A 144179-nucleotide genomic window follows, 5' to 3' on the forward strand; every position below is an offset into this window, starting at 1 on the left:
CTACACCAAGACCTAGATCTCTTCTCTTATGTCTGCTATCATCTTTCAATACAGAGGTGTGTAAAACCCATTGCCATCGAGTCGTTTCCAGCTCATAGTGACCCTATAGGACAGTAGAACTGCCCCGTAGAGTTTCCAAGGAGCACCTTGCGGATTTGAACTGCCAACCTTTAGGTTATCAGCTGCAGCACTTAACCACTACGCCGCCAGGGTTTCCGACAAAGGTGTGTAAGTTAGTAAATAAATTTCTGCTAAGAAAGTAGCTACCACCCTAAGATACAATATGTGAATGTGTTCATAATAAAAAAGAGCTGAAACCAAACCTGTTGCCATGGAGTCGACTCGGACTCATACCAAGCACACTGGAAGAAGTAGACCTGCCCCCTAGGGATTCCAAGGAACAGGTGGTAGATTCGAACTGCCCACCTTTTGGTTAGCAGCCTAAGCCCTTAACCACTGTGCCACCAGGGCTCCAAATGACATCCATGAAATGCCTAAGTCAAAATATTCAGAATGTACCCTCAAACCTGAAATGAAGTGAAAATTAAAAAAAAAAAAATGGAGAAGAAGAAAGATATCTACATGTAACGAATATCTATAAAACACTCCACCTAGCAACAAGAAGTTAGAAATTCCTCTCAAGTGTATTTGGATCATATGCCAAGGTAGGCCACATGCTAGGCCGTAAAAAACAAGGCTGAATATATTTAAGAGGGTTTAAATCATACAAAGTATGTTCTCTGACAAAAATTAAATTAAATTAGGAATCAATAACAAGAAAAAAATTTAAGAAATTCAGATATATGTGGAAATTAAACCACCCACTCCTAAATAATGAACATTGTTGTTGTTAGGTGCCCTTGAGTTGGTTCTGACTCATAGCAACCCTAAGTGCAGAATGAAACGCTGCCCAGTCCTGTGTCATTCTCACAATCGCCACTATGTTTGAACTCATCATGGCAGCCACTATGTCAATACATCTCATCAGGGGTTTTCCTCTTTTGGGTGGACCCTCTGCATTACCAAGCAGGTCTTTTCCAGGGGACTAGTCCCTCCTGATAACATGGCCAAAGTCAATGAGATAAAGTCTTGTCATCCTCACTTCTAAGGAGCATTCTGGTTGTATTTCTTCCAAGAGAGATTTGTTCATTCTTCTGGCAGCCCATGGTATATTCTTTACCAACACCATAATTTAAGTACGTCAATTCTTCTTCAGTCTTCCTTATTGACTGTCTATCTTTTGCATGCATATAAGGTGATTGAAAATACTATTGCTTGCATCAGGCACAGTGTAGTCCTCAAAGTGACAGCTTTGCTTTTTCACACTTTAAAGGGGTTTGTTTGTTTTATTTTGGGGGGCAGAGTATTTGCCCAATGCAATATCTTGTTTGATTTCTTGATTGGTTCCATGGGCCAAAAAATCACAGGGATGTTATAAAATACTTTGAGATGAATGAAAATGCAAACACAACCTACCCGCAACTTATGAGATGCAACTAACATGGTGTTCAGAAGTAAACTTATAGTTGTAAATACCTACATTGAAAAAAAAAAAAAGATGCAAATCAGTAACCTAACTTTCCAAGTTAAGAAACTAGAAAAAGAACAAACTAAACCCAACATGAGCAGAAGGAAGGGAATAACAAAAATTAGCAAGGGAAAATAGAAAAGCAATGGAGAAAATCGACAAAACCAGAAGTAGGTTCTTTGAAAAGATCAAAATAAAATTACAAATCTTATCTAGACTGACCAAGCAAAAAAGAGAAGACTTAGATTATTAAAACAGGAATAAAAGAGGGGATATCATTGCTGCCCTTGGATAGAAAAAAGATTATAAGGGAATACTATGAATAACTATATGCTAAAACTTAGATAACTAAGTTGAAATGTACAAATTCCTATAAAGACATCACTTAACTAAAAGGACTCAAAAAGAAATAGAAAATCTGAATAGATCTATAATATGTAAAGAGACTGAATTTGTGATTAAAAAACTTTCCACAAAAATTTCAGGCGTAGGTTCCTTCACTGGCCAATTCCACCAAACATTCAAAAAAGAATAAACACCAATCCTTCACAAACTGTTTCAAAAACAGAATAGGCTTCTATTACTCTGATCATCAAAAACCAGACAAGACTTCAGAAAATATATTTAAAAAATCTACAAACCAATATCCCTTTAGAATAATGATGTACATGGGGTCATTATGAGTTGGAACTGACCCGAGAGCACCAAAGACAAACAACACCAAAAGTATTAGCAAAAACCAAAAAAAAAACAAAAAAACCCAAACAAATCCATTGCCATTGAGTCAATTCCGACTCATAGCAACCATATAGAACAGAGTAGAACTGCCCCTTAGTTTCCAAGAAGCACCTGATGGACTCAAACTGTCAACTTTTTGGTTAGCAGCTGTAGCTCTTAACCACTACGCCACCAGGGTTTCCAAGTATTAGCAACAAAAGAAAAAACAGTAGATAAATTGGACTATATTAAAATGTTTTAAATGTGCGTTGCACACAACACCATCAAGAAAAAAAAAAAGAGAATGGGAGAAATTTTGGCACAGCATATACTTGATAAGGCACTTATACTTTGAATATTTAAATAACCCTTATAACTCAATAATAAAATGACAAGTAACACAATTTGAAAAACAGCCAAATGATTTAAACAGACCTTTTTTTCTCCAAAGAAGATATACAAATAGGCAATAAGAATATGGAAAAAATGCTCAACACCATTCGTCTTTGGGAAATGCAAACCGAAACCATACTAAAGTTACCACTTCACATCCACTAGAATGGCTATAATCAAAAAGACAGATAATTACAAGTATTGGAGAAGATGCGGAGAAATTAGAATCCTCATATATTGCTGTTGGGACTGTAAAATGGTGCATCTGCTTTGAAAAACAGTTTTTTTCCATTTCTTCAATAGCTTAAGCATAAAGTTTTATAGCCCTGAAATTCCATTCTTAAGTATATTACCCAAAAGAAATGAAAACATATTTATAAACATTATTCATAAGAGCCAAAAAGTAGAAACAATCCATATGTCCATCAACTGAAGAATGGATAAATAAAAGAAAGTGGAATATCCATACGCCATTGAATCAATCCCAACTCAGGGTGACCTTGTAGAATTCCCGAGGCTGTAAATCTCTGTGGAAATAGACTGACACATCTTTCTCCCTAGGAGCCACTGGTGGTTTTGAACTTTAACCACTGTGCCACCAGGGCTCCTTAATATCCATGCAGTGAAATATTATTTGGCAATAAAAAGAAATGCGGTCTTCCCGTAAAGTGGAATATTATTCAGCCATCAGAAGAAATAAAGTTCTGATACGTGCTATGACATGGAGGAACTTGAAAACATTACGCTGAGTGAAACAAATGAGATGCAAAAGGACAAATGATTTATGACCCCACTTATATGAAGCATCTAGAATAGGAAATGGTATAGAGACATTTTATTAGTGGTTACCAGGGAATGAGGACGAGGGAATAGAGGATTATTGCTTAAGAGGTCTGGAATTTCTCTGTTTATGGCAACAAAAACATTTCAAAATAGATAGTGGTGATGGTTGTACGACATGGTGAGTGCAATTAATATCACTGCCTTGTACCCTTAAAACGGTGAAAATGGCAAATATTCTGTTATATATATTTAAACACAATAATATTTTTTAAAAGAATGTGAAGGTAAAAAAAAAAAAGAATGAAGTACTGATACATATTATAACATGCATGAACTTCAAAAACAGGCTGAGTGAAAAAAAAAAGCCAATCGCCAAACACCACATTTTGTATGATTCCACTTAACGAATGAAGTTCCATGTATAAAATGTCCCAAATGGGCAAATCTATATGGAGAGAACATAAATTAGTGGTTTAGTAAATTAGGGTTAAGGTGGCGGAAGTATGGAGGAACGGGGAGTGGCTGCTAGTGAGTAAAGGGTTTCTATTATGTTTGAAATTGTTGTTGTTAGGTGCCTCTAGTCAGTTCTGACTCTTAACGACCCTACTTACCACAGAACAAAAAACTGCCCGGTCCTGCGCCATCCTCACAATCACTGTTATGCTTCAGCCCATTGTTGCAGCCACTGTGCCAATCCATCTAAATGTTCTAAATTTAGATTGTGGTGATGGCTCCACCAACCTGTGAATACACAAAAAAACATGGAATTGGATACTTTAAATAGGTTGGTTATCTGGGATGTGAATTATAGCTCAATAAAGCAGTTCAGAATTGTTTACACTTGATATAACAGGCCATTCTGGAACTTAGATTTCATCAGATAGTGTAAAAGAGTGATGCTACAATGTTACAATACGTTACATGTCAATCTTCTCTGACAATTAAATGCAACATGTTTTACAACTACCTGTACTTACAATGAAAATGTTTATATACCAATTGAGAAATTCATGAGGGGGTATATATTTTTTTTTTTTCCAGATTATTTAGACAATTGCAGTGGGGAAAGGAAGGCAAATATTTATTCATTCATCCATAAATTCTTAAAAGTAAGTCCTCGAGATGGTAGTTTTATTTCAGGGGCAGTGTGTGAGAACCAAACTGACCTAAAAGGGGAGGGATTATATCAGGTCCCTATCTATGATCATCTCTAGGTTAAATAAGCCAGCCTTTAAATAATGGAGACCCTGTAAGAAGGGATTCTTTTTAGAAGGGGGTAGAAGAGAGCCTTGGTATAATCAAAACCTCTCCTGTTAGTCACAGATAAACCAAAGGAATCCCTTACTCTCCAGGGCCTACCCTTCCAGTGGTAAGTCATAGATGAAGTTCTGTTCTTCTAGGCAGCAATTCAGGGGGCCTCTGTTCAGGCGGGAGTCATCACAGGAAACTGGGGTGTGGATATTGCTCTCTTAACTTGCAAGTAGGCCTGCCAAATCTATATTTGACATGCCAAAGATTTTTAGGCAGAATGAGTGGTAAAGACTGGAAAGAATCCCTGTTCCATTCTTCTAATCACTTGCTATGTGTTTCTAAAATCCCATCATTACAGAGTTTTCCCTTTGTGTTAACCTATAAGGCAGCACCTGTCCAAGCTTCAGTGTTAAAAAGCCATTGTTGTTGTGAAGCACTTAACTGTTTCCACCACCCAGCGATTCCTTCCAAAGCCCCTAGAAGCCAAAAACTCATTAAGCATAGTCATTAACACTTTATTTATTTATTTTTTAAGTACGAGGTTCAATCAAAACAAGGGGTTTGCAGTGTAATTGCAGAGAACATACATATAAAGCTATCACCATAGACCATTTTGGAAACCTTGGTGGCATAGTGGTTAAGAGCTATGGCTGCTAACCAAAAGGTCAGCAGTTCAAATGTACCAGGTGCTCCTTGGAAACTCTATGGGGCAGTTCTACCATGTTCCATAAGATCGCTATGAGTCAGAATTGACTTGATGGCAGTGGGTTATATACCCTTTATAAATGAATCAAATACATGGGGAAGCAATATGTGCTAGAAGACTAATCAGAAACGTGCTTTATTAATTATACCCTCTCTCATGCATGGTCAGTTATTATATCTCTCTGGAAGCAGGTAATACTTTTTTTTCACCAGCTAAACAAACACAGTGGTTACAACAATGGGCTCAGCTCAAGCATAACAATGATTGTGAGGATGACAAAGGACCAGGGAGTGTTTCATTCCGCTGTACATAGGGTCGTGATGAGTTGGAACTGACTAGACAGCACCTAACAATGACAAACAAACGAATGTTAAACAAATATTATATTATGCCAATAATAGAAACTGAAGTTTATTTAATATATAATTTTCAACCTGGGGTAACATTCCAACTGTTGTTGCTGTGTGCTTTCAAACTGATTCCAACTCAAAGCTACCCTACAGGATAGAGTAGAACTGCCGCATATAGTTTCTTAGGCTGTAATCTTTATGGGAACAGGTCGTCAGGTCTTTTCTCCTACCACTCAAGAGTCAGAAATGTTCCAAAGTGGAAAGAACTTCCAAAGATTCTCATACCTCATCTTATCAACGTTGCCATGGGAAAAGGGCCAGAGTAGAACTGATAAAAAACAATTTGTGGTCATGAAGGATTTCATACAGCAATGTCTTAAGAACAATTAAAATAATTACTGAATTACCCTAAAACATAGCTCTAGTCTGACCTTTGGAACTTCTGCTGAAACTGCACGTAGATAATTCTTTTAAAAAAGCACAATGCCTGAGCCTAGACTACTGTTTGACTTAGAAGTGACTTACAGGAAACAAGTTTCTCAAGGCTCAAGATTCAAAGATCATCTCCGGGGGCAATACCTTGGGTGGGTCACCTTAACCACCACGGAATCCAGAAATCTGGGTTCTATGAGAATTCGAAACTCCATTTCTCACAAACAAATAACAAAAAGAAACAAAACAACAACAAAAAAAACTTGTCTTTGGACAGTGTAATCTCCTCCAGCACCATTTCTCTGTGCCTGGAGAGCACTGAATTTCTTGAAAATGTAGCCTCCAGTTCCCTTCATTCCAGTCTCTCTTAAATCCATTTAAAAAAAAAAAAAAATTAGTCAGGCTATATCGCCTCCACCATGCCATCAAAACATCCAGGGCTACCAAAGGGCTAAATGTAATTGTCAATTATCTATATTTAGCTTATTTTATCTATCATTAGCATTTGACACAATGAACACTCCCCCACTTCGTGAAATACTTTCTTAACATAGCTTTCCCATGAAATACTTTCTTGACATAGCTTTTCAGAAACCATACTCTCTTGATTTTCCTCTTAACTCAGTAGCTGTTCTTAGTTTCCTTTTTTAGATTCTCCTTATTTTGTGGATCTCGAAACATTGAATGCTTTGTGGTTCATTCATGAATTCCTTGAAGACCCTATCCAGTTTCATGGCTTTAACGGCCATTACTTGCTGACAAGTCCCAAATTTATATGTACAGCTGAAACCTGGTACGTCTAGAATCAAATTCTGAATCTTCTCCCAAAACCTGCCCTGACCCCCTGAATATCCTGCTAATTCAGAGCTGAAGCTACTCCTGAAGCCCACCTTTCAGCCAGATTAGACAGGTCTATAATTTTTTTTTTTTTTTAATAAAACAAACAATAACACACATGAGGAATGCACTTCTTAGTTCAATCAAGTATAGGAGACCAAATGGGCAACACCTGCCCAAAAGCAAAGATAAGAAGGTAGGAAGGAACAGGAAAACTGGATGAATGGACACAGGGAACCTGGGATGTAAAGGGAAAGTGGGAGAGTACTGACACATTGCAGGGATTGCAACCAATGTCACAAAACAATTTGTATATAAATTTTTGAAAGAGAAATGATTTTGTACCCTAGACTTTCACCTAAAGCACAATAAAGCCAAAAAAGGAAAAGAAAAAACCTGCCCCAAAACGTCCCTGTACTTGCTCAGGCTAAATACCTTGAGTCTTAGTCATCTAGTGCTGCTATAACAGAAATACTACAAGTGGATGGCTTTAACAAAGAGAAATTTATTCTTTCACTGTCTAGTAGGCTACATGTCCAAATTCAGGGCGCCAGCTCCAAGGAAAGGCTTTCTCTCTCTCTGTCGGCCCTGGAGGAAGGTCCTTGTCGTTAGTCTTCCGTTGGTCTGAGAGCATCTCAGTGCAGGAACCTCAGGTCCAAAGGAAACACTCTGCTCCCAGCACTGCGTTCTTGGTGGTATGAAGTCCCCATGTCTCTCTGCTGGCTTCTCTCTTTTATATCTCAAAATAGATTGGTTTAAGACACTACCTAATCTTGTAGACCTCATCAGGAAAACTGCCACTAATCCACCTTATGACATCATAGTGGTAGGATTTATAACACATAGGGAAATCACATCAAAAGATAAAATGGTAGACAATTATACAAGGGAATCATGACCTAGCCAAGTTGACAGATATTTTGGGCGGACACAATTCAATCCATGACACCTTGAAATCATCCTCGATTCTTGACCTGCTCTCCCATCCCACATCCAAATTTTAGGAAGTCCAAATTGAGCCAAAGATTCAGTGCAATCTCTATCAAAGTATTTTTAAAAGTGACTTGTAAAATTGACAAGCTGATTCTAAGCTACTTACATAAACGTAAGGAGTTAAGAAGAGCCAAATATTCTTCAAGAACCATGTGAGGAGAATTTTCCTATCACATATAAAGACTTACTATAAAACTATAACATTGAAAACTTTGTGGAATTGGCACAGAGAATTATAAAAAAAGAGAATAGATCATTCAGAAACGGACCCATATATGTATGAGTACTAAATACATGGCAGAGGTGAAATGATAGAACAGTGGGAAAAAGAAGACATTTTTAAATAAATGTGCTGGGACAACTGAAAATCCATGTAGCCAAAAATAACATGGAACCCCTACATAACACCATTAAAAAAAAAAAATCAATTCCAGAAGAACTTACTGCCAAATGTGAAAGGCATTCTCTAAGACTTTTAGAAGAAAATATGGAAGATTATCTTTATCATCTTAGTGTAAGAAATTATTTCTTAAACAATTGCCAAAAAACATTTTAAGGGAAAAAAGTGATAAAGTTCTACATTAACATTAAGGGTTTCTATTCATCAAAACCTCTACAATGAAAGTAAAAAAAAAAGTCACAAATTAAAGGATATTTGCAGCACATACAACTGATAAAGAATCGTATATAGAATATACAAAAACCTACTATAAATTAATAAAAAAATATGAACACTTAAATAGTACTTACCAACAGTGAAATACAAGACGGTCAGTAAACATAAAAACAGACCCACAACATCATTAGTAATCATAAAAATGCATAATAAAATGATTTTGAGGAATTATTTCACACCAGCCATATTGGTTTTTTTAATATTAGCAAAATTAAAGTTTTACAATGTCATCTCTGGTGAGAGTGTTAGTGATAGATCTCGTATTATGCTGGTAGAAGTATAAATTCGGAAGCATTTTTGAAGGCATTTAAATATAACTAGTAAATTTAATACTTGTGTTATGGATTGAATTGTGCCCCCCCCCAAAAAAAAAATATGTATTGAAATCCTGGTGCTTATGCCTGTAAATATGATCCTGTTTGGAAACAGGGTTTTCTTTATTACGTTAATTAGGTATATCCAAGTAGGACGGGTCCTAAATCTAATCATTTTTGAGTTATAAGAAGAGCAGATTGGACACAGAGACACAAACAGGGGAAAGAGAAAGATAGACTATGGAGACAGGTACATCCACACAGCTTGTTGGCAGCTACTAGAGGCTGAAATAGACAAGAAAGTCCCTCCCCCTTGAGCCACACACTGAATTTGAACTTCTAGCCTCCTAAACTGTGAGAAAATAAGTTTTTGTTCTTTAATGCCACCCGCTTCTGGTATTTGTGTTACAGCAGCACTACGTAACTACAGTAATTTGCACATGATACAACCAGCAATTATACCTCCAGATGTATACCTGAAAAACATAACTTTTACAACAGGAGACAAGTTTCATGATATTTATAGCAGCAATGGTAATAATAGCAAAAGTGGAAAAAAAAAATCTAGCAAAAGTGGAAGAGGGGGTAATTCAAATAACAGTCAATAACACAATGAACAAAAAGAAACAGCATATTCATGTAATGGAAAATTTCCACTAGCAAAAAAATAAAAAAGCACAAACTACACCTACGCACATCAACAAAGAACACATATGCAAAAGAAGCACGATTCCATTCGTACAATGTTCAAAAACAGGTAAAACTAAAAAAAAAAATACCATTCTGGGAATATATTCAACATCAGTAAAACTATAAAGAGAGGCAAGAGAGTAATCAGCAGGGAGAAAAGTCAGGGTAATGGTTCCCTCTGGGAGTGAGGAATGGAGATGCAATTAGGAAGGTGGCAATTAGGAATGGAGATGCAATTAGGGAGGGTTCTAAGGTACTGCCAATATTTTGTTTCTTAGCCTGAGTTACATGATATTCATCCCATTGTTATTCTCTAATCTGTATAAACATATTTTAAATACTCTTATATATGTCAGATATATTTCAAAACAAATCCAATATAGCAACAATAACAACAGAAAGGGAGAATTCAGTGAGCAATTAAAACTCAACATGTTTAATTATTATGACATGGCCTCATCCACCCTGAGACCAGAAGAACTGGATGGTGCCTGGCTACCACTACCTACTGTTCTAATCATGGTCACAATACATAGTGCCTGACCCCATTGCTGTCGAGTCAATTCTGACTTAAAGCGACCCTACAGGACAGAGCAGAACTGCCCCACAGGGTTTCCAAGGCGTGCCTGGTAGATTTGAACTGCCAGCCTTTTGGTTAGCAGTCAAGGCACTTAACCACTATGCCACCAGGAACCTGATAGAATGGAAGAAAAATGTTGAACAGGTTTTCTGGAGGGAAAAAAAAACAGACCTGCTGACTAAATAAAACCAGAGGAGTCCCAAGACCATTGCTCTAAGGTATTCTTCAAGCCTTGAACCAAAACTAACCCCTGTGGTCACCTTGCATGTAAATAATAAACTGGCTTAAAATATAATGAACATCACCCATCATTACTGTGCTGCTTTAAAAAATCATATATATGAGACCAAATGGTCAACAATTACTTTAAAACAAAGATGAGAATGTAAGGGAGCAGGGAAACTAGATTAACAGAAATGGAACAACCAGAAAGGAAATAATGAGAATGTTCACACATTGTGAAGAATGTAACCAATGTCACCTTGATGGTTAAGGTTATATGTCAACTTGGCTAGGCCATGATTCCAAGTGGTTTGGCAGATATTATGTAATCATCCTCCATTTTGTGATCCGGTGTGAGTAGCCAATCAGTTGAAAGGTGAATTTCCTTGGGGATGTGACCTGCATTCAATACACCATATTTTTCTGCAAATAGCGTGAATCTTCTACGCCTGTTTGCCAATCATGGCCTCCTTCCCCGCCTCTCTCCACTGCAAGCTATTTTTGTAAGTGCACTATGCTAATTTTTTTTACAGCAATGTGTAAAAAAAAAAAATTGGCATAGCAGCACTTAGGAAAATACCTCATTGAGGGAGGGCACAAATGGCAAACAAACATACAAGATGTGCATTATTTGCATGTAAATATGGCATGTGGATGTTCTGGCAAAGTTCGCTCTCTGTCGGTCCTGTATTTGATCCTACATTTGCCTCATCAACCTCTAATCTCCAGTTCTTGGTACATGAACCAGCAGCTTACCGCCTGACCTGCAGATTTTGGGTTCATCAGCCCCTGCTACCATGAGTCAGGAGAAGCCTCCAGCCTGCTGCTGACCCACGGATTTGGGACTCACCAGCCTCCGCAATTGCTTGAGTTACTTCCTTGAAATAAATCTCTCTCTATATTTATATATACGCTGACTGGTTTTGCTCCTCTAGAGAACACAGCTTAAGACAGTCACTGAACAACTTGTGTGAAAACTGTTGAATAGGGACCTAAACTGCTATGTAAACCTTCACTGAAAACACACACACAGAAATTATTTTTTAAAAATTATTATGACAAAGCAAGCATGGGGATGGATGTGAAGGAAGTACAGAAGCGTGCCTACATATAACAGCCTGGAGAAAGACAGAAGCCAAGTCTAAAAGGGTCTGTGTGCCCAGCTAAAGAGCTTGGATTTTGTCTAGAAGATGATGCCTCCTGAATGGTTTCCCTTTTAATATTTTGTTTCATTTTGGCTCACAGGCTGTGATCAAGTTATCTTCTGTATCAATCATTGTCTTATCAGATCAACAGTTAATACAGGGACTGGTCGCAAAGGTATTGGAACTTTGGAGGCAGGAAAGAGGAAAGGTTACATTACTCCTAGCTTAGCAACTGAGCAATTGCTCCTACCGCTCCTGGCTGCAGAAAAAAGCGTATAATCCGGAGGCAGGGGGCCCTGGGTTTTTGAGAGACTGCAGCTATTGATGCTGAGCTTCCGGAGTAGAGACCCAGGACTTTGCACCTTCTGGCTGCTGCTGCCACTGCTGTTACTGCCACGGTGGTACACCACTGCTGTCACCACCTCTACTTCTGTTGCTCCCACCAACACTTTCATCACTGTTGCTGCTGCTTCTGCAAGAGTTACAACCAGAAACCAGAAGGAAGACTGTTTCTTCACTTTTCCTCCTGATTTCTGTACTCTTGCCAGTGCATCTCAGCACGGGCATCTTGAAAGTATGTCTTATGGGATCCAAACCCTCCTAAAGATAAATAATAGAGCATAGCAAAGAAGGGATAGAGGCTGAGAGCAAATTAATAACTAGCACACCTTCTTAAAGCACAGTTCTCATCATTTTTTCCCCAAACTTCCAAAAACCCAAAACCCAGTGCCATCGAGTTGATTCCAACTCATAGCGACCCTATAGTACAGGGTAGAACTTCCCCACAGAGTTTCCAAGGAGCGCCTGGTGGATTCAAACTGCCAACCCTTTGGTTAGCAGCCGTAGCACTTAACCACTACGCCACCAGGGTTTCCAAAAACTTGCAAAGATGTCCTATTTTTTATTTTACCCACGTGAAACTCTCGGCTGCCTCTAGGCCACTGTTGATGCTGTTCCTCCTTCTGGAACGCCCTTAGCCTCCTGCTCCTGCCCTCCCACAGCCCACTCACCCCATCTTAGTCATCTAGTGCTGCTATAACGGAAAGGCCACAAGTGAATGGCTTTAACACAGAGAAATTTATTCTGTCACAGTCTAGGAGGCTAGATGTCTGAATTTAGGGAACCAGCTCCAGGAGAAGGCATACTCTCTTGTCAGCTCGGGAGGAAGGTCCTTGTCATCAATTTTCCCCTGGTCTAGGAGCTTCTCAGCGTAGGAACCTCAGGTCCAAAGGACATGATCTGCTCCCAGCACTGCTTTCTTAGTGGTATGAGGTCTCCCTGTCTCTCTGCTCACTTCTCTCTTTCATATCTCAAAAGAGATTGGCTTTAGACAAAATCTAATTTTGTAGATTGAGTCCAGCATTAACATAACTGCCGCTAATCCCATCACATTAACATCATAAACATAGGATTTACAACATGTAGGAAAATCACATCAGATGACAAAACGCTGGACAATCACACAATACTGGGAATCATGGACTAGCCAAGCCAGCACACATTTTTGGGGGACAATTCAATCCACGACACCCCCTTAGCCCCCTGCTTATGCACTCTCACAGCCAATCGCCTGCTTTAGTCTCTAGTCAATTAATAAGTTCTTCCCAATCATGACACATCTTTCCTGTCCCAACTCACCCACAACACTTTTGGGGTGGACTCTTGCACGTACTAAGTCAATACATAAATCCTTACAAAGATGGACTAAATGAACAAGTTCTATTCCTTCAAGGAGGTTAAAGTCTCTATATGCAGAGAATCAGAAAACTAAGTAAGCAATTACAACACAGGGTGATAAGCTTTATGACAGGTTTTTTATCAGTTATGATTAGGTTTAGCTATGTTGTTGTTGGGTGCCATTGAGTCAATTTTCCACTCATGGCAACCCCCTGTGACAGAGTAGAAATTTAGAAATAACTTTCTATCTTTTAAAACTATGTTGGCTTTTTTCTTAGGTTTGGCTATGCTACTATGCTATAGTTACTATAAGATAGTAACTTACTTCTGTCTCATGCAAAAAAATGCAAGTCCAATATGGCATCTTCACAAGCTCTCGTGGATCCATGTTCCTTCTATCCTTAGCTATCTTTAGCACATGGGCTCCATCTTCAAGGTCAACTCATGGTCCAAGATAGCTTTTGGATCCCAGCTAACACATTTACATTCTATGCCATTTCAAGGGGTAACATGAAAGGGTAAAAAGAGAACTCTTCCCAGCTACGTCAGTTCCCTTTAAGCTGTATTTCTAAAGTTCCACACAGTATTTACTCTCTCAGTTTATTGGCCAGAGATTAGTTGCATGGCCACATCTAGCTGCAAACAAAGCTGGGAATGTATTATTCTAGCTGTGCGCAGTGTTACTAAAAGGGCAGGCTGGATATTGGTTGGTGATAAGCAGTCTTTGCATAAATACAATGTGTTACTTGTGTTCAGATGAGGGGACAGGAACCCACAATTGCGAAGGCAGACAAGGGTTCCTGGAGGAAATGATCTCTGCACCCCTCCTAGGTTGCCTTGATTTAGAGTGACATGTACACATGTCTGAAGGCCCCTGGGCGCCACAAACATTTTGCGCTTGGCTACTAACCTAAAGGTTGGCCATTCCAACCCACTCAGCAGTACCACAAAAGAAAGCCCTGGCAATCTGCTTCCATAAAGATTATAGCCAAGGAAACCCTACGGAGCAGTTCTACTCTGTAGCAGATGAGGTCACCATGAGTTGGAATTGACTTGACAGCAACGAGTTTGGTTTTCCTTTGGTCCACATGGCTGTCTTCCCCACTAGACTCTCTCTCTCTACGCCTGAGAGAGTAGGCGCTCCGTCTACTTCATGTTTGTAACCCACTCATAGTGAAGCTTTTTACATAGCTGCTGCTGTTGTTGTTAGTTGCCATTAAGTCTATGCCAGTGATCTCATGTTTATAGAGTGTATCTACTCCAAAGAGCTTTCTTGGTTGTAATCTTAACAGAAGCAGATCACCAGGCCTAACTCTGGCAGAACCAACTGGGTGGGTTCAAACTGCCAAACTTCAGATTCACCGTACAGTGTAAACCATTTGTACCAGCTAAGGATCAGATTCTCAAAATTCCCTTGTTAAATTTAGATGAAGGCATGCAATTTTTAAAGACGGAGAGGGGAAGAAGTCATGTCAGCTTGGCTAGAACTTCCACTGTGTTTCATCTTCCCAGAAATTACCTCAGGTTTTAAAGCACAAAGGCAGCTTACATAAATAATACTTTGAAGTATTGGTAATCTTGCTACCCTTTAAAAGTCTCTATACTAATTGCTGATCTACTTTTTAGTCATTTTAATGAGCAGAACTTCCTTTCCTCCATCCAGCCCTGTGGTGCAAGCTTGACCCACAGTCTACAGTCCAGCCAACTTCAAAATCAGACTAGATTACAGGCTTTATGGAGGTACGGGGCAGTGACTCAGGGTTGCAGAGACCATGACTTGCTATCCTTTCACAGAACACAGCTCCTGGAATAGGAATGACTACAAAACCAATGTTTGACACAGGTCATTACCATAGCTGATTCCCAGACAAATCACATTAGCTTTTTCCGGATTCATGGGGTTATCTAAAGTTGAGAACACTAACTGCTACTTTAAGGTCTAAAACCCAAACTAAGACAAATCTCAACAACCTGGGGAAATTTAGGAGCGGCTGCTAACACACCTTCTCTTATTTCATCCTATATGTTTTAGCTGGTTTGAGATTATGCACAGAAAGAATGCCCCTCTGAGAGGGCTACTGATCCACACAGGAGTGAAATCTGAGCCCTAACAGCTTGTTACCCTCCTCTTCAGCTTCATATTCTGTTACTAAGAAATGATTGTCTATGTACATGCTAATTATGGTGAAGCTGACGGAAACTTGGCTGCCACTTCTAGACTCTGGCAAAGCCTGGAACTGCCTGGGGACTTGGTCCAGCTTGAACCTAGATTATATCTTGACCTATTCCCACTTTCCAATTCTGAGAAGGCCTGATATAATCCTGCCGCCAGTTGCTCCAACTCCAGCATGTTTGCATTATCAGTGGGGTGTGGAGGAGAGAAAGCAGACCGCACCCCCTTCAGACTCCGGTAGATACAGGAAGTCAGGTTGGAATGCAGATTTCCGAGGATCCCTGAGATGTGCTCTGAAGTGCCCTTTAACAGATGAGTTCCTTAAAGCTTTTTCTTATCTCTTAGGAATAAGAGATAATTTTCTCTGCTGCGTTTCTAGTTTTCAAATGTGAGAAACAGAGTTTTTAACTCTCATGGAATCCATATTTCTGGATTCCATGGAGGTGAGGGTGACCTACACAGGACATTGCCCTGAGGTGATCTTTCGAACCTTGAGCCTTGAGTGGACTGATCTCCTAAAAGTCTCCTCTAAATCAAACAAGAGTCCTGTTAATTAATAAAGACTGTTTTGCCTTAGGCATCTGGCTTTTTTGAAGAATTATCTATGTGCAGTCAGTTTTAACAAACAGAAACTCCAGAGTCTGACTGGAAGCTGTGTTTTGCGGTAAACGGTTATATGAAGACACTGCTCTGGCCCTGTTTTCATGGCAATATCAATAAAATGGGATATAAGAATCTTTCTCTGAAAGTTCTTTCATCTTTGAAACACTCTGACTCCTAGTCAGAACCGTTGCCTGATTTGCAAATCGTATATTAAATATTGAAGTTGTCAAGGATTTCATTTTACTTGGATCTATAATGAACACCCATGGAAGCAGCAGCCAAGAAATCAAACAATGTATCGCACTGGGCAAATCTGCTGCAAAAGACTCCTTTAAAGTTGAAAAGCAAAGATGTCACTTTGAAGACTATGGTGTGCCTGACCTAAACCTTGGTCTTTTCAATCTCTTCATATGGATGAGAAAGGTGGACAATGAATAAGGAAGGCTGAAGAAGATTTGATGTCTTTGAATTATGATGTTGGCAACGAATGTTGAGTATACACCATGGACTTCCAGAAGAATGAACAAATCTGTCTTGGAAAAAGAAAAGCCAAAATGTTCCTTAGAAGGGAGGATAGCAAGGCTGTATCTCACTTACTTTGGACATGTTACCAGGAGGGATCAGTCTCTGGAGAAGGACCTCAGGCTTGGTAAAGTAGAGGGCCAGCAAAAAAGAAGAAGACTCTCAGCAAGATGGAGTGACACAGTGGCTGCAACAATGGGCTTAAGCATAACAAGGATTGTAAGGATGGCGCGGGACTGGGCAGTGCTTCTTTCTGTTGTCCATAGGGTCTCTATGAGTTGGACCCAACTCAACAGCACCTCACAACAACAGCAACATATTAAATAAACTTCAAATCACTTTATGTTATTGGCCTAAAATGAATTTTGCCAAAACACGTAATGATTTGAGAGGCAGCTACAAAGCCATGAGGCCCAAGGTATGACTTAGGGCAGCAGAACCATCAAACAGAGCAAATTGATAAACTCCTGAAGTTAGATAAGCTAAAGATAACTAGGAGCTCCTCATTCATCTCGGCTGCCTGAGGAACAGTTTCAGCACAGTAGTAGATCCAGGGAGGAAAGAGAAAAGCTGCCCTGGAAAGTAGGGAGATGCTCCTTTCCCTAGACAGGTCTTCAGAAATCACAATGTGCAGCACCTGAAATCCAAAATACCTGGTGTGATGACGTGTTCAGTGCTGTGAGAAAAGAACATGAAAGCTCGGAGTCATAGCATCACAGAGCTGTGATGGTCCTTAGATTTCTAATCCAACACCCTTGTATTACAGATGATGGAGCCAAGACAAGAATACATAAATTCAGAGGTTTAAAATCTAATCCCAATACAGTGATTTGTTCACAAATGGGGTAGCATTGACTTGCTCTTGACTGGAATCGTATCAGCTCAGTGTGGTCACACTAGTTTTTTGCGGTGAAAATGAAATGATAGTGTCTGATTAACGCAAAAGCAGCCCTGGTGACACAAATGGCTAGCGCTTGACTACTGCACATTGCCAGTTCAAACTCACTCAGCGGCTCTATGGAAGAAAAGCCTGGCAATCTGCTTCTATAAAGATTACAACCAAGAAAACCTTATGGAACGCTTCTACACTGTAACATGTGAGATTACCTTTAGTCAGAATTGACTTGATAAAAACTGGTTTGTTTTTTATTTTTGGAAAGAGCTACAGCTGCTAACCAAAAGGTCAGCAGTTCAAATCTACCAGCTGCTCCTTGGAAATCCCATGGGGCAGTTCTTCTCTGTTTTATAGGGTCACTATGAGTTGAAATCGACTCGATGGCAATTGGTTTGGTTTTTGGTTTAATGGAAAGAGTATGAGTTTAATCCCGACTGTACCCATCTTTAATAAACTGGGAAAGTTACTTAAACACTATGAACCACCACAGCTTTATCATCTATAAAACAGAGATTTTTGTCACCTTGCAAGGTTGATGGAAGAATTCCATACAAAGTACAGAAAAAATGCAACCTGGTGTTTGGTACTGTTTGTATTCAATACATAGTAATTATTGTATCGTTATTTAAAATCAGAAAGATGAAACGCCAACTTGAAGTTGAAAGGGCAACTCGTTGAGTCATTTCTCTACAGGTTGTTGAACAACCCACAGCCCACATTTACAGAAAAATCTTTTATGTTTACGAAGAAATTCTAGCTTGTCTACCTGGGAGTTCCTGTTTCAAGCCTTTACGTAAGTTCTTGAATCTTCCAAGGAAGTACCCCTCAAACCTGCTTGTCCTGAATTCAACTGTGCTTGGGTACACCTGTGTTCCACGTACATTTGTTTTGTTCCAAATGGTTCTGAGGTTGCCATGGTTTCTAATACTCATTACTACTCTGCAGTAGAATATTTGAACTGAGAGGTTACCAGCTAAAGGGAGAGAAAGAGCACGTTCGTGTGAGACTTCATATAATGTGGTCCCAAACTACCAGTCAAACCTTATATTTTCTTTATAAAATGAAATCTTTATACTAACTTCACAAGTTTGTTGTGAGAATTACACAGACTACTGTATGTTGAAACATGTAGCTTGCACTATATCAGGTATTTAATGCACATTTGTATTCTTTATCCCCAAGTATAACCATTGTCATCTATTCGATTGCCACTCATACTGACCCTGTAAGACAGAGTAGAACTGCCCCATAGGGTTTTCAAGGCTGTAATCTTTTATGGAAGCAGATTGCCACATCTTTCTCTTGTAAAGCAGCTGGTGGGTTCAAACCACCGACCTTTTGGTTACCAGCCAAGTGCTTAACCACTGTATCACCAAGGCTCCTTTCAAGTATGCCCTATTATAAATACTACTTTGCTACTAGTCTGATGAGCTCACCCATCCCTTGGCACACAGACTTTTATACCTCTTTCCTCCGCTCTCTCCCCAGGCAATCCTTCTTCCTTCCCTTCTCTTTAACCACCAAATTATATGTAGTTGTAGCTATAAGTTATGCACTTTGCTACTAACCAAGATGTAGTAGTAGTTCAAACCTACCCAGGGGTACCTAGGAAAAAAGCCCTGGTGATCTACTTAGGAAAGATCACAGCCACTGAAAACCCTATGGAACGCAGTTCTACTCTGACACAAGTAAGGTTGCCACCAGTAGAAATCAACTCAACAACAACTGGTTTTTGCTTCTTTGTTGTTTGTTTTTGGTGGCAAAGAGTAATGGGTCTTTTATAACCGACTTTTTATTACTGGCTTTATTACTCTCTATTACCCCATCTAAAGTAAAGTTGCTAAAATCTTTTAGCAAGCAAGAAGAGGCCCCCCGAAGGGATGGACTATGTCATCATTACTCATCTACGTGACTCTAGTGCCAAGATAGTGCCTGCCATATAGTGTATAAACTCTCCTTCTCGCTACCTTGTGGCTTCAGGAAAGTGTCTTATCCTTTAGCTCAACATCTCATCTAGGACATGGAGAAAAAAATATAACTTTCCTCAGTGTTGTGTTAAGGATAAAATATAAAATAAGCCAAAAAATCCCACTACCATCTAGTTGATTCCAACTCATAGTGGCCTTATAGGAGAGAATAGAATTGCCCCATATGCTTTTCGAGGCTGTAAATCTTTATGGAAGCAGACTGCTATATCAGCTGCCAGGTTCAAACTGCAGAACTTTCAGTTACCCAAGCACTTACCCCTGTTGTTATTATTGTGAAGTGCTGTCAAGTGGGTTCCTACTCACAGCGACCTTATATACAACTGAACGAAACACTGCCTGGTCTTGCACCATCATCACAATAATTGCCATGTTTGAGCCCATTGTTGAAGCCACGGTGGCAATCCATCTCGTTGAGTGTCTTCCTCTTTTTCACTGACTCTCTACTTTACCAAGCATGAAGTCCTTCCCTAGGGACTGGTCCCTCCTGATAACATGTTCAAGGTACATAAGACGAAATCTTGCCATCCTCCCTTCTAAGGAGCATTCTGGCTGTACTTCTCCCAAGACAGTTTAACCACTGTACCTTCAGAAAAGAAAAAAAACAAAAAAGCAAACCCATTGCCATTGAATCGATTTCAATTCATAGCATCTCTATGGGACAGAGAACTGGCCCATAGGGTTTTCAAGGCTATAATCTTTACAAAAGCAGACTGCCACATCTTTTCTCCTATGGAACGTCAATGGGTTCAAACCACTGAATTTTGAGTTAGCAGTTGAGCGCTTAACCATTGCACCACTACGGCTCCTTATACTACACCTCCAGCGCTCCATAATATAATAAAACCCCTTGCTGTCATGTCGATTCTGACTTATAGCAACTGTATAGGACTGCCCCATATAGTTTCCAAGGACAGGATGGTGGATTCGAACTGCCAACCTTTTGGTTAGAAGCCAAGCTCTTCACCACTGTGCCACCAGGGCTCCTAAATATAAGTGCTCAATAAATATTACATATTTATTCATGGTTATAATTGACTATAAAATATTACATGGAGTTAAAATAATTGACAACAGATATACAGGTAATTTGATAGTATTCTACTCTGCAGATCAAGAGTTAGATGAGCTCAGGGCCTCAGAGTTCTCTGACCCCCTTGCAAAAGGGCCCTCCAACCAAACCACAGTCTCCTTGTCCCCCAAGCATGCCCACATGTTGCTGTTACAATACTTTGGGGTATGTACTTCATTCCATTTTCAACTTCAATGCCTCATCCTTTTGTTCTATCCACCCTTTAGAAATCAGGACTTAGAACCAGTTCCAAAAGGTTCAATCATGGCTGACGTTGCAAAATCAGAATAGACCCAAATTTTTACAATTTGGGATATCCAGAACAATAAATGGAACGGGAAAAATTATGGGTCAAAGCACTGGAATGGGAGCCCTTTCAGGAGACTGACTCTTGAGATTGGATTATTGTCAGGACCGTAGAGAGCAATACACATTCAAAGCAGTGCGGTCGGCTGCCATCTTTGAGCCGGCACTGCTGTGTCCCCCTCTGCTCAAAATCCCACAGGCAAGAGATTTGGTTGTTATGCAACGCATACCGGCCCTTGTTTTCTAACAGTGTAATTAGGCTTCTAGCAGGGCTCTACCCGCAATTTTTCCCATTCTAGTTATCATTCCGATTAACCCAAATTTCAAAAATTCAGGTCTGTTCTGGTTTTGCTTTCTTGAATATGACTGAACTAGGAAGAACTGGTTTGAAGCCCTGTTAGAAATTCTATCCACCTTTCAAGATACAAATTGAATACCAAATCCTTCCTGTTTCTTCCTGCATTCTTCTACCACCTCCTTTTCATGCCTCCCCTTCCATTGCCTCCATCACTTCCGTGCCTCCCCTTCTACCCCCCCACAACCATCACTTCCATACCTCCCCTCACATCCCTCCCAGCCACCCATCACTTCCATGCCTCTCTGTCCTCATCTACTTCATGGCAACCTGTTCACACCTTCCTCACAGCACTACATAGAATTGCCTGACTGCCTCCTATGGTTTATCTCTATTAGATTAGGAATGTCTTACCAGCAATCACCTTCATTATCTCCCACAGTGTAAAAGACACAGTAGGCCTTTGCTTCAGTTGATTGGGTCACACTGGATTGATTTAGTTGGAATTGCCTGCAGCTTGCGAAATCATTTGTCTTTCCTGCTTCTCATGGTCTTTTTAAGTTGACAATTCACTAAGATTACCACTTACTGGAATTGTATTGTCAGGTTAGTTTCCTGACATACTCAACTAAAAAAAAAAAAAAGCAGGATTGAGTGGGGCAGGGCTGCCTTAAGAGTGATTATAAGGGATTTAAAAGCAGTACTGTACAGACATGCAAAGCAGTACCAAGAATCTACCTCATCTTATTCTCAGAGTTTTGTAGAGTTTCCTTTTCTCTTAAGAGTCAGCCTAATGAACTGAATACAAACCCATTGCTGTCGCGTCAATTCCAACTCATAGCGACCCTACAGGACAGAGTAGGACTGCCCCATAGGGTTTCTGAGGAGCAGCTGGTGGATTCAAACTGCCGACCCTTGGCTGGCAGCCGAGCACTTAGCCACTGCGACAAGGGATGGTTTAGTTAATAAAAAGGCTGGAATACATATGAATTCTCCTAACTCTCAGGAAGGTTTTTTTCTTAATTGAGTTTTTGGTGAAAGTTTACACAGCAAATTAGGTTCCCATTTGACAATTTCCACACAAATTGTTAATTGACATTAGTTACATTTATTACAACTTGTCAACATTCTCTTTAATTGTGCCTATACCCATCCATATGTGCTCAAACACTTGTTTTCACTTAGATTGTGCTGTGCTCACTACATCCACATTCGGTGCCACTTTTCCCATCATCACAAATAATAAGTCTCTGGGGTCTAAATAACTGATGCGTTTGAGTTGTGGTGTTGGCAAAGAATCTTGAATATGCCATGGACTGCCAGGAGAAGGAAGAAATCTGTCTTGGAAGAAGTACAGCTAGAGTGCCTCTTAGAAGTGAGGATGGCAAGACTTGTCTCACACACTTTGGACATATTATCAGGAGGAACCAGTCCCTGGAGAAGGACATCATGCTGGGTAAAGTAAAGGGTCAGAGAAAAAGAGGAAGACTCTTAACGAGATGGATTGACACAGTGGCTTCAACAAGGGGCTTAAACATAGCAACGACTGGATTGTGAGGATGACGCAGGACCATGCAGTGTTTCATTCTGTTGTGCATGGGGTCCCTATGAATCAGAACCAACTCCAGGGCACTTAACGACGACTACAACTGTGGTCTAAAGTGCACTTTCCTCTTCCCTCAGCCCTTTCTGCAGTAATCACCAATGAATATTAGTCTCTCTAAAAATTTATCTGTTCTTGTCTTCTTAAAAAAGCAGGATCATGCAATATTTGTCCTTATATGCTCAGTGGAAGCTTTTAATTCTGAAAGTATTTTCTGGGAGAGACCAGCTATATCCTCAGTTTTAGTTTGTAAAAGAAGAAGCAAAAACAGAAGGCTGATCTTGGGTTTACATAAGCTTAAAAGCTTTTTCAAGGGCTTCTTTAAAAGAGTTTCTAGTAATCATTGATAATCATTTTTGTGGAAATAATACTTAAAAAGCAAATGCTTGATGATAAGAAAATTAGGAAATAGACTCCTATTACATTTCTAAAATGTATTTGCACACTAGAAATATTTCAATGCACAGTAGTAACCAAATCAAACCCAGTGCCATCAAATCGATTCTGACTCAAAACGACCCTGTAGGACAGAGTAGAACTGCTCCATAGAGTTTCCAAGGAGCACCTGGTAGATTCGAACTGCCAACCCTTTGATTAGCATCCTTAGCACTTAACCACTTCGCCACCAGGGTTTTCATGCATAGTAGTAACATATTCTAAATTTTTCTCGAAAAATACATGGACTTTTTCCTGACTTTTTAATAGCCTTTAAGGTAAATAAATAATTTTATTCATTCTGTAGAAAGCAGTATTTTAAAATTATATCAGTTCATATAAAATGAATTTTAGATTGAGAAAACTATAAACTACGTTAAAAGCATACGAATAATTGTAAGTGAATTTATCACACTTCGAAAATGCCACAGGCAGGTGGACGGCATGAGTCCAGGCCCCTTCTGTCACTGTGCGTCCTCAGACATTCTTTCAGTCTCTCTGAGCTTCCAATTCTCTAGGCCAATGATACTTGATGGGAGAATTAAAATGGAAAATATGTGCAAAATGCTTAGCATAGTGCCTAATACCTATAAATGTTCAAGAAACTTCTTTTTATTTAAAAAATAACTATAAAGTTTCCAGTCTGTTCCAAGCATATAGTGATGACATTAAAGATAAGAAGAGTCCTGTCCTTAGCCCCACTTCATTTAGAAGGAACCATGTAGGCTGAAAGAAGCGAGAGTATCTTCTAAAGACTGGTACCCAGGAAACTTGGGCCTGGAAGCAAATAGAAATCTATGTCTCTCTCTAACTGCAGCTGACCAAAATGTTCAATTAATTTTGACACTGAAAAGGAGGGTGAGTCTAATATCCAAAAGGAGTTTTAGGCTTACACTGATCAATACTTTTCCACTTGGGAGCTCAGGTGGCCTGAAATTGATCGACAAGGAGGTAGACAAGTTTTTTTGAGTTATCTCATTGGTGACTTTTGAACAAGAAATTTTCTCATCCTTACTTGCCCTACCTCTTTGTCTTCTAGGCAATCTCCTATTCACCCATCACGGTCCAGTACAAATGTTACCGCAATTGACACAGGATTAATTGTCCTCACCATAATGTTTCCATTGCACTTCACTAGATACCTCGATTATAGGAAAATCAGTATAGATTAATTTGTTTATTATTTATTCTCTAAAAATGAAATGTGGGCTATCACGTTGGGCCACATTAATATGGGTGTCCTCATGAAATGATGTTTTGTTGGCATTCAACAAAGATTGTCTGCTGAGGAACCAGGGAACCTAGGTTTGAGGTCTGCCACTAATTGTGTAAACTTGAGTAAGCTCCTTCATTTCTAGACTTTAGTTTCTTTAGCTATAAAATGTAAATTTGGACTATATCACCACTAAGATCCTTCTCAGTTTCAAAATTCTATGAGTTTGTAACACAAGTAAAATAACATGTGAAATTTTGTTCTCCATTTCAAAAATTAGGAAATTAACTCAGAAAGTTTAAGCAATGTTAATGGTATTTAAGAAACAGAACCTGGTGTTTCAGAATGCCTGGGCTTAAATCTTGTCTCCACTCTTTTCTGGCTCTGTGACCTTAGGCAAAAAAAAACCTTAGGCAAGTTGCTTAAATTTCCTGTGCCTCTTTTTATTATCTATAACATTGTCGTTGTTGTTAGCTGTCTTTGAGTCAGCTCTCGGCTCATGATGATCCCATGTACAGGATCAAACTGTTGTGGTCCACAGAGTTTTCATTGGTTAATTTTCAGAAGTAAATGGCCAGGCCTTTCCTTCTAGTCTCTCCTTGTCTAGAAGCTCCGATGAAATTTATTCAACATTACAGCAACACAAAAGCGTCCACTGACAGACAAGTAGTGGGTGCTCATGAAGTGCATTGGCCAGGAATCAAACCTTCAAACCCGGGTCTCCTGCATGGAAGGTAAGACTTTTACCACTGAACTACCACTGCCCTCAGGGATTATAATAATGCCTGTCTACATTATAAGGCGGATATAAAGATTAAATTAATGAACACTTGCGAAGTGCTAAGAACAGTGCCTAAACCATAAGAATTATTAAGTGTCAGCTCCTAACCTTACTCAGTATCTCACACCAGTTCACAAAACAAAGAGTCCTGGAACCAAGTCTCCTGGACACCCAATGCTTGGAATCTATATCACATGCTTTCTAATAAAGGAGTTTAATCTCTCAATCTATGTATCGACATATACATACAAAGACAGAGAAAGAGAGAGATTGAGTTAGCTGTTTTCAGCACGGTCCTAGGCACCTTACTATCTTATTTCTTTAATTCTCACAATGACCCTATAAGGTGGGTGCCTTAGGCTCCTGGTGCTGCTATAAGAGAAAATGCCACAAGTGGGTGGCTTTAAAGAACAGAATGCTATTTTTTCACATTTTAGGAGGGTAGAAGTCCGAATTTAGGGCACCAGCCATAGGGGACGGCTCTCTCTCTGTTGGCTCTGAGGGAAGATCCTTGTGTCAGCTCCTGTATAAAAAAAAGTCCCTGACATTTCTTGGCAATCTTCATGTGGCATCTATCTTCCCTCATTTGTGCTCCTTTGTCTCTGTGTCTAGGCTGCTCTTTATATCACTCAGAGGTGGTTAGATTTAGGCCACATCCTGCGCTGATACGGTCTCATTAACATAACAAAGAAAACTCTTTCCAACTAGGACTACATTCCACTGGTACAGGAGTCAAGGTCCCAACACATATTTTGGGGGAATGCAATTAAATCCATAACAGTGGGTACTACAGGCCTATAATCCCTTATCTGTACCTTCAAAATCAAAGGGGCTCTGATCACTGAAAGTGTTTCATAATTCGTTGGATGATTTGACTTCAGCTCTTTCAGAAGCAAGATGTAAATTGAACTGACATGCGGCTATTTAAAGGTCTTACGTGTTTCATTGAGTGTGAACATTTCTATGATTCACTGCAGAAATATTTACAATTTTTATAAGAGAATACTGCCCAAGTCACCTGAGACTGCTATTAATTTACAGGATTAGGCTCTTAGATAATACACAACGTTTGCATTGCATTGCTTTTCTGTCATTCAGAACTTCTAAATTCTATCTTTTGGGGATTACGGAAATGTTTTATAACCAGGTTGCACAACTGTGTAAATTCACTACAAAAGCATTGAATTTCATGATATTTAAATTATAGCTAATGCAACTACTTTTAAAAAAAGAAAAAGCATAGGTCATTATTAGGCATAATAAGGCCTGTAAAAGTTACAAAACCTACAATCTTTCAAATATAGTATCATTATTCAGGTGGTTAAGAGTTCAGCTGCTAACCAAAAAGTCAGCAGTTTGAATTCACCAGGCGCTTCTTGGAAATCCTATGGGGCGGTGCTACTATGTCCTATATGGCCGCTGTGGGCTGGAATCGGCTCTACGGCAACAGGTTTTGGCTCAGGATGACGGTTGGGGTTTTAGAGGAAAGCAGGGTTTAGCTGATAAACGTACTTGATTCCATACAGGGGTTTGATTTATGATGGCACATCACAGAGTATTGCTCCAGTTTCCACAAAAAAGGAAGTAAACCACACAAAATAGACTAAACACAGTAGGAAAGGAAATTCATGAAAAATAATATAATTGAAAAATCAATCCAAATAAGACCTCGTCCATATTTTTTCCATTACCCTACGCCATCAGAATTAATTTCCTACCTCTGAGCTTCCATAGAATTTTGTTTCTATAATGATACTTAGCACAGCATTCTATAAATATGTATCCATTAAAAAGAAGAGTAAGCCCCTAGAGAGCAAAGACAGTTTTATTCATTTTTGCATTGCTCATGGTGCATAAAAATGCTTAAGTGGAGATTTAATGCAATATTTGAATTACATTGAACGAATTCTTCAGCACAAGTTTGTACATAAAAATCTTTTTTCCTAAATTCTAAAACACGTATGATCCCAAGAGTTTTGATCAAGGGATTGTAGATTGTTATTATCACATCAGTTTTACCAAAGCAGAAACTGAAGGTTGGAAACATGGTTACTTGCTCAGGATGAGGCAGCTTTAAATGGCAGAGCTGCTTTCCAATCCATGTCTGGCAGACCCAGAATCCAAACTTTTACTCACTTTTCTGGCAGATATTTGCAGTTGTGGGCACCGTATTAACAAATAAGTAATCTTTATTTACTTTTTTTTAGAAAATCCCTTGTATTCTATCTATTGATGTTATAGAAATGCAAACATTTTTTAATTTCTTGGCTTAGAATATTAACTAACTAATTTTCTTAACTTCGGACACTCCCTCCTCTATCAGAAAATTCAGTACTACAGAGCTTGTATCTTTTGTCTACTCTCTTCAAATTGTAAGGCATTAGCTGACCTAAACCCAACAGCCAGAAGTAAATAGGCTAGTAAAGAAAAGAATAAAAAATGAAAACGTTTCTCTCCAATTGGATTTTCTCTTTTATCAAGGTCTATAACAAATAATCTCCTAAAGCCCGTCTTCCCGTGATGCAATTAGATCCCTTACCATCACGTGAGACTAGAGGATGAACTATCCGATTTGAAAAGCAATAAGTACAGTACAGCCCACTTTCCTGGGAAAGATCAAATGTTTTGAGTTTAACTTCCTCTCCATCCCTAAAAAACATGTCAGAAAGAAAAGACTGACGAATCCCTCATTGGTCTTCTTCCATTGTATGTTTTGTTAGTTTTTTTTTTTTTTAAGCCAGGTTGTAGAAAGATTTTGTTCATTAGTGAATCGCAGAAAGTAGCCAAGTCCCTTTGAAGTTTAAGGCAGCATCTGTTCCACTGTCCAAAGAGAGTGGAGAAATTAACATCTTCATCACATTGGCTTCAATGTAATTCAAGTTATTACCACCCAGAAGTTGCAGGTGCAAGGATATAGCTAGCTTTGTTTTGAGAAGTATATTCATGTGTGCGTCTGTGTGTGCAAATGTGTGCTCAAGCAAAATAAGGACCAAGTTTCATAAGAAGCGTATATTAAATGCTAACTTACAAGTATGTTGAAATTAAGTTAAAATTACTCTTCGGATGGATTTTTCTGTTACTTGTAAAAAGCCGTATAGACTTCAGTCAATAATGATCTAGGTCCAATTGTTGAAAATCAAAATTTTCTAAAGGTCAACTTCACTTTGACTGATTGAATGGAGCTAATTAAAGGAAGGTGTTCAGGAGTAAGAAATCTAATTGAGTAAAAAAAAAAAAAATTTTTTTTTTAAATAAAAAATTGAGTAGCATATAGCAAAAGCTCTTTTATCTTTCCTAATCAAGATCAAAAAAGTTAGATTGGAGTATTATAAGAATCATGATAAAGACAATATTTTACTTTTAACTTTATATATGTAATGGTGTATTAATTTGCCAATCTTTTGATGTACACCCATGGGATTTGTGGGGTGGGGGAAAAGACCAACTAATCTGCACCATCTGTCTTTTATAAACCATACATGTAATGTGACTTCTTCTATCCTTTCCATTTTTGGTTTCTTTAGAGTGGAATGAGAACATAAAGACCTTGAACAACAATCTCAGTGCAGAAACCTTCAGTATTTTTAATAGATTCTCATTCATACCTAATTTGATAGCAGTCATTTCAAGTAAAGCTAGTTTTCATGGGTCTGTTAATGTTCTGCACCCCAAATACATGTTTTGTTAATTTATATATAATTTACTAAATTAAGTAATAATGATGGTAATTATAAATGTCAAAAATAAAAAAAGAATTAAAAAAATAAGAGAATAAGCTTCTGCTTTTGGGAAGTTGAAGTAGACATACCTTTTCCTATTCTGAAGATGGAATAGGCATACTTTTACCTAATCCTCCTGCTAATTGCAACTAAAAACCCTAAACATTATATATTAAACAACTGTAAGTAGACTCCCAAAGGTAGAAAGAGAAGGCAGAGTACACAGAGACCATGGGACCTAAGGAATGACACAGTTTTGCTACATCAAATCCAGACTTAGAGCTAAAGAAGCTGGCCACCCAGAAATTCCAATGAACTCAGATAAAAAAAAAAAAGACCCCCATAAATACCTTTCTTCTTTATCTAAAGAATAGGAAAGGCACAGGATAGTAAAGCAGAAAACTTTAGATAGTAATTGCTCTACTCCAGCCAAAGAGCACAGAAAAAAAACCTTTGCCTCTACCCATGGCAACAAAGGCCAAGTGGGGAGCCTAGACTTCCGCTTATCGGACTGTAACAAGATGCCTCAACTCACCCAACCTCCTCCTGGGGTGGTATCAGATAAGACTGACCAGTGCTTCCATGTCCAGCTAGAGGTATGAGGCCTCTCTTCCCCTAGGTGGCAGTGAAGAGTACATGGGGAATCTGGACTTGAATCTCCATATCGCGGTAATAAACCATTCCTCCTATTCTATGCTGGTGGGATGTCAAAGAATATCTAGTAGAGATACACGACCTTTGCCATTGCCCAGTGGCAAGAAGTTCAACTTCCCCATGGGTCAGTAGAAGCCGCATAGAGAGCAGTAAAGGACTAGCTACTGCAACCAGCCAGAGAGGTATCAGTGGAGGCTTAAAGGGAGCTGAAACTTCCACTCACACCCAGCAGTAATGAGAAGACCTCCTTCCCACCTCAGATGTCAATGGACTTCTACCTCCACCTGGCAATAATGAGGTGTTATGCCCTATAAACGATATAGATATGAAATAAAGCATATTTCAGGGTAATGAATATCAACACAGACAGAGATACACATTAAAAAAAAAACACATTACATAATGTTAAAAGAGGCAGGCTATCAAAAAGACATAGTAATTATAAATGTAAATTACACACCAAAAAACAGAGCTGAAAAATCTGTGAAGCAAAAACTAATTGAGTTGAAAGAAGAAATAGACAAATCCATAAACATAGTTGAAAACTTTAATGGCCCTCTCTTAACAATTGAGAGAACAACTAAACAAATAACTTTCCTTGTTGTTAGATGCCATCGTGTTGCTTCCAACTCATAGCAACCCTATGTACAACGGAAAGAAACACTGCCTGATCCTGTGCCATCTTCACAATCCTTGTTATGCTTGAGCCCACTGTTGCAGCCAATCCACCTCCTTGAGGGTCTTCCTCTTTTTCACTGGCCCTCTACTTTATCAAGCATTATGTCCATCTCCAGGGACTGATCCCTCTGGATAACATGTCCAAATCATGTGAGACATACTTTGTCCAGCTTTCACATGCATATGAGCCAATTGAAAACACCATGGCTTGAGTCAGGCACACATTAGTTTTCAAGGTGACATCTTTGCTTTTCAACACTTTTAAAGAGGTCTTTTGCAGCACATTTGCCCAACGCAATCAATGCATCTTTGGATTTCTTGACTGCTGCTTCCATGGGTGTTGATTGTGGATTCAAGAAAAATGAAATTCTTGACAACTTCAATCTTTTCTTCATTTATCATGATGCTCCTTATTGGTCCAGTTGTGAAGATTTCCATTTTCTTTATGTTAAGGTGTAATCCATACTGAAGTCTGTGGTCTTTGATCTTCATCAGTAAGTGTTTCAAGTCCTCTTCACTTTCCAGAAGCAAGTTTGTGTCATCTGCATAACACAGGCTGTTAATGAGTCTTCCTCCAATCCTATGGCCCATTCTTCTTCATACTGTTCAGCTTCTTAAATTACTTGCTCAGCATACAGTTTGAATAGGTATGGTGAAAGGGAACAACCTTGACGCACATTTTTCCTTACTCTAAACCATGCAGAATCCCCTTGTTCTGTTCGAACAAATGCCCCTTGATCTATGTAAAGGTTCCTCATGAGCACAATGAAGGGTTCTGGAATTCCCATTCTTCACAATGTTATCCATAATTTGTTATGATCCACACAGTTGAATGCCTTTGCATAGTTAATAAAACACAGGTAAACAACTTTCTGGTATACTCTGCTTTCAGCCAGGATCCATCTGATGTCAGCAATGATATCCCTGGTTTTACATCCTCTTCTGAATCCAGCCTGAACTTCTGGCAGTTCCCTGTCAATATACTGCTGCAGCTGCTTTTGAATGATATTCAGCAAAATTTTCCTTGCATGTGATGTTAATGATATTGTTCGATAATTTCTGCATTTGGTCGGATCACTTCTCTTGAGAATGGGCATAAATATGGATCTCTTCCAGACAGTTGGCCAGGTAGCTGTCTTCCAAACTTCTTAGCAGAGATGAGTGAGCACTTCCAGTGCTGCATTTGTTTGTCGAAATATCTCAATTGCTGTTTTGTCAATTCCCGGAGCCTTGTTTTTTGCCACTGCCTTCAGTGCAACTTGGACTTCTTCCTTCAGTACCATCAGTTCCTGATCATGTTCCCTCACATGTCTGTCAGTTTGTCGTACTGTGGGGCTTGCCTGTTGCCGTGATGCTGGAAGCTATGCCACCAATATTCAAATACCAGCAGTGCCAGCCATGATGGACAGGTTTCAGCTGAGCTTCCAGATTAAGACAGACTAGGAAGAAGGACCCGGCAGTCTACTTCTGAAAAGCACTAGCCGGTGAAAACTTTATGAATACCAGTGGAACATTGTCTGATATAGTGTCAGAAGATGAGCCCCTCAGATTAGAAGGCACTCAAAAGATGACTGGGGAAGAGTTGCCTCCTGAAAGTAGAGTCAACCTTAATGACTTGGGTGGAGTCAAACTTTCGAGACTTTCACTTGCTGATGTGGCACGACTCATAATGAGAAGAAACAGCTGTAAACGTCCATTAGTAATGGGAGCCTGGAATGTAGAAAGTATGAATCTAGGAAAATTGGAAATCATCAGAAATGAAATGGAGCACATAAATATCAATATTGTAGGCATTAGGGAGCTGAAATGGGCTGGTATTGGCCATTTTGAATCAGACAATCATATATATGGTCTACTATGCTGGGAATGACAACTTGAAGAGGAATGCTGCTGCATTGATGGTCAAAAAGAACATTTCAAGATCTATTCTGAAGTACAATGCTATCAGTGATAGGATAATATCCATAGACCTACAAGGAAGACCAGCTAATACAACTATTATTCAAATTTATGCATCAACCACTGAGGCCACAGATGAATAAATTAAAGATTTTTACCAGCTTCTGCAGTATGAAACTGATTGAACATGCAATCAGGATGCATTGATAATTACTGGTGATTGGAATGTGAAAGTTCGAAACAAAGAAAAAGGATAGGTAGTTGGTAAATATGGCCTTGGTGATAGAAAGGATGCTGGAGATGGCATGCATGATAGAATTCTGCAAGACCAATGACTTCTTCGTTGCAAATACCTTTTTTCACCAACATAAATGGGGACTATGCACATGGACCTTGCCAGATGGAACACACAGGAGTCAAATAGACTACATCAGTGGAAAGAGGTGACGGAAAAGCTCAATATCATCAGTCAGAACAAGGCCAGGAGCAGACTGTAGAACAGATCATCAATTGCTTATATACAAGTGTCTTAGTCATCAGGTGCTGCTATAACAGAAATACCACAAGTGGATGGCTTTAACAAAGAGAAATTTTTTCTCTTACTGTCTAGCAGGTTACAAGTCCAAATTCAAGGTGTCAGCTCCTAGGGAAGGCTTTCTCTCTCTTTTGGTTCTGGAGGAAGGTCCTTGTCCTTAATCTTCCCTTGGTCGAGGAGATTCTTGGGTGCAGGGACCCCAGGTCCAAAGGATGTGCTGTACTCCCAGCGCGGCTTTCTTGATGGTATGAGGTTTCCTGTGTCTCTGCGTCATTCTCCCTTTTATATCTCAAAAGATTGCCACAAGACACAATCCGATCTTGCAGGTCCTGCCTTACTAACACAGCTACCACTCATCCTCCCTCATTAACATCATAGAGGCAGGATTTACAACATATAGGAATATCGCACAATACTGGGAGTCATGGCCCAGACAAATTGCTACACACTTTTTTGGGGCGACATAATTCAATCCATGACAGCAAGTTCAAGTTGAAACTCAAGAAAATTAGAACAAGCCTACAAGACCCAGAGTACAACCTTGAGTATATCCCATCTGAATTTAGAGACCATCTCAAGAACAGATTTGACACATTGAACACTGATGACTGAGACCAGATGAGTTGTGGAATGACATCAAGGACATCATACATGAAGAAAGCAAGAGGTCATTAAAAAGACAAGAAAGAAAGAAAAGACCAGAATGGATGTCAGAAGAGACTCTGAAACTTGCTCTTGAACGTTGAGTAGCTAAAGCAAAAGGAAGAAATGATGAAGTAATAGAACTGAACAGAAGATTTCAAAGGGCAGCTCAACAACACAAAGTATTATAATGACGTGTGCAAAGAGCTAGAGATAGAAAACCAAAAAGGAAGAACACACTCGGCATTTTTCAAGCTAAAAGAACTGAAGAAAAAATTCAAGCCTCGAGCTGCAACAGTGAAGGATTCCATGGGGGGAAATATTAAAGCACACAGGAGGCATCAAAAGAAGATGGAAGGAATACAGAGTCATTATACCAAAAAGAATTGGTCAGCGTTCAACCATTTCAGGAGGTAACATACGATCAGGAGCCAATGGTACTGAAGGAAAGACAAATAGTTAGCAAAATAATAAAAGAACTCAACAACACCATCAACACACAGAATTTAATCAACATGTATAGAACACTCTTCTCAACAACCACATAGTACATTCTTTACACAGAATGTATACCTAGATAGACCATATCCTGGACCACAAAGCAAACTCCAACAAATTGTTAGAAATTGAAATCATACAGAGAGTCCTTTCTGACCATAATAGAATCAAGCTAGAAATCGATAGAAAGATAACAAGTAAATCTCCAAACAAAGAGGAGCCCTGGTGGCACAGTGGTTAAGAGCTCCTCTGCTAACCAAAAGGTCAGCAGTTTGACTCCACCAGCTGCAACTTGGAAACCCTGTGGGGCAGCTCAACTCTATGCTATATGGTTGCTGTAGGTTGGAATCAATTCAACGGCAGTGGGTTTGGAATTTTGGTAGTCAAAGAGTAAGTCTCAAATAAAATAAAATAAATTGAACAGAACAAAAATGAAAATACCGCATATCAAAATACATGGGATGTAGCTAAAGCAGCACTGAAAGAAAAATTTATAGCACTACATATTTTCCGTAGAAAAAAGAAAATATCTGAAATCAATAAGCCTTAGTTTGTACCTCAAGAAACTAGAAAAAGAACAAAATAAACCCAGGGCCAATAGTAAAAAGGAAATAATAAAGATAAGACCAGAAATCAATGATATTGAAAACAGGAAAACAACAAAGAAAGTCAATGAAACCAAGAGCTGACTTTAAAAAAAAAAAAAAAAAAAAATCGATAACATTGATTACAACTCTGCTAAAAATGACAAAGAAAACAGAAATTAGTGATATCAGGAATAATACAGGGGATATCAATACAGATCCTATAGCCATTAAAATGATAATAGAGGATGCAAGGTTTGTTCAATATTTGAAAATCAGTTAATGTAATCCACAATATTAACAGGTTAAAGAAGAAAAATCTATCAATTCAGAAAAAGCATTTGACAAAATTCAATATCCAGTCATGATAAAACTCAGAAAAATAAGAATAGAAGGAAAAATCTTCAACTCGATAAAGAGTGTCTGCAAAAAACCTACAGGTAATATCATACTTAATGGTAAAAGAATGAATACTTGACTCCTAAAATTTGGAGTCAAGAAATCAAAACACACGTTGCATTGGGCAAATCTGCGGCAAAGGGCCTCTTTAAAGTGTTGAAAAGCGAAGATGTCACTTGGAAGACTAAGGTGCGCCTGACCCAAGCCATGGTGTTTTCAATCCCATCATATCCATGCAAAGCCTGGACAATACATAAGGAAGACCAAAGAAGAATTGATGCTTTTGAATTATGGAGCTGGTGAAGAATAATGAATATACCATGGACGGCCAAAAGAACGAAAAAATCTGTCTTGGAAGAAGTACAGCTGGAATGCTCCTTAGAAGCAAGGATGCATAGGGTCACTATGAGTCAGAGCCAACTCGATGGCACCTAACAACAACAACAACAACAAAATTTGAAACAGGGCAAAGATGTCCACTCTCAGCACGCTTATTCAACACAGTGCTGGAAGATCTAGTCAGTGCAAAAAGGCAAGAGAAAGACAAGTCATATATACTATAAAGGAAGAAATAAAATTGTCTTTATTTACAGATGACATGATTGTCTATATACAAAGTTCCAAGAAATCTAAAACAAAACAAAATTCCTAAAGCTAATAAGTGAGCTCAGCAATTTTGCTGGCTAAAGGATACCAAAAAAAGAAAAAACAAAACAAAAAAAACCCCAAACTCATTACCGACAAGCCGATTCTGACTCACAGCAATCCCATAGGACAGAGTAGAAATGCCCTATAGGGCTTCCAAGGAATGCCTGGTGGATTCAAACTGCTGACCTTTTGGTTAGCAGCATGCAGAAATTGTTTTATTTCTATATACTAGCGATAAACATGTGAACACAAAAATTAAAAATACAAATTCATTTATAACGCCTTTCCCCCCAAAAATGAAATACTTCGATGGGAATCCAAAAAAACACATACAGGACACATATGCCTAAAACTACAAAACACTGATAAAGAAACAAAGACTATAAAATAAATGAAGAGCTATACCATGTTCATAGTTTCCTAGTACTAAGTCCAGTGTCTGGCATAGAGCTGAAAATCAATAAATGTTTGTAAAATAAAATTTTTAATAAAACACTAAATATCTTCTAGTTTATTTATAGTTTCTTATTCACCAAACCCTTAACCCCAAATTGAATGTAAAAATGAAATGGGAAACATAGAAGTTTGACAAATTAGTTTTCTGTTATCTAAGAGTTAAGGAAACATAGTCTTTTGTTCCCATTATTTTTATCTGTATTATTTAAAGCTTTTGCTTTTCTAAAATTAATTCCATGTTTTGTTTTGTTTTTGTCTTAGCATTTATTGAATTTTATATTTATGTATCCATGTATCTCCACTCCTTTTTTAAATTAGTCATCCCAGGGATTAGTCTAATGTTCCTACTCCAAGTCAAAAGGCTTTGGGCAAGTAATTTGTTCTGATTGCAAGCTTCCTCATCTGCAAAATGGGTGCAAATCAGCTCTATCTTCTCATAGCATTGTTATGAGGATAAACAAACACATGTAATATTCAGAATCCCTGAGCGGTGCAAATGGTTAACATGCTTGGCCGCTAACTGAAAGGTTGTAAGGTGCCTCCGAAGAAAGGCCAGGAGAACTACTTTCAAAAAAATCAGCCATTGAAAACCCTGTGGTGCACAGTTCTATTCTGACACACATGGGGCAACCGTGAGCCGGAATCAACTGGTGGTTTTAATGTTCACTGCAACTTCCTCTTACTCTGTTAACTTCAAGCCCTACAATTTATTTCCTTCTCTTTTTTGCAATAGCTGTTCTGGGTAAAGAAGTCACATAAATCTAAACTGGCTCTTCCCAGAACATCCAACCACAGCACAGCATTAGATCAGTTACATATATGAACAATAACCAATTGCTAATTTAATCCTGAGCATATTGATTTAGCCAGTATTGATTAAATAACTATTTAAGTCATTGTATTAGGGGCTCCAAGAGATACAAAAGTAAATGTCACAATTATCTAACATCAGAGAGACTCTAGTTTTAAGAATTACCCCAAGGGGATAATTGTGCTTGTTGGAAAAAATATAAAATGAAAAAAAAAAAAGAGAAGTAAAATGTTTTATAGTGTTTTTATAATAGATAACAGGAAGAAAAATAAAGAAAATTATGCAGCAGGAGAGATTGGATGAATGAACCTTAAAGAATTATTAGCCTAGAATAATATTCAGTCATCAAAACTGTATATATTTCTATACCCTGACACTGAAAATACATAAAGTGTATAATTAAATGAAGAAAAGTGTTACAGAAAATAAATGTTGCTCTTTGTGCAACTTTTACACATGAATCTAGGTGCCTATATGAAAAACTTGGCAATATTTCTAAGTTTTTCTTTCTTTCTTTGGATTCTTTTGTGGTGTGACTCATTTTTTTTTTTTTTTTCATTTACAATGAATAAGCATGATTTCTTCAGAAACATTAAAGCTATTTCCAAAGAACTGGAAACAGCTGTCATAGACCCAATCTTCAAATATTTTACAACTAAAAAAAAAAACCAAACCTGTTGCCATCATGGCGATTCCAACTCATAGCGACCCTACAGGACAGAGTAGAACCGCCCCATAAGGTTTCCATGGAACACATGGTGGATTCCAACTGCCAACCTTTTGGTGAGCAGCTGTAGCGCTATAGCAAGAGCTATAACATATATAAAACAACTATAAAAATTAGTAACGGCTAATTTTTTTTAAGTAGGAAGTAGGATGTGAAAGGTAAGCATGCAGTATCATCAGAAGAAACGAGAAATGAGCAAGAATATTGGAGCAAGCAGAGATAGAAAAAGTATTTTAAGCAGAAAGAACAAAATGGACTAACAGATTAAAGGTACTGAGATAGAAATGTGTTCTAATTCATTAAGCATACTTTACTACAAACAGAAATTTCACTACCAGGTTTGAAACTTTAAGGCAAGGTCAGAGGAAGGAGTTGGGCCTTTGCTGAGCTGCTGATGGGAAGTGTGATAATTTTGGAATGGGAGAATGGTATACTTAGATTGCACGGTAGAACAATCCGTGGATGCTTTGGTATGGCGCCTGGCAGTATCGCCCTTAGACTCAGGCATGAAGGGTCCTCATCATGGGCCCACTTCTAGGGACAGCATAAGTTGTACCTGTCGTTCCAGGGTTTGAGGTCTCCAACAAAAGATGACACACACGCTCTGACAGTGCATGGGAAACGCTTTACTCACATGGAGAAGGGAGAGAGCAACCATAGCTTCACTAATGGGCACTGGTCTCCCATGGCCAGCAAGATCATCCCGCATTTGGCCAGTGCCGGGCAGATGTTCTACGTTCATCCCTCTAGTGCCATAGTCAGAAACCTGTTCCCTCACCACCGGAAACAGATTCAGAAGAGGAATTGGCCAGATGCAATATGGTGCCCACACACATGTGCGAGAGACAGAGAAAGTTACTGTGTGCCCAGAACAGGGGGAAGTCTTCCCTGATAAGGAGAAGGGGCTGGGAAAGAGTGAGAGACCTAAATCTCAGCCTCCTTATCAGAGATGTTCTGGGCTTGAGGCTTTTTCTTGGGTTACCTGGATGGAAGGTGCAGAGGCCACGTGGCAGACCATCCCCCAACAGTACTGTGAGTTGAAGAATGGTGCAGTGGTGGACTGTTGTGTGACTTGTTATGAGCTTGGCTGTACAAACTGCTGTATTTAATCCATGTGTGCCAGGTCCCTCACAGTATGGGATATAGCCAGGAGTAGGAAGAGGATCCATGGGCTAAGGATCAAGGGCAGGGGACTGGTGGCTGATAATACGCTCTTTCTGCACTGCCATGCTGGCAAGGAAGACTGAGGTGCTTGAGAATTCTAAATCTGAAACTGGTCTTCCAAGTTTTTATGAAGGCATATTTGTCAAGAAAGGAAGAAGGACTAATTTCATTGAATACTTTGCCAGTTTGATTTATAAGTATTATGTATGCAGACATATGTGTGAGCCTGTAATGGTGCTGGGGAGCTGAGTCCTGCAACTGTGAGTGGCAAGGTTTCTGCCTGGTCTATAGTAGACGCTCAGTAAACATTTGGTGAATGACTACACGGCAACAGTGTAGGACAAGACTCAAAATGAGGAGAGACAGCAGAGAGTAGACCAAATTGGCCGGAATCCCCAAGTGTGGAAGTGTTTTGCAACAGTTTCAATTAATGGAGGCAGTGAAACAACATACTTTCAGCTATTTAGAAGAAAGCCAGGAAGCCATGTTTGTTATTGTATTTAAAAATGCTTTGTATTTTTTTTTAAGAAATTTAAATTGAATAAAAAAAAATATAAATGCAGCTCTAAAAGCAGGGGCTTAAGGATTTCTTTTCAGTTCACCATTTATTCCTGGACACTCCTACTGGAGAAACTTGCCATGATCCCTGGCATGGAAATCCCTGATCCAACAACATGCCTGACTCATTGCGTGTGACCCAGGCCAAGTCACTTGACTTCCAAGCACCTCAGATCATTCAGCTGAAAACAGGGGTGTAAAGCAAGAGACTGTTGAAAACCAGATGCTACTTCTAAGGAGGTTTCCCCAGGTAAATAAATTATGAAAGAAGCAGACGAGCTTTCCACTCTTTCGAAGGATGACTTTCAGGCCTTTTAAACATGGGGCTTCCGATAATTGAGGTAGATTTAGTAAATACGTTAAAGGAGCCCTGGTGGTGCAGTGGTTAAGCACTCTGCTGCTAAAGGAAAGGTGCGCAGATCGAACCCATCAATCTCTCCTTGGGAGAAAGAGTGGGAGTCTGCTTCCATAAAGATTACAGCCTTGAAAACCCTATGGGGAAGTTCTATTCTGTCCTACAGGGTTGCTATGAGTCAAAATTGACTCTAAGGCAACTTTTTAAAAATTTTTTTGGTTGGTGGGTTTTAGTAAATACATAGCAGACTCTCTCTGAGGAACATACTTCCTGCTGGGTACTAAATTAGTATTACAAAGTGATTTTCTTCAGGAGTTCATAAAGCAAATCTGTAGCTTTTAAATCTTTAGGAGGACTTGGCCAGCTTTTTTAAATTTTCTCCCAATTCTGAGCATAATCTAGAAAGTACAGTAGCAGGAAGCTTACCAGAAATTGAACATCTCCACTGCAACCATGGAGCAAGTTTTTGGGGGCAATGAGCATGCTTATTTTTTTACTTAATCGTGTTTTCAGCAACACCAATCATTATGACTAACATGTATTAAGTGCTTACCAGAGCTTTCAAAGGATGATTTTATTTAGTCTCCACAGTTAACTTCTAAGGTAAAGCCTTATTACTATTCCCATTTTATATGGGGAGAAACTGAGGCTTAGAGAGATTAAGCAATTTGCTAAGGACCACATAGTAAGTGCAGGGGTGCTGAAATAGGTTGGCTGAGTCCAGAGCCTCATTTTTGTACTTGATGTTGCCTCGCTTAAAGTAGAAATTGCTGGATTAATGTGCTGGCAGATAACCTATTAAATAAATTCTCATAGTGTTGAAGGAAAACATACTGTCATTATACAGAGGAATTCTTTAGAATTCATAATGGTGTTTTGTAAAAGAGGCATTGTTACTCTTTTAGTATCCAAGTAGAGTTAAAAACAAAAATCCAATTTTAAAGGGCTATGAGTTAAAAAGAAACCCTGGTGGCATAGTGGTTAAGAGTTTGGCTGCTAACAAAAATGCCGGGAGTTGGGATCCACCAGGCCCTCCTTGCAAACTCTATAAGGCAGTTCCGGGTATTGTGCTATAGGGTTGCTACAAGTCGGAATCAACTCCATGGCAACGGGTGTTTTTAGTATGTGTTAAAAGCCCGGGAAAACCTATTTCTTTATCTTCAGTATCCTTAAGGCAGGAGTTCCCCAGCTTTAGAGTTCATAAGAATCACCTGGGGGAGATTTCAGACTAGGTGTATTCCTAGCACTCACCACCAAAAATTCTGACGTAAAAGATTTGGGGCACAGCCACAGACTCTGTATTTTGAAAAGCACACAGGTGATTATGATGGCCACCCACGGCCCGCACTTTAAGAACCAGCTTTAAATTTCTTTTTGCCGCTGTTTCTTGGAGCCACCTGGCTTTTCAAAACAAACAATGAGGTGACTTCCTAAATTGCATAATTAGAAGTCTGACAAATTTGGGGTTAACAAACAACAGGTGCTGTCTGTCAGCTATAAGTCAAAATAGGTCCTGGTTCTTTGCTCAAATGTAATGTATGAATGGAACCACGGCACACTAAATTCTCAGACCTACACAAATCTGGGTGAAACTTTGGAACCTTAAAATACTAGAAAGAAAATGCTATGGAAGAGAACACCCCTGTAAGTGAGAAAGATGTAATTTCTTTGGTAACTGTCACGATTGTTTATTTTTATCTTCAAGTTTTCCTGAGATGACTTTCAAGGAAGTCAGGGTGTGACTCAAGCAAGGAGTCACACTTCTTAATGATATTTTTAAGACTGATAGTGGCAGTACCAGCCTTCAGGTGCCATTGGAAGGGCAATCCTGCTAATTGGGTCTTGGAGCTAACACCTCTCTTGGATAAAGGTAGGAAGTCTCACTTTGTTGAATTGGTTCAGGTTTATCTCATTAAGGAATTCAGCCACTGGTACTTGAAGGCAGGCTTAACTTGAAAGCTTGGAATTGTATTTGGATTTCCTGTTTCTCCTAAAAATCAGATTTGAGTGCCTGAGGGAGGAAAAAATAAAATGGATTCCTGGAAAATCTTGTATTATCAGGTCCTTATTCCTCTTTTTTTTTTATTCCTCTTAACTTTCTCTAAAATGGGTAAGAGTCCCTTCGAGAGCCCCTTCCCCATTGATGCAATTTTTAAAAATGAATGCAAAGCACTGGAGAACAGAATTGGAGAGTTTTCTCTCTGTCTCTGTCTTTTTTCTAAAAGTTTTAAGTGTATGCTTGTGTTTTCCAGTTATTTGGAGGAAATTTATAGTTTCATAGACTTTTCAAAGAGTGCACAACACCACTCTTGGCTAAGGGAATTTTTCTCTGTCGTTGGACAGGTTTAGAGGAAAGCAGTCTGTGAACTCACTAAATTTTTATGGAAATTTTTAAGTGTATATTTACTTTTCTGAGAATAGAGCTACTTTTTTTCTCCCAAAATTATATTAAAATAGAAGTTCCCTTTACCTAGAAAGAGGACCACTGGTGGTGCAGAGGTTAAAGTGCTCGGCTGCTAACCCAAAGGTCTGTGGTTCGAACTCGCCAGCTGCTCAGAGGGAGAAAGATGTGGCAATCTGCTTTCATAAAGATTTACAGCCTTGGGAATCCTATGAGGCAGTTCTACTCTGTCCCACAGGGTTGTTATAAGTCAGAAACAACTCAACGGCAGTGGATTTAGTTTTGGTTTTTGGTTACCTAGAAAATTCTAGCAAAGAATAAATCAGTTTGTAGAAACTAAGCATATTTTCTTAAGCTTCTTAAAAAGTTGGAAAACTTCTTAAGCTTTCCAGGAATAAGATACAAGTGCACAAGTCTCCAAGGAAGGTTATTTAGATACAGTCCAGTGTCATTTAATGTCCATGATACGTTCTATGAAATAGGATGTTATGTGATTTGGACATTGTGTGAACACCATACTATATACTTCCCCCCCCAAAAAAAAACCCATTGCCATCTAGTTGATTCCGACTCATAGCGACCCTATAGGATAGAATAGTACTGTCCCATGGAGTTTCCAAGGAGAGCCTGGTGAATTCAAACTGCCGACCTTTTGGTTAGCAGCCTTAGCTCTTAATCACTACACCACCAGGGTTTCCATTATATACTTAAAAAAAAAAAAAAAAAAAATTTGCTGTCAACTCATAGTGACCCTATAGGACAGGGTAGAACTGCCTCTATAGGGTTTCCAAGGAACGCCTGGTAGATTAGAACTGCTGACCTTTTGGTTTGCAGCCATAGCTCTTAACCACTATGCCACCAGGGTTTCCTTTTGTAGTATTTCCATATCCATACTTCTCCTTTGCCTCTTGCTGCTGCTATCACTGGCACTGGTTTTGCTGTGTTTGGGAGCCAAGATGCACTTCACAGTAATATTTTCCAGAGGAAATTAAACAGAGAGCTAACGCTGCAATACTCCAGAGATGTGCAATACATGAGATTGGATGTTGCTGCCTATGAGTTGAAGTACACACTGTTATATGGTAAACTTTTTATTTGTAAATAGGGAAAGTTCACAATAAAATACAATAGAAAGGGCAGTACAGTACATACATAAGCCAATAACATAGGCGTTTATTATGACTATCAAGACATTCGTGTTATAGGTTATATGTGTACTGTACCATTATATGCCTGGCCCCACAATCACTTTGTATACAACAGACACGAGATACATGTGTTGTCTGCGGGAAGCTGTCACTTTCACAGCATCCAGTAGGCCCCCTACATTCTGCTCTCTGATTGGGATTTCTGAACTATATTATAATTTGATGGAACCACAGATGTATGTGCAGTCAGACATTGCCCAAATGGACATTACAACTGAAATGTAATTACTTAATGTATCTCCATAAGGAAAACTATTAGCAATGGCTTATGGACAAACACACACATTTCAAAACCTCCTCCTTAGTCATTACAATTAAGACTACTAAAGAATCAAAGGGAAATTAGATTACAGACATCCATGCTGAGTAGCACTATCTGCTTTTGTTGATTTGTCATGTAAAATATAAACCCCCGCTGATGGAAATGTTGGCACTTAAATGAAAGGTCAATTAAAATTCTGACCTTTCCAGTAATCTGAATAAAATGATTTTATAATCTAGATCTCAAAGAATATTTAAAAAGTCTTCTGATTATTTAATAATAAAAGAGTAAATGTAATAAAACCCAAAAATTGTTTTAAAAGTAAAGGAAAACTAAAAGTGCATAGACTGGAAAGTATTAAACTCGATAATCTATGGGTCACGTATTTGTTTCAGATGATTTTAATTTTGCTCATTGTGCTGTTCTATATTTTCTAAGTGGGCTACTATAACCCAACCAGTTGTCTGTGATCGATTCCAAATCACGGCAACCGCATGTGTGTCAAGAGTTGAACAGCGCTTCGTAGGATTTTCAGTGGCTGATTTTTTGGAAGTAGATCCCCAGGCCTTTCTTCCCAGGTGCCTCTGGGTGGATTGAAGCCTTCAACCTTTTGGTTAGCAGCCGAATGTGTTAACTCTTTTTAGCACACAGGGACTACATAGGCGACTATAAACATGTTACTTTGGTAAGTAGAAAAGTGAATATAAATATTATTTTGAAGAGTTAAGCAAGACTTTTCTCCTACCTTATGCAAACAGGTCAGAATCTGTCCTTTTTTTTGGGGGGGGGGTAGAGAAAAAAGTCTTTGCAGAAAATACTTTTATTCAGAAATAAGAAAGCCTTTCTCATTCTCCTTTTTATTTCTCATTCACTTAATGGTCTTTTCTCACTTTGCCATTTTTCTTCTTTTGTAAGTAATACATATGTCACTTACCAAAAAAAACCCGTTGCTGTTGAGTTGATTCCAACTCTAGGCTATACAAAATACCTGAAATATACATTGGTCTGTCTGGAGATAATTTTTAAAATTTAAATAGGCCAATAATATGAGAGTAAAGCTCCCTTCCAGACTCTAGTTCTTTAAAAAGTGTTGTTGTTGTTAGATGCCGTTGAAAAATGTTGGACTGCATAGTTATTCAATGATTCAAGGTAGTTTCAAAATACAGTTTTGTTTTGTTTTAAATAAATGATCCAGGTTGGGTACTTTTGGGTACCCACCTTTTAGGGTTTAGCCTAAGGCATGTAACATTTAAAGCTGATTTCCTCATCTATGGAAAGGGCCATTCGAAGACAATTATGAACAGGGTGGCTGATTATTTTTGGATTTTTGTCCTTTTCCTTTTGGTAATCCTTAAAAAATATCTCAAACACTATTCAGAGTCTAATTTTTAATGATCAAAGATTGGTAAATTACCACTATATCTGATATAGTGATATCTTCAAAACTAAGATGGGAAATAAAATTTAAAAAACTCTTCTACCTTTATCAATGAGTCAACTAGTATTTTGATTATGATTTTTTTGGTGTCTAATAGATGCTTAAGCATCTAAGATATCCCTCTATCTACATCTTGAATCTAGTGACTATCACAAGCATATTATAGCCATACCCTCTTCAAAAATTTTCTTGAATTAATCCTAGGACCATGGGAGATAGGCCGTGAAATTGGCATTTAAGGTCAAGTAGTCCAATCTCTATGTGATGTTGGAAACCCCTTTGACTGTCTAAACTGGGAGCTAGAAAACTAAATTCTAGGTCAATCTCCTTTCATTTTTACACATTTCAGACTCCTATAAAATTCTACCATTCATGGAGCTGAAATATATTGTGTTTTAATCCCCACTGGTATTGAGTCTTAGGGTCATGGAGAATATGTCCAACCTCAAATGTATAAGTGAGTCCTATAAAAGCTTTGGAGCCCTGGTGGCACTGTGGTTAAGAGCTCAGTGGCTAACCAAAACGTTGGCAGCCCGAATTCACCGGTTGCTCCTTGGAAACTCTGTGGGGCAGGTCTGCTCTGTCCTATAGGGTTGCTATCAACTCAGTGGCAAATGGTTTGGGGTTTTTTGTTTTGTTTTTTGGTTTTATAAATTTTTCCGATGTCTGCCATATTCTCTGATTCTTCTTTGTGCCATCCGAGGCATGTCTTTCCTACAGACATGATTTACATTTCAGAGTTGATACTGATATTCTTCTTATTGCAAGATCTCTTCTCAATGTGGAAGAGTTTGTCTATATATATCCTTCTTAAAGTACAAAATCCAGAACTGTATACAGGGCTTTACTTGGTACGCACAATATAAAGGCAGTAACTTTCAAAGTGTGGTCCATGGACATCCTGGGGGCCAGAGACCCTTTCAGGGGATCAAAACTATTTTCATAATTATACCCAATGCCATCTAGTCAATTCCAACTCATAGCAACCCCACAGGACAGAGTAGAACTGTCCCATTGGGTTTCCAACAGGGCTTTGAACAGGTTCCTTTCAGTTGGAACCCATCCTGAGAGTTTGCATTTCTAACAAGTTCCCTGTTAAGAATTTGCATTTCTAACAAGTTCCCAGGAAGTTATACATGAGAATAACCTGGGGATTTGTTGAAATGTAGATTCTGATTCAGTATATCTAGGGTTGAAATGCAAATTCTCATCAGGGAACTTTGAAGCCCTGGTTTCCAAGGCTGTAATCTTTACAGAAGCAGACTGCCACATCTTTCTCCTGCAGAGTGGCTGATGGGTTCGAACCACTGACCTTTCAGTTAGCTATGGAGTACTTAAACACTGCACCACCAGGACTCCTTTTCATAATTATACTAAGACATGATTTAAGATCTTTCATTTTGTTGACATTTGTGCTGATAGGTAAAAACAATGGTGGCTCCAACTACTAATGGCTGAGCATGAATCAAGGCTGTTGTTGTAGTTTGGTCCTCTCAAGTCGATTCCAACTCATAGTGACCCCATGTGACAGAGTGAACTGACCCATAGGTTTCCTAGGCTATAATCTTTGTGGAAGCAGATTGCTGGGTCTTTCTCCCACAGAGCAGCCGGGTGGGTTCTAACTGCCAACCTTTCATGGCATCAAGCTCTACCAGGAGTCATTGTATTCTTTATTGCCACACACTCACGGGGAGGGGGAGGGTCAGTTTAATTTAAGAAAGCCCTTGACAAAGCAGTAAAAAATATTAATTTCCTTAAATTGCCACCCTTCAGTATATGTCTTTTGAATATTCTGTGTGAAGAAATGGAAAGGACACATAAAATACTTTTGCATACCAAGTTACCATGGTCGTCTGCGAAAAAGCTTTCATATGATTGAGTTGTGAACTGAGCTAGCCATTTTTATTATGGAACATCATTTTTACTTGAATGAATAACTGACAGACAAATTGCTATTATTCAGACTTGGTTATTTGGAAGACTTTTTTCTTTTTTTAAAAAATGAATGAAGTGAACCTGTCGTTTCAAGGGAAACAACTGACAGAACATGTTGCTAGTGATAATACATGAATTTTCAAGAGAAAATTAGAATTTTGGAAAACTTATATTTCCCACCAGGAGCATGAATTCCCCAGTATTTGAAGACTTATTTTATGAGATCAGTGGTGATATCAATGACAGTGATTTTTTATATTGAATAATGAGATTGTCAACATTTAGAAAATCTGTATAACTCATTAAACCAGTTATTTTCCAAATGATCAGTATATGATACTACAAATTCATGAATGATTGTAAAAGATTAATTTAAGGTGCACAAAGTCCCAATCTGGCAGCCTGCAGCTGCACACTGGTGAGACTGGCCTCCTGTATCAAGTGGATATAGCTTTCAGGCTTTGTCCAGCTGGCAGGTGGTGGTGGGGGCTGCTGCTGGGTCCACTGTTGCTCCTGTGGCTGGTGGAAGAGGCTAAGCGAATAACCCAGGGACCACCTACGTAAAATATGCTGTTTGCTCAACATCCGAACTGCATAACGTCCTATTTCATAGAATGTATCATGGATGTTAAGCGATTCATGACTGTACTTTAGTCAAAACAATAGATCGAATACAGACCCAAATATGAGAACCCAGTTGTCTTCTACTAAGCCAGAGAGTAAAGAGATTTGGAAAAATATAAAGCAATGCTACTTTTCTTACTATTTTTTTTTATTTTGAAAAACAGTTACTTTCACCAAAATATGTTATTAAGTTATCATGTAGTAGGTTTATCATTGTTATTTTAAATGAATTAAAATATTTTTAGAACTTTTTCAGTCAGCTTTAATTTCTAATGTGGTAAGTATGGATAGGTATAACCCATATAAACAATTTTTGAGGTCCTCAATAGTTATTGAGTGTAAAGAGGTCCTTTATACCAAGAAGTTTCAGAACCACTTATATGGGGTATTTCTATGAAGGCACTAGATCCCTGCTCTGAATACTTTGACTCTCAGACATTTGAACACTTGATTTATGCTGTGGAAGGGAGATCAGCAACAATACACTGTTAAGTCACACTGACTCAAGTAAAAATTCCTATGTCTGAAGTTCCTTGCTCTGTATTTTATTGAAGAGGCATAAATAGTGATTCTACCACTTCTGTTCATTGTGCTCATTAGGAAATGTTGTCTCACAGAGTTGAAACATAATACAGAATGGATTGGATGAGGTATGTCTTAGGATGTCAAAGCTTGAAGAAGCATTTGCCATCTTTGAAACCAAACAGAAAGATGTTTACCTGTGTTTTATTGACTATGAAAAGGCATTCAACTATATGGATCATAACAAATTATGGGTAACATTGCAAAGAACGGGAATTCCAGAATACTTAATTGTGCTCTCTGTACACAGACCAAAAGGCAGTTGTTCAAATAGAACAAGGGGATACTGCATGGTTTAAAGTCAGGAAAGATGTGCATCAGGGTTGTATCTTTCCACCATACTTATTCAATCTGTATGCTGAGCATATAATTCAAGAAGCTGGACTATATGAAGAAGAACAGGGTGTCAGGATTGGAGGAAGACTCATTAACAACCTGCAATACACAGATGACAAAACTTTGCTTGCTAAAAGTGAAGAGGACTTGAAGCACTTACTGATGAAGATCAAAGACTACAGCCTTCAGTATGGATTACACCTCAACATAAAGGAAATGAAAATCCTCCAAACTAGACCGATAAGCAGTATCATGATAAATGAAGAAAAGATTGAAGTTGTCAAGGATTTCATTTTATTTGGATCCACAATCAACACCCATGAAATAGCAGTCCAGAAATCAAAAGATGCATTGCATTGGGCAAATCTTCTGCAAAAGACCTCTTTAAAGAGTTAAAAAACAAAGATGTCATTTTAAGGACTAAGGTGAGCTTGACCCAAGCCATGATGTTTTCAATTGCCTCATATGCATATGAAAGCTGGACAACGGATAACAAAGACCGAAGAAGAATTGACATCTTTGAATTATGGTGTCGGCAAAGAATATAGAATAGAATATACCACGGACGACCAAAAGAACTAGCACATCTGTCTTGGAAGAAGTACAACCAGAATGCTCCTTAGAAGCAAGGATGGGGACACTTCGTCTCACATACTTTCGATATGTTTTTAAGACGGATGAGTCCCTGGAAAAGGACATCATGCTTGGTAAAGTAGAGGGTCAGCAAAAAAGAGGAAGACCCTCAATGACACGGATTGAAACAGTGGCTGCAACAATGGGCTCAAGCATAACAAGGATTGTGGGGATGGCACAGGACCAGGCAGTGTTTTGTTCTGTTGCACATACGGTTGCTATGAATTGGAACCGACTCAAGGGCACCTAACAACAACTAACGAAACAGCTGAAATTTGAAATAAGAAAGCTGAAAATTAAATTAACTATCTAATGTGATTCAATTGGTTGGTGCCCTAACTTGTTTGTGAAACTGTGTCTCATGTCTCCTACCAAACCGAAAGCCAAACCCATTGCCGTTGAGTCAGTTCTGACTCATAGAAACCCTATAGGGCAGAGCAGAACTGCTTCATACGGTTTCCAAGGAGTAGCTGGTAGATTTGAACTGCCAACCTTTTGGTTAATAGCCAAGCTCTTAACTACTGCGCCACCAGGGCTCCCATGTCTCCGAAGCTGGTACTTTTTAATCTACATTTTATAAGTGGCTGTTGTTATTGCTGGGTGCCATCAAGTTGATTTTAACTCACAGTGACCCCATGTGACAAAGTAAAACTGCCCCATAGAGTTTTCTAGGATGTAATCTTTACAGGAGCAGATTGCCGGGTCTTTCTCCCAGAGATGCCGCTGGGTGGGTTCGAACCACCAACCTTTCTGCTAGCAGCAGAGTCCTTAACCCACAGTTACACCACTGACTCAGAAAAGAAGCAGGATTAATTGTGAAGATTTTGGTTATATGCATGGGCAGCGGTGTCACTGAGGAGGGGAACAGGGGGTATGGACCACATCGGGTGACCCTGTCAGAAGGGGTGACACCAAAATGACTGTCTATAAATTTTTCATGCAGTGTTTCAGCAGCAGAAATTTATTATTTTTTACAAAAATATCCCTGTAAAAATATCCCTGTAGTTAGGTATAATATCAAAAGAATTTTTTGTATGCCCAGCTTACATGTATCGCTTTACCTACAAGGCTAAAACTCTATGTTAATTTAGTTTTTAAACCTTATAATGTACTCCGGTCAGAGATATAACCACTATCCAATTAAACTGATGCTTCGAATCACGTGGATTCGTCTGCCCACGCTACAAGCAAATGCATGCTGCCGTTTTTGTTCCTGCTAGTGTTTTTATACCCATTGATTTTGTTAAATTTTCTGGTGTTTTAGCTACAGTATTGTGCTAATTAGCATGCGGAGGGGGGGCACCACCATGAGTTATCCTAGGTGACATCAACCCTAGTGACGCCACTGTCTGTGGGCACACAGAATACTTCAATCTATGAGAGTTAGTGTGGGGAACCCGAAGTAGGTCAAATAAAAAAGCATAGGATGAAGTGGTAGTTGATGCCTACCAAGAATAACTTAATAGAAAGCCAGGTACTGATGTTTTTTGGGTACTAACAACAGACACCATACTTTAACATGTTCGATCATCATAAGGATTATGGAATTGGGATTTTCACCATTTTATTAACTAGGAAATGAACATTCAGAGAGGTGAAATAAACTTCCAGGATCACACAGGATTTGAATTTAAGGTCCCCTTATTCTTTTTTTTTTTTTTTATTCTGGGTCCCCTCTTTGAGAAACAAAATCACCTGGGTACAGTTCTCTCTGCATTTGAAAAACTCTTACCTCCAGCTTTAAATTGTGCTAACCTCTTCTCTGTTCTCATGGGGGAAAACACTGATGACAATGCTATGTTATATTCATCCATTTTCTGGGAACACTTTACATTTACTCTACGGGCCATGAATTATAAGTACAAGGAAAGAGACAACAAATACATTTTTGTTTAATAAAGAAACCCAGTTCTATTAAATGTTCTCCTTGCTTGAACTATTAGCATAAAAAACCCATTGCCATTGAGTCGATTCTGACTCATAATGACCCTATAGGACATGGTAGAACTGCCCCATAGGGCTTCCAAGGAGCCGCTGCTGAATTCGAACTGCTGATCTTTTGGTTAGCAGCTGAACACTTAACCACTGCACCACCAGTAACAGTTAAATGCTACTAAGCAATACCTGGCAGGCTCTTGCATTAAATATAATAGTCGTGGAAGCTTAGAGCTGAAAGGTTAAGTGTTCCCATGAGGGAACAACCCACAATTTCCACCTTATTCCTAAATCAGTTTAATCCACTTTAAATATAAGAATGTTGTTGTTGGGTGCTACAGAGTCGATTTCAACTCACAGCAGCCCACGTGACAGAGTAGAACTGCCCCATAGGCTTTTCTAGGCTATAATCTTCACAGAGTTGCCAAGGAGCGCCTGGCAGATTCTGGCAGATTCGAACTGCCAGCCTCTTGGTTAGCAGCCCTAGCACTTAATCACTATGCCACCAGGGTTTCCTTGGAAACTCTATGGGGGCAGTTCTACTTTGTCCTGTAGGGTCTCTATGAGTCGGAATCGACTCGATGGCAGTGGGTTTGGTTTTTTTGGTTTTAATCCTCCCAGAAGCAGAACTCTTGGTCTTTCTCCTGTGAAGCCAGGGTGTGGGTTTGAACTGCCCATCTTTTCGTTAGTAGCCAAACACTTAACTGTTGCTCCACCAGGGAAAAAAGACTTTAAATACTGTATTTTTAATTATCATTTAGCATAAAAGTCTACTATAAAAATAAAAATCAGGAAGCTTGAGTGAGTCTGATTAAGTGGAATGAAATTGAGCTCTGAAATTTAAGCCAGTCCCTCCAGAGTTGAGCCACCTAAGGCAAGGTTCAAACAAAGGCTGAAGCCATGAAGGTTCGTTGGGGGAAATGAGTAAGTGGGTCTCCCTGGAGCGATGTGAAGTCATCAGGCCAAAGTAATACTTCCCAGGGGTGCAAAAGCTGTGTGTGTGTGGGAGGAGCACACATGTGTGGGAGGAGAGGGAGGTGGAAATTCGTGAAAGCAGGTACTTTGCAGGTCAGCCTCTGGGGACTGGGTTGGCGGACTACCTGGTATTGCAGTAAAATTCTTGACCCCTAATCAAATCCCTTAGACACCACATCCTGAGCGACATGCTGCCGTTGCTCCCAGTTTCCTTAAAGTTTTCTGTTTGGACTTGTTCATTGTTGCCCAATATGTGTAATAAGGGGCAAGAACCCAGTTTTCAAGGCCTGGTCGAATCTGAAAGTAGTCATCACCTCAGAGAAACCTTGGAAAGGAAAGAGGGGGAAAAAAAAAAAAAAAGTAAAGAAATCTGTTTTACCCTCTAATATTTCAGTGGAATCACATAAGACCAAGTCAGTTAAATGTGTAAACGCATTCTCATTTTTTCCTAAACAGTGCCACCTACTGTCCATTTTAAGTCATTACGGGGTTTGATGGCTAGCACTCTTAAGAGAAAGAAAGAAAAAAGGAAAAAAAAAAAAAAAATGGAAAGAAAGTAACTGAGAACAACACTAACTCTTCCCAGCTTTGGGTCATTGGAAGAAAGACGAGGAAAGACCATCGAAGCCAAGTATTTTGAGTCATTCTCTTCGTAGAAGATTTGTGAAAGCCACTTCAGCCATTTCCTTAGAGATGGCTAAATGTTTTAGGCGCGTTGTTTCAAGTCCTCCAGAGCTCGATTTTTATTTTATTTTCAGTGTGCAGTGTTTGCATATTTTTACTTCAGGGGACTAGTTTGAGCACAAAAATGGAATTACTTTCTACTTTTTCAGCTCACCGAAAGCGGAAGTTTCAGTGTAATGGACGTTTTGACACTTGACTACAGCTCAGCTCTTCTGATTTGGCGGGAAGAAAGGGTTAACAAGTGGTAGACCAGTCGCCCATTATTTAGAGTTTCCGTTAACTTTGGGAGTTTTCAGGTATGCAAATACACACACACACACACACACACACACCCCTCCCGCTATTCCTTCCCAGAGCCATCACTGGACCGAATGGCACCATTTGGCCTTAAAACAAATTATTAAACACGACAGGGAGTTTACGCGACGATGAGATCCTTGTAACTCAGACAGGAGTTCTGGGATTTCTAAAAAGCGTGGGCTCCCGGCTCTGCCTCTGAGGAAGAGGGAATGAAGTTGTGGCCAGCATGTGTGCACTGCCTTTCTCTGCACACGTTAGCAATCAAGTTAATTGAATTCATTGGAGTTTGGAACCGGCCTCCAGCTCAGCGAGGGCTTTGAATGGCCAATGTCTCCTTCTCCCTCTCCCCTCCCCTCCTCCCCCCACCCCCGCCGCCTCCCAGTGCCCTCCCCTCCCGGCTCCCCAGTGCGCACCTCCCTTCTCCACTCCCCTCACCCCACTCCCTCCTCCGCTCTATTAAAACACCCACCAGCTCACTTGTTAAGACCCCCTTAAGTTGGAGGAGGCAGAAAGGCAACAACAGCGGGGAAGGAGAAGTCAAGACGTCTGGAAAGAATTACCCAGTCCTGGCTGCGAGCAGCCCATTGAACCAGGGACTTGAACCAGCCCCAGCCAAAGACTTTCTCCCGATGCTGCCTGGGTTCTGCTGAGTCTTCACCCGGCTTTTTGTGATATTGGAAGAAAAGACTTTCCGATATCGGGGGACGGGTACTGGAGAGAAAGGAAGGAGAAAGAAAGAAAAAAAGCCAGAAAGAAAAAAGGCTGAAGTGCAACGGAAATAGTAAAGAAAATCACAGTGAAATTTCCCTGAAAAGTGGGGAGAACCAAACATTTAGGGTTCCCCCATCCTTTTTAAATGTTGTTTTTAATTTTTTTATTCTTTTTGGCCGGTCGTCTCAAATTCATCTGATCTCTTATTACCTCAATTTTGGAAACTGCTCGCCACCTACCCTCCGGGACCACACAGATAGATTGAGGACGACTTTATGACCAAAAGCTGAACAAGGTACGTTACCCTGGCGCGCTTTGGTGAACGATGAGGGTCCTCAAATAGGCCAGGGAGAGGGAAGAAATTATATATGGGATTAAAAAAAAAATTGTTTTCCGTAGAAAAAGTTCGAAGTCTGAAGGTTTCCAACAGACTGAAAACCAGGGGATAGTTCAGCTCACTGTCAGGCTTAGCAGCACATCCCTTCCTGTCTGTCGAACTATCCCCATCCCAGCAGCGCTCCCCAGAAACCCTATGTGTCTGGGCACACAGGTATCCTCCCTGGCTAAGGACGGCACGTCCGGGATGTACTTTTCCATCGGCATCCTCCGGAGCTGCAGAGAGTTAGGAAACAAGAATTTCCACTATGTAAGGAAAACGGGTTTTTACGGAAAATGCATTCCGCCCAGCCGCCCCTTCCCCTCTCTTCTCACCCTTTCCCTTCTTTTTCCCACACGCTGTACGGAGACGACAACTCTGGCACAGCCCAGCGCGTTGCACTTTTAAGTGGGAAGTCCGTTGGAATGCAAAGGGTTAAGCGATCCCGGCTCCCTACTCTGCTGAACTGAGACCCTAGAGAAGGAGGGCCTTTGCCACCTCCCCGCCGCTACCGGCCGCGCTCAACCACTCCCCCCTCTTCTCCGGGCCTCCCTAGTTTGCACCCCCACTCCCATTAAAATGTCAGGCTGGGTCTCCTGGCTCCGGCGGCTCCGGAAGCCGGACTCGGGCCGGGGGTCCCTGACGCTGGCAATGGCACGGGCCCGCGGAGCAGGAGGAAGGCGCGCGTCCACCTCTCAGCGCCCGGTGGGCAGGCGTGCGTGGGGACCGCGCGCCCAGCGCGCACGCAGCTGCAGCATCCCGGCGGCCAAATCAGACGTGGCACCGAGCACGCCGGCGCTGCTTTCTGCGGCTGCAGCGCGGGGCACAGCCGCGTGGGGGTTCGGGGGTGCCGCCCCAGCGCCCAGCGCGGGGACGGGGCGGGGGGCCGCGGGAACTGAGTGGAGGTGGGCGGTGAGCCAGAGGCTGGGTTGGGATGAATAATCAACACCTTGGGCGGAATTCGTCACGCGGGTTCCCGCCCAGCGGGAACCAGGGCTCCGAAATGGGTCCCTGTGAACAAGAGGGCGGGTCTGAAAGGAGGGTCTGTGTGAGGGCGTGAACCGGGAGGCGAGGGAGTCTTTTGCCTCTGGCCAAGGAAACACTGCCGAGGGGAAACGGCGCTGAAAGGATAATTAAGGCTAGAAAGAGGGGCTGAGGACGTAGAGGCGGTGCTTGGGGAGGAGGGCTTACAAGACCTGGGTCCTATTACACAGCCGAAGGTGCTAGCTTCCCCCAGCGCCTCTCCCTCCAGCCTCCAAACGTCCGGCCTGAGTATTTGGACTCGCGGACATCGCGCGCCTCTGAGGCGAGCCAGCTGCGACAGGCCCCGCCCTGTCCAGCTCCCCACCTTTGGGACGGACGCGGCCGAATGTGTCTCACGAGCAGTTGCCCAGAAATGCTACACTCCTCAAACCCACGTGGCTGGGCTGGGATTGCCTTTGACGTCACACCCAGGGGGGAGATGTGATGCAATAGATCGGGAAGCCCTGATTGGCCATAAAGGGCTTCCCCGAGCTGGAGGCCAGAGTCTATATAGACTTTCAGCTCGGCTTCAGAGGGAAGTGAGGGAATGTGTAGTCGGGCTTTCAGGAAGAAGAGAAGAGGCTGACAAGAGGCAGAACCACTTCACTGCCCATTGTAGGTTTCGAGGCTTGTTCTCATTGCATATGATAATGTACCTTTGGGGGTGTTAAACTGGATTATAATTTTTTAAAGGTTAATCCATATTCAAATGTATGCAGATGAAGCCAGATTTAAAATTAAACAATATTTTTATATAGAATGGAAATCCTGGTGGCGTAGTGGTTAAGTGCTAAGGCTGCTAACCAAAGGGTCAGCAGTTTGAATCCGCCAGGCGCTCCTTGGAAACTCTATGGGGCAGTTCTACTCTGTCTTGTAGGGTCGCTGAGTCGCAATCGACTCGAAGGCACTGGGTTTGGTTTTATATAGAATGGGCTAGAACAATTTTTATCAAACTGTTTGGAAACCCTGGTGGAGTAGTGGTTAAGTGCTGTAGCTGCTAACCAAAGGGTCGGCAGTTTGAATCCGCCAGGCGCTCCTTGGAAACTCTATGGGGGCAGTTCTACTCTGTTCTATAGGGTCGCTATGAGTCCGAATCGAATCAACGGCACTGGGTTTGGTTTTTTTTTTTTTTTTTTAATCAAACTGTTTACAAATACAGTTTTAAAAGTTACAGGAGAACTGGGTTGAAAAAAGCTCTTAAATTCTACACTTTTTCTCATTTTATTCCAGTGTGTACAAGTTGACATATTTATTAGTTTTCACTACAATTTTCTAGAGGCTTAACAAGCTCATAGGAAGAGATACGGTTTCTCCAACAGCCATCAGACTCTTCCAAAGGTTTTCCTAGTTTTATTTTTTCACTTTTTTTTTTTACGTTTTCAGTGATGGTTTAACGCTTTAAGAATTGCAAAGTGTCTGTTGTAGTATGTATATAATGTGTGTGTTGCCAATGGTTGGACCAACAAACAATTCAGTATCCTAGATGGACGTTTCAAGATTAAAACTTTGTAACTGGAATATCTTCCGTTCTCTTTTTCTTATTAATGTATTACTTGAATTGGAAGTATGTAGAAAAATGTATTGTAAATATATCGACAAATGTATGTCACCTGAATTTCTTGTATTGTAGCTGGAATTGAATCTTTACCAAAGAAAGGTGTGCAACTTATAAAAAATCCAAGGACTTAACAGTGATGAGCAATAATTTTGAATGTCACTCTCCACAAACCAGAGGTGATGTTTAGTCAGCTACCTTCCTGGAAAACAGGAGTTGTGCAACAAATGAATAAGAAACAGTTACTAGAAAGTAAGTTAGCTTGGAGCCAATCATTTTTCTTAGGTCTATGGAATATCACCTCACAACACGGAATCTTATAAATACTTTTTCCCACATGATTTTTCTTATCAGCTAAAATTTTTTAAAACAAAATTCTCAATTTTTAAACACAAGCTTTATGCTTTCACACATTCGTTTATTATCTATTATTGCCGTTGTGGGGGAAAAATTTTTGTCTAGGGATCAAGGTGGAGATCCCCTTTGGCAAAGTTATATTTATACTATGACATTTTTAATCTAAGAACAAGTAGTTTTGTTCCATTTTTAGTCTCCTGGCTTTTGCATTAAGTGGGAGTGATGAGCTAATGTAATAGGAGAACTGAGCATGGACCCCAGTGTCTCTTTCTGAATTCTCCCTTTTATCCCAGCATACCCAGGCTGTGGTCTTCTAAGAAGCTGCAAGGACAGAGCCTGTGGCAGCTGGTATGACAGCTGAGTTGGGGACAGCTCCCTGTAGAAAACTCATTTCCATCACTCCAACTTGGCTTTAACCCTTTCCCCTTTAGCAGCAATCTCTATAGAAAATGTACAATGGCACTGCATATAACTTTAAATTAATTAAGCTTTGAATGCCATCTATTTGGAATTTGTATATATAGAGTTGTCAGTTGCTATCCAGTCTGTCCTGACTCATGGCAACCCCATGTGTGCAGAGTACAACTACTCCATTGGGTTTTCAAGTCAGTGACCTTTCTGGGTGGTTCGAACTGCCAACCTTTTGGGTAGTAGTCCAGTGCGTAACCATTTGCACCACCCAGAGACAACATATGTAACTGTATATATAACTACATATATATGTCCCCATTGCCCCGTGTCAATTTCAACTCACAGCAACCTATAGACAGAGTAGAACTGCCCCTTAGGGTTTCTAAGGAGCCGCTGGTGGATTCAGTCTGCCGACCTTTTGGTTAGCAGCTAACCTCTTAACCAGTGCACCGCCAGGACTTTGTTTTATATATATATATATATATATGTGTGTGTGTGTGTGTGTGTGTGTGTGTGTGTATACGGAAACCCTGGTGGCATAGTGGTTAAGTGCTATGGCTGCTAACCAAAGGGTGGGCAGTTTCAATCTGCCAGGCACTCCTTGGAAACCCTATGGGACAGTTCTACCCTGTCCTATAGGGTTGCTATGAGTTGGAATCGACTCGAAAGCACTGGGTGTTTGTATATGTATATACATATATATCTTTGTCCACAATCTAGAAAAAATGTTACTTATGTATGAATCAATTAGATAATCAGTATCATAATGTTAAATATTTTATTAAATCAATAAATTTAAATTAAATAAATGCTTATTAATGAATGCCTCTTAAGTGCATACATCCGTACTACAGATTCTTCAAAAGTGAACAAGATGTAGTTCACATCTTCATGGAATTCATCATACAAAAAGTATACTCAAAGGAGTCTTTAAATAACCATTCTGCGAGTCGAAATTTGATCTGGCTCATTGGAAAAATAACTTAATAGCTACTGTTTATTACATGCTTAATGTGTGATACACAATTTACATATATTGTATTTATTCCTAACTTGCAACTAAAATTTTATAACTAAACCTTGCCTCAGAAAGGTTAAACAACTTACTCAAAGTTACAGTGTTAGTAAGGGGTGAGAATGGAATTTACTCTTAAGTCTCCTTGAATGTGATGCGACTGAACTGGACTATGTCATATCTCTATTAGCCAAGTTTTATGGGAGTTCAGACTGAGAAATCACATATGATTAAGGTTTTGACCTATAGAGATAGTGCTCAAGAGCCAATGTAGGTACATATAGGACTAAGATTCCATGCCAAATCATTTTGTAATTTTTCACTCTGTGAACTAAGTTTAGGATGGTGAAGTTCAGGAATCAGTAGGGCAGCTGGGAAAATTGACACCCTAGGAATAATTGATTAATACTGATGGTGCAAAGGAAGAGAAACCAGAAACCTGAAGCTCTGGGTCCAGACACAGCTGGAGTCCAATTCTAACCCTGCAACGTTGGCTCCAGGGTCTCTGCTAGGATAACTTCAGTGGAAATGGAGAGAAAAAGACAAACTTCAAAGCCAGACAGGGAGTAGAGGTCAGAAGTCAAAGAGGCTAGGGGAGGGGGCCTTTAAGCCTTCCTGCTCTGTGTCCCATAGGGTAATATGCTGTAATGTGAAGACTTCTGGGGGATTTCATTTGGGTACTTCTGCCTCTTATTTCTGGTTGGGAACAGAGTGGCAGAGGAAGTAGGCATAAGGGATGTGTATCAATGCAAACGAGGTCATGAAAATCTACTTTGATTTGAAGCCAGTGGTTTCCAAACTTCAGTGCATATTAGGATCACCTGGAGCGATTAAAAAAAAAAAAAAAAAAGCCTGGTATCCTAGTTGAACCCCATACCAACAAACTGAGAGTGGTGTCGGAGTCACAAATCAGTAGTTTTGAAAGATCCCCAGATAATCCCAGTGCACAGCAAAGTCTGGGAACCACCAACTTTAACCTTTTGCTCATCATACCTTCCTACTCTATTATCAGCAAGCATGTGGCTAATCCATTGCTGTTGAGTTCATTCCAACTCATAGCAACCCGTGTGTAACAGAGTAGAACTTCTTCATAGGGTTTCCTTGGCTCTAATCTTAGTGTAAACAGATTGCCAGGCCTTTCTTCCACAGCAGATGGCTACCAGCTGAAAATGTCTTATTACAAAGGAGCAGGTTTCCATACTCCTTATGCTATATGGGAAGCCCTGGTGGCACAGTGGTTAAGAGCTATGGCTGCTAACCGAAATGTCAGGAGTTCAAATCCAGCAGGCACTCCTTGGTAACCCTATGGGGCAGTTCTACTGTGTCCTGTAGGGTTGCTATGAGTCGGAATCGACTTGACAGCAATGCGTTTGATTTTTGGTTTTTATGCTACATGCCTACATTAGTGTTCCCAATTCTAATCCTGCATATGATTTGAGGCCTATTCCCTCCCTCTTCCTATATCACATGAGTTAAGGGCTAAGGAAAACCTGTTTTCCAGAACCAGTTCTGCTATTTATTAGGTGCGATTTGGACAATGTATTCATTACATAAACATTTCAGTAGAGAGTCAGTGAAAACGAGGAAGACCCTCAACAAGATGGACTGACACAGTGGCCGCAACAGCAGGCTCAAGCATGACAACGATTGTGAGGCTGGCGCAGGACCGGGCAGTGTTTCGTTCTGTAGTCCATAGGGTCGCTGTGAGTCGGAAGCAACTCCATGACAGCTAACAACAACAAAAACAAATGTCTCTTGTCATCCTTTGTCCAGTATCTGTTTGAGTATTGGCTATAAGGTAAAAAGGCCCTGACTTGGCCTTCTGTAGATTTTAGAATTGAAAGGGGAAAAGAGACAAATGTATTTCATAACTTCAGTTATTCTTCTTTGTGTTAAGATACTGAAGACATTAATAATAAAAAATAATAGTGACAGCAATAATAATCATAGTAGTAACTGACGAGTGAGTGCATACTATATTTCAAGTGCAGGGCTATACATACATTTTCCTTACTGGCTATAGTAACCCTGCAAGGAGGGCATTATTCCCTTTTTGCCAGTGAGGAAATGATACTCAAAGAGTGGATACAGACAAGAGTTTCCTCTCTACTTTCATCATCCTTCTCCAGGCAGCTATGATGAAGAGTGTGGAATTGGTGCATGTAACACGTCCTGCTTACAGACTCTCAGCTGTGAGTGGTAGCAAGACCAAAATGGATAACACTCTCAGTTCCAGCCCTAAAACTTTAAAGGTCAGAAGTACGAAGTGAATTGTCCGAGGACATACATACAGCTCATTCACATGGCCCTCAGGTGGTTTGTCTGTCAGATAGCTAATACGAGTCAGGGCCTGAGCTTGAATGAATTTCTTCAGATTCCCATACCTACTGTTGTTTCCATCATGCCACGGTTATCACTTCCTAACTAACGAACACGGTTTCAAAAGGGAGCAGGGTCAGGCTGGTCAGGTAGTTACTGGCAGAGAGCTAACATTATTGAACTCCGACTGATAACAGTACTATTTCTTTAGATCCTTTACATGAGTTCCCTCTTTTAATCTCATAATCTTTTTTGTGAAGTCAATGTGATTAGCTCCATTTTATAGATGAAAAAAGTGAAGATCACAGGTATTATGTAATTTGTTCAAGGTTACCCAGCCATTAAAGGAAGAACCGTGATTGTATCCTAACTGAGAGCGGTTCCAGAAGCCAAATTCTTCTGGTCTCCAGGAGGCCCACAATGAGGTCGAACACATAGTAGATAGCAGAGGTAGGGTTTGAATTTGGACTCTCTGGGTGCCACAGATGGTTATGTGCACAACTACTAACCAAAAGGCTAGTAGTTCTAATCCACCCAGAGGCATCTAGGAAGAAAAGCCTGGTGATCTACTTCCAAAAGGTCACAGCCATTGAAAACCCTATGGTGCACAATTCTACTCTGACATTCATGAATCGGAATCGATTCAATGGTAACTGGTTTGGTTTTTGTTTTTTGTTTTCTTTGGTCATATCTGACTTCAGAGCCTTTGAAAATCTTATTAACAGCACACCACATAATTTCTCCCATTAAGTAGATGAGACTTATACACGAATACACTATAACAGATAATCCCGCCAGTTTAACTCCTGAATTCATCAGATTGCAACTCAAAATTGACTAGAAATTCTTGTGGGGGCCATATTCCTTCTCAGTTTTTGTTATTCAAGAGTTTTCCTACCTTGAGACTGCTGGGCAAGAAATTATGAAGCTAGTTAAAAAGAACGAAAGAAAAAAATGCTGGATGAGGGGTCCTCTGAAGGGTCCAGTGGACCCTTCGAATATAATCACTGTTCCTGGGTCAAAGATAGGAGAGCAGTCTATGTCCTCTCAGCCTGCACTGATTGAGTCCAAATGGGCTTACTCACTTACTCACAAGGTATTTACTGAGTATGGACTCCGTGCCAAGCCCTTTTTTTGGCACAGAGATACAGCAGTTAATTGAGTCAGACAAGTCCCCGTGGTCATGGAGCACATATAAAGTGCTACTTAGAAAATAAAGCAGAGCAAGGGAAGAGAGGGTGACAGGGAGTAAAGAGAGGGCAGGGTTGAGGAGTTACTTTAGAAGGGAGTGGTCAGCTAAGGGATCATTCGATCTTATCTCTGCAGACTTTCCAAGAGGCTGACTAATCTGAATTCCCTTCCATTTCCCCCAGAGCCCAAACCGAAGGGCCACTTTATGAAAGCGATGGGAATTCAGTTCGCACCACTGCACTAGCATAGGGAGACACACTGTCATTCTTCCTTCACCCAACGCTTTGCCCTGTGGCTAATACAAGGTCAAGGGGGAGGAAAAGGCTCTAGTGCCCAATGACCCATAGAAGCCCTCTTGGAGTGTATGAGCTATGAGTGAGACTTTATATCTGCTCCTCGGAAATAAAAACGATGCTTCCCTTTTTGACATGAGGGTTCAAATCTATTCAGCAAATATTTGCTGGGAGTATCCTAACCAACTAGCATTATGCTACTGTGTGGATTCTATTCCTGGCTTTGTGACTTTGGACAAGTTACTTAAACACTCAGAGTCTTAGTTTCTTTATCATATGAATACCTCACTTGTAACATGAGATTAATAATATATTTACCACTTAAAGTCCTTAGGATTAAATAAGATTTTATGCTATTTAACAAAGCAAATCAAAGCAAATAAAATGGGCCCCACTTCCTGGATGATAATAAATGTTAGCTGTCATGATGATGATGGTGGAAATGATGAATAAAATTCATTCGTTCAGCAAATATTTATTAAGTAAATATTTATTAAGTACCAACCATAACCAAGGCAATGTTTTATGTCCTTGGGGTATATCACTGAAGAGTTAAGAATAAATCCATAACTTCATGGGGCTTACGTTATGGTGCATCAAGCTATTCTCTAACATTCGGTTTGGCCTAGAATTCTGTAGAGAATAGTAGTTAGTGAATAATTGGTATTAAGTCAAATAGCGATTTAAAAATCAATCAGTGGGCTAATATACTACTAGGCAAAAAAAAAAAAAAACTACTAGTTTTATATTTTGAATGTTTATGAAGTATAGATTTTTAAATCCTCTCCCTATGGAGCAGTAAGCTGTATGGTCTAGGATTGTGCTAACCATATTTTCCAATTTAACAACAAAGCCACATGTCTGACAGAGAGAATGTGCTTATGAAAACATAGTGTTTGAATTAGGGATTGTCTATGAAATCACCCAGCAGAAATCATAGAGAAACACAGCCTGTGTGTTACTCTTTGAGATCAATGTATTGCCTCCACAAAGCTGGCTCTAAAATGTGCCTTTTGCTCTTTGACCTGTGCTGAGAAGCTGTATGCGTCATATGACGCAACAATGAGATACCTTGCAGAAATATAAAGGTTCAATTCTAGCCATGTTGCTGCAGTTTACTAGTAATTTTTCCCAGGCTTCAAAAGGACATTCTGTAGACGCCTATGATGTAAGAGGGTGTTCCCACTTCAGCTGTGGCCAGCAGATGCTATGTGAACACTCGTTGTGTCCACGTGTGCTGATAAAAGCAAGGAAAATGTGAATAATGGAAAAGAATGGCAGGCCGTTTTTTTGCTGGCTAAGGTGATTTTAAAGAAAAGCTAAGCACACACTTAAGCTTCTCCCTGGCAAAGTGTTTGAGTCCCCTTGAAATGTTTCACTCTTGTGAGAATGACTCACGTCTTGGAAACGACAGCTTCAAGTCTGGTGCTCCCAGCACCTTTATGCCTTGGTTAATGTACCCTTGGGGAGTGTCCAGCATCCCATCAGCTGTGTTAATTAACGAGGGATGCTGTACTCTCTTGCCTTTAGCTAAAAAGTCAGCATTTCACCATTCCCCATCAGCCTGAGCTTTCCATTTCTGGTATGATTACTTTCCTCAGGTTCACATATTGCATACTATGAAGTCCTACATAGCTGCTAGAAGTGGAGCCACACCTTTGTTTTGTTTTTTAGCTTCACAGTTAGCAGATGGAGCCTGGTAGCATAGTGGTTAAGAGCTCAGCTGCTAACAAAAAGGTCGGCAGTTCAAATGCACCAACCACTCCTTGGAAACCCTACAGGGCAGTCCTACTCTGTCTTCTAGGGTCACTGTGATTCGGAACCTACTCAACAGCACCTAACAGTTAGCAGATAGGTCCCTGGGTGGTGCAAATGGTTTGCATTCAACTGCTAACCTAAAGGTTGGCAGTTCAAACTCACCCAACACCACCATGCAAGAAAGGCCTGGTGAACTACTTCCATAAAGATCACAGCCAAGAAAATCCTACGCAACATAGGTCTACTCTGTAACACATGGGATGGCTGTGAGTCAGAATCAATTTGATAGCAATGGATTTGGTTTGGTGTTTTTAGTTAGCAGATACTTTAAATTTCTTTGCATTTCTGGTTTTTTAAAACACTTTTGTAAACACTTTCATTTCTTGGCTTTGACAAACAATATCATCTCCAATTAGCAAAGCAAAATGATGACTATAAGCTAAAATCCTGGTCTCCAGGCTGCTTCATGTTATCTAAGTTGCATTAATTAGGGTGATCTCAACCTCAAAATACATAGTGGGTAAACAAAAAATCATACAAACAAGTGAAAACTCAGAAGATTATTTCTTGCTAATGCAAGAGTGCTAGGCAGGTATTTCCGATTGGTGGGTTGCCCCCTTCCATGTGGCAATTCAGAAACTAAGCTTCTTATACAGTGGGGCTCTGCAGTTACCTAGGGCCTTGTTGTTGTGTATCAAGCCTGTGGGAGATTGGAGGAGGCCCACTCTCTCTCTAAAGTCCCTTCTGGAAGTGATACATCTCAGATTTTCAAAGGCTTGAACTCCATGGCGACAGTAGGTACTCTGTGTTGAGGGAGGGGAGGTAACACAGTGGGTGAGCAGCCACGCTAAGGTTTCCCCAAAGTATACTGCATACCCACTCAGGACAACTTCCGTGTACGACTGCAAGGAATAAAACGTGAATGTGAGCAGCATGGTGGTCCCATGACTGGTAATCACCAGGATAATTTTTGGTGGACATTTAATTTTAAGTTTTAATATGAATTAGGAAAATATAAAGAACATATCGATCAAGAGAATTCGCAGAGATTCTTCCTTAGTATAACTTCTCATTTAAAATAAATTCATTTTGGTGTTCACAAATTATTTAAATTAAATAAAAAGGTGAAGTACTAATTATATGTAAATACTTACAATTATATGTAAGTATGACCAAAATTTGAAGTTAGCATGAATGACTGAAGTGGGGGACACTGTTACACCATTTGTGTTCCTTAAGATGATCCACTCTTGGCAGAGGAAGGAAATCAGCTTGAGAGAAAAATAAATAAGATACAAAAGGCTTACCAAGCATCCCTCCTATGTCCAGCATTAGAGATGTTTTAGGGAATACAGAAAAATTGTCCTTCTGTCCTCAATTTATTCAAAACCTTATTTGGGAGATACACAAGCTTTAGGGAGGAGTCTAAAACTAGCTCTTATTAAGTGCTGACATTTGTTTAGGTTTAATATGCTGCAGCTTTCAAGAAGATGGGGAACTCTACTGTTAAAATTAAGCCTGATGTTATTTCCTTAATTTATTATTTCCACAAACACTTATTGTGCACGTACTATGTTTCAGGACGTATGCTAGGCCAGAGAGACACAGAGATGGATTTGACCAGGTTCCTGATCCTCAGGATTTTACTCTCTGGTGGTTGGTGGTGGTGGATGGGGAAGACAGACCTCTGGACAAAGGAGTGTAACTCAGAATTACAGGAGCTTCAATAGCTATCTGTGCAGGATATGTAGAGATAGAGTATTTTTAATGCCAACAGGGACTCTGGAAACAATTGAGTCTAAACTCTCTCCCTTATCAGATTAAAAAAACTGAACACCCTCCCCCACACAGAGGTAAAGTGACTCACCCAAGGTCATGCAACTAGTTAGTGGGAGAGCAGGCACTAGAATCCAGCATCCTGATCTCCAGTCTCAGCTGACTACATAGAAAGGGTGAGATTCAGAAGATGTGGGTTGGAGGTGAGATGAAATTACAAATAAGAAATTTAGCAAAACCTTCTGTGGATTATTCACTGGTCAGTATTGAAAGCGAAGAGGGGTAGGCAGTGATGCAAGAAGAAAGATTACCCTGGGAGTTAGGAAATTTATGTTCTAGGCCTGACTATGACCACATCTGCAAAGTGCAGGCTTAGACAAGTGATCTAAGACATTGAGAATGATACAGCTGTGTATTTGTTTAACGTCGTAATTTCCAATAATACATTGCACTATCATGTCGTCGAATTTTTGAAACAGCCCTCTGTGATGTGCTGGAGAGACATCCTTATCCCTATTTTGCAGAGAAGCAAACTGAGGTACAGAAAGGCAAATAGTTAGCTAAATGAGAAATGCAAGGTTAGATCTCCTGGATGCTTCTAGTCCAATATTCTGTCCATGATACTGTGCATATAACAAGTGGGGGACAAGACTGATTAACCAAGCCTATCACTTTATTATGTTACAGATGCATTGTGAGAGGTTTCTATGCATCCTGAGAATAATTGGAACCACACTTTTTGGAGTCTCTCTCCTCCTTGGAATCACAGCTGCTTATATTGTTGGCTATCAATTTATCCAAACGGATAATTACTATTTCTCTTTTGGACTGTATGGTGCCTTTTTAGCATCACACCTCATCATCCAAAGCCTGTTTGCCTTTTTGGAGCACCGGAAAATGAAAAAATCCCTAGAAACCCCAATCAAGTTGAACAAAACCGTTGCTCTTTGCATCGCTGCCTATCAAGAAGATCCCGACTACTTAAGGAAATGTTTGCAATCTGTGAAAAGGCTCACCTACCCTGGAATTAAAGTCGTCATGGTCATAGACGGGAACTCAGAAGATGACCTTTATATGATGGACATCTTCAGTGAAGTCATGGGCAGGGACAAATCAGCCACTTATATCTGGAAGAATAATTTCCATGAAAAGGGCCCCGGTGAGACGGAGGAGTCACATAAAGAAAGCTCACTACATGTAACCCAGTTGGTCTTGTCCAACAAAAGTATTTGCATCATGCAAAAGTGGGGTGGAAAAAGAGAAGTCATGTACACGGCCTTCAGAGCCCTGGGACGAAGTGTGGATTATGTGCAGGTAGGTCTCCAAATTCCTGCCAGTGCAAACATACATTTAAATAAAGCAGCTTTTGTATCTTTCTAGTCGTATGCTGCAGCCCATCCTTGTCCCTTCTGAACACAGTACTCCTTTCAGTTCATTTGAAAACAGCTTGACTGTTGAAAGCACATTTTGAAAGAGAGGAAAAAAAAAAAAACTGTTAAGACTATCTATGAAAATGCTTAACTTGTGCAGCGTTATTGGTTGGAAATCAAGATTATTTCGAACATGAGACCCTTCCTTCCCTTTTCTCCCCCTCCCTTACCTTCTCTGCCCCCTGGCTTCTGCCAAATCCAATCCAACGTCATTTTCCACACTCCTAAAACCCTCAGCCTCGTAAGAAAATAGTGTCTGCTAGCACGTAAGGGTCTTGAGACAATCTAGAGATCAAGGGGAAGGCTTAGAAAATTTTTTTTTTTTTTTTTACAGAGACATGGGTGACATAGGGAAGGCGAGAACAATTTTGATTCAAAAGGGTAAAAAAAAATCAAAATTGAGAGAAAGAAAGGGTGAAGGGAAAACAGGAAAAAAAAAAAAAAAGGATTCTCGAAGTTAGAGTAATGTTTACTTCACTCCCCAAACAGGATTACCTCACTCACTGCAACTTGACCTTTGGAAGCATTTGTGATGGCTTTTGCTTGCATAAAATTTCTGCAGGCCATGTTCCTCATTAATTCACTAACTGCTCACTCTCACGTCTCCATTCTCCTAGCTGTCATGGAGGCTTTCTTCCTTAGGACATTAGGAGGGTCTCTGTGAGCTTCCTAGTTCTATGTTTCTGCAGACTCTTTAGTTAGATTTTGGGCATGATGATATCAAGAAGGGAGAAATGTCTTGGTTTTTAAAAAAAATCCACTGGGACACTTTTCCTCTCCTCTTAAAAGTGAAATCCTAGTTTTCAGCAGCCTCATCATATCTTTTTAAGGACTTTTACTGCCCCAAAAGAGTCCGTGGCTGGCATAAACGATTAACCTCTCAACTATTACCCAAAAAGTTGGTAGTTTGAACCTACCCCGAGGTGCCTCAAAAGTCAGTCCTAGAGATCAGCTCCGGAAAGGTCACAGCCGTATAAACTCTATGGAGCAGTTCTACTCTGCAGATATGGGGTCAGCATGAGTTGGAATTAACTCGAAGGCAATTAGCAACAGTAACAGAAAACTGCCCTCAAATCACACCCAGTGGTTCCTTCAGTGTAATGGGGTGGGAATGGGCACTGGCTTTGGATTCTAATCATAGGTATTACTAGTTGTTTGACCTCGAACAAGACCACCTCCCTGAACCTCAGTTTTCTGGATAGAGTAAGCCAATTTCACAGGGATTTTGGGATGATCACATCAACTAATGCATTTCAAGTGCTTAGCAAATTTGTTAGTGATAATATTATTAATATGATTAAGGTTTTTACTTTTAATATTATTGTTATTTATTATATTATGAACCTGTGGAGTCTGTGGGTGGTGCAAAAGGTTAACACAGTTGGCTGCTAATTGAAAGGTTGGAGATTGAAGTCTGCTCAAAGGTACCTCAGAAGAAAGACCCAGTACTGTATTTTTATGCAAACAATGCCCACATTCTATGCCCTCCCAACTAGATATTTTTGTAAATGCCCCCACTAAGCCAATTATTATTATTTTTTTTTACATGTTATTGTAAAAAAAAATTAGCGATGTGCTGCTTAGGAAAATACCTCAAAGAGGGAGAGTGAGGTTGACATAGAAGGTGAGCATTATTTGTGTAAAAATACGGTAATCTACTTCCAAAAAGTCAGCCACTGAAAACACTGTAGAGCACAGTTCTACTCTGACTGACATGGGGTCTCCATAAATGTGAATTGACAGCAACTGGTTACTGTTTTTTCTTTCTTTTTTTTTTTTAATTATCTAGTCTTTACTGGAAAACTAGAGTACCAGTTGATTGCCACCATAGGGTTAATTCTAGTTAATATTTGAAGAGTTTTGAAGCTTTTCTTCAGTTGATGCAAAACTGGATATTAATCTCATTTCTAGGGAATTGGTAGAATTTCTCTCCCAAGTTTCTCCTAATTTCTCAACTGTCAGTCTTTCACAGTTAACGTAGTTTCAGATATCTCAAGATAGCCAGTCTTTACATAGTGCAACTTCAGGCTCAGATGAGCTATGACATGACATTTTAAAGGAAGGGGTGATTGGGGAACACAAAAGAATTCGAAGAGTAATGTTCTGGGCCTACGATGAGAATACATCTGTTTTGATAATTTGCCTTTAATACTAGTTAAAACAACTGCTATGTTTGTCATCTCTAATCAAGGCCTCATTGTGTGGATTTTTTGTTTTTAACCTGCTGCTCCCAAACCCCCTTCTCCCATCAGTCTTGTTTTGAATTTTGTTTGTATCCTTGACAACTTTACACTGTGCTTGTCCAGGAAAAAATAATACAAAATAGGAAATGCCAGAGTAAGCTTCCTATGAGAGCCCTAGTCTCCTTACACAGTTAAGCAGGATTGAGAACTTGCCTTTGTTCAGGGGGAAGCTTCTGAATACACTGACCTGAACCCTGGCTGTTAGCAAGGCTCTGGCACCTCCTGGGACTTGTAGTCAGTTCCAAGCACTCAAAGGAGAATATCAAACCTTTCTCATTCTCAAACCAGTTAATTCCATCTTGCCATCCCTCATCAAATCCTCAGATATTTAGTCATTGTGGACCTACGAAAATGGCAGTATCAAAAGGTTCAACCTAACACTCTCTCATCTTCTATTCTGACAGACCCAGGGTTCAAAAGTTGCAGAGTAGAAGCCACATAAAGACAACAGGGAGAGGAAGTCAAGAGTGTTGGCTACTAAGCATTACAAGTGATCAGACTTGGAGTGAAAATTGGTTAGAGGAGGAAGGAAGCAAAGTTCAAGTGCAATACACTAGAGACATGGGGACTGGGGCAGGGGAATGGACTGTCTTCTCACGCACATGATAACCTGGCTGGGGAATACTGCTTAACTGTGCAGAGATGGCCAAAAAGATTGATTTCAAATTGCAGCTGGGTCCTTGGCGCTGGTCATGACTCTTCAGTTGATTTTGAATAGATGTCTTGCTTATTGCTCTCATGATCTATTATTTCATACCTTCACCACTCTCCCAGGGCCCTACCCAAGCGCCTCCCTCCTTAACTACTAACAGATGACCTTGCTGTCTTCTGAAGAGAAAATCAGAATTACTCGTTCTGAATGCTGTCATGATCTTCTTTACTCTCTCCTGCTTACAGTTTCAAGGTTACCCAGCCTGATTTCCTGGCTCAAGGGTGACCTTTCTACCTACGCTCCTGGGTCCTCTAGGTCTGCTCTCTCTGTCTTCTCTGGAATAAGTCTTGGTCAGTTGCTACCTCGCCCTTAGTCTTTCTCAGCTTTAATCTCTAGGCTTCTCCATGGCTACTGTCTCAGCCTTTTGCTATTCAAATAATTAAATGTTGGCGTGGAATACTGAGGGGAACTCTATCCTAGGAGAAAACCAGTGTGATAGCAAATTTATCTGATGATGCTGGTGACCACTTTCAGACACACATTAGAAAAAAAAATAACAAAGTGAGAAAAGATCATAAAGTGAATGAGAAATAAAGAGGAGAATGAAGAAGGTTTTCCTAATTCTGAATAAAAGTATTTTCTAGAGAGACTTCTCCCCCCATCCCCTGAAAAAGGACAGATTCTGATCTGTTTGCATAAGGTAGGAGAAAAGTCTTGTTTACCTCTTCAAAATAATATTTATATTCACTTTTCTACTTACCAAAGTAATACATGTTTACAGAGCCTCTGTAGTCCCTGCATGGTACAAAGAGTTAACACATTCGGCTGCTAACTGAAAGGTTAGAGGTTTGAGTCCACTCACAGGCACTTGAAAAGAAAGGCCTCACAATCTACTTCCAAAAATCATCCATTGAAAACCCTATGAAGCCCAGTTCTACTCTGACACACATGTGGATGCCACGAGCTGGAATCAACTCAACAAGAAGTGGCTGGGTTATAGTAGCCCATTTAGAAAATGTAGAACAGCACAGTGAGCAAAATTGAAAGCATCTTAAACAAATACATGACCCATAGATTATCAAGTTTAACATTTTCCAGTGTATGCTCTTTTATTTTTCCCTACTTTTAAAACAATTTTGGGATTTTATTATGTTTACTGTTTTGTATCATGTTATTTTTTCTTGCTTGACAATATCAGAAGACTTTTTAAATACCTTTCGAGATCTAGTTTATATAATATTTTTATTCATCTCTTCTATCTCTGAATATGACTATAACACCTTCAGTGGCCACCAGTATATGTCACAAAAAAAAAAAACAATGTGTGCATTAGGGATTTCACAGATAGAAAATATGTAATAAGTATGAACATTTCCCAAAAGAGAAAACTATAGGGGGGCAACTTTATTATTAATTTAATCTGGCAGCATCCCAGGTATATGGAATTCTTCTAGTGAGAAGAACGTAATTGTATATAACATTTGACTGGTCCTTGTTCTGTGTAGGAAGCCTAAACAATGGAAATTTACTCAAGGCTGATGTTAAAAATATTACGTGTTTCTCTGTATCCCTCATTTTGGAGGATAAGATTAAGGGGATGCTTAATGGAAAATGGAGAAACCTGAATTCTAAATCCAGCTCTGTTGCTTACTTACTATCGCCATCAATCAATTGAACTGGTAGAACAGAGATTTCTAAAAGGTCCCTCCCAGTTTAGCACTATACTCAGTACTGTTTTAATTTCTCTGACAACCAATATCCTTCCAAGAACATTCCAAGTCTCTGCTAGAGTGGGATCAAAACAAAGCAAAAAGGGCTATCAGAATTTTCTTTTCATTTATCAGTTACTACTGCATTTCTCACTTTGATTTGTAATCTGCCCCCTCCCTCAAGGTTGGGTTGTTGATTATCATAAACCCCTACGCCCCCCCCCCCCTTTTTTTAAAGAGCCACCCTTATGGGCTTTCAAGATTTTTTTTGTTTAGAAGGAGAATTCCAACCATTTGGAATAAGAGTGTTTCATGGCTTAGGCCTTAAAGGTGACAACATTTGGTTTCCCACTTTTCCAGTTGCCTTGTCACCTTTGCTTGGCACCTTCTGTAACTTTCATTCCTGGTTAAGCCTTCCCAAAGAGGAAAAAAGGATATCCAAACAACTTTTTTTTTCAGCTTAGTGCTTGGAAGAGATACTAGGTTGGCTGAAGGCAGGAATTATTTTCTAACAATTTGGATAATATATTCTACCAAATAAGGGCTTATGTCTTCCCAATTCCTTTAAAAAGAGCAACAAAGAAGCTCCAAATTGCTTAGGTATCTATATTGTAGAAGCCTGAGGGGCTTCCCATTGGCTTAATTTGAAAGCCTGTATCATAAACCGTCACTCATAGCAACTCACACAGGGTTGCTATGAGTCAGGATTGACTCCAGGGCAGTGGTTTGGTTTGAGGTTTTTTTTGTACCATAAACCAAATTACCATAAGAGAGGATCATCCTTCCAATGCCCGCCCTCTCTGAAGAGGAAAGATTATCTTTCTTTTCCTTTGAGGGCATTGTTTTTCCTCTCCATTCTGTAATGGTCTTAACTTCAAAGTCTTCGAAGCTCTAAACATGTTAGATTTTATGATTTTGTATTTGTACCTTCAGTTAGATATATGACTTAATCTAAGGCTGGTAAGCTTAGCTGTAAGCCTATGTATAAATCCCATTGATTCAGAGTACAAATAAATAGAAAATCAAGAAAATTGTTTTATGAGAGTATCATGCTAATATTGATAAGGTCCTATAGGTTTGTTGTAATATGATTAATGACCATACACTATGAACTTTTGACTGGCTATATGAGAAATTTCAAGTTGTATGCAGTGTCCTATTGTTGTGGAGGTTATTTTATATCCTAATTCATTGGTTTCCCCATCTGCCACATGTGTATAGTGCCACACAAATTATCTGGGACATATACCATTTTTCTCCAGATAGCACAGTTCACAGGGACAAGAAGAAAAAAAAAACTGCAGAATTGACATATTCATTCATGTCCCTCCTAAACCAAAGATTATATCCTTGTTTTAATCAGTATCACATTGAACAGCTCCAGTGTCAAAGGACAGAGAGAGGACAAGTCAAATTTGGATGCAAGGAACTTGTGTAAGTTTCTATAGGTCCAGGGTCTACCCTTTGCTATATGATGAACTTTTACGCATTTTACACCAACGATACATTCCACGCCATACATGAAAAATAATCATCCACAGAGCTCTAATTACTTTATTATTTTCTCTAGCAAATAACCCAACCTAAGGACATTTACATTGCTTACTATAGAGTTCAACTTGTTTAATTTCAGTGTGTTGGGTCCTTTGTACACGGTATTGGGCTAGGCTTTGGTTTCCTGCTCTAATGGTAAGTCATAGTGTATTTGTAGTAATAATAGGAAGAGCCCTCTCTGTCCTTGGACTAGTGTCCTGTGTTTGTGCCTCTGGATTTGGTTTTTGACTTCTTAGTATATATGACTTCCATTTATTGAACAATTATTAAGAGCTAGCTACTATTAAGCATAGCTATTAAAAACTTAGGAGGTAAAGATGATAAACCATTATTTTTTACATGATGGACGGAGGCTTAGGGTGGTGAGGTAAGGAGTCCAAGGCTAAGAAGCTAGTCCAGATTTACATAATGGGTAAATGGTAGACCAGAATTAGACTCTTTTCCTTTCAGCTGCATTTACCCTGACGCTGTACTGTTAGGGGTTCAGGAAGATTGGCATGATCTTGTGTTGGCTAGTACATAACTAGCATTTGTGAACATTTTAGTTCTGAACCCTAACCCCTTTTCATTAAAGACATGGAAGGAGGAGGGACTTTCCATTTACTATGTGGTTAAGTTGTGGCAGGGAAACTGGGTAGCAGGTCATGACCAAGAGTAAATTCCACTCACTTTAGAAATAAACAGTTTCAGTGGGTCAAGCTTAAGATGAAGGGTCAAGGCTAAGACAGGTTTGAGCCTTATAAGCAGGGAAAGAGTGAAGGCAGTTGCAACAAAAGGGGTCTTGATTTATTTTCAGCCTGTTTCCTCATTGAAGGCAGCTGGAGTAATTAAGATTTCCTCTTTCTGGGTTGGCTCTTAATCCCTATTGACACGGTGAGAGTGCATATGTGTGTGGAGGAGGGACCACCAGTCAGTCTGAAAGGAAAGATGTTTAAAAAAGTGAAACAGAGACTTTTGGCTTTTGTCTTAAAATTTGAAAGGCACATGCTAGAAGAAATAACAATATTTCTGGAGGGATTTTTATTTAAATTGTTGTGAGGTGTAGATTAACTTTATAAAACCAGTGAGATAAGTTGGTATGTACAGGAATGATATAGACAAAGGAGCCCCATGGCTCGCTTGATATGTAATCAGTTGCCATATTCCTTTGAATGAGGCTCTTTAATGATTGTCATGAACTTTTTGGTGTGGGATTACTTAGGGAGTATAACAGATTCAAGGCTTATTACCTAATACTAGTGGCTTACATCTCTATCCAAACCAAAAAGCCAAACCCACTGCCATAGAGCCGATTCCGATTCATATACATCTCTACAGTCCCTTATGATTCACAAAGTACTTTTATATGCCGTGTCTGATATGAGGAAACCCTGGTGGCATAGTGGCTAAGAGCTACAGCTGCTAACCAAAAGGTTGGCAGTTTAAATCCACCAGGCGCTCCTTGGAAACTCAAAGGGGCAGTTCTGCTCTGTCCTGCAGGGTTGCTATCAGTCAGAATCAAATCAAAAGCAGTGTTTTTTTTTTAGTCTCATATAAGGAAGGTAGGTAAATGATTTGTTAAAGACCATAGAGATAATCAGTTACAGAAATCAAGAATTGAATCTAGGCTTCTTGATTCTGAGGACACGTGTTCTTAGAATAGGTCAAATCTAGGCTAAAGAAAATCCAGTTCATTAATATTTTATGCTTATTATGCAGTTACTGCTACTTAGGACACACAAAGATGGAGGCAACTTAAAAAAAAAAAGCGTTAAAATCGGTGCTGAAAACATATTTAATTTCCATTTTCTTTTTATGAAAGTAGAACCCTCTTCCTCTGACCAATTATTTTAGACCAGGGGCCAGCACACTTTGTAAAGGGACAGACAGTAAACATTTGGATTTGTGGGCTGTATCACAACTACTCAACTCTGCTGTCTTAGTGTGAAAGCAGCCATAGACAGTATGTAAATGAAGCAGCCCCGATGGGTTCCAACAAAACTTTATTTACAGACTCTAAAATTTGAATTTCATATGATTTTCGTATGTAACAAAATATTCCTTTTCTGATTATTTTCAGCCATTCAGAAATGTAAAAAACATTCTTAGCTCATGTGCTATGTACAAACAGGTGGCAGGCCAGACTCGCCTGCAGGCTGTAGCTTGCTAGCAACTGTTTTAGACTATAGGGAGGATGAGGGTGTGTTGTGCTAACTGCTGGCTGGAAAAGTGAAGAAGGAAGGGTGATAGTCTTCTGCGCTTTAGTTGATGAACCTGTGTTTAAGGAGAGAGCTGGTTCCTTGCTATGAAGTCTTTTTCTCTTGACATTTTCCATTTATTTTACTTAAAAATTGGCGACTTCCGTATCTCTTAGTGAGAAATCTCGTGGTGAGTGATCATGTGGTTTAAACAAAGTACAAAGGATACACTCAGTGTGGCCAGAATATCATTTTTTGATTTGTTCTCTAATTGTTTCCCGTGTGCGAATCATGTCCTGTAGTTTTTCCCTACGTGAAGCTAAGCTCTGCAGAACTGGTGTTATGTCTCTGAAAGATTCCAGCCCAGAGCTAAATAGCCAACATTCATGAAATTATATACTTGGTATTAATTGGTGAGGAGACACTAGAAATTCTGTCTCCGCTGATTTTAAGAAGGGCTAGAGTTACACTCTTTACACTCTACTAAGTAAATGCTGGTCTGTCGATGAAGACATATGTTTTTACAGTCTGTCATAGACAGTGGCTTTAGAGTTGGCGCTCTATCACCAAACAGCTTCCAGAAGTGGGATGTCTTTAAAGCTCTCAAATCCCGCGATAACCCGTTTCCAAGAGATTTCTGAGAGCTCTCCCTTCTCACCAGGCGAAGTCCTCCTCGGGAACAATTTCTCTTGAGAGAACTTCTGGCACTTCGCTGCTGGAAATTGTGAGGATCAGGCACAAGTTTAAGTGTACAGAACCTCAGATATGTGGTTGGAGTTTAGTCATTTCAAAGAGGCAGCTCCCCTGGCTTGCTGTGCTTGCAAGCAGGCGGAGTTATTTAAACGTTAATTCTGGACTGCTCCCTTCCTGTTGTCGTTAGTCTTATTTTAGTTTTTTGGTTTTACCTTTCCCAAGTTAAATCAATAGAGGTGGTGGGTGTGGCCATGCACTCTCAGGATGCTGAATTCTAAAGGTGGTTTGGATCTGTGCCTTCACCTTTCTGTACCCTCGTTACAGGGCTCCTGCCCAGCTTGTAGCCATACAAACCAGTGATAGACCAGTCGTGGGAGAGGCAAAGCATCACTTTTGGAGGAATTTGCTAGACTCCTCTGGCTTGGGACGCTTGGGTACATATCCGAGAATTAGCAGAGTCCTATAAGAAAAAAAAAAATAAGAAGCCCTGGTCTAAGTGTTAGGCTGTTAACTAAAAGGCTTGTAGTTTGAACCCATTCAGTGGCTCTCCTCTGTCACTTAGGGTCACTATGAGTCAAAATCAACTTGACACCTAACAACAGCAACATTTTCTACTAGGAAAAACTAATGCCTAGCTTTCTGCCTCTTATTATTTTTTCTAAAATAAATGAGACCATCTTGAACCAAAATGGAATGCGGAAAACCAATTAAATGTGTGGGTGTGTGCACGCGCACGTGCGCATGCTTCTAAATAAGAAAAACAAAAGAAAACGTTCAGAAATTAACCCCAAATTTACGATCATTAATTAAATCTGGAGGGGCGATAGGTTCACTTTTTACAAACAAATGCCTGATATACTTCTTAAGTCATAAGTTACAATAATGCATTTAAATTATTTTCATTAACTTTTTCATTAACATATAACCTTTTCAGAAGAAAAAACTATTAATTAAAAAAAAAAAGAAAAAGGTAGGTGCACTTTTTAGAAAGGTTGGGGTTTCCAGCTAACAATGGGAGGGATTCATGCTACATACATATTTAAAAAAAAAAAAAAACATTACCCTCCAGTTGATTCCAACTTGTAGTCCTATAGTAACCCTAAAGGACAGAGTAGAACTGCCCCATAGAGTTTCCAAGGAGTGCCTGGTAGTTTCTAACTGCCAGCCTTCTGGTTAGCAGCCAGACTCTTAACCGCTACACCGTCAGGTGTATATGTTTCCACAAACATATAAATCCCCCTTCAACTCTTAGAGTTATGATTCTACACATTGCTTTTGTTTTATTTTAATTTATAACTGGTGCATCAAACCTTATTATAAAGAGTTTTATAAAGAGTAGTTTGGAGAACTGTTCAGTTACTTCTGATGTAAATAAGTAGGTTAAATCTGTATCAAATTCAAGCAGCATAGCCAGACTAAATGGCAGAACTGCAAATAACTCCCAAGTCTCCGCCAATCATGTCATTCATTGTCTGGATGGGGGTGTCAAACTGGTTTATCACCTGCCAACTCTGGTCAGTTTATAACTGTTGCCTGGAGGATTCTCAGGCCTTGCTGCATTTAGTAGAAAAGAATGTGATGTCTGATTAGGAAGCTTTGGAGATGGGGCACTTCTTGTCTACCCTGGAGTTGTCCCTGTGATCATGTGGAGGAAACACCACACACAGGTGGAGACTCCCTGGGCCCTAGCTGTCTCATTTCTTTGCCAAAAGAAGAGGAGTAACTTAATCTGATTGGTGAGTTTGGAAGAAGGGTCCAATAGGTATAGCCTAGCCTCTCCGTCCCCAAGGAGCAGGCCTCTGCCATACATTTTCAAGGGGTAGGCTCCAGATCTACTGGATGAGGCTGGTTCTGCCTTCTCTTTGGGACTATGTAAGACTGGAGAACAGAATTATGAGGCTCACTTCACAGACGTAAGCCATATTCTCCATATCAGCTTTATCGATACAATGACGATATTTTGGTTTCACATTTGACTTATTCTTTAGTTTTGTTTTTCAACTAGTTCAGAAGTTAGGTTGGAAAGAGAAGTACTGTCTACCTTCTTAATCTCACAGCCCTAGATTCCTGAGCCCCTGTCAGGGGTTTATCAGCAATGACTTGTCTAGAGAATGGCTATCCCTGGTTCTGATGAATTCCAGTAATAATTGAGGTTTTATTTGGTTCGGTTTCAGAAATGCTTTTTTTTGACTCATATAAAAGTTGTTTTTAAGAACAGCAATTGGCGTGTCTAGAATGGCTTAAGGGTAATTACATCTGCTTTTAAATCCAACGACCTAGATAAATACTTTTCTGCTCTAGAGAAATGGGGTGTTCTGAAGGTCATTCTAGTTCTCTTCATGGTGCATTATCATCTGCTAAGCCAAGGACACCTGAATGTCTTGCTGCTTAACTACACAACAATCAGTGGAATCATTGGTCTCCCTTCTTTTATTCATCATATTAAAATGGAAAAAAAGAATTGTGAAACACACTACTGTCAATATTGTTATAGAATTTCCTCATCATCATTCAGAACTTAAGGGCAAGTTGTCTAAAAGCCTTATTTAAGACAGTGGAAGGGAAAAAAAAAAAAGATATCTGGGGTCCCAGTTTGCCCACAACTGGGGTGTTTCTCAGGATGTGGGACTTTCGATGCTAAAATTGGGGATGTCCCTGGAAAACTAGGACAAGCTGGTCACCTTACATGACATACTTGGCACATCGCTTCAGCTGTCCCAACCAACAATGTTATTAATGTAAACACTGAGTGTGCTAAAGACAGGCTCTTTGTGTTAGCCATGATATAATTAAACCCTCTGTCATCCCTGTGATACTTGCTTACTGAGGCTTCATGACAGTAAGACTGAGGGTATAATATCTATGCCCAATTTTGGTGGTATGGCATACACTCATAGTTTGCCTTTTCTTTAACTCATTTTCTACTGTGTTCTTTGTAGGTTTGTGATTCAGATACCATGTTGGACCCTGCCTCATCTGTGGAGATGGTTAAAGTTTTAGAAGAAGACCCTATGGTTGGAGGAGTTGGAGGAGATGTCCAGGTGCATATGTCTTTACTTTTTGCAACAGACACTTTTAGTAGCACTAATTCTTATTCATTAATTGAACACATATATATTATGCACCAACTCTGTACCAGGTATTGTGTTTTGTATTGGAGACACATTAGAATGTGCCTCATACCCACTGCACTGCCTCTTCATCTGTCCAGATTGAAATGCTTTCCTTACTTAATTCAGGAATAAAATGCATGTCTGTAGGGACAGATAAGTTATAATCAACATAAATAAAGGTGTAATTATTTTTGCCATACCTCTCTGAGTGATAACTTAATGTTTTGCTAAAATTTGATGTTAAAAATTCATTTACTTGGAGGGTAATAAAATGGAAGTTATGGCATGGAATGGATTCCGTATCCTTTACCTATGTATTTAAAAAGTGGCAGATATGTGATGGATCAAAAAACCCAAATTAGAAAACAAATGAAGAATTTAGCAACTAAAGTTCAGACTAGCGAGAAAGGCAAAGAAACACCTACATATTGGGGTCCATAAGATGACTCATAATTTTCTACCAATGGAGAAACAATGAAACAAATATCAACGAAGGTAATTTGTAATTTGGGGGATAGAAAAATAAATAAATGAAAAGATGTGAAGATTAAAGGGAGTCCCTTGAAAATGTGAAATCAGATTTTAGCAAAAAGTAAAAAGCACATGGGAACATTGAATTAAAAATGTATTTTGTTGCTGTTTGTCTATGATGATAGTAAAGTCAAAGAAAACGCACTACAGAGGACAGAGAAATAGCCTGGCAATATAAAGAATGAAAATGTGCGAGGTCTACATGAAAACCAAACAAAGTGAGACAGAAGGGAGAATTCAAGGAATATTGCCAAGAGAAAGCTAATAAATTTCATGTAGAAAACATCATTTCAGGACTGAAGTTTTGGAAGGCCATAGCAAACCCTGTTATCACTGGTGGTGCAGAAAAGCGTGGAGGAAGGAGAAGGAAAACAGGCAAGAAGTGGTTGAGCTGGAATGTAAGCAGAATAGGAGACAGTAGGACTTAAATTACCTTCTAGGAAAGAGTATCTGGGAAAAGAATTTGAGGACTGAGAACTAAAGTCTAAAAACTCGTTATTATAATATGCTAAAATAACAAGAATAAAAACTATAACAGCAAAAAGAGAACAGAGGGTTTGAAGAAGAAATAAAAAATACCATCAAAGGGTCCCTGTCAAATACACACACACAACAACAAGTTAGCAAATTAATCTAGGTGGCTCAATGGTCAAGAGCTCACTGCTAACCAAAAGTTCAAATCCCCCAGCTGCTCCTTGGAAACCCTATGAGGCAGTTCTACTCTGTCCAATAGGGTCTCTATGAATTGGAACTGATTCAATGGCACATAACAGCAGCAATACAGAATCAGAGAAAACGGCATTAAACCATGTCAAAAAGAGCAAGGAAGCCAAAATAGAAGGATAAAATAACAAACCTCAGGATGCTACAGGTTTTGTTGGTTATTTTGGGGTAAAGCTTAACATTTATTTGTTTCTTTATTCATTTATTTATTTATTATTTTTCAGATTTTAAACAAGTATGATTCCTGGATCTCCTTCCTCAGCAGCGTGAGATACTGGATGGCTTTTAACATAGAAAGAGCTTGTCAGTCGTATTTTGGGTGCGTCCAGTGCATTAGTGGACCTCTGGGAATGTACAGAAACTCCTTGCTCCATGAATTTGTAGAAGACTGGTACAATCAGGAATTTATGGGCAGCCAATGTAGTTTTGGTGATGACCGGCATCTAACGAACCGGGTGCTGAGTCTGGGCTATGCCACAAAATACACAGCTCGATCCAAGTGCCTTACTGAAACACCTATAGAGTATCTCAGGTGGTTAAACCAGCAGACCCGTTGGAGCAAGTCCTACTTCCGCGAGTGGCTGTACAATGCCATGTGGTTTCACAAACACCACTTGTGGATGACCTACGAAGCGGTGATCACTGGATTCTTTCCTTTCTTTCTCATTGCCACAGTCATCCAGCTCTTCTACCGGGGAAAACTTTGGAATATCCTCCTCTTCTTATTAACTGTCCAGTTAGTGGGTCTCATAAAATCATCCTTTGCCAGCTGCCTTAGAGGAAATATCGTCATGGTCTTCATGTCCCTCTACTCAGTATTATACATGTCGAGTTTACTTCCTGCCAAGATGTTTGCGATCGCAACCATAAACAAAGCTGGGTGGGGCACATCTGGAAGGAAAACCATCGTTGTTAATTTCATAGGACTCATTCCAGTATCAGTTTGGTTTACAATCCTCTTGGGTGGTGTGATTTTCACCATTTATAAAGAATCTAAAAAGCCATTTTCAGAATCCAAACAGACCGTTCTAATCGTTGGAACATTACTCTATGCATGCTATTGGGTCATGCTTTTGACGCTGTATGTGGTTCTCATCAATAAGTGTGGCAGGCGGAAGAAGGGGCAACAGTATGACATGGTGCTTGATGTATGATCTTCCATTGTTTGACGTTTGCAGACACACACAACACCTTGGTTCCCCTAGGAACTGGACAATATTGTGGCATCAGATAATGCCACCAAAAGAGACATATCACTGCTGCTGGGACTTGAACAAAGACATTTCTATGGGTTTATTTTGATTCTGCCAAAGTAAAATGATACATCAAACAAGAAGAAACTCAGATTTAGCCTTTTATCCCTATGGAAATGGGATGACTTCTTTGTTTATGCACTTTTTCCTTACTGTGCATCAGCCTGACAGTGTTTTGCCCTATATACCTCACTAGCCATGCTTTATGTGGGTTATCATGGAAGAAAAGGATTTTAGAAACTCAAGGAAAAGTTCTTTCAACCTATACAACCTAACTTATGGACTGTTTTGATAGCTAATTTTTTTTTAGGAAGGATTTTATGTTTAACTCTACCAAATGAAATGCCAAAGGAAATTTTAAAGGCCATTGGCTGTGCTGTATTTTTATATAATTGTACTGTGTTTTAAAATTTTGTATGCCAATTTTTTAAAACAAATTTTGCATATTCTATATTTCACTTCTCTGCCAAAATATACTTGTTCTTCCTTTTTTTTTTTTTTTTAATAAAATAGGTCTTGAAAAGTTTATACTTAAAAAAAATCCTGCCCAAAATGTGAAGGTTGGTTGAATCATGTTGTTCATGTTAGAAAGAATAAAATGTTTCTCTCTCTCTCTAACTTTCAAAATTGAATAGTTTATTTCTGTGAAAAAGTATTTAAACTTTGAATATTTTAACTTTTTTTTTTTCCATTTCTTTTAGAAAAGGCCAATATAACTGTCATACTTTGGGAGTAAAAGTACTATATTTTAAGCAAATAATGGGTGCCTTCTACATTTGTTTACCCACCATGGCCTCCCCCATAAGGCATTATCGTAAGCGTTGCTATGCCAATTTTTTTTTTACATGTTGCTATAAAAAAATTAGCATAGCTCGTTTATGAAAATACCTTGTGGGGGGAGGGCATAGTTGGCAAACGAAGAAGGCGTGTGTTATTAGCGTAAAAATATGGTATATTCTTGAGTGTACAAAAAGAATTGAAAATCAAGGCCAAAGGGGTAGAAAAGTGCAATTTTTTCACAAGATAAAAGGGAATGCTAATTCTTGGGAGAAAAAAAAGAGACACCTAGAATGCAGCACTGGACAAAACATGCATATTAAAGATGAATAATCTTTGGCCATTCTGTCAGTGTTGTCCCAGGCCAAGTAAAATGGGAAATGGAAAAAATTATCTATATAATTTGGACACACACAATGCAGTTCATCGAAAGTTTTGTTCCATGGCCTGAATTCTCCAGATCCTGCCTGTGTATCGAACGTGTTTTACCTTTTTTCAGTTTGCCAGTACACTTTACATGTTAGATATGAGGTTTACGTGGGAAAATCGGATAAATTACAATAAATGTAAAGCAAGTAGATTCAAAATTGGCAAATTCAAACTCCAAGTGCCCTCTTTTACTTCCCAGGGAGAATTTCTTCTGAATTATACAGATAATTGCTTCATCTCTCCTGTACTTGGCCTATATAAATATGTTTACACAGTAGAAATGATATCAAGGTTTAATAGCTCTATTAAGAATTGGCACATATAAAAATTGATGAGCCAGGCACTCTGAACTTGGTTGATTTAATTACTCCATGGCCCCAACTCTCCAGCTGGGCTTTTGAAACAACCAGTCTTGCCTTGTAGCTGGTGCTGTGTAGACCTGGTTAAAAACACAATTAGAGAACATGAATAATTGCATGAAAAGCATTGTGTTGAAGCAGATACAGGTGGGGAAGCATTCAACAATGTGCTTCCAGCCTTTCTGTGTCCTTTTTGTGCAGATATCCGTGTTACAATAATCCTGCCTAAGAAAAAGCTGCACGTTCTACCTTCGGAGTACAAACACGTACATTACGTTGTGAAACTCAGACTCTCAATAACCAGAGAGCTTGTGGGAAACAAACACGCCATGCCAATAAACGAGACTAAAACTTGAGTTTGCCTTTTTAACTATTTATGTTCTAAGTTAAGCTTTGATAACATTCAAATGTCAAATTCTCTCATTCTTTTAAAAGGTTGAATTAATTGCCTGTATTTATTTTAGCAATTATTCAATGTATTTCCAGCATAGGATGTATAGTATAATTGATTCTTTTGTAAATAAAATATTTTTGATAAGATCACTGCCTTTTTTTCTAAGGGAAGGGGGAATTTAAAACAAAACAATGCTATGTTTTCCTGATTGTAATGGTATAGGCTTAAGAATGGGGTATATAGGGGGAAAAAAAAAAATTGTGGTCGATCAGAGGTAACATAAGTCACATAATGTTACTTATCTTAAGGTAGAAATCTCCAAAATTGATGTGTGAGAGAGAGAGAGACTAGTTCTGTCCCAATTAACATTACTTTCTTCCCATTTGTCTCCAAACTTCTCTTTCTTCCACTGCCCTTGAAAGCAGCCCACATTTAGAAAAAAGTTATTTTATTATGGTAATTTATCATAGCAGAAAAAACATCACAGATTTGCATTAAATTATAAGCAAGTTTGTTTATTACAGCATTATTTACATATAATAACAAAAACCTGAATAAATTGCCAATAATGAGGGCAATAATCAAATGAATTATGGCATACCAAACAATGGAGTATCATTCGCCATTAAACACAATGTTTTCAGAGATGATATGAGGATATTGGAGAAATGTTACATTAAAAATATACTATCATTTTGTACAGTAACATCCCAATTTTGTAAAAAAAAAAAAAAATGTTTAAACGTGGTTATCTCTAATACTGGGAATATGACCGATTTATATACTGTATACATTTTTGTATTTCCAAATACCATAAACATGTATTGCTTTTATGATGAGAAAAAAGGACAATAAATATTATTGTTTTTTTTAAAAAAGTGGGTTGGGACATCTAATAGCATTTCCTGGTTTGGGGAGCTTTGATGCTAATTATCCTATTTTACCACTTATCCCTCAAATTTGTCTTATTTTCCCATCCCTCTTTTATCATTGGTATTTAAGAATCCTTTAGTACTTTGGTAGTTACGTTATAATAAACTATAGCCACTGAACATTATTGCCGCAGTAGACAACAGAAACATTGATGATTCTAGTTCCAGTAATTCACTGATAAAGTCACTTGCTGCTACATTACGGGTTAGCAATCTTTTATGGTAAAGTGCCAGCTAGTCTGTATCTTTAGGCCTGCTGGCCACATAGTCTTTGTCGTGACTGCTCCACTCCTCTGTTGTAGCACAACAGCAGCCATAGATAATACATCATTGAATGTGTGTGGCTGTGCGCAAATAAAACTTTATGGACACTGAAATTTGAATCTTACGTCATTTTCACGTGTTACAAGGCATTACTCTTTTAATATTTTTTAACCATTTAAAAATGTGAAAACCATTCTTAGTTCACTGACATTACCAAAACAGGCAGTAAGCCAGATTTGGCCTGAAGATGTAGTTTAACAACTGCCCTTGAGGAGTTTGTTTCCTTATTTGTAATAATAAATACTCTTGCTAAAACCCAGTCTTGTTGATGCCCAGTATGAGACAGGTGCTGCCAGAGCGTGTTTTATGGATTAGCTGTTTGAGCTCTCCTATCAGTCCTGAAAGGTACCATTAAACATAAGCCATTGCTGACCAGTCGATTCCAACTCAGCGACCCGTATAGGACAGAGTAGAACTGTCCCAAAGCATTTCCAAGGAGCAGCTGGTGGATTCAAACTGCTGACCTTTTGGTTAGCAGTTGTAGCACTTAACCACTGCGCCACACAGGGCTCCAAAAGGTACCATTAGTATTTCCATTTTATAGCTGAGGAAGTTGAAGCTTAAAGAGGCTCAATAAACCAGTAAATGGTGGAATTTAAGCCCAGGCATTCTGATGACAAACTTAGCCCCAAAGCCAATGCTACTGAATATGTTGTCCACAGACCAGCGGCATCAGCAGTATTAGCAGCATCTGGGAGTTTGTTAGAAATGCAAATTCATGGATCCTACCCCAGACACACTGAATCAAAATCTTTGGGGCCGGGACCATGAATCTGTGTTTAACAAGATCCTCAGATGATTTGTACACATGTTAAAAGAAGAAGAAGTGTTGATCCAGTCCAGTATCTTATATTGCTCCCTTTAGGCTAAGTATAATTTCTAAGACAGCTGTCAATTAACACATTTGTATTCTCCTACAGAACATTTCTACTTTTAATATAATTTATGGATGTTGGCCCTGGTGGCACCAGGGTAAGTGCTAGACTGCTAAACCAAAAGTTTGGGGGTTCAAACCCACCCAGCCACTCTGCACGACAAAGACTGTAGATCAGCTCCAATAAAGATTACAGCCAAAAAAACCCTATGGGGCAGTGCTCTACTCTGTAACACGGGGTCGCTGTGAGTCTAAATGAACTCCACTGCAGCTAGCAACAACAACCACATGGATGTTGGCAGATATGTTTTGAATTAAGTTGAATTAGCACCTGTCATGGGCAAAAAGTGGAGAAGTGTACATTTTCTTTATACTCAGAGCTTATAATTCAGTAAGAGGTATGGTAATTACACAAAGATTTAAGGCAAAACAGAATAACAGGAGTATAAAGACTGGCATGGGAATATAAAAACAGGGAAGGAACACATGAAATTAACTCTGTAAAGGTATGTTTCATGATAGTGTGGGGTTGGGGTGATTTTTTAAGAATGGGCAAATTTGAATGGGAACTGAGAACCTTCCAGGTGGAAGGAATAATTATAAGTAAAATGATAGAGGTGTGATTTTGTGATGTGGTCCTTTAAACAGAAGTAACAAGTTTAGTTAAGGTGTAGGTTATATTTAGCCAAGAAATGGGACTTAAATCTAGAAAGTAAGTTTGAAGGTGGATCATAGATCATCATCCAACTAGGAGAAATACTAGAATGATGAGTTGAAATCAAATTTGATAGATAATAATATATGTCCATATTTTTGAACAGGACACAAACATCATCAGAAACTGAACTACTTTTTGGTGGTTTGTGTATGAACACCCCACATACACAATTACGTTTAGAAATATGACTTGGTCAGAGTGTGCTTGCAATAAACTGGCATTGTTCTCTCAGGAACTTGACTACATTCATCATATTCCCTCCAAGTTTGCCTCCCATGTCACATCCTTAGTGAACGAATGGCATCACCTCCAGCCAGTCACCCAAGCACTATCTTCTTATATGTACCCCATATCCAGCTAGCCACTCCAACCATTTGATTCCACCTTTTCCACGTAACTCAAATTCTTCTATCCCACCCTGATAAAAACTTCCTTTACCTCTTGAACTATCGAAGATATCTCCTCCACCCTTACCCCCCATTTTTGTTTCATTCTATGAATTTTCCACATTTATTTCAAAATTATTCTTCTAAGGCCTAACTCTGAATACAAATATTTAACTTCACCCCAATGTCAATAAGATAAAAAAGCATGAAATCTTTAAGAAAGCACTCAAGGCTTGTGCCTATCTGCTTATAATCTATCTTACAGGCCTTAAATTTTATTATTTTCCATGGTTCCGACAAACCAGATTTCTTTGCCCCTTCTTGAGCACACTTTGTCCTTCTTTTTCACCTGTGTTCACACCGTGCTCTCAACCTGGGATGGATTTCCTCCACTCCTCCCACCTCTATGTCTACTTGTCAAAATCCTTCCCCAACCTTTAGTCAAGGCGTAATTGTACTACCATTTCTGTCATGAATCCTTCCCCAAATACCTCAACTTGAGAGATATCTCTCTCTCCTTCATTCTCATGATATTTTACTTTATATCTGCCACGCAGTCCAGACTTCCTCTGCCTTGTGTTATGAATATTCATGCCAAAGATAATGTCCCTGGTAGACTCAAAGACTTTCGTGGCCAAGGCTATGACTTTATCATCTTTGAATCCTCAATGGTACCTTGTTGTTGTTGTTGTCAGGTGCCATCAAGTCGGTTCCGACTCATAGCGACCCTATGCACAACAGAACCAAACACTGCCCGGTCCTGCGCCATCCTTACAATTGTTGTTATGCTTGAGCACATTGTTGCAGCAACTGTGTCAATCCACCTCGTTGAGGGTCTTCCTCTTTTCCGCTGACCCTGTACCCTGCCAAGCATGATGTCCTTCTCCAGGGACTGATCCCTCCTGACAACATGTCCAAAGTATGTAAGATGCAGTCTTACCATCCTTGCTTCTAAGGAGCATTCTGGTTGTACTTCTTCTAAGGCAGATTTGTTCGTTCTTTTGGCAGTCCATGGTATATTCAATATTCTTCACCAACACCACAATTCAAAGGCGTCAATTCTTCTTCGGTCTTCCTTATTCATTGTCCAGCTTTCACATGCAAATGATGCTATTGAAAATACCGTGGCTTGGGTCAGGCGCACCTTAGTCCTCAGGGTGACATCTTTGCTCTTCAACACTTTGAAGAGGTCCTTTGCAGCAGAGTTACCCAATGCAATGCATGTTTTGATTTCTTGACTGCTGCTTCCATGGCTGTTGATTGTGGATCCAAGTAAGATGAAATCCTTGACAACTTCAATCTTTTCTCCCTTTACCACGATGTTGCTCATTTGCCCAGTTGTGAGGGTTTTTGTTTTCTTTATGTTGAGGTGCAATCCATACTGAAGGCTGTGCTCTTTGATCTTCATTAGTAAGTGCTTCAAGTCCTCTTCACTTTCAGCAAGCAAGGTTGTGTCATCTGCATAATGCAGGTTGTTAATGAGTCTTCCTTCAATCTTCATGCCCCGTTCTTCTTCATATAGTCCAGCTTCTCATATTATTTTTTCAGCATACAGATTAAATAGGTATGGTGAAAGAATACAACCCTGACGCACAACTTTCCTGACTTCAAACCAATCAGTATCCCCTTGTTCTGTCCGGACAACTGCCTCTTGATCTATGTAAAGGTTCCTCATGAGCACAATTAAGTCTTCTGGAATTCCCATTCTTTGCAGTGTTATCCATAGTTTGTTATGACCCACACAGACAAATGCCTTTGCATAATCAATAAAACACAGGTAAACATCCTTCTGGTATTCTCTGCTTTCAGCCAGGATCCATCTGACATCACCAATGATATCCCTGGTTCCACATCCTCTTCTGAAACCAGCCTGAATTTCTGGCAGTTCCCTGTCGATATACTGCTGCAGCAGTTTTTGAATGATCTCCAGCAGAATTTTGCTTGCGTGTGATATTAATGATATTGTCCTATAATTTCCACATTCAGTTGGATCACCTTTCTTGGGAATAGGCGTAAATATGGATCTCTTCCAATCAGTTGGTCAGGAAGCTGTCTTCCATATTTCTTGGCATAGACAAGTGAGCACCTCCAGTGCTGCATCTGTTTGTTGAAACATCTCAATTGATATTCCATCAATTCCTGGAGCCTTGTTTTTTGCCAATGCCTTCAGAGCACTTTGGACTTCTTCCTTCAGTACCATCAGTTCCTGATCATATGGCACCTCTTGAAATGGTTGAATATCGACTAATTCTTTTTGGTAGAATGACTCTGTGTATTCCTTCCATCTTCTTTTGATGCTTCCTGTGTCATTTAATATTTTTCCCATGGAATCCTTCACTATTGCAACTCGAGGCTTGAATTTTTCTTCAATTCTTTCAGCTTGAGAAACGCCAATCGTGTTGTTCCCTTTTGGTTTTCCATCTCCAGCTCTTTGCACGTGTCATTATAATACTTTAATTTGTCTTCTCGAGAGGCCCTTTGAAATCTTCTGTTCAGTTCTTTTACTTCATCAGTTCTTCCTTTTGCTTTAGCTGCTCGACCCTCAGGAGCAAGTTTCAGAGTCTCCTCTGACATGCACCTTGGTCTTTTCTTTCTTTCCTGTCTTTTCAGTGACCTCTTGCTTTGTTCATGGATGATGTCCTTGATGTCATTCCACAACTCATCTGGTCTTCAGTCACTAGTGTTCAATGTGTCAAATCTATTTTTGAGATTGTCTCTAAATTCAGGTGGGATATACTCAAGGTCATATTTTGGCTTTCGTGGACTTGCTCTGATTTTCTTCAGTTTCAGCTTGAACTTGCATACGAGCAATTGACGGGTCTGCTCCACAGTCGGCCCCTGGCCTTGTTCTGACTGATGATATTGAGCTTTTCCTTTGTCTCTTTCCACAGATGTAGTCAATTTGATTTCTGTGTGTTCCATCTGGCGAGGTCCATATGTTTATAAAAAAAAAAAAATTTTTTTTTTTTTTTTTTTAGTCGCCGTTTATGTTGGCAAAAGAAGGTATTTGCAATGAAGAAGTCGTTGGTCTTGCAAAATTCTATCATTCGATCTCCAGCATTGTTTCTATCACCAAGGCCATATTTTCCAACTACTGATCCTTCTTCTTTGTTTCCAACTTTCACATTCCAATCGCCAGTAATTATCAATGCATCTTGATTGCATGTTCAATCAATAGCTCAATAAAATTGGATAAATAAGCAAAGGAATAGTTGAAGGAACAAGGAAAGAAGGGAGGGAGGGAGGGATGACTCAAAATAAATGAATCTTCTTTTAGGGAGATAGTAGCATTCTAGAAGCTTTGCTGCAGAATAAGCTTTGGGGTATGTTATGGATTGAACTGTGTCCCCCAAAATATGTGTGTCAACTTGGTTAGTCCATTATTCCCAGTATTGTGTGATTGTCCACCATTTTGTCACCTGATGTGATTTTCCTATGTGTTGTAAATCCTGTTTCTATGATAATGAGGTGGGATTAGGGACAGTTGTTTTAATGAGGCAGGACTCAATCTACAAGATTAGGTTGTCTCTTAAGCCAGTCTCTTTTGAGATATAAAAGAAAGAATCAAGCAGAGATATGGGGACCTCATACCACCAAGAAAGTAGCACTGGGAGCCGAGTGAGTCCTTTGGACCTGGGATTCCTGTGTGGAGATGCTCCTAGACCAGAGGAAGATTGATGACAAGGACCTTCCTCCAGAGCTGACAGAAAGAGAAAGTCTTCACCTGGAGGACTATATACCCAGTGAAGGTATTCATTTAACAAATGGTTTTTTGAGAAGTGATTATGTGCCAGACTTTGCTGGGATTTCAAAAATAAGAAATCAGGCCTGCCTTCAGGGAATTCTTTGACTTCTTCCAACAACCATGCTCCTGCCCTACTGTGGGCATTTCAATAAGCCCCTCCTACCCCACTTCCCTCCCCCCATCACCTTTGTCTAACTCCTATTCTTTCTTTCAGCCTCAGTTCAAGCATCGCTTCCTTAGGGAAGCCTTCCCTGAACATCATTATTTTCTCTAATATATTCTCTTACAGAATGTCTTAGTCCTTAAGTTTTTGAAATTTTCATCTCTATGAGGCTGTGTTTACTATCTGTTTCTCTCACTAGAGAATAAACTCCATGAGGGAAGGTACTGTGTGACATTGCCTCAGGATTGCTTGCCCTGATCCTAGCACGTTTCTCACAGGATTGTTGTTGTTGTTAGTTGCTGTTTAGTCAATTCCAACTTGTGGTGACCCTTGTATGCAGGGTAGAACTGCTCCATACGGTTTTGAAGGCTGCGACCTTTCAGAAGTAGGTTGCCAGACCTGTCTTCCAAGGCACCTCTGAGAGGGCTCGAACTGCCAAGTTTTGGGAGAATAGTCAAGTGCTTAAGCATTTTCACCACCCACTCAATGTAAATTTGTGGACTGAGTAAAAGGGTGAGGAAATGAAACTCCCAGTGGATGTTGGGAAACAGTCATAGAGTCAAAGTTATAAAAAAGTAAAATTCTAGCTTGTCATTTATAAAGAACACCTACACTCCTGGCTAGGTTTGTAACTTATACTATGGAGAGAAGCCAGTATGGGTTTCATCAATTCAAAAAACAGGAAATATAGGTAAGAAGCTGTTTTTTTAGTTGTGAGAAAGATGGGGTAGCAGAGAATTCACTAAAATTCCTATAGTCAAGAGGTACAAACTCCTACAAAAATTGTGCATTTCAACTTACTAACTTAAACAGTAAATGCTATATTTTCTATTTTGGTTCATGGTATGTGTTTTCCTTTGATGTAATTTGGTAAGTATTCTTGACAGCTGTTACCCAGTTACGTGGTTTCTGGAATATAACACTACTCCTCTCATCTAACAAACATGTTTCTGGCAGTAACGATGTCCTCAAAGCATAAGATCTTTTTGTGTTTGTACATGCTTAATAATTGTTTAAATGAAGGGTGCATGCAGACTTTCCTATAGATGCACAGCATATATATTTGGAGAGCTACCTCCTTACTCTCATGTGTCCTTTAAGTGTCAGTTCAGATATCAGCTTCTCCAGAAATCTTTGCTGACCCTTCCTCTTTATTCTGGAGCACTTCAGAGTTGCCATTAGCTGTTTTTCTTCCACATGTGATGTTGTGTTTCCATTGTCTTGTTCTAGACACTGAGTTCCTCAGTACCTAGCATGGAGCCTCTCAAACAGAAGGAGCTCAATAAATGTGTGTTAGGTGTATTTCTACGGAAAAAAAAAATATTGTTACAGGACGAGTTTGTTCATAAAAAATACTCATTTCATCTGACTTCATTGATGTACTCCTTTGAACTTCAACATTTATTAAATGCCTACTATATGTCAGGCTTTGTGGTTGGAAAAGGAAGAACTAATAATACAGTAAGAGCTTGCTCTATCAGTGTTCCAAGACTTTGCAAGGTTGTCTGTGAAAAAAAGGGGGTTCTTTATTCTCAGGCATGGAAACCCTGGTGGCGTAGTGGTTAAGAGCTATGGATGCTGACGAAAAGGCTGGCAACTCAAATCCACCAGGTGCTCCTCAGAAGCCCTATGGGGCAGTTCTACCCTGTCCTATAGGGTCGCTATGAATCAGAATCGACTCGATGGCAATGGGTTTGGTTTTTTCTTCTGAGGCATGTCTGGGAGAGGTTGAGTACATCAGTTTTCTTCACTGCAGAAATTCTCAGAACTCTTGAATGCGCTGACGAACTTTATGATGCTCTCTGCAGGGAAGACCATCACATCCAGAAATCCCCACACTTATTTGAGTATGGTACCCTTTCCTCTGGGAATGTTTTTAAAATCTGGATTAACGTTTTTATCCTGCAGAACATAGTTTAGGCAACACTGGTGTATAACTCCTGACATCACAAGTTGGATTTGTTTTCAGTCCAGATCTAGAAACAACATCCAGGGCTTAACCTCCTTATTACTTGAGTAATCAGTTCCAGGTGTGCAGACCACAGGGGTAAGAAAGAATGGACCCTTCAGGCTCATTTGGCTCAGACTCTGAGCTACAGGAACAGGCTCCTCTCAAAAAGACTTGACTTCACTTCGCCCGTGTGCTGTTGGAAAGCTCTCCACACTGTTGCTGAGACAAAGCTAAGGGACTTGTTTTAGCTCTGCTATTAAGGGCAACAAGGAGTTTAATCCTGATACGCTAGGAAAATGTACAATTAACCTAATCTTTGAAACGACTTTGCCAAAGTATGAGAGCAGGGACTGGAAAGAAGAACAATGGCTTCATAAAATAAGGGAAAGTTTGTGTTTTACTCTTTATCTTGGATTGAGTCACAAAATCAAGTGCAGTTGTTTTTTAACCTGGGTCAGGAGAGAGTCCAAGCGCAGTACACGTGTCCAGCCTCAGAAAGAACAGAAGCACTGCCCTGTCACATAAGTAAACAATGCACTTCCTCCTTTCCAGACAACGTGTGAGGTGTCTCTTCAATTAAACAACAACAACAAAAGAAGAAGTTGAGAGTTTTAAGGGAATAAAAATTCTGGAAGGATTTTGGGAATCAAAGTTGAATGGCCAGTAGTATACTCACTGTAGAAAGGAAGCTTAGTTCAGCTGCCTCAAATTTTGTTGGAAGGAGGTAAGAGGCAGAAACAGAAAGGGGGTATGGAGAAGTCCAGGTTCCTTATGGCAAATAAATAAACCATGATCCACTTGATTCTAAAGCCTTGCGCAAAGCTTCGCAGCTGGTTACAAACTGAGGTGCTAGCCTAAGTGTTCTTTACCCAGATAAGTGTGTGGAATCTGCTTTATAATGCAGAAAACCTTCCATTGGCATTTTCTAGGCTGCTTCTCTAGGATTGTTGTTGTTGTTAGGTTCTGCCAAGTTGACTCATAGCAATCCCATGAGACAGAATAGAACTACTTCATATGGTTTTCTAGGTTGTAATTTTTACAGGAGCAGTTCACCAGGTCTTTCTCTCTCAGAGCTGCTGGGTGGGTTCACACTGTCAACCCTTTGGTTAGCAGCCAAGCACTTAACCATTGTGCAACTAGGGCACCTTCCAGTACAATTTAGCTTGACATATTGGGGCTATGCTTAAATTCATTTGCCTCAAAAGGCTATTTAGTTTGCCTAAAGTGCCCTTTTCCATGAACTTAGCATGACTGGCTTCTTCTTGACATTTAGGTCACCTCTGCAGAAAGGCCTTCCCTGAGCACCTTATCTAGAACAACATCATTTCCCGCCAGCCACTTTTTATCACATTATCCTGTTTTGTTTTTTCCAAAGCATTTATCATTACTGGAAATTATTATTCACTTGTTTACTTGGCTGTTGCCCCAGCACCAAGAGTATAAAATCCAGGAAAGCAGGGGCATAGTCTGTCTCTCAGAGCCTAGAGAGTGCTCAGTGAATATGGTTGAATAAAAGCAAGTATAAAATAATGGTATAAGTCTCGCCTCTGCTTATCCAAAACTGAGGCATAGGACAGGCCATAGGAGACATTGAGTTTACAGAGTGACTCATTTTTTCTTCTTAAAAATGAAAGGTCTCTGTTTTCCCTCTCTTCTGTTTAGTCTCACAAATCTAGTACTTATCCTTATAAACTAACCCCCCCAATACTTAATAAAACTCTGTTAGCTTGGTCACGCATTGACTGTGGAACTGGCAACTTCCTCACTTTCTTCCTTTCTTCCCTCTCTCCCTCTTTCCGGGTTTCTGTCTTTTTTGTTTCGATCAATACTGTGTGGACGTATATTTAAGCTCACAGGCCAGAATTTCATTCAATTGTTTAACTTGCTTCGGTAGCTATTATTATTTTTCACGTCTGAGTATCTGGAGAAGAGGATGTAAGAACGAGAAATACCCTAATCCTGCATGTACTGAAATAGCCTAATCCTGCATGTGCTGAAATACCCTAATCCTGCATGTGCTGAAATACCCTAATCCTGCATGTGCTGAAATACCCTAATCCTGCATGTGCTGAAATACCCTAATCCTGCATGTGCTGAAATACCCTATTCCTGCATGTACTTGTCCAATTTTCAGCCCCACCCGGAAGAAGTCCCACCAAGGATAGCCAAGAATCTTGGCATGGGATGGTGAATAAGGGCCAACATCTAAGTAGATTTTTTGGCAGAAAAAATACAGCCGGAGATTAAGGAGTGCAAAGAGGGCTAGAGACTAATTAACCCTCCAGGACCATATAACTGAGGATACTTATTTGCTGTGACCCCACTAGATAGTCTCTTTCCAAATTGTTTAGAATGTTACTTCTGGGCCTATAGATCTGATATCTCACTGGATGGATAGAAGCCCAACCTGGACCAGGTCCAACTTAGAAAGTGTCCCCACCGAAATGATAATATCTGGCAAGGGACAGATCCAATGATGCCATGGGTATTTTCCATCTTTTCTTTCCATGATTGAATCATTTCCTTCATAAACCAGATAACAGTCTACAGCACTATGACTGGGTGATAATCGGTATGTAAAGGTTAAAATGTTTCTCCAGAGTTGATCTAACCCAGCTGAGCTTCTGCAGCCAGGCAATTATGTTGAAACCTCATGCATTTTTTTCTTTTACAATGGTCAAAGAGAACATATAGACTAATGATTTTACTCTAAATCCATTCATAAAGTGAATTAGTTCCCATACCTCCACCCCGCTAAAACTAAGTTGTCAGATGTGAGTGGTAGGGGGAGAGAGGACTGAGTAGATGATCTTGCTAATTCAACTAGTTCCTATCCATGTGTCCTCGGTTAATTAATTTAACTTCCCTTACCTTGTCTCTTCATCCTTCAGGGCCTAAGTGAAATATAAACCTCCTCTCTGAAGTCTTTCTGGGAATCACTAAATAAGAGTCAGTGACTCCATCCATTATTCTCTCATGGCACTTATGTTTTTCCAGTAAGATAATACTTGGTATGCTATATTAATTATTTATACTGACTAGTAATTGGCTGGAAAGAGTCAGTTTGGGGCAAGTTAACTCCCTTCAGCCTAGGGCAATTCCTGAGGTGTGATTCTGTCAGCCAACAACAGCCAACACTATTGGCAGCTGTAGGAAAGAGTACCTGAGTCCTGAGACGGGGTAGAGGCATCACATCTACCACAGTGCTCATTAGAAGTGCAGATCCCCACATGCTTAGTGTACTTAGCACTGCTTCTTATTCCATAACCCCCAAGTGGGTCCCAGTAATCTGTGCTTCTTAACAAAAGCCCAGGTGATTCTTATGTAGCTGATAGTCTACTTTTTGGTAAAAACTGCTCTGCTGAACAATGAATCCCTCACCTCATGGGCACTTCTCTTTATATTCTCTTCGATATCAATTTTTTTTTTTTTCTAAATCTCTCCAAACAGCAACAAGCCTAGCTCTCCCCAGCCTGCAATAAGATATTAGGCTTTACAGCCAAACCTTGGAACAAAATCTCTGGGCCTCCTACAGGTACTTCACTACTACATTTAGCTATACTTTAGTGGAAATTTTGTGTGTGCTGCAGGAGTCTGCCAACACTGGGAGCAAGGACCCTTCTTCTTGCAAAGTCTCTATGGAGACACAGTGCCCTCTACTGACAAAGTTTAACATTGTGCCAGCTGGCAAAGAAAAAAAAATTTTAAAGGGCCCAGATCCATTTTCATAGAACAGGAAAAATGGGTGAACTTGGAGCTGGTAGGAAATAAATGAATAGCCAACACAGTGCTATGCCCATCAATATTTAAGTGTTGATAACAAATGTTTAAAATTAACATATTGAAGGACAGTAAAAGAAAGGAAGGTGGAGAAAGGGAAAAAGAAAGAAGGGAAGACAGCAAAGGAAGGGAAATAACTGGAGGAGAAGAGTAAGAAGAGAAAACCCATTGCTGTCAAGTTGATTCTGACTCATAGCAACCCTATAGAACAGAGTAGAACTGCCCTGTAGAGTTTCCAGGGAGTGCCCAGTAGATTCGAACTGCCAACCTTTTGGTTGGCAGATGTTGCTCTTAACTACTATGCCACCAGGGTTTCCAAAGAAAAGAAAGTAGGAAATTTTTGATCTTCCAGACAAAGATTGCTTACCACTATTAATGAGTAGAATCTTATGATAAAATTACAAATATTCTTATCTTCTGTTATTAAACACAAAAATTGCTGCTCTCATTCAGTCATACCTTTCAGAATAATTGCCCTCATACTTTAGAATTTTTTTAAAAAGTCCTATGAGATTGATCCCCCACGTGTCTGTCAGTTTGTCGTACTGTGGGGGCTTGTGTTTTGCTGTGATGCTGGAAGCTATGCCACCGGTATTCAGATACCAGCAGGGCCACCCATGGAGGACAGGTTTCAGCTAAGCTTCCAGACTAAGACAGACTAGGAAGAAGGACCTGGCAGTCTACTTCTGAAAAGCATTAGCCAGTGAAAACCTTGTGAATAGCAGTGGAACATTGTCTGATATAGTGCTGGAAGATGAGCCCCCCAGGTTGGAAGGCACTCAAAAGACGACTGGGGAAGAGCTGCCTCCTCAAAGTAGAGTTGACCTTAATGATGTGGATGGAGTAAAGCTTTCGGGACCTTCATTTGCTGATGTGGCATGACTCAAAATGAGAAGAAACAGCCGCAAATATCCATTAATAATCGGAGCCTGGAATGTATGAAGTATGAATCTAGGAAAATTGGAAATCATCAAAAATGAAATGGAACATATAAACATTGATATCCTAGGCATTAGTGAGCTGAAATGGACTGGTATCAACCATTTTGAATCAGACAATCATATAGTCTACTATGCTGGGAATGATAACTCGAAGAGGAATGGTGTTGCATTCATCGTTAAAAAGAATGTTTCAAGATCTATCCTGAAGTACAATGCTGTCAGTGATAAGATAATATCCATATGCCTACAAGGAAGACCAGTTAACATGACTATTATTCAAATTTACGTACCAACCACTAGGGCCAAAGATGAAGAAATAGAAGATTTTTATCAGCTGCTGCAGTCTGAAATTGATCGAACATGCAGTCAAGATGCATTGATAATTACTGGCGATTGGAATGCGAAAGTTGAAAACAAAGAAGAAGGATCAGTAGTTGGAAAATATGGCCTTGGTGACAGAAACAATGCCGGAGATTGAATGATAGAATTTTGCAAGACTGAAGACTTCTTCATTGCCAATACCTCCTTTCACCAACATAAATAGCGACTATGCACATGGACCTCGCCAGACGGAACACACAGAAATCAAATTGACTACATCTGTGGAAAGAGACAAAGGAAAAGCTCAATATCATCACTCAGAACAAGGCCAGGGGCCGACTGTGGAGCAGACCATCAATTGCTCATATGCAAGTTCAAGCTGAAACTGAAGAAAATCAGAGCAAGGTCACGAGAGCCAAAATATGACCTTGAGTATATCCCACCTGAATTTAGAGACCATCTGAAGAATAGATTTGACGCATTGAACACTAGTGACTGAAGACCAGATGAGTTGTGGAATGACATCAAGGACATCATCCATGAAGAAAGCAAGAGGTCACTGAAAAGACAGAAAAGAAAGAAAAGACCAAGATGGATGTCTGAGAGGACTCTGAAACTTACTCTTGAGCGTAGACCAGCTAAAGCAAAAGGAAGAATTGATGAAGTAAAAGAACTGAACAGGAGATTTCAAAGGGCCTCTCAAGCAGACAAAGTAAAGTATTATAATGACACGTGCAAAGAGCTGGAGATGGAAAACCAAAAGGGAACAACACGATTGGCGTTTCTCAAGCTGAAAGAATTGAAGAAAAATTCAAGCCTCGAGTTGCAATAGTGAAGGATTCCATGGGAAAAATATTAAATGACACAGGAAACATCAAAAGAAGATGGAAGGAATACACAGAGTCATTCTACCAAAAAGAATTAGTCGATATTCAACCATTTCAAGAGGTGCCATATGATCAGGAACTGATGGTACTGAAGGAAGAAGTCCAAAGTGCTCTGAAGGCACTGGCAAAAAACAAGGCTCCAGAAACTGATGGAATATCGGTTGATATGTTTCAACAAAGATGCAGCACTGGAGGTGCTCACTTGTGTATGCCAAAAAATATGCAAAACAGATTTCTGGCCAACTGACTGGAAGAGATCCATATTTATGCCTATTCCCAAGAAAGGTGATTGAAATGAATGTGGAAAAAATAGAACAATATCATTAACATCACATGCAAGCAAAATTTTGCTGAAGATCATTCAAAAACTGCTGCAGCAGTATATCAACAGGGAACTGCCAGAAATTCAGGCTGGTTTCAGAAGAGGATGTGGAACCAGGGATATCATTGCTGATGTCAGATGGATCCTGGCTGAAAGCAGAAAATACCAGACGGATGTTTACCTGTGTTTTATTGACTAAGCAAAGGCATTCAACTGTGTGGATCATAACCAATTATGGATAACATTGTGAAGAATGGGAATTCCAGAACACTTAATTGTGCTCATGAGGAACCTTTACATAGATCAAGAGGCAGTTGTTCAGACTGAACAAGGGAATACTGATTGGTTTAAAGTCAGGAAAGGTGTGCGACAGGGTTGTATTCTTTCACCATACCTATTTAATCTGTATGCTGAACAAATAATCCGAGAAGCTGTACTATATGAAGAAGAACACGGCATCAGGATTTGAGGAAGACTCATTAACAACCTGTGTTATGCAGATGACACAACCTTGCTTGCTGAAAGTGAAGAGGACTTGAAGCACTTACTAATAAAGATCAGATACCACAGCCTTCAGTATGGATTACGCCTCAACATAAAGAAGACAAAAATCCTCACAACTGGGCCAATGAGCAACATCATGATAAAGGGAGAAAAGATTGAAGTTGTCAAGGATTTCATTTTACTTGGATTTGCAATCAACAGCCATGGAAGCAACAGTCAAGAAATCAAAAGATGCATTGCATCGGGTAAATCTGCTGCAAAGAACCTCTTCAAAGTGTTGAAGAGCAAAGATGTCACCTTGAAAACTAAGGTGTGCCTGACCCAAGCCATGGTATTTTCAATCACATCATATGCATGTGAAAGCTGGACAATGAATAAGGAAGACCGAAGAAGAGTTGACGCCTTTGAATTGTGGTGTTGGCGAAGAATATTGAATATACCATGGACTGCCAAAAGAACAAATCTGTCTTGGAAGAAGTGCAGCCAGAACGCTCCTTAGAGGCAAGGATGGCGAGACTGTGTCTTACATACTTTGGACATGTTGTCAGGAGGGATCAGTCCCTGGAGAAGGACATCATGCTTGGCAGAATACAGGGTCAGCGGAAAAGAGGAAGACCCTCAACGAGGTGGATTGACACAGTGGCTGCAACAATGAGCTCAAGCATAACACAATTGTAAGGATGGCGCAGGACCAGACAGTGTTTCGTTCTGTTGTGCACAGGGTTGCTATGAGTCAGAACCGACTCGATGGCACTTAACAACAAGAACTTGAGATTGACCATTATCTTGAGAATTGGGAAGAATTGTAAGAGCTTTGCCTTGCCTGCTGTGTCTCATTATTCATAATATATCCTCCATGGTTAAGAAAGCTCCTTTGCATTGACAGAGGAACAAAAAATTAATCAAAGAAACAAAGAATTTAAAGTAGAAAGGAACATTGGACATAATTGAGTCTAACATTCACATTTGGGAAAATACTAAAGCTCACACAAGAAAAAAGGACTTGCAAAAGATATTTTGTAATCATTGTGTCTTTAGCAATTACATGAACAACTTTGGGAATAAATGGTCAAATGAATGAGATAACCTATAAGATACTTTCTCATATGTGAGGCATTTTCAAAGCAATGTGTGCTGGGCTGTGTAGGGGGCATGAGTCGTGGCTTGTGTACATTAAAGACGAGTTGTATGTCTGGGGTCAGAAATCTAGGAGCAGTGTACAAAAGTCAACACTAGGCCAGGTCTCTGAATAAAGAATCAGATGAGCTAGTCTTGGCATAGAAGTAGTGGAGAGGGAGCCAGTGAAAGGAAATGAGGCCTGTCTGGGGGAAGGGAATAGCACTGTCTGACTTAACTCCTGCAAACAGAAGTTTCATTTGTTCAAAGTTCATTGGTTAGGTGAAGGGGTTTCTTAACCATACCTAACCAACTGTTTTCATTTTTTTGTAAAAACAACATCCCCCCACCTCCAAAAAAGAAAAAAAAAATAAGGAGATATATGTAGTATACTCAGCTTTCTGGAGGCTAAGCAGAGAACACAACATTCTGGGACCTTAAGTACCCCAAGATCCTTATAACAAAGAGGAGGGACCCTGGCAACTTGCTCTCATTACACAGCTTCTGCTTAAACTTTATGGTCCCCGAGGGTTGGCCACTATGGTTTTCCTTTAGGCCTGATTGGGCCCCCCAAGTAGAAGACTTGGAGAATGCTTCTGAATCAACTCTGTCATGCAATACTCAGGGTGCCAGGTTTGAGCAAAACAAAGCAAAACAAAAAACACTCCTGAAATCCAGCAGAGTTTGGCTCAAACCTATGTACTCAATAAACAACAAGAAAGGGGGAAAAGTATGTGTTTTGTCCTAAAAAATATAGAGTCAGTGTTTTTATTTATCATGAAACTTATGACAAACGTCAGCCACAGCTGGTGCTAAATGCATCCAAGAGAGGACTGGGAGGTGAGCGCCTAGGTTGGGATTATGAGATTTGCTGCTTGACGTAGCTTTTGCTTTCAACACCCAGGCTAATTACCCAGGCAGGGCAGCCTAACTACCAGCTATCTCTGACAGAGAGATTGGATTCCACATTCAGTTTAGTCATTTAAGCCACTTCGAGTGTCCAACCCCTACTTTCAACCCACACTCTGAACAGGCTGTCCCCAGGCCGAGTCTACCATATCAGAGAGGAAAGAGAAGGCGGAGAGGAATTCTTCCTGCCCATTAAAACTCCAGCTGAGCCCAAGCTTCAAAAAGGCAAACGAGAGATTCCTATATCCCTGCTCTTGACCTTTCCTGCAATTCAATTCCCAAGATTTGAAGGATTTAAAACAAATGTGTCTCCACCCTGTTTGGAGAGTGTGATGGAAATCTCCAAACAAAGTTGTATTTCACTTTCACTCCAACGTGTAGGGATGGCCTGCCAGCCCTTATCATCTGTGCTGCTCCCTTGGCCCTTGGGTTTAGATGGCGTTGTAATGATTCTTCAGTGCTTGATGGGTTTTTCCATTAAACTCTTATCTAGTCACGGAGTGTAGTAGTTTTGAGTGCAGGCTGGAAATCAGGTTGCTTGGGGCCAAATCTCAGTTCCATTGTTTAAAAATTGTGTAACCTCAATCCAGTCAACCCCATGAGTCTGTTTCCTCATCTACAAACTGGAGGTAAGAAAAATAGATAACATTTATTGAGCAGTATTATGGATTGAATTGCTTTCCCCCAAAATAAATGTTGGAATCCTAAGCCTTATACCTGTGGGTGTAACTGGTTCATGAATAGGGTTTTCTTTGATATGTTAATGAGGCTAAATCATTGTAGTGTGCATCCTAAACCTAAACACTTCTGAGTTATAAAGATCAGCATTGACAAAGAGACAGGGAGGCACAAACAGGGGTAGACAGATGCTTCGTGAGGATCATCAAGGAGCCGAGAAACACTGGGGCTACAGAAGCTTAAAAAGATGGGGATCTTCCCCCAGAGCTAACACCGTGATTTTGGACATCTAGCCTCCTGAACTATGAGAAAATAAATTTTTCTTCTTTAAAGCCACCCACTGGTAGCATTTATGTTATAACAGCACTAGCTAACTAAGACAAGCACTTACTCTATGAAATGTGTTAAAAGCATTTTATATTTTCAGTTCATTTGATCTTCATAATATTTCTATAAAGTAGGTGTTTTTGTGATCATCACTCTCATTTGAACCCAGCAAATTTATCTCTAGTGACCAAGTGCCTAGCCACTATAGACATTATTTCTTCCATTTGATAGAAAAAAAAAAAAAAAGAAAAGAAACAAGATTAGAGAGGCCAAAAGACCAGCCTGTGGTACCACAACCAGAGTTTCTGAGCCAAGGTTCAAATCCAGGCCATGGTGCCATGCCACTGTGGCGGTGCTCAGTGATTGTGTGTGGAAAACAATGGAATTGAACTGAGTAGAGTCCCTAAGGTAAGAATCACCCTTCGTCTCTGCAGCATTCTCTCATTTGACATTTATCGAGCATCTTGTAGATAGGAGGCCCAGTCTGCCTGACAGCATCCATAGCCCCTGCATAGCAGGCATTCAGAAATTGTTGGCCAGTCAGATGCAGGGTTCCGGAGCTGTTATAGCAAGAGACAACTGTCCAGGAAGACACTAAGCAAGGACAGGGACTTATACTTCCAAACAGTTGGAACTCTGTTGTTTTAAATACCCTTCAGCTTCTCTTTAGTTCTCTGTAGGTAAAAATTGTTCAGTTGCCAAGAAACCTATACACGGTGATAAGTTCTTTCTCACTAAACAGAAACACAAATTTGTTGTTCTTTGAAGCTCTAAAAGATGGGTCTTTAAAGCTTCAACTTAAATTTGTAAAATATAAGATAGGCCTATTGTTTGATCATAAGACTATAAAATGTATTTTTATGTTTAAGTAGTATAAATTAAGAGACCATACTGATCACAAAAATTCAAGGACTAAAATAAAGAAATCAATCTCATCTCAGAGTTATTGTGTCTCATGTTCCGCCAAGACTCTGTAGGTTGAGAAAATCATTTTTGAGACAAAGATGTCATATTTTTAAGTGAAGAAAACTCAAGGCACACATTTTATAGAAGTAAATGATTTTAGGATCACAGGTCATGCTGAGAATGCAGCCTGACACAATTTAAGAAAGAAGAAAACCTGCCCTGGATCAGACATTATACAATACCTTATTTATCTTATTCATTTGCCTTATTTGTTATCTTTGCACCCCCAGTGTTCAACATGTGTCCAGCAAATGAATGAAAACATGCGCAATACATTGGCTTAAAGTGATCTCTCCATGTGGATGTTCTACTACCTATTTCCAGCTATCAAAATCAAACTAGGCCACATGAACCACAGCCTTCACTAGCCTGAGCCCAGAAGAACTAGATGATGCCTGGCTACCACCACTGACCGCCCTGTCAGGGATCACGATAGAGGGACTCGGGCAGAGCAAGAGAAAAATGTAGGAAAAAAATTCAAATTCACAGAAAAGACCAGACTTACTGGTCTGACAGAGACTAGAGGAACCCCTGAGACTATGGCCCCTGGACACCCAGCTAACTCAAAACTGAAGCCACTCCCAAAGTCCACTTTTCAACCAAAGATTAGCCAGGCCTACAAAACAAAAAATAACACACATGAGAAACCTGCTTCTTACTTCAATTAAGTATACGAGACCAATTAGGCAACATTTGCCCCAAAACAAAGACAAGAAGCCAGGAAGAAACAGGAAAACTGGACAAATGGACACAGGGAACCCGGGGTGTAAAGGGAAAAGGACAGAGTGTGGCACATTGTGGGGATTGCAACCAATATCACAAAACAATTTGTGTATACATTTTTGAATGAAAAACTAATTTGCACTGTACACTTTCACCTAAAGCACAATAAAATAATAATAAAAAAAAATGAAACTAGTTTTTAAGGCACAGTTCAAACGGTCCCTTTCCCCCAGCGGGTTTTTCTTGATCCCTTTTATCACATTTTATAATTTTTTCAGGACATGATTTTGTCTCCTTGAGGGGAAGTCTCCTTTACTAGCATTTGGATTCTCTGAAATGACTGATGGTGCTTGCATAAAATAAATGCTCCACTGCTCAGTAAACGTCTGTTAGATTGAACTGAACTAGTCAGACTTCGATGCTTCTGAATTGCCCTTTCTCAGCTAATTGTCCTAAGCTCTGCCTCGTGCTGTACCTGGTCACTGTCCTTTTGTCCTGCACTTTGAAGGTCAAGACGTCCAGGACAACTTTCTCTGTCCCTTGAGCAAGCCAATATTGTGCTATAAAAAAGTAGAACAGTGGACCAAATTTCAAGATTGAATATTCTTTAGAGACAGAACAACCAAATGTAATGAGTGAACTTGATTGGACTCTCGTTTGAAGAAACCAACAGTGAAAGACATTCTTCAAGGCAACTTGGGAAAGCTGATTATGAACTAGCGCATTTGATGGTATCGACAGATTATAAAAATTTTTATTAGATGTGATAATAGTCTTGACATTAAAGACAAAAACTTACTTGCTTTTTGGAGATACATACTAAAAAGTATTTAGGGGTAAAATGTCATGATGTCTGATATTTCCTTTAAAGTAAAATCGCTGAAGCAAACATGCCAAAATGTTACCAATTGTTAAATCTAGATGATGGGTATGTAGTCATTATATGTTTCGCTATACATTATACATCTATACATTTTTTTTATACATTAAAGGAGCCCTGGTGGTGCAGTGCTTAAGTGCTCAGCTGTTAACTAAAAGGTCAGCAGTTTGAACACACCAGTCGTTGTGGCAGTCTGCTTCCATAAAGGTGTATGTACAGTCTTGGAAACCCTATGAGGCAACTCTGCTCTGTCCTATAGGGTCACTACGGGTTGGAATTGTCTCAATAGAATTTTTTTTTTGGTGGTGCAGTGGTTAAGGGCTCAGCTGCTAATCACAAGTTCAGCATTTCAAACCCACCAGCCGCTCTGAGAAAGGAAGATGTGGCAGTCTGTTTCTATAAAGATTACGGTCTTAGAAACCCTATGGGACCCTATTCTATAGGGTCGCTATGAGTGGGAATCAACTCGATGGCAATGTGTTTATACATTAAAAATTTGTTTATAATAAAAAGTTTTGAAAAATATTCAGGGTTAAATGGATCATAGATTTAAATATAAAACATAAAATAACACAGTTTTAGATGATAATATAAGAGAAAATTTTCTGTACCTAGGATTTAGTGAGGAGTTCTTGGATGTGACACCAAAAAAACATCCATAAAAGGAAAAAGTGATAAATTGTAGCTCATCACAATTAAAAAATGTCAGTTTTTCAAAAAGACCCTATTAATAGAATGAAAAGACAAGTTACAGATTGGAAGAAAATACTTGCAAACTACATTATCTGGGAAAGGACTAGTAGGTAAAATATGTAAAGAACCCTCAAAACTTAACAATAGGAAAGCAATTCAATTCGAAAATGGGTAAAAGGCATGAACAGAAGAGGATATATTTTACTGAAGAATATATACAGATGGCAAATAAGCACATGAAAGGTTGTTTAGCATCACTTTCCAGTAGGGAAATGCAAATTAAGAGCACTATATCAGTAAATACCTATTACCAGTACCAGTTACTGGGGAGTCCACTCCAACTCATGGGGACCCTACACGTGTCAGAGTAGAACTGTGCTCCATGGGGTTTTCAATGGCTAATTTTTCAAAAGTAGATCACCAGGCCTTCCTTCCAAGGCATCTGTGGGTAGACATATACGTCTAACCTTTTGGTTAGCAGCTGGCTGCATTACCATTTACACCACCCAGAGATTCCCATGTATTACAAGAGCTAAAATAAAACAATGGTATTTAATAATACCAAATTCTGCCAAGGATGTGGAGAAACTTGTTCTCTCATATACTACTATTGGGAATCTAAAATGGTACATCTACTCTAGAAAACTGTTTGGCAGTTCATTTAATAATAAAAAAAAAAAAAACTTAAAGATACACTTACTATCCGATTCATTAATCGTAATCCTGGACATTTATCCCAAATAAATGAAAACTTATTCCACTCAAAAACCTGTACATGATGCTCATAGCAGCTTTATTTGTAATAGCCCAAAACTGGAAAACTAGAAACAACCCACACATCCTTCAATGGGTAGATGACTTAAAAAAACTATGGTACATCCATACCTTGAAATTCAATGATTCTTGAATTTATTTCTGCATTCTCCATTCATTTGATGTAGCCAAAGCATAGAAATTTCTAAAAAGGGAAGCCAACCCAAGATCAAGAAAATGACTAGGAGCTGTTTGAGTTTCAAAGAATTTTATATTTATGATCTCATTTGGTCCTCCTAAAACAACCCTATGAATATGTTATTAAGTATTATTAGCTCCATTTTACACTTAGGAGGGAACCCTCGTGGCGTACTGGTTAAGAGCTACTGCTGCTAACCAAAAGGTCGGCAGTTCAAATCTATCAGGTGATCCTTGGAAACTCTATGGGGTAGTTCTACTCTGTCTTATAGGGTCGCTATGAGCCGGAATTGACTTGAAGGCAGCAGGTTTGGTGGTCTTGGTTTACACATAGGAAAGTGGAAACACAAAGAGATTAGAGCTTTTAACCTTCAGCTCTGTGTGTGTGTTTTTTTTTTTTTTCCTGAACCAGGTCCCTTCTGTTGCAGAGATTGGTTAGCTGTTCACCAAAACCTCTCCCTCTTCTTCCCGGGTACACAAATAGACTACATTTCCCACCCTTCCTTGCAACTAGGTATGATCACATACTGAATTCTTGTCAATGGGACATGAAAGGAAGTGCTGTGTGCCGCTCTAGCCCTGGTTCTAAAAAGCTTAATAAGATCCTCCATGAATTACACATTTTTGTGTTTATTAGTTACAACAGCTAATATTACCCTACCTAATAAAACTCTTATAACCATTTCCTACCACTTCTATATCTACATGGTTTGCTGAATAGGCTACATCTTAAATCCAGATATTTCAATGGTCAAATCCTGACTCCTCCATTTACTTCTGTGTAACCTTGGACAAGAGCCTTATCTTCTCTGTGCCTATAGTTTTGTCTTATGAAACAGATAGAACCATGTATCAATGTATCAATAAGGTTATCATGAAAATTAAATGAAAAAGCTTATGTAAATAAAGTGCCTAGCCTAAATAAATATCACAGATACTCATAAAATGTTAGTTTGTCCTTAATGTGGTCCAGTTATTTGGGGAGAGAAGGCCATCTTTCCTGGTGGAACACATAGACATTTGGAATTAAATTTGATGTGGAATAGGGGGTCAAACTAGTGGGGCTAGAGTACCTCTCTGCCTTGTGTTTAAGGGTTTCTGAAAGTTCCTTGGGGGGAGGATATTTACAGAGCAAATATGGATGCAAAGAAATTGTTTGATCTCTTCATTCAGGTGGAGGACCAAAGAAAACTGTCCATTTATTGGATATGAGAGTTGGGGGAAACTGACATCATTCTTAAATCTTTGCATCTTTTTCTAATTTACTTAGCCCTTAAGGGCCAAGTTAATAACAGTTTATGCTGTTACTCTCTACATCATGATGATTATGCCATGTGGGAAACTTCCATACATGTAAATGAAACAATTTTAGGGAAGATTAAAACACAGCATTCAGGTTCGAAGAAGCACTTTTCAAGGCCAGGATGGGGGGAGATATAGCTAAAGAGCTGCACGTGTGAGAGAGATTAGCAATTTCAGTTGACTGCCTGCCCAACATGACTCACTAGTGTATGGAGTGCCAAGAGGCTAATTTGTTTTGGGGCTGAATTAACAGGCCTGTACTGTCCAGGAGGAGTCCTGGTGGCGCAGTAGTTAAGTGCTTGTCTGTTAACCCAAAGGTCGACAGTTCCAACCCACCAGCGGCTCTGGAGAAGAAAGATGTGGCAACAGGGATACATTATCCAATAGGCAAGGTAAGCACAGTGCTTACGTTACTTACCAGATCGTCTGTAGTGAATAATTTCACATTGTTCGCTATAGATTAGTAAGTAAGCACAAGTTAGCCAGTGCTTACCTGTATGCCCCTGTCAGGTATTGTAAATTTGAAAAGAAGCTTTGATTCTGTAGGAAGGTGCTGTGGGGGTCAGGAGAGAGACTGATGCCAGGTATACCCAGAAGCAGAATCTTTGATGATGTGAAATTGTTCACTACAGACAATATGGTAAGCAAGGTAAGCACCATACTTACGTTGCCTGTTGGATAAACCACGCTTGTGTGCAAGTCTGCTTCCAAAAAGATTACAGCCTTGGAAACTATGGGGCAGTTCTATTCTGTCCTACTGGGTCGCTATGAGTCAGAATCAACCCAATAGCAGTGGGTTTGGCTTTTTGGTCTGGGAGTATCCAGACCAAAGGGAGTGATACTGCCGCTGTCTCAGCATGAATCAGACCACGCCTAATGTGCTGCAGCCCTTGTTTATCATTGAATACCCCTTTTTTTTTAAATAGTGTTCCACACAAATTAGACTTTACTGTATTACGGTGGAAATGGATCTTATCCTTGTATGAGAAAACTTAACTCCTTACCTTATCTCTACTGTAGAACTTACCACACAACTTGTGTTATTGTATGTGTAGATTTTTGTATCTTTGAAGGCTAGGAATGTATCTTTCTCTTTTGTGTAGCTGGTAGCATAAATGGGGTGGATAAGGTTCTTGTTTTATCCTTGTTCTATCCAAGACAATGGGTCAACTTCTAGAAGCATTGTCTAGAACATAGCTTGGACCATGTACTTAAACAGAACTGACTTCAAATTCTATTTAAAATATTAGGAACAAGAAAAACCAGGCAGTTGGCCATCGAATGCATTAGATTGTTCTACATTTTGGCATTAGACTGTTTTTCTTCTTACCTCTCTCTACCCCCAATCCAGCAGACACAAACCCTTAGACATATACCATCTGTATCTCTCATTTTACAAGGCAGTAAGCATCCTGGAAGTTGTGTTTTTATAATAAAGCCATTTTAGAAGTGGGCTAGGTGAGGAACAAGGTGATGAAGAGAAGGGGAAATCCCTGATCTCGGGTAAGAGAACACACTGGGGATTTTAGGGTCAGAGTCATAAGGAATTAGCCACTAGGGATTAGAGAGAAGCCCATTTCAAATCAAAAGAGACAAAGCACATGGGTGCATTGAATGCATGCCTGGAAACGAGATCAAGTGTAAAGCATATGAAAATACACCCTGAATCCCAGCCTCCCAGTTATTAATCCGAACACAGAATTGAACTAACAGCCAAAAGGGTGGTGAGAGAAGCCAAAGGCAACCTACACAGAGCTTTGTTGGTGAATAACATGCCTAGATAGATCTCTCCTTCTTTGAAAATTGGTAAAAAGTAAACCAATGCAAACAACAGAAACCATGGGACAAATACATAAATGGAAAGGGAAGAAGTATACTATTCTGAAGACTCAAAGGAACGACTTGCCTCTGAAGTGTATTTTATATAAAAGGACATTTTTAAAATGTTGTTGTTGTTAGGTGCCATCGAGTTGCTTCTGACTTATAGCGACCCTATGCACAACAGAACGAAACACTGCCCGGTCCTGTGCCATCCTTACAACTGTTATGCTTGAGCTCATTGTTGCAGCCACTGTGTCAATCCACCTCGTTGAGGGTCTCCCTCTTGTCCACTGACCGTGTCCTTTGCTAAGCATGGTGTCCTTCTCCAGGGATTGATCCCTCCTAACAACATGTCCAAAGTATGTAAGATGCAGTCTCACCATCCTTACTTCTAAGGAGTATTCTGGTTGTACTTCTTTTAAGACAGATTTGTTCGTTCTTTTGGCAGTCCATGGTATATTCAATATTCTTCGCCAACACCACAATTCAAAGGCGTCAACTCTTCTTCGGTCTTCCTTATTCATTGTCCAGCTTTCACATGCATATGATGCAATTGAAAATATCATGGCTTGGGTCAGGCGCACCTTAGTCCTCAGGGTGACATCTTTGCTCTTCAACACTTTGAAGAGGTCCTTTGCAGGAGAGTTACCCAATGCAAAGCATCTTTTGATTTCTTGACTGCTGCTTCCATGGCTGTTGATTGTGGATCCAAGTAAAATGAAATCCTTGACAACTTCAATCTTTTCTCCCTTTATCATGATGTTGCTCATTGGTCCAGCTGTAAGGATTTTTGTCTTCTTTATGTTGAGGTGCAATCCATACAGAAGGCTGTGGTCTTTGATTTTCATTAGCCAGTGCTTCAAGTCCTCTTCACTTTCAGCAAGCAAGGTTGTGTCATCTGCATAATGCAGGTTGTTAATGAGTCTTCCTCCAGCCCCGTTCTTCTTCAAATAGTCCAGCTTCTTGTATTATTTGCTCAGCATACAGATTGAATAGGTATGGTGAAAGAATACAACCCTGACACACACCTTTCCTGACTTTAAACCAATCAGTATTCCCTTGTTCAGTCTGAACAACTGCCTCTTGATCTATGTAAAGGTTCCTCATGAGCACAATTAAGTGTTCTGGAATTCCCATTCTTCACAATGTTATCCATAATTTGTTATGATCCACACAGTTGAATGCCTTTGCATAGTCAATAAAACACAGGTAGACATCCTTCTGGTATTCTCTGCTTTCAGCCAGGATCCATCTGACATCAGCAATGATATCCCTAGTTCCACGTCCTCTTCTGAAACCAGCCTGAATTTCTGGCAGTTCCCTGTTGATATACTGCTGCAGCCATTTTTGAATCATCTTCAGCAAAATTTTGCTTGCGTGTGATATCAATGATATTGTTCTATAATTTCCACATTTGGTTGGATCACCTTCTTGGGAATAGGCATAAATATGGAACTCTTCCAGTCAGTTGGCCAGAAAGCTGTCTTCCATATTTTTTGGCATAGACTTGTGAGCACCTCCAGCGCTGCATCTGTTTGTTGAAACATTTCAATTGATGTTCCATCAATTTCTGGGGCCTTGTTTTTTTGCCAATGCCTTCAGAGCAGCTTGGACTTCTTCCTTCAGTACCATTGGTTCCTGATCATATATATGCTATCTCTTGAAATGCTTGAACATCGACTAGTTCTTTTTTTTTTTTTTTTTAATTAATTTTTATTAAGCTTCAAGTGAACATTTACCATTCCAATCAGGCTGTCACATGTAGGTTTACATACAGCTTACTCCCTTCTCCCACTTGCTCTTCCCCTATTGAGTCAGCCCTTTCAGTCTCTCGTTTCGTGCCAGTTTTGCCATCTTCCCTCTCTCTCTATCTTCCCATCCCCCCTCCAGTCAAGAGTTGCCAACACAGTCTCCAGTGTCCACCTGATTTAATTAGCTCACTCTTCATCAGCATCTCTCTCCCCCTCACTGACCAGTCCTTTTCGTGCCTGATGAGTTGTCTTCGGGGATGGTTCCTGTCCTGTGCCATCAGAAGTTCTGGGGAGCATTGTCTCTGGGATTCCTCTAGTCACAGTCATACCATTAGATATGGTCTTTTTATGAGAATTTGGTGTCTGTATCCCATTGGTCTCCTGCTCCCTCAGGAGTTGTCTGTTGTGCTCCCTGACAGGGGAGACATCAATTGTGACCGGGCACCAACTAGTTCTTCTGGTCTCAGGATAATGTAGGTCTCTGGTTCATGTGGCCCTTTCTGTCTCTTGGGTTCTTAGTTGTCGTGTGACCTTGGTGTTCTTCCTTTGCCTTTGCTCCAGGTGGGTTGAGACCAATTGATGTATCTTAGATGGCCGCTTGTTGGCATTTAGGACCCCAGGCGCCACAATTCAAAGTGGGATGCAGAATGTTTTCATAATAGAATTATTTTGCCCATTGACTTAGAAGTCCCCTCAAACCAAGTTCCCCAGACCCCAGCCCCTGCTCCGCTGAACTTTGAAGCTTTCATTTTATCCCGGAAACCTCTTTGCTTTTAGTCCAGTCCAATTAGGCTGACCTTCCTTGTATTGAGTGTTGTCTTTCCCTTCACCCAAAGCAGTTCTTATCTACTGATTGATCAATAAAAAGCCCTCTCCCTCCCTCCCTCCCTCCCTCCCTCCCTCCCTCCCTCCCTCCCTCCCTCCCTCCCTCCCTCCCCCCTTTGTAACCACAAAAGTATGTGTTCTTCTCCATTTTTTCTATTTCTCAAGATCTTATAATAGTGGTCTTATACAATATTCGTCCTTTTGCCTCTGACTCATTTCGCTCAGCATAATGCCCTCCAGATTCCTCCATGTTATGAAATGTTTCAGAGATTCGTCACTGTTCTTTATCGATGCGTAGTATTCCATTGTGTGAATATACCACAATTTATTTACCTATTCATCCGTTAACGGACATCTTGGTTGCTTCCAGCTTTTTGCTATTGTAAACAGAGCTGCAATAAATATGGGTGTGCATATATCTGTTTGTGTGAAGGCTCTTGTATCTCTAGGGTATATTCCGAGGAGTGGGATTTCTGGGTTGTATGGTAGTTCTATTTCTAACTGTTTAAGATAACGCCAGATGGATTTCCAAAGTGGTTGTACCATTTTACAATCCCACCAGCAGTGTATGAGAGTTCCAATCTCTCCGCAGCCTCTCCAACATTTATTATTTTGTGTTTTTTGGATTAATGCCAGTCTAGTTGGTGTGAGATGGAATCTCATTGTAGTTTTAATTTGCATTTCTCTAATGGCTAATGATGGGGAGCATTTTCTCATGTATCTGTTGGCTGCCTGAATGTCTTCTTTAGTGAAATGTGTGTTCATATCCTTTGCCCACTTTTTGATTGGGTTGTTTGTCTTTTTGTGGTTGAGTTTTGACAGAATCATGTAGATTTTAGACATCAGGCGCTGGTCTGAGATGTCATAGCTGAATATTCTTTCCCAGTCTGTAGGTGGTCTTTTTACTCTTTTGGTGAAGTCTTTAGATGAGCATAGGTGTTGGATTTTTAGGAGCTCCCAGTTATCTGGTTTCTCTTCATCATTTTTGGTAATGTTTTGTATTCTGTTTATGCCCTGTATTAGGGCTCCTAGGGTTGTCCCTATTTGTTCTTCCATGATCTTTATCGTTTTAGTCTTTATGTTTAGGTCTTTGATCCAGTTGGACTTAGTTTTTGTGCATGGTGTGAGGTATGGGTCCTGTTTCATTCTTTTGCAAATGGATATCCAGTTATGCCAGCACCATTTGTTAAAAAGACTATCTTTTCCCCAGTTGACTGACACTGGTCCTTTGTCAAATACCAGCTGCTCATACGTGGATGGATTTATATCTGGGTTCTCAATTCTGTTCCATTGGTCTATGTGCCTGTTGTTGTACCAGTACCAGGCTGTTTTGACTACTGTAGCTGTATAATAGGTTCTGAAATCAGGTAGAGTGAGGCCTCCCACTTTCTTCTTCTTTTTCAGTAATGCTTTGCTTATCCAGGGGTTCTTTCCCTTCCATATGAAATTAGTGATTTGTTTCTCTATCCCCTTAAAATATGACATTGGTATTTGGATTGGAAGTGTGTTATATGTATAGATGGCTTTTGGTAGAATAGACATTTTTACTATGTTAAGTCTTCCTATCCATGAGCAGGGTATGTTTTTCCACTTAAGTATGTCCTTTTGAATTTCTTGTAGCAGAGTTTTATAGTTTTCTTTGTATAGGTCTTTTACATCCTTGGTAAGATTTATTCCTAAGTATTTTATCTTCTTGGGGGCTACTGTGAATGGTATTGATTTGGTTATTTCCTCTTCGGTGTTCTTTTTGTTGATGTAGAGGAATCCAAGTGATTTTTGTATGTTTATTTTATAACCTGAGACTCTGCCAAACTCTTCTATTAGTTTCAGTAGTTTTCTGGAGGATTCCTTAGGGTTTTCCATGTATACGATCATGTTATCTGCAAATAGTGATAGCTTTACTTCCTCCTTGCCAATCTGGATACCCTTTATGACTAGTTCTTTTTTGTATAATAACTCTGTATATTCCTTCCATCTTCTTTGAAGCTTCCTCCGTCGTTTAATATTTTCCCCGTAGAATCCTTCACTATTGCAACTCGAGGCTTGAATTTTTTTCTTCTATTCTTTCAGCTTGAGAAATGCTGAGGGTGTCCTTCCCTTATTGGTTTTCCATCTCCAGCTGTTTGCACATGTCATTATAATACTTTACTTTGTCTTCTCGAGCCATCCTTTGAAATCTCCTGTTCAGTTCTTTTACTTCATCAATTCTTCCTTTTGCTTTAGCTGCTCGATGTTCGAGAGCAAGTTTCAGGGTCTCCTCTGACATCCATCTTGGTCTCTTCTTTCTATCCTGTCTTTTCAATGACCTCCTGCTTTCTTCATGTATAATATCCTTGATGTCATTACTCAACTCGCCTGGTCTTCGGTCACTAGTGTTCAGTGCATCAAATCTATTTCTGAGATGGCCTCGAAATTCAGGGTCCTCCATGGGTGACCCTGCTGGTGTCTGAATGCCAGTGGCATAGCTTCCAGCATCACAGGAACATGCAAGCCCCTGCAGTACAACAAACTGACAGACACATGGGGGAAATATTTATATAAAAATGTTAAAATAGGATGGAAGAGGTTTCTTTTATGAAATAGGAGCAAAAATTTCAGGGAAATAATAGTCCAAGAAAAAGAAATAACAGTGTGAGAAAAATGACCCCACAATGAGATAATAAAGAAATTAAGTGATATATGCAAGGGAAATTCATAGAACTATGTTAAAATCTACAATAAAAACAGTAAAGAGTAAAATGAACATGGTGGAGTTTTACCTGGTCAGAGAGGTACTAACCAGGATAAATCAATTATTAAGAGGACACACTTCAGAACGCTCACAGAAGGTGGGGGGAACAATGGCAGAAAAAATTAAAATGATAAGGGTGATAATAATGCTATGGAAGACAGAGAACACAGAACAGGCTTAAGAATTACAGGCATTAACATGGCAGGTAAAAGAATAATCCTAGATGAGTTGAAACAACCAATGATACAACTGAAGAAAAATGTGCTTCACTGAAAAAAGAACTGAAGAAGCAGTTAAACGAAGATCATCATATTTTGGAGAAATTAATTTAAAAATATTCTCACATACATAGATCCTGAACAAAATTTTATTCCAAGGAAGAAGAAAAATACTAGAAAAATACTATCAGGTCTTTAAAGCACAAAGTAAAGGGCAGACTTTTCAGCAAAACCAAATTACTAGAAGTCTATGGAGAAACTCTACCAAAAATGAGGAAGTTGGTAGTAGAGCAGGATGCTCGAGAAGAGTACAAAATATTTGAAAGAGGTGCTGAGTGGAATATGACAGAGGTCGGACTTGAGACACATGAAGTCCTACTTGAACTTTTCTAATCATCCTGAGTGGTTCGAATTCACTTATTACAGGTTTCATAGTACCACATATTTTCTTATAAAAATATTTACACGTATTTGTTTTATATGTGTTTTTGAGATTCTATTAATGACTGTCTGTCCTTGTTATTGTTGTTAGGTGCCTTCGAATTTGCTCTGACTCGTAGAGACCCTATATACAACAGAATGAAACACTGCCCAGGCCTCTTCCATCCTCACAATCTTTGCTATGCTCGAGCCCATTCTTGAAGCCAATGTGTCGATCCATCTCATTGAGGGTGTTCCTCTTTTTCACTGACCCGCTATTTTACCAAGCATGACGTCCTTCTCCAGGGACTGGTCCCTCCTGATAACACGTCCAAAGTACGTGAGACGAAGTCTCCTTATCCTCGCTGATAAGGAGCATTCTGGCTGTACTTATTCTAAGACAGATTTGTTCATTCTTGTGATGGTCCACAATATATTCAATATTTTTCACCAACATCGTAATTCAAATGCATCGATTCTTTTTCAGTTTTCCGTATTCATTGTCCAGCTTTCACATGCATATGAAGCAATTGAAAATACCATGGCTTGGGTTTTTTCCACTTTGGGTCAGGCTTGCCTTAGTCCTCAAAGTGACATCTTTTTTTTTTTTTTAACGTTTTAAAGAATTCTTTTGCTGTAGATTTGCTCAGTGCAATATGTCTTTTGATTTCTTGACTACTGCTTCCATGGGTGTTGATTGCGGATCCAGGTAAAATGAAATCCTTGACAACTTCAATATTTTCTTTGATTACCATGATGTTGCTTATTGGTCTGGTTGTGAGGACTTTTGTTTTCTTTGTGTTAAGGTGTAATACTTACTGAAGGCTGTAGCCTTTGATTTTCATCAGTAAGTGCTTCAAGCTCTCTTCACTTTCAGCAAGCAAGGTGGTATCATCTGCATATTGCAGGTTGTTAATGGGTGGTCCTCCAATCCTGATGCCAACTTCTTGCCATATAGTCTGGCTTCTAGGATAATTTGCTGAGCATACAGATTGAATAAGTATGGTGAAAGGGTGCAACCCTGAGGCACACCTTTTCTGATTTAAACCAATCATTATCCCCTTGTTCTGTTCAAACAACTGCCTCTTGGTGTATGTGTATGTTCTGCAGGAGGACAATTAAGTGTCCTGGAGTTCCCATTCTTCACAGTGCTGTCCATAATTTGTTATGATCCACACAGTGAATGCTTTAGAATCATCAACAAAACACAGGTAAACATCTTTCTGGTATTCTCTGCTTTCAGCCAAGATCCATCTGATGTCAGGAAGGATTTTCCTCCTTCCATATCCTCTTCTGAATTTAGCTTGAATTTCTGGCAGCTCTCTGTTGATGTACTGCTGCAACCATATTTTAATTATCTTCAGTGACATTTTACTTGCATTGATATTGATGATATTGTTTGATCATTTACATATTCTATTGAATCGCCTTTTTTTGGAATGGGCACAAATATGGTCTCTTCCAATCAATTGTTCAGGTAGCTGTCTTCCAAATTTCTTGGCATAAGCAAGTGAGTGCTTCCAGAGTTACATCCCTTTGTTGGAACATCTCAATTGATATTCCATCAATTCGCCAGTGCCTTCAGTGAAACTTGGACTTCTTTCTTCAGTACCACTGCTCCTTGATCATATGGTACTTCCTAAAATGGTTGTACATCAAACAATTCTTCTTGGTACAATTACTGTGTATTCCTTCCATCTTCATTTGATGCTTCCTGCATCATCAGTGGTTTGCCCACAGAATCCTTCAAAATTGCAACTTGAGGCTTGAGTTTTGTTTTTTTTTTTTCTGTTCTTTCAGCTTGAGAAATGCTGACTGTGTTCTTCCCTTTTGGTTTTCTAACTCCAGGTCCTTGCACATTTCATTATAATACTTTACTTTGTCTTCTTGAGCTGCCTTTTGAAATCTTCTGTTCAGCTCTTTTTCTTCCTCATTTCTTCCACTGGTTTTAGCTGCTCTACATTCAAAAGCAAGTTTAAGAGTCTCTTCTGACATCCATTTAAGTCTTTCTATCTTCCCTGTCTTTTTAATGGACTTTTGTTTTCTTCATGTATGATGTCCTTGATGTCATCTCACAACTCATCTGGTCTTCAGTCGTTAGTGTTCAGTGCATCAAATCTATTCTTGAGATGGTCTCTAAATTCAGGTGGGATATATTCAAAGTCTTACCTTTGCTCTCATGGACTTGTTCTAATTTTCTTCATCTTCAACTTAATTTGCGTATGAGCAACTGATGGTCTGTTCCACAGTCAGCCCTTTCCCTTGTTCTGAGTGTCCTTGTTCTGACTGATGATGTTGAGCTTCTCCATCATATCTTTCCACAGACGTAGTCGATTTGATTCCTGTGTATTCCATCTGGCGAGGTCCATGTGAATAGTCACCATTTATGTTGTCCAAAAAAGGTATTTGCAGTGAATAGGTTGTTGGTCTTCCAAAATTCCATCACGAGAGCTCTGGCGTTGTTTCTATCACCAATGTCATATTTTCCAACTACCGATCCTTCTTTATTTCCAACTTTCACATTCCAATCAATAGTATTTATCAATGCATCTTGATTGCCTGTTTGATCAGTTTCAAACTGCAGAAGTTGATAAAAATCTTCAATTCCTTCATTTTTAGCATTAATGATTGGTGTGTAAATTTGAATAAAATCATATTAACTAGTCTTCTTTGTAGGCATATGGATATTATTCTATCACTGACAATGTTATACTTCCGGGTAGATCCTGAAATGTTGATGATGAATGCGACACCATTCCTCTTCAATTTGTCACTCCTGGCATAGTAGAACATATATTTTTCTGATTCAAAAGGGCCAATATCAGTTCATTTCAGCTCACTAATGCCTAGGATATTGATTTTCAAGCACTCCATTTCACTTCTGACAATTTCCAATTTTCCTTGATTCATACTTCATACATTCCATGATCCACTTACCAATGGTTGTTTATTTATTTATTTATTTTGAGGAACTGCATTCTGTCAAGAACCACAGGAGTGATATTGGAAGTGGTTCTCTGTACTCGAATCTTCAAATGAGACCTCAGCTTTGAACAAGAACTTGATTGCAGCCTCATAGGAAATCCTCACACAGAGGGCCCAGTTAAGCTATGCCCAGATTCCTGCCCACAGAAACTGTGAGATAATAAATGTGTATTCTTTTAAGCTGCCAAGTTTTCATTATGGAGCAATAAAAAACAGAATTTGGTGCTTGGAAATAAGATCATGATGAAACAAATAAAATAAAAAGAAATAATCTGCTGGTACCCACAACATCATGGATGAATCATAAAAGCATTAAGCTGAATGAAAGAAGGCAGAAACAAAAACCACCACATATTATATGATTCTATTTATATGAAATTCTAGAAAAGGTAAAACTAATCTACAGTAATAGAAAACAGTAGTTCCTGGGGCTGAGAGTAGGGAGGAGTTGATTGCAAAAGGGGTGCTGAGAAAAATTTTGTGGCTATGAAAATTTTCTATATCTTAATTTGGGTGTGGGTCAAGCAATACATAAACAAGCATAAACAATGCATAAACAAGCAAGTTTATGCATTTGTCAAAGCCCATGGATCTTTTACTGAGTGTAAATTTAAGCTTTCTATTTTACCATATAGCCTTAAAAAGTTGAAATGCAAAATAACGATGGAAAACATTTACTCAAAACAACATAGATAATATCCTTACAATGTTCAAAAATTATTTATATTATCATAAAAAAATGGGTAAAATATGTGAAGAAAGAATTCACAGGATAAATGTACATGGTCAAAACACTTCTGAAAATATTCACCAGCTTATTAACCAAAGAATACAAATAAAAATGATAATTTTTTTTTTTTCTTTTTCAACTACCCATTTAGAAAAGGATTTTAGAAAATGCTTAATGACCTGAAAGGATAACCAGCATGTGGCGGTAGTAGAGTTCTTGCAGTCGTCCCAGAATGCAATTTGGTAAAAACTCTATTTGTCAAATGTCTCAATACAAACACTCGCACACTTGATCCCAGCAATTATATTTCCTGAACTCTGTGTTGAGGAAATGATGAGATATTGGCAAACATGCATCTGTAATATTTCGTCCTTCACGGAACTCTTTCTAATAGGAAAGATGGAAACAAATCAAACAACCAATAACAAGGAAATTGTAAAAGTTTGGTAACCTGCATGGTTGTTCGGTTTTTTTTGTTTTGTTTTGTTTTTAACATTGGAAAATATTCATAGTATAACACATGTACAAAGCAGAATAAAAAGATAGGATTATTGTCACCTTATTTTTTCTTTACATAATTTTGTATTTTCCAAAATGTCATTGATAAGTCTATATTAGGTATATAAATACGTTTTGTTTGTTAGAGGTAGAAATACATTTTGTAAATTTGGACATAGAAAAAACTGATAAAATGTGTGTGTATGTTTTACTTTTTTTTTTTTTTACATCATCTACATTTTCTAGACATAGAATCATTACATTTATAATAACCCATTGCTGTTGAGTCGAAACCAACTCATAGGAACCCTATAGGACAGAGTAGAACTACCCCACAGAGTTTTCAAGGAGCGCCTGGTAGATTTGAACTGCCAACCTTTTGGTCAGTAGCTGCATTCTTAACCACGGTGCCACCAGAGCTCCACATTTAAAATAGGAAACAGTATATATATATTTCAAAGATGATGCATTCTTTCTCTACAAAGTAAATTTAAAGATTAGGAAAAAATGTTTTTAAACTGGCCATGTGTTCTAATTTTTAGTTAATTTAATACTCATTAAATACATATATATATGTTTTTCTTTTACCGAGATCCATATAGCTGAATGCGCAATAACTTTTTGCCCCTGTGGTAAATAAGTTCCTGGGATACTCGAGAAGTCTAGATAGAGCTCTCATACTCGTGACTGACTTTCCACACACAGGGTTAGGGGAATCAAAGGAAAATCAGATAATAAATGCAAGGTCTCACACCTCTGAGCTGCAGCCAGAATCCTCTGCCTCTTGCTGTTAACTCCCTAATGGTTCTCCCGCCCGCCCCCACTCCACCCCCCACTCCACCCCTACCCCCGATCTTGGAGTCAGCCCATTATCAGAATTTCATGAATTGTATTAAACTGTTTGGGAAATGCAAATAAATGGAAGGAAGAGGGATTTTCAGTGCACCTGGGGGACTAAGACCTATGTAACAACAAATAATAATAATATTTTTTAGTGCAGTCAAAATACAGACTACGGTTTCAGAGAAGGAAAAGAAGTCCATGGGCCAATATAGTCGAGAAGGCTTCACAGGGATTGATATAATCTTAAAGCAAAGGTAGGACTCAGACAAAAGAAAGGGAAGGATATTTTGACAGCAGGTGCTACTAGCCAATGACGCTATTTATGGGAAAGTAAGAGGTATATAAAACTAGGAAATCATAGCTGCCTAAGCCGTCATTAAGCTCCTTACTATTGTGAATTCTCAGGTGACTGTGATTCTACTATTTCCATGGCCACCTGATGAATCTCACCTTTGTTCTACGGTTTGTGTGAGGGTATATCATTTATCCTCTGATCGCCTCTGGGCACAGGTTATGCTATTTGACTTAGCACCATTTCACTTCATTGTGCAGCATGGTGGACATTTATAACACTGGAGGGATCATTACACAATGGGATTATTGTTAATATTGCCATTTTTTTTTTCTTTGAGAATATTAGTTCTCCTGGATGGAAGACTTCAGCTGGGTATAGTGAAAAAGACACTCAACTGAGAATCAGAAGACCTGTAACCTCGTTTTCTTTCTGTAACTAATTCTTGTGAGACCTTGGTCAGATCACTTGAAGTCCCTCTGAAGTTGCAATGGAAAAGTGGTCAGAAAGGGCCTTTTGCAAAACAGCTTCAAGCCCAGGATGGAAGTGACATCATTAAAGACTTGTTGGGAGTGGGGAGGGGAAGATTAGAAACTTTTCAGCTTGTAAGAGGGGCCATAAAAAGCAAATTTTAATATTTGCAGAATGTGGTAGATGGTCAGAGCAGATGCTTGAATTTCTTAGAATGATTGAGGTCCTGAGAGAACTTCTCAATAGGAGTGTGTGTGTGTGTGTGTGTGTGTGTGTGTACTCACGTGTACTGAGAGGAGATTGGCATCAGGACGCAGCAGTTAAGACAGAGCATCCAGTGTGTTTGCCTATTCTTTTTTGGAGAAAGAAACACATAACACATAACAAAACAAAGAAGAAGAACCACCATAATGGAAGACTACTAGCAGGAAATTAGCAAAGAAAATAGAAAAGGCAGATATGCATTGTCTATGGAACTCAGTATCCACACAATGCTTGTCCATTTCTGTATTATGAGTTCTGAATAATGAGAACCAATATTGGATATAAAGGTTTTGAGAGTCTGAAAAAAGCCATCAGCATCAATCAACTCATAAAACATTGAGCACTTATTATACACTAGGCAATTTGCCAGATGCTGAGGATATGCCTATGAAAAAGGACGTTGACTTTTGACTCTCCCTAAGTTTTTGTTTTGGGGTCTAACTTATAGAAACAGATACTTTTCCTTAGAATTTCATGTCTGGATTGGGATCCCTCAGATGTCAAATGGAATAAAAATAGGCCACCACCTAAATACATTCTCTGGAACATCTAAGTTGGATTATGTCCCTGGTGGAGGTGAGACTAACAAATTGCCTTTAGAGGACATACTGGAAGTGTTATTAATGGGAAAATTAATGTTGTAAAATATTCACTGCTTGGGATGCTTTTGTGAGGTGATCACTAACTGGTTATGGAAGAAGTTAGTTCTAGGACTGCCCAGTGGCTCTAGGACTGACCAGTAGTTCTAGGACTGACCAGTAGTCCTATGGCACACATGAAAAGTAAAGACATTGCATTATAATTAACAAAATAATTTCTGCTGCTCACTGTTAAGGGCTAATATAACACAATATTGTTTCTGTTGTTAGCAGCCTCTGAGTCAGTCCCCAACTCATGGTAACCCAGTACACTAGGGATCAGACTGGTGTGACCCATAGGGTTTTTCAGAAGTGAATCCCCAGGCTTTTCTTCCTAGTCTTAGTCTGAAGCTCTGCTGCAACCCATTCAGCCTCCACTGACAGACGACAAACGGTCGTTGTGCTCGATAGAGATTGGGTTAAGAAGTGTGTGAAGGGCAGCTAAACGAACGCCGGTCACTTGCGTGAAAGTTAAGAATTCTACCACTGAACCACCACTGCCCCCCAGATGGTACAATATATCTTTTGTAGTTTTATTTTCCTTTTCATTGCTCTTTTTAAAGCAACTTAAGTTTCAGTTTGAATGTAAAGTCTTTTCTGTCTTATCACACAAACATACTTTATGGTCGAAAGGCAGTGGGGTAGGGGGTGGACCAGTTAAAACTTCTTTGTGCGTGTGTACATTCATTGACAAAGAAGCTTACATAGCACTGAAGGGTCTATAAAAGACCCATGACAACACTATACCTTGGCTTTAAAATAATCTCCCATGGCATGCAGTATCTTGTTGCTTCCCAATAGAAATAGCTCACACCAGCTGTTTCTTTCCACTCCCATCAGCCCTAAGTGAGTAAATATGAGACAAACGGCTGTTTAGTCATCTTGTTGGCATCTAAATTCTACATTGGTCTCCCTCAGTTAGAAAAATATTTGGTGTATCCTGGTTCAACCTGCTGCACTCATATTTACAGTCAGAAAACACAGTCCTCTTTCTTAAAATATCCTGAAGTGAGTAATGCAAAAAGGCCAGGAACACCATGGGCCAAGGGTTAATACAAACTCCAGTTTTCGTCCACTGTGTGCTCAATTTTCTTCCTTGGCAATTCTTCACTCTCTTAAAAAGCAATGACTATGTTAACAACACCTGCCTGCCAGCAAAATTTCACCCTACTCTGTGTGCGTGTGTTTCATTTCATAGACACTAGAAAAGTTCAGCTTAACTTGGCGGGGATTTGCTTAATGGTGGTGAGAAGATTCCAGACTCTTCTCCACATACCTCTGCTTTGAAGTTGACAGGCTGTCTGGAATAAAGTGTATGGCATTTACAGTCTCTCCCTGACAGTTGCAGCCTCAGATAAAATAAATAAACTTCATATGGGCGCTTTTCTTTTCTCCTTATCTGCTGCCAGCAACGGCTATTTAGTGCAGCTCCCATTGGTGGCTGCATGAGGCTATGGAAAACTCTGCTGTCTGGCTAGAAAGGAGGATGGTTGTTTACATTATGATGGAAGACATGATAGGATCGTTAAAGTAAACTCTCTGATTTCCTGTCACTTCCTTTCTTTATCTAGTGAGACAAAAAGGGCTCCATACAAAAGACTCTTGGTGTTGGTTGCTCTGTCTGGTAGATGGTACTGTCATCAGGATTGATTCTTTCCTCTAAAACAAATAATCAGAGTGTAGCAAGCCCCCTTTCCTTATTATAACCTTTTCTGGTTGACTCTCCCAATTCACTTGAATAAGGAGGAAGTAGTCCTTTGGCACAGACACTCTTAAAATTATTTAAGGACTTGAGTCTTACCTGCACTTAGAATGGTTTTTTGAATTTTTATTTCTTTTTATAAAAATATAAACTTCAGTGATAACTTTAAACCTCATGAATCTCAAATATGAAAAAAGACAGAATGGTCATAACGACAAAATAAAACATTATTTTCAGCAGAGAAATAAAATAATTCCTCTTTCCACCCAACCCCAAAACTCTGAGCCATATGTGGGTTATTACAAGTTACATACTATGTTGCATTTGTGTGTGTGTGTGTGTGTGTGTGTGTGTGTGTGTATGTAAAGGGAGAGACTGGTGGGAAATGTGTGAGGGGCACCTCAGGGAAGGAGGTATCAGGGAAGACATGAGACTTGAGCTGAGCCTTGAAGGATGAGTGAGATTTATTTAATTCCTCTTCCAAATCCTCAAATTTTTCAAAAGCTAACAGAATTAAGGCCCTGTGGAATATTAAAGGTAAAGGAACCCGTATGGTTTTGATGTAAGTCATCCTCCATGTCAGATGGCAAGGCTTGTTAAATTATACAGATTAGAATAAGTCTCCCAATGGGGGATAGGGTGTGAAATAGTAGGTACTAAGTATTTATTTAATGAATGAAAGGACTGAAGGACATTCATTAACTATATGCACAATCCAGAAACTTCAGATACAATAAATATAAACAACGTCAATAACATAGATGATAATAAAATAATTAGAAAGTAATGAGTTTGAGTATTGATTAATTTTGTTTTAAACATTTATTTTGAGGTGAAAAAGTTTTTAACTAATGGAGATTACACACAGCACTTAAGTCTTTAACCAGTTCCTCATTCCCCTCAACTTTTTTTTGTTCTTGAGAATATATACAGCAAAGCATACAGCGATTTAACAGTTTCTACATATACCATTTAGTGACCTTGATGAAATTCTACAAGTTGTGCAACCATTCTCACCCTCTTTTCTGAGTTTTTTCTCCCCCATTAACATAAATTTACTGCCCTCTAAAGTATCTATCTAACCCTTTGAGTTGTTATTGTCAATTTGATCCCATATAGATAGTTCTTTAAAGAGCATAAAGCTCAAGGCAGACTTTTTTTTACTAGTTAAGCTAAATTATTGTTTGCTTTTAAGAAGACTTCAGAAGATATTTTTGGTTTAAGGGTTATTTCAGGGCAATAGTTTGAGGGGTTCATCCAACCTTCATAGATCCAGGAAGTCTAGACTCCATGAGAATTTGAAATTCTGTTTTGCATTTTTTCCCTTTTGATCAGTGTTCTTTCATGGAATCTTTGATCAAAATGTTCAGTAATGGTAGCCAGTATTTGAAGGCTACAGTATTCCATCTTCATCAGTAAGTGCTTTAAGTCCTCTTCTCTTTCAGCAAGCGAGGTTGTGTCATCTGTATATTGCAGGTTGTTGATGAGTCTTTCGTCAATCTTGATTCCGTGTTCATCTTCATATAGTCCAGCTTCTTGGATAATTTGCTTAGCATAGAGATTGAATAAACGTGGTAAAAGGATACAACCCTGACACACAACTTTACTAATGTTAAACCACATAGTGTACCCTTGTTCTATTTGAACGACTGCCTCTTGTTCTATGTACAGGTTCCTCATGAGTACCCTTAAATGCTCTGAAATTCCCATTCTTTGCAATGTTATCCATAATTTGTTATGATCCACACAGTTGAATGCCTTTGCGTAGTCAATAAAACACAGGTAAACATGTTTCTGGTATTCTCTGCTTTCAGCCAAGATCCATCTGACATCCAGCAATGATATCCCTTGTTCCACATCCTCTTCTGAATCTGGCTTCCATCAAAAAAGATGGAAGGAATACACAGAGTCACTGTACCAAAAAGAATTGGTCAATGTTCAACCATTTCAAGAGTTACAATGTGATTAAGAACAGATGGTGCTGAAGGAAGATGTCCAAGCTGCACTGAAGACATTGGCGAGAAACAAGGTTCCAGGAATTGACAGAATACCAATTTTGATGTTTCAACAAACAGATGCAGTGCTGGAGGTGCTCACTCACCTATACCAAGAAAATTGGAAGACAGCTGCCTTGTCAGCTGATTGGAAGAGATTCATATTTGTGCCCATTCCAAAGAAAGTTAATCCAACTGAAATAACCATCCTAGTGGGAGTAAAATGGCATCTCATTGTGGTTTTAATTTGCGTCTTTCTCATGGCTAATGACACTGAGCATCTTTTCATGTGTTTGGTGGCCATTTGAATGTCCTGTTTGGTGAAATGTCTATTCACATCTGTTTTAGTCATCTAGTGCTGCTATAACAGAAATACCACAAGTGGATGACTTTAACAAAAAGTTATTTCCTCTAAATAAAGTAGGCTAGAAGTCCAAATTCAGGGCGTCAGCTCCAGGGGAAGGCTTTCTTTCTCTGTTGACCTTCTCATCAATCTTCCCCAGAAGTAGGAGCTTCTCCACCCAGGAAACCTGGGTCCAAAGGATGCGCTCTGTTCCTGGCACTGCTTTCTTGGTAGTATGAGGTCCCCAACTCTCTCCTTGCTTGCTTTTCCTTTTATCTCTTCAGAGACAAAAGGTGATGCAGGCCACACCCCAGTGTAACTACCTTTACATTGGATTAGGGATGTGACTTAGGTAAAAAAAAAAAAAGTTTTTTTTTTTTGTGACTTAGGTAAGGGTGTTATAATCCCACCTTAACCCTCTTTAACATAAAGCTACAATCACAAAATGGAAGACAACAAAACAATACTGGGAATCATGGCCTAACCAAGTTGACACTTATTTTGGGAGGACACAGTTTAATCCCTGACAATGTCCTTTCCCCATTGTGTTGTCTTTTTGTTGTTAAGTTGTTGAAGTTTTATATAAATATATTTTGGTTATTAGATTCTTGTCAGATATATGGTTTCTGAAGATATTCTCCCAACCAGTAGCCTGTCTTTACACTTTTTTTAGTAAAGCCTTTTGAATAAAAAAAGTTTTTAATTTTTATAAGATACCATTTATTTATTTAGTCTTTTGCTGTTTGTGCTTTTGTTATTATATTAGATAATCCATTGTTGAAATCTATGCCTGACAGCATTGCAACTGCTTTTCCTTCTAAGAATTGTATGGTGTTTGCTTGCGCATTTATGCATTAAGTCCATTTTGAATTTGTTTTTGAGTATGGTGTAAGGCATGGATCTTTATTTATTTATTTATTTATTTATGCATGTGGAGACCCAATTTTCCCAGCACCATTTAATTGAACAGACTCTTCTTTCCCTATGGAATGGACTTAGCATCCTTGTCAAAAATCAGCTGACCATCGATGTGTGGGTTTATTTCTGGACTCTCAGTTCACATTGGTCTGTGTCTATTGTTATACCAGTACCAGGCTGTTTTGATTACTGTAGCTGTATAGCATGTTTTAAAATTAGCAAGTGTGAGTCTTTCTATTTTGTTCTTCTCTTTCATTATTGTTTTACCTATGTGGGGCCTCTTGCCATTCCAAATAATGTTGAGGATTGACTTTCCTGTTTCTGTAAAGAAGGCTGTCAGAATTTTGAGTGGGATTGTGGTGAATTTATAGATCACTTTAAGTAGTATGGAAACACTGGTGGCGTAGTTAAGTGCTACGGCTGCTAGCCTAAAGGTTGGCAGTTCAAATCCGCCAGATGCTCCTTGGAAACTCAATGGGGCAGTTCTACTCTGTCCTATAGGGTCTCTATGAGTCAGAATCAACTCAGCAGCAACAGGTTTTTGGTTTTTAAGTAGTATTGACGTCTGAATAATATTAAGTCTTCCAATCCATGAACATGGAACATCTTTCCACTTATTTAAGTCTTCTTTAATCTTTTTCAGTAGTGTTTTATAGTTTTCAATGTATAAGTTCTTCACACCCTGGGTTAGATTTATTCCTAGGTATTTTATTCTCTTAGATGCTATTGTAAATGGAATTATTTCCCTAATTTCCCTTGCAAATTTCTCATCACTGGTGTACAGAAATCCAACTGATTTTTGTTTGCTGATCTTGTACTCTGCAACTTTGCTAAATTCATCTATTAGCTCTAGAAGTTTTCTTGTGTACTCTTGATATTTTCTATATATAGGATCATATCATCCACATTAGAGATAATTTTACTTCTTTTCTAGTCTGGATACCTTTTATTTCTTTTTCTTGTCTTATAGCTCTGCCTAGGACTTGTAATACAATATTGAATAGATGTCCAAAGTATGTGACACAAAGTCTCATCAACCTCCCTTCTAAGGAACATCCTGTCTGCACTTTTTCCAAGACAGATCTGTTCACTTTTCTGGCAGTCCGTGGCATATTCAACATTCTTTGCCAACACCATATTGTGTTGTTATTCATTGTCCAGTTTTTGCATGCATATGAGGCAGTTGAAAATACCATGGCTTGGATCAGGTGAACCTTAGTCCTCAAGGTGACATTCTTGCCTTTTAACACTTCAAAGAGTCCTCTTGCAGATTTGCCCAATGCAATACATCATCTGATGTCCTGATTGCTGTTCCCATAAGTGTCAATTTGGGATCCAAGTAAAGGGACCTGGAACCAGGGATACCATTGCTGATGTCAGATGGATCCTGGCTGGAAGAAAAGAATACCAGAAAGATGTTTACCTGTGTTTTATTGACTGTGCAAAAGCATTAGACCATGTGGATCATAACAAATTATGGACAACATCACGAAGCATGGGAATTCCAGAACACTTAACTGGGCTCATGAGGAACCTGTACATAGATCAAGAGGCAGTTGTTTGAATAGACAAAGGGATACTGGGTGATTTAAAGTCAGAAAAGGTGTGTTTCAGGGTTGTATCCTTTCATCATCTTTATTCAATCTGTATGCTGAGCAAATAGTCTGAGAAGCTGGGCTATATGAAGAAGAAGATGGCATCGGAATTGGAAAAAGACTAACAACCTGTGTTATGCAGATGACACAGCCTTGCTTGTTGAAAATGAAAAGGCCTTGAAGCACTTACGCATGAAGATCAAAGACCACAGGTTTCAGTACGCATTACACCTCAACATAAAGAAAACAAAAACTCCTCACAACTGGACCAATAAGCAACATCATGATAAACAGAGAAAAGACTGATGTTATCAAGAATTTCACTTTACTTGGATCTACAGTCAACACCCATGAAAGTAGCAGTCAAGAAATCAAATGACGCACTGCATTGGGAAAATCTGCAGCAAAAGGCTTCTTTAAAATGTCGGAAAGCAAAGAAGTCACCTTGAAGACTAAGGTGCACCTGACCCAAGCCATGGTTTTTCAATTGCCTCATATGCATACGAAAGCTGGACAGTGAATAAGGAAGACCAAAGAAAAACTGATGCCTTTGAATTGCAGTGTTAGTGAAGAATATTGAACATACCATGAACTGCTAAAAGAAGGAACAAATCTGTCCCAGAAGAAGTACAACCAGAACACTCCTTAGAAGCAAGGATGGCGAGACTGCATCTCACATACTTTGGACACGTTATCCTGGAGAAGGACATCATGCTTGGTAAAGAAGCAGGTCAACGAAAAAGAGGAAGACCCTCAAGGAGATGGATTGACACAGTGGCTGCAACAATGGGCTCAAGCATAACAATTGTGAGGATGGTGCAGGACCAGACAGTGTTTCATTCTTTGGCCATAAGGTGACTATGAGTCAGAACCGACTCCAAGGCACCTAATAACAACAGATGTGCTTTCACTTCCTTTGTCTTGTTCATTTGAATGGGACATTATTTCTGTCTTAGTCATCTAGTGCTGCTATAACAGAAATACCACAAATAGTTGGCTTTAACAAAGAGGAGTTTACTCTGTCACAGTCTAGTAGGCTAGAAGTTCAAATTCAGGGCATAGGTTTCAGGGGAAGGTTTTCTCCATCAGCTCTGGAAGGTCCTTGTAATGCATCAGTCTTCCCTTTGTCTGGGAGCATCTCAGCACAGGAACCTCAGGTCCAAAGGATGCACTCTGCTCCCTGCAGTGCTTTCTTGGTTGTATGAAGTCCCCAAGTCTCTCTGCTTGCTTCTCTCTTTTATATCTCAAAAGAGATTGGCTTAAGACACTACCTAATTTTGTAGACCTCTTCAATATAATGGCCACAAATCCATCTTATTACATCATAGTGATAAACCAAAAACCAAACCAAACCCAGTGCCATTGAGTCGATTTCAACTCATAGTGACCCTATAGGACAGAGTAGAACTGCCCCATAGAGTTTCCAAGGAGCACCTGGAGGATTCGAACTGCCAACACTTTGGTTAGCAGCCGTAGCACTTAACCACTATGCCACCAGGGTTTCTATCATAGTGATAGTATTTTGAAAACATAGAGAAATCATATCAGATGATAAAATGGTAGACAATCATACAATCATACAAGGGAGTCATGATCTAGCCATGCTGACAGAAATCCATGATAATTTCTCTGTTCTTTGTGTGTCTTGTGAGTTTTTTGTTGGGGCACTGGAATTCTTAAGGGCATTAACTTTCTTAGTGTTCCCCAATATTTGATGTTTTCTGCCCATACTACGTCCTGCAAAAATCTTTCAGATTGACAGAGCCTTCAGCCTTTGCTTACTGTTTCCTCTCTCCCTCTGTGATGGCTCTTCTCCCTCCCTGGTTTAATTTAGGATTTGAAAATTCTAGATCTTGGTTTTCGACTTTCAATCTTTCCCAAACACACCAGAGAACATGCTGTGATCAGTGTGTCCACCAGTGGGCACTGCCATTTAGGAGAGATGTACTAATCAATCTGTCCACCAGGAGACAGAGCCCTCTCTGGTTATTCTCCCCTTCTCTGTTCCTGCAGCCACGTTTTTAGTAAGAACATCAACACCCAGTGAGCCTCCTTCGGGGCTGAGTGTTGCCCTCTGGTTTTGCCTGAGGAGGCTTCCTTCCCTGCTCTGTGGGGGCTGCTTGTATTTGAACTAGCATTTGGGAGAAACACAGGCAGACTTTCTTCTATTTCTGGATGAGGGGCTGGCAGTGCCCAGAAGGAACTCTGAGAGATTTGTGTTGTTGGTCTTAGAGCCCCGGTAGCCCTGAGGTGATTGGGGGAGCAGTCTCCACTTAGATGACTCACATCCTCACTCCACTGCAGAGCATCTACTTTAGGAATTTGTAGCAGTCCAGCAGCCAACAGTTTCCAGGTGCAGGAGGGCTTGTCACACTCCAAACAGACTCCTAGGAGCCCCTTCTGTAGTATGTTAGCTGTGGGTGCAGCCTTCCCTAAGGCTGTGTGTTCCTAGCACATAGCAGCCTCAGTCAGCAGTCCTCAGCACTGACTGAAAGGGGGAGCAGACAGGCTTGAACTGACTCACTGGGAGATCTGTTCTGTTGGTTTCAGAGGGTTGAGCTATAAGGTACACAGTGAGGTGATAGAGTGTTTACTATGGGAGCAGATTCCAGTGCACGGACCTTCTGTAGCAGTTTGCTGTAGGCTTGTAGCCGACAGTGTCTGGGTTGGGAAGGTGCTGGCACACTCCAAACAGATCCCAGGAGAGGTCTGCCTTGTTGATTTTAAAGCAGAAGTTTGGAATCCTCTCTCTTTGTACAGGCAGGGGTTGTGGTGGTTAGGGAAGTAGGCTCCTTTTCTGAGATCAGTTTCCCAGTTCACAGCAGCCAGCAGGACAGTGGGAGAATCAATTTTCCTACCGTTTGTGACTCACTGTTTATTCACTGATTCTTGCCTATTTGTAGTTCCCTGCTGCTTTCTTCTGCTCCAATTTAGAATCTCTCAAAGCCAAGCACTGTTTCCTTGTTGTATTTGGGGGGAAGGTTGGAATGATGACCTGTTTACGTCACCACTTTACCAGCTCTTTCTAAACATAACTTATTTAATTGTAAGTTAATGCTGTTTAATTTTTAATAATGTCTATGTTAAACAACAGGCTTACAAAATTATTGAAAATTTATTAATCCACTCTCATGACCTGGTACAAACCAGCTCCAGCAGGCCAATGAGAAAGTCTCCAAATGTAAACTTGAGGGTAGCGCCCATATCTTTCATACAGACTTACTGTTCTATATCCCATGACAAGTGGATTTTTAACTGCTGTTAAATTACTATTGATACTACAAGAATAATGATAATTTAATTAGCAAAAGTCTGAAGATTCTGTGTCAGTCAGAAGTGTGTGCAGAGTTTTCACATGGCCACAGGTGACATTTTCAATAACAATAAACATAAAGTAAACAAAAAAATCCCACATTTGTCTGTGACAAAATCATGATATAAAAATTTGCTTCTGTGGCTGTTTTCAGGCCTGGGGCATCTGTCCTTGCCTTTTTCCTTTTTCTCTAAAGTCATTCCTAGGCCTATTCCCAGAAGGTTTCACCGAGATTCCTGTTGCTCCCAATGGAAGGGAGGGAAATAGGTATATTACACTTACTTTATGAGAAATCACTCCAACCAGATAGGTATAACTATGTGCAGACCACACAACAGTGCTGCTTCTCCAGTTTGCTCATTCTGGTCACCAGTATGTCAGTTACTAATATCCAGTCAGAACTTCCTGTTTTCTTAGATACACCTGATGGTTACTATCACGGATTGAATTATGTTCCCCCAAAAATGTGTGTATCAACTTGGTTAGGCCAAGATTGCCAGTATTGTGTGGTTGTCCTCCATTTTGTGATTGTAATTTTATGTTGAGAGGATTAGAGTGGGATTTTAATACCACCTTTACTCAGGTCACCTCCCTGATCCAACATAAAGGGAGTTTCCCTGGGGTGTGGCCTGCACCACCTTTTATCTCTCAAAAGATGAAAGGGAAGCCAGCAGAGAGTCGGGGACCTCATATCACCAAGAAAGTAGCACTAGGAGCAGAGAGCAGCCTTTGAACCTGAGGTTCCTGTGCTGAGATGCTCTCAGACCAATGAAAGACTGATGACAAGGACCTTCCTCCAGAGCCAACAGAGAGAGAAAACATTCCCTTGGAGCTGGCACCCTGAATTTGGACTTGTAGCCTACTAGATCGTGAGAAAATAAATTTCTCTTTTTTTTGTGGTATTTCTGTTATAGCAGCACTAGATGACTAAGACAGTTACTATTGTTTATATATATATTATATAAAAAAATTATATACACACATATAATATATATATATGTATATATGTATCTATATATATATATATATATGGAAACCCTGGTGGCATAGTGGTTAAGTGCTACAGCTGCTAATGAAAAGGTTGGCAGTTCGAATCTGCCAGGCACTCCTTGGAAACTCTACGGGACACTTCTACTCTGTCCTATAGGGTCGCTATGAGTCGGAATCAACTTGATGGCAGTGGGTTTATATATATGTATATATACATATATATATAAGTTACATATGTATATATAGTTATATATATTATTATATAGAGTTATAGAGTTATATATAGAGTTAGTTATATATATAGTTATATATGGAGTTATATAGAGAGTTATATACAGAATTATATAGAATTATGTGTATAGAGTTATGCATATAGTTATATATTTTTTATATATATAGAGTTCTATATATATATATATATAACTAGGATCCTTACAAACAATTAAATGCTTAGTTTAAAAGATCTAAACTATGTGTGTGCATGTAGTGTATAAAATAAGTTATATATAAGTCACCACAGTAGGGTTTTGATACAAACTTCCAACCCAGTCCTACTACAGGTAGTCCCTGACTTACAACATGTTAAAGTTATGATGAACAGCACTTATGACCACCTTTTCTTCTTCTTCTTCTTCTTCTTACATCTTATCGCCCACGTGGAACAGCTCAGAGATCACAAGAAGGGGAATTGACAGATCAGGACTTAATGGATTTTGAAGTGGAAAGAAACACTGAGCAAGAAAGAAATAATGAGAAAGAGGAAAGGGAGAAAAGGCAAAAAATTTTACAGAGAAATGATAAACTGAAGTTTTTCTAAATTAAATCAGGGGCTTCAGTTGGTTGAAAACATGGACCCGGATGCTGATCGTTTTGCTAAAGTCAACAGGCAGATTCCGGCAGCAGTGAGATGTTACCACAAAATACACGAAGAAAAAGAGAAGGACCATATAGACAATTCTTACTAATTTTCCGACTAGCAGCACCATCCCCATTCCCAGGGATAATCTAGAACCTTCCATAAATGGAGTTCTTACCGCAACTGACAAAATGCCAATGTCATCTAACTCTTCCTCATAGGAGTAAATTTTTATGATTTGTGTATTTTTTTATGTGTATTAAAATATATCTGTAAGTTTATATGTAATGTTTCTAACCCCCAAAGACAAAGATTGGAATTACAAAGATACTGATAGTAAAAGGCAATAATAATAGAAGCTTAACAAAAATTAGGTATTCAATTTATGTCAGAACTGAATTATGATGGAGTTATTGGAATGGAACCCCTTCATAAGTTGGGAACTACTTATACTGTATTGAAATATTGTTTTTTAGCTACTGGCTACAGCAGACATTGGTGATAATTACTGTATTAGTATTCTATTACTGCTGTAACAGATGACCACAAATTTAGCAGAGTAGACAACAAAAATTTATTATCTTACAGTTCTGTAGGTTAGAAGTCTGACATGGGTTCCACTGAGCTAAAATCAAGGTGTCAGCAGGGCTGGGTTCTGTTCTGAAGGCTCTGGAAAATGTGTTTTCTTGCCTTCTCGTTTCTAGAGACCACCTGGGCTCACTCCCCCTTCCTCTATCTTCAAAGCCAGCATCTTTCTGTACCCTCCTTCTGTAGTCACATCTTCGTCTGCCTCTCTTAAGGACTCTTGTGATTATATTAAAGAGCCCTAGTGGTGCAGCAGTTAAGCACTTGGCTGCTAACCAAACCCACTAGTTGCTCCATGAGAGAAAGATATGGCAGTCTGCTTTCGTAAAGATTACAACCTTAGAAACCATATGGGGCAGTTCTACTCTGTCCTATAGGGTTGCTATGAGTTGGAATCAACTCCCGCAACAACCAGGTAATGGGTGATTACGTTGGGCACACTTGGAAAATTCAGGATAATCTCCCTATTTTCTATTTTAAGGTCAGCTGACTAATAACATGAATCCCATCTGCAACCTTATTTATTTATTTTTTTTCTGGCCATGTGACTAACAGGTTCTGAGGATTAAGACATAGATGTCTCTGGGGGACCATTATTCTGCTTAGCACAATTGCTAACATAAGTGGTTCTCAAACTTGAGAATCAGAATTACATGCAAGGCTTGTTAAAACACAGATCTGAGAGCCTACCAGGAGAGTTTCTGCTTCAGTAGGTATGAGAGGGGCCCCCCAAATTTGCATTTTTAACAAGTTCCCTGATGACTGTGATATCCTTGATCAGGGAATCACACTTGAAAAACTATTGTCCATTAGGGGTTAAAAAATGGTGATATTTTAATTCTACCAGTGATAACATTTTGAAGTGAATTTCTGTTTTCTTTAGAGTTGCCAGATTAAATACAGGATGCCCACTGAATTTGCATTACAGGTAACAAAGGAATGAATCACTTTTTAATATACTATATTGCATGGGACACAGTTACAACAAAAAAGTATTGTTGAAATTCATATTTAACTAAGCATACTATATTTTCATTTGCTAAATCTAGTAATCCTAGTTTTCATCTGGAAGAGAAGTACGGGGCTATTTTTATTAGTAAATATTCTGATGAACAAAAATTTGACATATTTTTCCCCGATATCTCTTGCCACCCAGTAAGCTTCAATTCTCTCCTAATCACTTGCAATTGAATTGTAAATCTTTTTACTTTTTTCCTTGATAATAGAGGTTGAATAGCCAATAAGATTTATTAGATATCATTGATGTATCTGTCTAGAGAATTTGGCAAGAAACAATATTATAGCTTTTGTTATATATAATTTCTATCTATTATTAGAATTTTTCAAGTACTTCCTTGGTAAAGCATCTATGTGGTTATCCCATGGGTGATGGTGATGGAATTGGTGCAAATGTGCTAATAAACATAGGGAAAGGACATACCCATTGCCGTCGAGTTGATTCTGATGCATAGTGACCCTGTAGGACAGAATAGAACTGCCCCATAAGGTTTCCAAGGAGCAGCTGGTGGATTTGAGCTGCTGAGCTTTTTGGTTAGCAGCTGTAGCTCTTAATCACTGCACCACCAGGGCTCCAGGGAAAGGATATAAGTTTCTTTAAAGTAGGTAAACAAGGGAATGTACCATGCAGATCAGCTCCTGCCTCCCTGACTTCTGCTCATTAAGACGATATGAGCTATCTGTTTCTTGTGTCCAAAGCCTTGTAGCTCTCACAGAGGAAAGACAGAGTAAAAAGAAAAGAATGCTTGAGTCTGAGTTCTACTTCCGCTAGTCCGATTTTACCCTGCAATTAAGAAATCACGGTCTGGTAGGTTAGGCAAATATCTAAACCAGAGGTTTCCAAACATTTTTTGTTCCCAGTGTCATTAGTGTCTAAGTAATTTTTTTCACGGCACCCCTAGATCAAAAGAAATACCTAACTATCCCTTCTATTAAGTAGTTAGATCCAGGCAACTTAATACATACTTACGTCCAAACAACTTAGCAACTATTAGAAAAATAATACATGCATTGAAAGCAAAAGGTAATATTTTTTATAGCTACAATTAATCCAACTTGTGCACCTGTAAGGTATGACCCAACTTCTTGAAACTTCGAATCAGATTGAATATCACCACCGTCATTTCCTATTCTACATTGATTTCTTGCTCAATCTTTGTAACCATAGAAGAACCCAGCTATGCAAATGTATGGCATCATTGAAAGAGATGTAATGGTGAAACTATGAACTACCCGGAGCTAGAGTTTTTTTGCAGTGTCTGACAGAGTATCCCTAGTTCCCTCAAAAATTTTAAAATATCCCACAGCTCTCCTGTAAGTTCCTTGGGGCACGTTAAAACAGCTAGATGTATGCTTTGAAAACTGTGGCTATTAACAGTAATTGCAATTCAAGAAACACAAAACCCAACAAAGTTCAAATCTGAGTTCTGCTACACAATAACTCCAGAACGTTATGTAAGTTACTTCATGCCTCTAGGCCTCAGTTTTTATATTTGTATAATGAGGAAAACAATACTACAATATGTCATTTGTTTTTCTGGTTTGGATGTGATGGAGTCAACATTTGCTTCCCCAATATTTTTTCTACTAATGGGAATTTTACACCCTCATCGGTTCCTTCGAATGTCATTCAACGTTACAAATTCCAGATTCTCACATTTTTTAACATAAGACAATTCTAAATTATATAAATTGTGGAGAATTTTGTAGAAGAAACCCTGCATCACTTTCAAAATGTCAGCAGATTTTTGGGGGGAACCAAATTTCAGTTAACTGTTTTAACCTTTTTCACACGGTCTCTACCTCCTCTCCCCCAGTCAAGGCATAGACAAAATTTAACCTGCTTCCCATGCCAAATTATTTGAATTTTGGAAAAGACAAAGTACTGTTATTAAGACTTTTCTGTAAACAAATCGGTTTTCTGAGATCTGCAATTTTAGTGTCTAACTCCTTTGTACACGTCTCCCCCATAGTTGGTAATTAGAGATACTGAAAACATTTTAAAATCAGGGCTCCTTCTTTATAGACAGGATGTCTCAGCTGAAAACTTGGGTCTTGTATTGGATAACTCATTTATTTAGAACTGGGGCAAAACGCATCTGTGATTCTTTTGTACTCAGAATCATTCCAAAATTGCCTTTTGTTTTGGAAAGCTACATCCCACATGGCTAAAGGAGACCCTATGTTTGCTGACTTTGGTTACTCAGTGGTTAGGAGTTCAAATCCATTAGCTGCTCCTTGGAAACCCTAAGGGACAGTTGTACTCTGTCCTGTAGGGTTGCTATGAGTCAGAATAGACTTGATGGCAACTGGTTTGGGTTTTTGTTTTTTTTTTTTCTTTTTAAATGTTTGCCCAAGGAGGCCCTAGGTTACAAATGGTTAGTTCAAAAGGTTGACTGTTCAAATCCACCCAGAGGTGCCTCAGAAGAAGGCCTGACATCTACTTGCAAAGAAATCAGCCACTGAAAATCCTATGGAAGACAGTTCTACTCTGACACACATGGGCTCGCCGTGAGTCAGAATCAACTCCACGGAAACTGTTTAGGTTTGCTCAAGACCCGAGACACAGCATTACAAGCAGAGAATAACACGAAAGTTAGTATTTTAAAGCCTTTTTTTAATTTTAGTGATCTGAGCATAGGCATCAATATGAAAATTCCAGAATAGAAATCAATAATCCTTCCTTAATAACAGCAATAAAACATACTATAGTTCTAGGTCTTTACATACATTTTATCTATTTTTTACATTAACCCTACAAGGCAAATTTTATTCTCCCTGTTTTATAGATGAGAAAATTAAATTCTCAGAGGTTAAGTTACCCTGTTGTACACTAGTATTCCATTGTGTAAATATATCCAATTCTACTCATTCTATTTTTTTATTACATTTGAGTAATTTCTAATTTGGGACTCTTAGAAATAGTTCTGCTATTAACATTATTGTACAAATCTCTTGGTGAACATGAATTGTCATTTCTGTTGGAATGGAATTACTGCTATCTGTGTTCAGCTTCAACGGATGAACCTAATTTGCCATTCTTTTGGGTTCATATAACTTGGAGTAGAATTATTCATATGTTTAATTTCCACTTTAGTAAATACTACCAAGCAATTTTCCAGTGTGGTTATACCAAATTACACTCCCATCAGCAGTGTATGTAACTCTCCTTACTCATACTTGATATGGTCTATGTCTCATTTCAGTCATTTACTCTGTGTGTAGCTCAGTGTTTTCCACTTAGCTGCTGTATGTATAGTTGGACACTACACTCTTCTGTGCCCGAGTTTCCTTGTCTGTAAAACGGAGACAATAAGAGCATTTATGGTTGTTTTGAGGAATAGATGAAATAATCAATGCCAAAGTCTTGGTGCAATGGCAGGCGCAGAATAAACGGTGGTAAATATTAGACACCACTATTATCTCATCATCATCATCATCACCACCACCATCATCATCATTATCTAGGAGGATTATTAAGTATTCAACAGACAGAAAGCAGTTTTCTAGACAAAGTAACTACACAAAGTCAGTCAGAAAGGAGAAAGCCTGGTATGTTAGAAAACAGTGAGAAGTTTCTTCTTTCACTCCATGGATGCTTAACCAGGGTGAGAGAAATGTTTGGCTAGCAACTAACTCAATTGTTCTGCTTAAAAAAGAGGTTTATTAAGTGCCCATTTCATTGAGAAGAATATGCATCTCGCAGGAGAAGCAAATAATCGGTTATTTAAAACAGTATGCGTCATGGGTGTCTCTCCCATAAGAATGAGGTCTGAACAGTGCCTGCACTGTGCTGAGGACAGACCTGCTTTCTGTTTGACCACTGTCCCTTTCAGATAAGTGCATTATTATTGGGAAATCCATGGAAAGCCCCTTTGTAGGTTAGAGTATTTCCCCATCCCCTAGCTTAGAGAGTATCCGGGGCTGCTTCCAATGGAATGCAGGATCATATTCTCCCTGGCTGGATTTCCCCTCTGAGCAGTGTGCCAGCAGCCTGCAGCAAGCAAAGGTTCCCAAACCGAAGCCCGATTCCATCCAGCTGTGCTGAGCAGCTTACCAGTGAAGCTCATGCACCCCAGGGTAGCTTTCTCAAAATGTAGCAGGGTGGGCTTTGCATTTTGAATTTTACTTACTTAATTCTTGGCACTCAAAATTCTTGGCTATTAAGAGCAGTGGACTCCCAAGCTCACTTCCGCTGTCTCCCTTTTAGTGAGTGGAAACTGTAGTCACTGGCTTATGAACGCTGAGAGTGAATGGCGGCTCTGGCTGGAAGGCTTCATTTGGAAAGTTTTGGGGCCAATATCACAGCAAAACATCTGCACAGAGCTTTTTTTTTTTTGCCTTCAGGATGTTGTGACCAGTAATTTGGCTTCATATTCCAACTGGCTAAAGCCTGGCCTCTGATTTCTGAACCATGGTATAAAACAGCTGTTTAAGGTTACTTCCACTGAAACCAGAAAGAAACCCCCAGCTGCAGAAAGAGACCAAAGTGATGAGGAACTTGGAAAGGGGATTTATCTTTTCACCTGACCTGGACTCTGATGTCCCCAATTTGGCCATAGAGGGCGGCAAGCATGAGAACACCAGAGTGCGCTAAGATTGAGAGCATTGGTCCCCAACTGGACTCTCCCACCAATCAACTGTATGGCCTTGGGCAAGTCACAGGGCCACTTCAGCCTGTTTCTTCGTCTGCAAAATAGGGATAATACTAACTCTGTATGGCTGATGTGACACCTGAGATGATACATGTAAAGCACACAGCTCAAAGGCTAGCAGAGAGCAAGAGCTCAATAGCTGGTGCTTGTTATATTCTCTCTCCCTACTCCCTCCCCTTTGTCTGGTCAATCCTGTTTCATTTTTGAGGAAACAGATTTTTTCTTTCCCCTAAGTCTTGTTTAAGTGTCCATTTCAATTTCCCCAGTAGTAACTTCCACCTCCCTTATCATAACATTTATTATGTCACATTGTGATTGTATACTTGGCTAATTTTTCTGTAGGTGAGTCCAAGTGTATCTTGCCTATCATTGTATCTCTGTGTATCGTTTATCATAATGCGTCTCAGATGATAAATGGTCAACAAATATTGAACTTTTATTTTATTATTAGACACATGGTATAGATCTATTGAAGAAAAGAAAGCAGATTCTCCTAGATCTTCTCTAATGCCAGCAGATCCTCACCAGGCACTCCGGTAGCCAGTCTGGGAGCAGTATGCAGGATGACCTAGCGTAATGCGTTTGCCTTGGAACGTTCTAGACTTCTCTTGCTCCTTCCTTCAGGTCATTGGTGACTACCTCATCTCCCCATCTCAATATTTTGCTGCCCAAACTTATTACTTATTAAATCAAATAGCTCGTGCCATGTAGCAACTACCCAATATTGAGTAACTTGAAAATCATGTATTATTACAGTTTACAAAAGTATAGATTTGCTAAAGTTAATAATCTAAGTCATACACGTTCATGTCTTTTGGTTACTAGAGATTCTGGACTAAGCAGGGTTGGTTGGGAAAGCTTGCTCCATGTGTCTCTCATCCTCTTTCTGGGACCAGCAGACTAGGGTGGGCATGTCCTTCTCATGGGGATGGCAGAAGTACAAGAGGGCAAGTGGAGACAATAAAGGCCTCTTGAGGCCTAGGCTTAGAACGGGCACATCATCACTTCTGCTTCATTCTGTTGACCAAGGCAAGTCACATGACTGGATTTAGAACCAAAGGGCAGGAAGATCGTTCCCCTCTTGATAAGAGAACTGCAAAGCCTCTGGCCATGGATCATGAGAGAAGTGAAGAATTATTGGGGCTACTAAGCAATCTTTGACTTACATGTGTATCCAAACCTGTTCTCAGGACAGAATCAGATAACTCATTGACACAGATATAAAAAGCCAGTGAGTAATGTGCTATATGTTTCCTTTCCCAAAAAAGAAATGAATCCCAGAGTTCTAGATGCTTAAAATTTTGGGTAGTAGTATAAGGGACCTCAATTCTTCTAAAATATCTAATCCCCAAGTATTTAGTAGACATGCATTATGAGCTCAGCACTCCATCAGGCACTGAAGAGAACATAGAAGGGAAATATATATATATACATACATATATATATATATATAGTTCATAACCTAAAGGACCTGACAAGTTCATTTTAAAGGTGAAAATAAAGAATGAGGACTCACAAAATAGCACATAATGGAAGACACAATAGAATTAAGGGACTATTTTTTGAGCACCTACTATGTGATGGCTTTGGCGATAGGCTCTGGGTATATATTTTATCTTCTTTTTGAGCTGATGAAAACGTTGTAAAATTAGGTAGTAGTGATGGCTGCACAACTCTGAAAATACTAAGAATCACTGAATTGTACAATTTAAAATGGGTGAATTTTATCAATTGTCACAGAAAAAGAATCTGACAAAATCCAATGCAAATTTATGATAAAAAATCTCAGCAAACCAGGTATAGAGGGGAACTTCCTCAACTGGATAAAGAGCACCTACAGTAAACGCTACAGCTAACACCAAATTTAAGGGTGACAGACTAAACCCTTCCCCCTAAGATCAGGAACAAAATGAAGATATCCTCTTTAACCACTCTTAGTTAACATTACATTGGAAATCCAAGCTGGTGCAATAAGAAAAAAAAAAAAAAAATCTATAAAAATTGGAAAAGAATAAATAATCGCCTTTATTCAGAGACAGCATGATTTTCTATGTAGAAAATCCAAGATACTACAATAAAACTCCTGGAACTAATAAGCAAGTACAGCAAGCTTACAGGATATGAGGTCAATATACACGAATCGATTGCTTTCCTACATACCAGCAATGAACAGCTGGATTTTTAAATTAAAGAAAAACAAACAAAAAAACCACACACCTATAAATAAATAAAGTTCTTAGTTATACATCTAACAAAAGATACATGGGTTCTGTGCATAAAATACTTAGGAATCTGCATGCTAAAAACTGTAAAAATTAAATAAATCAAAGAATATCTAAATAAACAGAGAGATATTCCCTGTTCAGGGATTTTAAGATTTGAATTATTCTCAACTTGATCTGTTTCCAACCAGATGAGTTGTAGATATTGACAATCTGATTCTAAAATTTTACGGAAAGACATAAAGACTTAGAATAGTCAATATAATACTGAAAAACGACAACAGAATTTAAGATTCACACTACCAGGTTTCAAGACTTACTATAAAGGTATGAGCCAGTGTGACACTGGCAAAAGGAAAAAAATAAACATCCATGGAACATACTAGCAAACCCAGAAAGCAGCCCCCCAAAATATAATAAGTTGCTGTCAAGTTGACCCCATCTCATGAAAGCTGCATGTGTATAAGAGTAGAACTGTGTTCCCTAGGGTTTTCAATGGCTAATTTTTCAGACATAGACTGCCAGGCCTTTCTTCCAAGGCACTTCTGGGTGGACTCCAATCTCCAACCTTTTATGTTAGCAGCCAAGTGCATTGGCCATTTACACTACTTAAAGACTCCCAAACCCAAAAACATTTCTGTCAGGTTGATTGCGACTCATGGCAACCCTGTACGACAGAGTAGAACTGCCCTACAGGGTTTCCAAGGCTGTAATCTTTACAAAAGCAAATTGTCACACCTTTATCCCACAGAAGGCTGATGGGTTCAAATCTCCCACCTTTTGGTTTGCAGCCAAGCACTTAACCACTAAGCCACCAGTGCTCCTTCAGAAACCCCCAGCACAAATATATTCAACCTAATTTTGATAAAGACACAAAGGCAATTCAACGGAGAAAGGATTGCCTTTTCAGCCAAAGGTACTGCAATAATATGAGTGTTCATACGCAAAAACAAGTGAACTTAGACAAAGACTTTACACCTTATATAAAAATTAAATCAGTACGGATCATAGACCTACTTGTAAAAACTATAACTATAAAAATAAACTCTATATGAATCATAGACCTACACGTAAGAACAATAACTTTTAAAACTTAGAACAGAAAATGAAGTCATGACCTTAGGTTTGGTGATGAGTTTCTAGGTAAAACACCAAAAGCATGATGCATGAAATTCAAAACTGTTAAGGTAAAAACTCTATTAAAGTAAAAAATTTCTGCTCTGCAAAAAACTTCAATTAAGAGAATAAAAAGGGTAGCCACAAACTGGGAAAAATTATTGACAGAACACATTCCTGTAAAGGACGTCTATCCAAAATACACACAGAAATCTTTACAGCTTTTCTATAAATCTGAATCTCCTTTAAAATAAAAAAATTAAATAAAGAAAAATGGCTGAAGTTTTATGATATGTAAGTTCTCTCTCAATAATACAGTTTGAAAAAAAAAAAATCTGCTACATGGTGTGATCT

The 144179-nt window shown here is 39.4% G+C and overlaps 1 protein-coding gene across 2 annotated transcripts; it reads left to right on the forward strand.

The window, feature by feature from the left end:
* The first annotated feature begins 25041 nt into the window (after positions 1-25041).
* HAS2 (hyaluronan synthase 2) lies at positions 25042-82138 on the forward strand. 2 transcript variants are annotated; one of them, XM_049853836.1, is made up of 4 exons: positions 25042-25130; positions 66290-66916; positions 79000-79101; positions 80652-82138. In XM_049853836.1, exons 2-4 carry the CDS (start codon positions 66290-66292, stop codon positions 81579-81581), a joined length of 1659 nt encoding a protein of 552 aa, XP_049709793.1. In that variant the 5' UTR covers positions 25042-25130; the 3' UTR covers positions 81582-82138. The 2 variants fall into 2 exon arrangements, with proteins under 2 accessions (XP_049709793.1, XP_049709792.1); XM_049853835.1 differs by lacking the exon at positions 25042-25130 and adding an exon at positions 53320-53823.
* The last annotated feature ends 62041 nt before the right edge of the window (positions 82139-144179 follow it).

Source organism: Elephas maximus, chromosome 15 (assembly GCF_024166365.1).
Source record: "Elephas maximus indicus isolate mEleMax1 chromosome 15, mEleMax1 primary haplotype, whole genome shotgun sequence".
Classification (NCBI taxonomy): Eukaryota; Metazoa; Chordata; class Mammalia; order Proboscidea; family Elephantidae; genus Elephas; species Elephas maximus.

Bases quoted from the DNA above. Each gene is read 5' to 3' on its own strand.
- HAS2 (XM_049853836.1), top strand. From the start codon at position 66,290: ATGCATTGTGAGAGGTTTCTATGCATCCTGAGAATAATTGGAACCACA. The intron at 66,917-78,999 runs GTAGGTCTCCAA...TGTTCTTTGTAG, and splicing joins GAAGTGTGGATTATGTGCAG to GTTTGTGATTCAGATACCAT. The intron at 79,102-80,651 runs GTGCATATGTCT...ATTATTTTTCAG, and splicing joins GAGTTGGAGGAGATGTCCAG to ATTTTAAACAAGTATGATTC.